This window comes from Pteronotus mesoamericanus, unplaced genomic scaffold, assembly GCF_021234165.1.
Source record: "Pteronotus mesoamericanus isolate MK-2021 breed Mesoamerican mustached bat unplaced genomic scaffold, CSHL_Meso_final contig_68, whole genome shotgun sequence".
Taxonomy (NCBI): Eukaryota; Metazoa; Chordata; class Mammalia; order Chiroptera; family Mormoopidae; genus Pteronotus; species Pteronotus mesoamericanus.
In genome coordinates this window covers 30,966,833-31,111,011 of record NW_026555234.1, presented here as the reverse complement: position 1 = coordinate 31,111,011, position 144,179 = coordinate 30,966,833, and the positions used below count along the sequence as shown (strand labels likewise).

At 43.3% G+C, this 144,179-nt stretch overlaps 1 protein-coding gene and 1 non-coding gene across 2 annotated transcripts; both read left to right on the top strand.

The window, feature by feature from the left end:
• The first annotated feature begins 34,277 nt into the window (after positions 1-34,277).
• Positions 34,278-34,399, top strand: LOC129077752 (small nucleolar RNA SNORA26). The gene has a single exon (XR_008529904.1). It is a non-coding gene; the product is annotated as a small nucleolar RNA SNORA26 (small nucleolar RNA).
• An 18,891-nt stretch (positions 34,400-53,290) lies between these two features.
• USP46 (ubiquitin specific peptidase 46) lies at positions 53,291-110,159 on the top strand. Its single transcript, XM_054582158.1, has 9 exons — positions 53,291-53,425; positions 77,433-77,513; positions 80,057-80,270; positions 81,692-81,921; positions 92,679-92,755; positions 99,410-99,493; positions 101,596-101,793; positions 104,871-104,949; positions 105,815-110,159. Exons 1-9 carry the CDS (start codon positions 53,390-53,392, stop codon positions 105,914-105,916), a joined length of 1,101 nt encoding a protein of 366 aa, XP_054438133.1. The 5' UTR covers positions 53,291-53,389; the 3' UTR covers positions 105,917-110,159.
• The last annotated feature ends 34,020 nt before the right edge of the window (positions 110,160-144,179 follow it).

Below are 144,179 nucleotides of genomic sequence, written 5' to 3'. Positions count from 1 at the left end.
CCCAAAACACCCAGTGGCCAGCTTCAGACAACACTGGAGCCTCAATTTCACAACTGACACACCCAAAGAATGGACTCTGCTGTCGCCAGAACCCCACTAAAGTGACTCCCACCCCATGGGGTCAGCCACTGCACAGCAGCTCATCCCCTGTAGTCAGGACCTCATAACAAGTCAGCCTTGAGGGTCAGTCTCATTCACTGACATGCCAGCAGCAATTGAGGCCCAACTACAATAGGAAGGTACACAAACCCACACAGAGGGCAGCCCTGAAGCACCCTTCGCAAGTGACTAAGGAGACTGTGCCACTTGGCCACAAAGGATACTTTCGACATAAGACCATTCTGCAAAGACTGGAAAATACAGAAAATATACCTAATACATAATTACAAACACAAAGAGTCAGCCAAAATAAGGAGACAAAGAAACATGAAAGAAGAATGAAAGAAGAGAATGGAACACCAGGGAAAAAAAAATGAAGACAGATATACCAGATATAGAGTTTGAAACAGTGGTTATAATGATGCTTAATAAACTTAGGAGAAGAATATATGAATTTAGTGAGAACTTCAACAAAGGGACAGAAAACACAAAGCAAGAGAGAGAAAGCATAAAAAAATCAATAAGAACTAAAGAATACAATAATTGCAATGAAGACTACATGAGTGAATCAGCAACAGATTAGATGAAGTAGAGGACTGAATCAGTGATCTGAAATAAAAAGTAGTAGAAAACACCCAATCAGAACAACAAAAAGAAAAAATAAATTTAAAAAAATGAGGATAGTTTAAGGGAACTCTAGGACAACATCAAACATACCAACATTTGCATCATATGTATCCCAGGAGAAGAAAGGGTAGGAAGACAGAAAACCTATGTGAAGAAATAATGACTAAAAACTTCCCCAATCTGGCAAAGGAAATAGGCATACAAGTCCAAGAAGCACAGAGAGTCTCAAACATGATAAACCTCAAGAGGTCCACATGAAGACACATCATAATTAAAATGTCAAAGGTTAAAGACAAAGAGAGAATCTTGGAAATAGCAAGAGAAAATAAGAGACTCGCATACAAGTGAACTCCCATAAGACTGTCAGCTGATTTCTCAACAGAAAATTTGCAGGCCAGAAGGAACTGGAACTAAATATTCAGTGATGAAAGGCAGAAACCTACAACCAAGATTACTCAATCCAGCAAAGCTAACATTTAGAATTGAAAAAGAGATAAAGAATATCCCTGACAAGAAAAAAGTAAAAGAGTTTATCACCACTAAATCAGTATTACAAGATATGTTAAAGGGACTTAATTAAGTAGAGAAGATAAAAAATATGAGTAATAAAATATAGGGAAGAAATTCCCACTCACAAAGTGAACAATTATTAAAAACAGTGAAATAACTAACTATAAAGGTAGGAATAAGGTTAAAAGACAAAAGTGGGAAGATCATGTGTAATCACATCAATATATAAGGGATACACACAAACACACAAAAGAGATAAAAATAATGACAAAAACATAAATGTGGTGGAGGTGAGTAAAAATTGTAGTGATTTTAGAGTGTGTTCAAACTTAAGCAACCGTTAACTTAAAGTAGACTGCTATAAACATCACTTGATATACATGAAACACATAGTAACCACAAAATTAAAATCTATAAGAGATATACAAGAAATAAAGAGAAAAGAATCCAGACTAACACTACAGAAGAGAGCAAGAGAATAAGAAAGGAACATAGAACTACAAAAACAATCAGAGAACAATAAAATGGCAATAACCACATACTATCAATGACTTCTTTAAATGTAAATGAACTAAACACTACAATCAAAAGACACCGGGTGCCTGAATAAATTTTAAAAACAACAGCCAAGAACTATATATATGCTACCTATAAGAGACTCACTTCGGGTTGAAGACACACACAGACTGAAAGTAAAGTGATGGAAAAAGATATTTCATGCAAATGAAAACTGAAACAAAAACAGAAACAAAAACCTGGGTCAGCAATACCTGTATCAGACAAAGTAGACTTTAAAACAAAGCCTGTAAGAAGGAACAAAGAAGGGCATTTAATAATGATAAAGGGAGCAATCCAACAAGATGATGTAACTCTTATAATCTTCAATGCACCCAACATAGGAGTACCTAAATATATAAAGCAAATATTGACAGATACAAAGGGAAGTAGCAAGAAAACTAAAACAAATAATCCTAATATTTATATGGAACCACAAAAGACCCCAAAGAGCTCTAACAATCTTGAGAAAGAAGAACAAAGTTGGAGTAATCATGCTACTTAATATCAAACTGTACTATAAGACCATAATAATCAAAACAGCATGGTACTCGCATAAAAACAGATATATAGATCAATGGAACAAAAGAGAACACCCAGAAATAAAACCACACCTTCATGTTCAATTAATATTTGACAAAGGGGGCAAAAACATACAATGGGGTGAAAGATAGTCTATTCAATAAATGGTGTTGGGAAAATTGGACAGGTATGTGCAAAAAAAAAAAAGAAAAGAAACCAGACCACCTTTTTACTCTGTACATAAGAATAAACTCAAAATGGATTTAAGACAAATGTTAGACTTGAACCCATAAAAATCCTAGAAGAAAATATAAGCAGTAAAATCTCAGACATTTCTTATAGCAATATTTTTTGATATATCTCCTTGGGCAAGGGAAACAAAAGATAAACAAATGGGACTGCATCAAACTAAAAAGGTTTTGCACAACAAAGGAAATCATCAACAAAATGAAAAGACAACCCACTGAATGAGAGAACATATTCACTAATGATACATCTGATAAGGGGTTAATTATCCAAAATGTATAAAGAGCTTATAAAACTCAACATACTGACACACACACAAAATAAGCCCATTTTAAAAATAGGCAAAGGATCTAAGCAGACACTTCTCCAAAGAGGACATACAGATGGCCAATATGAAAAGATGCTCAACGTCACTAATCACCAGAAAAATGCAAATTAAACCACAATGAGATATCACCTCACACCTGTCAGAATGGTTACCATCAATAAATCAACAAACAAAAAGTGTTGATGAGGGAACAGGGAGTCCTTGTGCACTGTTGGCGGGGCTGTAAATTGGTGCAGCCACTATGGAAAACAGCATGGAGTTTCCTCAAAAAATTAAAAACAGAAATACCGTATGACCTAGAAATTCCACTTCTGTGTATTTATTTATACAAAGAATTCTGAAACACTAATTCAAAAAGATATATGCTCCACTATGTTTATTTCAGCCTTGTTTATAATAGCCAAGGTATGGAAACAATCTGTCTATTAACAGATAAATGGATAAAGATGATGTGGTATATACAGGGTTGGGCAAAAGTAGGTTTACAGCTGTTTGTATGGAAAATAATACAATAATTAATAAATAATAACACAAGAATAAATTGTGTTTCACACACTCACAACTGTAAACCTGCTTTTGCCCAGGCCTGTATATACAATGGATTATTATTCAGTCACAAAAGACAATGAAAATGTTCCCACTGTGACAACATGAATGAACCTAGAGCATAGTATGCTGAGTGAAATGTCAGAGAAAGACAAATACCATATGATTTTACTGTATCTAAAACTGTATCATATCTGTAATCTGAAAAACAAAATGAACGAGGAATCAAAACAGAAACAAATTCATACATACATAGAACAAATTGGTGATCTCCAGACGGGAGTGGGTGAAACGGCGAAGGGACTGCCCGTCACAGAAGTGCTCACGGGATCTCAGGTCCAGCATGGGGAACATTGTGACTGACTCTGGTGCCAGATGGGCACTACGCTTACCAAGGACTCACTTTGTAAGATGTAACTTCTAACCACTATGTTGTACGCTCGAAACTAATATAATATTGTATGTCAACCATAATTGGAAAATAAATGAATTTCTTAAAAATAATTTTAAAAAGCCACTGTACTCAAACACTGTGTAACAACAAGCACTGATGTTTAGGGTCAACCAGTCAACGTGTGACTTCTAATATGGAATATGCTTTTGGACTTTAAAGGGTTTTAAATTAAATTCCACAATCGCTTTTAAAGAAAAGCACCTTCAAAGTTACAGAAATTGAAAATTCCATGCTGCCATCCTGTGTCCACCATCTGGCCATTACAGCTATGACTTCAGGTTCCTTTCCTAAGCTTGTATGTTTATATGGACAAGTGTTGCAATGAAACTTTAGCCACTGGCTGCTGCGCTGCTTGGGAGTGCTTAGAGTTTCTAATATATTCACCAGCCATCTATACTATTAGACTAGGGATGGACTAGCTCTCACAAAATATTAGCAATACGTAGATCCTCAGATGCAAAATGAGGAATTTTATTGTGCCCACTGTGCCTAGTTGGTAGTTGAAAGGCTTAAATGTGGTAAGTTATGTAGAGCAGTTAAAGGAGTGAAGAGCATGTAGTAAGAGTGCAATAAAGACTAGCTCTATTATCTTTTCTTTAAAAGGTTTTATTTATTTATTTTTAGAGTGAGGGGAAAGGAGGGAGAAAGAGGCAGGGAAAAACTTTGATGTGAGAGAGAAACATCAATCAGTTGTCTCTTGCATGCACCGAACCCACAACCCAGACATGTGCCCTGACCAGGACTCAGACAGGCGACCTTTCATTTTGCGGAATGACGCCTCACCAACTGAGCCACACAGGTCAGAGCAGCTCTTATCTTTAATGTGCTGCCTTGAACACATGCCAGCCTTGCAAAAGTCAACTTTTTATTGACATACATTCATACAATACATTATTCATGAGCATCATTTACGGGCATTTTTAAGATGGTCTAAATGTCCGGCACCGTCTGGCGGCCACCGGCACCTCCCACCACGTTCCCCCCACCACACTCCTTCAGCCCGGTTGACATCATGCTCTGCCCTGCATCCCTCTCCATGCCCGGCGCCTGGCTTCCTGGGCAGGACTCAGAGCAGCCTTCCTTCATTGCCATGGATGCCCTGAGCGCTTTCCTAGACACCCACTCTGCTCTTCCCTCTACCTGGAACACACCTCAAACTAGCGCTCTTTTGCCTCATAAACTCACCTATTTTAATTCTTAATCCTCCTTCCCTCAATCCAATAACTGAATCTTTTTTGTCCATATAAGTTCTTGTTAGGTGGTAATTTCATTACATTTTTAAATGTGATCCTTGCATTAATGTCTCTTTTACCTACTAGACTAAAAAGTTCCCCAAGAGCATCCCATGTTTTGTTTTGTTTTTTAAAAAAGATGTTATCTATTTTTAGAGAGAGAGGGAGGGAGAAATAGAGGAAAAGAAACATGAGTGTGCCCCCCACCCCACCAGGGACCCAGCCCACAACCCAGGCATGTACCCTGACCGGGAATCGAAAGAGTGACTCTTTGGTTCGCAGGCTGGCACTCCATCCACTGAGCCACGCCAGTCAGGCTGGGTTGGTTTTTTTCTCATTACCTATTTACCTCCAGGTCTACCACAGTACTTGGCATATGCTAGATTCTCAATACATATGGGTTCTATAAATGAATAAACACATCCCAACATGAGGCTATTGCTTCTAAGGATTGAGCATTTCTCTTTCTGCTTTATCTCAAAATCACTGTCCTCCTTACATTATGACTTATTCAACTATACTGTGAAAACATATGTTTTTTAGTAGGTAAAAATATCACGAAGAAAATGAAATGTAAATTTAATTTAAAAGAGAGAGGGAGGGAAAGAGAAATAAATGAAGTAAACAGTTACAAGTAGGGTGGTGAGTAAACAGTATCAAGAGGCAGTATGAGCAGTGGTTGCACCCAGATCCTGAGCCAGACCAAAGAGAAAATACAGTCAGAGGAAGTCAGCGAAGAGGCGAGAGACAAAAATGAGGAATGGCCTGGGGCAGGCTGAGGAGATCCGTGGGACGGAGGCCAGATCAGAGGGGCAGGAGTGTGTGCTGGGAAGGAAGGGTCTCCTCGGCCAGCGGAACAGGGGGAAGGATGAAGCATTTGCAGTCCAATCCGGGGGCCGGGAGAGGAGAGACCGGGAAGCTGAGGGATTCGAGGACCACCACCTCATGCCCATGACAAGTAGTCTTCAGGAGTCCTCTATGAGACTGCCACCAGCCTGCGGACCACGTGTCCCGCATCCCAGGGCAATGGATCCTGGTCTCCATGTTACCAAATATGAATCAAAATAGGACCCTCATGGGTGTGCCAACCAGCCAGCACTCCAGGTAAAGACCCTTTCATCGTGTTTGGTCATTTCTGCAAGTGAAACATATTTTCCAAAGCAGCACAGAAAGACCCTCCATGGTGAGTTTTGTATCTGTTTCTTCCTGTCCCTAAGGGCATTTGTTCCCAGAAAAGACTGGTTGCTGTTTTTGGTTTTTCAAGCCGTGGTGAAGACTTAAGATTTTCTCCTTAGCAGTTAGCACCCTAAGACATTTTACACTTTCATCTTGATTTTTTTATTCTCCACTACAAGATCAAAGGCCTATATTTCGTTCAGGTAAAGATTAGAAGGCTGCATGGCACTTAATGAGCACTCAAAAGAGAAAGTTGTGGTATAGGGAAAACCGGCCCAGCGTTCTGGGAGGCTGGGTGACCCAGTGCCCTGGCCCAGGTGCTGAGCGGGGGACGGTAGCGACGAGGGCCTTGCCAGGAGGGTTCTTGTGGAAGGCACTTGGGCCGGCTGAACCAGACCCACCAGCGCCAAGGCCTGGGGAGACGACAGATAAATCGCGACCCAACTCCTGCGATCCCTGAGGATGCAACAAAGAACCCCCGCCCCCCGCAGAGTCACCTAGTCCTCCCATCGCAGCAGAAGCTAGAAGGAAAGACCGCAGGCGACAATAGACTCTCTCCGTCCCACCTCCCCTCCGACCAGCCGCCAGGGGGATCGTGCCCCGCCCGCCGCGCGCCACCCGCCCCACCTCGCGCCCTGCCCCGCCCCAGTCCCGGGGATTGGCTGCCCGCCCCGCCCACCGCCTCCGGGTCCCGCGCTTCCTGCAGAGTTCCCGGGGTTCCAGGGCTTCTTTGTTCTACGGAGTTGGGCGGTTAGTGAGGTAGGGTGTCCCGTCCCTTGCGGTGGAGAGGTCACCCGGCGAGCTCGCGTCCCCTCGAACTCTGCCCTCCCGGAGTTTCTCTGCTCCCGACGGCCAGAACGGAGGCGTAGAGCAGCCGTTAGCGACCAGAGGGGGCGTGGTGGCCGTCAGCCGCGCCCGACCCGGGGCCGCGAGAGGCGCAGACACCGCGTGCAGCGGCCTTGAGGGTTCCAGCAGGCAGGCCGGGGGGTGAGAGGGCAACAAGTTTGGGTTTCGCTCCCCCTACCCCGGGCGCAGCCGTGGCTAAATTGCAGCGGGTTGGGGTTCCTGTCCAATCCTGCCTGCTAGGGCTGGAGATGCCGACCCAGACCCACCTTGGGCCTGGGAAGTTCGTCTTCACCGTGTGGGGGGTAGGCGCGGCGGGGAGCCGGGCTGCCTCTGCCTTACTTGTAGGTGCAGGTACCTACCTGTGTGTCCCAGTTCTTGTGACACAGGCTACTAAGCCAGAACAAGCAGAATAGGGAAACTTAGACAGATAGTTAAACAGGCAGCTGCAGCCATCTAGTAACCCTGTCTTCCCTAAACCCAGGACACTTATGAGTAAACGGTTTACTCTTCTCCCCAACCATAGGGTAAATATCTTAAGTCACCCTGCTCTGGGAGATAGGAGAAATCCAATTAGTATCACTTGCTTGCCTCACCCAAAGGGCAGATGAAGTTAAGGGAATAAATCTTTTTAACACATCAGCATAAAACTGATGAATGTTCTATTGAGATGCTCACCAAAGATCTCCCTTAAACTCCAGCCTTTCAAACCCCTCAAAACAAAAGTCTCCTGAGCTCTCCCTCCCAGAAGCCTGCTGCTCTTTCCCCTTCCCCTGCAGGCATGCATCTCCTAAACCCCAAAGCTTGCAACCAGGGAGCAATGGGCAGTAGCCCTTCTCCCGGACAGACCCCCTGAACCTGTCCCCAAGGCCCCTTTTCTCTGACTTTGTAGTGAGCAAAAGCAGACCCACCAAGGCTCATTTCACTTCTATAACATTTCCAGAGTTAAGGCAGCCGCACTGAGACTCTCTCCTGTTGCTTCTATCCTAAGCCCTTCCTGTCTCACTGTCTCCAGCTTTAATAAATGTCATCTAAAAATCACATGGATTCATGTTGTGAAATCTTTCTTGCACAAAGTGAAGCACTCACACATCACTGGCCGGCCCTAGGCAGACCTGCTCAGGGCCAGGTCCCCTTTCCAGTAACATTAGAAATGAAATGAAATGACCCGGGCCGAGAGCAGGTGACAAATGGAGAATGGAGGGCTCCTGAGCACAATTTTGGTGCAACAGCAGGAATCTGGGTCTCCTTTAATGTAAAGGAAATTTATATTCCTGGGCTCCCCTGAGCAGAACAGCTGCTTATAATGGGTTTTTGGACCTGTTAAAGAAACTGCTGAACCCTAGCTGGTGTGATTCAGTGGTTGGAGTGTTGTCCCATAACTGAAAGGTTGAGGGTTCGATTCCCGGTCAGGGCACATACTTGGATTGCAGGTTCATCCCTGGCCTGGGTGCATATGGTCCCCAGTCCTGGCATGGATCCTCAGTCTCTGTGTTTACGGAGGCAACCAACTGATACTTCTCTCACACATGTTTCTCTCTCTCCCTTCCCCTCTTCCTTCCTCTAGCTCTCTCTGCAAATATCTTCAGGTAGGAGAAAGAAGGAAGGAAGGAAGGAAGGAAGGAAAAAAGGGAAAGGAAAGAAACAATGGGAGGGAGGGAGAGAACAGAAAGAAGAAGGAAGGAAGGGAGAAGGGTAGGAGGAAGGAAGGGAGGAGCTGCTGAGATCTACTTGTCTTAAGAAAGTACAAGCCCATAGAGAATTTTTATAAAAATTCATTTGAGTCAAACAGGATACACCTGGAAGGAAGTTCTCAGCAGACTGAGAAAAATGCTTCCTAGAATGAGTTTGCAGTTGCTTTATGCATTTGTGTTACCAGCCCTTTTGGTTTAGTGACCCAAACCTAGGTGCCCTTGGCTCCAATTGAATGAGACTGAGTTTGGTAAATCAGAGCAGAATCTTTGTTCTTTGATCAATGAATGGGGTAAGGTGAGCTCATGCTCAGAAGATACCTCCCCCTGGTTAAGGTTTGGGGCCATTTTAAATAAAGTGATTGTGAGGCAGGAGATAGAACAGGAATGGGAAAGTCCTGAGACACTGCAGCTGTCATCAGTCAGCATCCTCATTTCCAAGAATCACCTTGTGACACGTGGCAAGGAACCATGCTTGTGCACCAAATCTTTAGTTGACCGCTGTTTCACCTTTTCCTCATTAATAGATTAACATTGTGGTTTCCTCCCCAAGTGGACAATCAAGGAGGATTGTGGGAAATAGCATGTGCAGAAGCTTAAGTAAAAACGCTATAAAGCCTGTAACTATTCAATAGAAGAGGGCCATTCTCTGGTCAGAAATGGCCTGCTCCCATATCTTGGGGAGTGTACTTTTCTTAATAAATCTCACTTGCTTCGCTTCTTTGCTTATCTTTGTGTAGTCCATTCAGTTCTTTGTTTGCGACCACCAAGAGTGGGGACCCATCTCCATCTGCAACAATTTGGTGAGCCAGCCAGGAGGTTTTCTGTGGAAGCAGTAGGGCAGTAAGACAACTCACTGCCCAGTGGTCAGAGGAAACTTTCATTCTTTCTGTCTCCTCTGTTCCATTCTCTGATGCCTTGGGACACCTCAGCTCCCTGAAGAGACTTTGCTGCTTTTGTGTGAGCATGGGTTAGGCAATTAAGAGCCAAAAGAGAGTCTGCCACTTAAAAGGCTCCCATGTGAGGATTACCTGGTCATTGGGGAAAAGATACTAGGTCCCCTGCCAGGCACAAAACAATATTCATACAATGAGGCACACTGTAAAATAACATCATCCCTTCCCTGCGGCTCTCCAATTAGGACTATTGTAACTTTTGGAAAGAGTTGCCAGGTGCACTTTGCTTCTTTGCTATTGTACTGTCAGCCTTAGTTGTAAGTGAATCATGTTCCTCCTAACACTTGCTTCACCCACTGAATTTTGGTCTCTCTATTTGCACCTCTTCCTTGTCTGTCTCATCTGCAACTGAAATGTTTGCTGCATTCTCTCTAGCACTGAACATAAGTCAAGGTTGGTGGGCCCTCTCAATCCTAGAGCAGGTGAGGCATTGCATCCCCTTTCCTGCCTATATCACCATTGTTTGCACCATCACTGGCCAGAGGCCATTAGCAGGCATATCCTGCCCTGCCTGGTGTGGTCCAGTGGATTGAGTGCCAGCCTGTAAACCAAAAGGTCAGCAGTTTGATTCCCAGTCAGGGAACATGCCTGGGTTGTGGGTAGGTCCCTATTCGGGGGTATGTGAGAAGCAACCAATTGATGTATCTCTCGCACATCAATGTTCCTCTCCCTCTCTTTCTTCCTCCCTTCTTATCTCTCTAAAATAAATAAAATAAAATAAAAAATGAACAAGCATCTCCTGATTTTGTTATCAGAGGTGGCTGATTAGCACCCTACTCAGGCCAGGGCATGGCCTTCAACAGTTCATGCTAAGTGGAAACAGGAGAGCTTCTACCTGTATCTCCTGAGAATCCTTTTGGGGGCCTCCCCGACCCCGGTTAGATTTGTAAAGTATCTTGAGAAAAACAGATATACTGCAATGCTCCTGCCCCCTCTGCATTCATGAAGAGCAGAGGAAACTAGTTCAAATTAATCAATTTCCCCCCTGGTACTTTACAGAGGAGGGCATACCTCTTCTCTGTAGACATCTTTTATGTTTTAGTCCTGTAGATCCTCGGGACAGGAGAGACCCTGGTCCACATAATTGGAACAGTTTTCCCTTGTACTCAGGAACAGTCTGTCTAGATTGGGCAGTTTTCTTTGATCTCCAGTCTTTTTGGGAAATTTTTCAAATGACTGGTACAGTTCCCCCTTCCCTACAACGCCTTGCAGGAGTCTGACTTACCTGAACTCTTCTTTTGGTAGGCCATGTCCAATTTAACCGAAGCTTCTGAATTAGATACCTGGAAAGGGCACAATTAGTCCATGGCAACTCTAGTTTGTTTTCTGCTAACCAGCACACCCAGGCCTTTGTATCAGTATAGACATCTGGCAGTTTAGAACGGTGGGATAATGGGGAATGCCCTGTAACCTACTAGAGAACTCCCTGGGAAAACAAAAAGGGGTGACTCTAGGGAGCCAGGGAGTTCCACTCTCTTTTTGTCCTCTTCAGGCACACCATGGACAAAATGGGAAATACACCTCCTAACCCCTCAGGATACCCTTTGGGATGCCTTCTTAGAAATTGGGATAAATTTGACCTTGAAAATCTCAAGAAAAAGAGGCTAATTTTCTTTTGCAATACAGCTTGGCCTCAGTATAAACTAGGAGATGGGGAAGTTTGGCCTGAAAATGGGAGCAACAATTACAACACCATTATCCAGTTAGACCTGTTTTGTAGAAGGTTAGGCAAATGGTCAGAGGTTCCTCATGTTCAACACTTCATGGCACTGCACTGCAATCCAGCTCTCTTCTGGTCCAAGGTAGGCAGCCCCTCTAGGGGTCAACAATGACATTCTAGATGAGCCCTTCTGCATTTTCCACCTGTCTCTCAGGGGGAACCAAGTAGGCCCCAAAGTCCTGAAGCCTCTGCTCCCACCTCAGAGGAATCAACCTCGCCTCCACCCTCCTCTCCAATATACCCAAAACTACCAGCTGAAAAGAAACCTAGTCCAGCAGGGCATTCCTGGAGTGGAGCCTCATATCTCCCCACCACTGCTACCCACCTGTCCCGGATGGAAGTAGCGGACACAGGAGGCCCTATTTGGGTACATGTACCCTTTTCAAGAACTGACCTGCAGCAGTGCAAGGGTAGACTAAAGACTATCAAAGTCTAAACACTTTGGCTCCCTATGAGCAAGGGGCAATGAGCTCACCAATCTGATTTAGTAACCAGAGGTCAAGCCAAACTTCAGTGGATAGAAAAAACAATTACCTACTCAGTCCATGAAGTGTCTCAGGGTACTCAAAAACTCAATCTAAAATGCCTTGAATCAATTTTGTCCATCCCTCTCCTAAAGATTAAAGATTACGAAAATCTTCATGGGCAGCTGGCCATTGCTGCCAGTGGGTTTCCTGTTTTACTGCTCTTGGCTAGAGGTTATATGCTCTCCTCCCAGATAGAGCCACAGAACCCTCTACTGAGGCATTGGACTCTAAAGCACTGACATTAGAATTGCCCAGCCATCAGATTACCCAGTTTTCACCTATATTGCCATGAAAATTGTGGGATGGCTGCAGGTGTTCTAGGACAACCTATTTGCTTTCATTCACATCCTTAAGAATATTTTTCACATCAGTTAGACCCTGTGCATCAGGCACGCCCCTGTGCCCACACGTAGTAACCTCAGTTGCCATGCTAATTGACAGAGCCAGGACACTTACACCAGCTTCCCCTATTCATCTTTGTTTCCCATGCTGTGTCAGCTTTCTTAGAAGTTATGAACAGCACTTCTGCAATGACAGACCACCGTTGTCTTGCACCTCTGTGATACCCTAAACCTGGCTCCACTATTAGCCCTCTCTGATCCAGAATGCTGCTCCCTTCCCCCTGGTTGCCTTACCAGCGGAGATGGTTTTTAAGCCACGAGTGACCTCTTAGACATTTCCTTTAGCAGTCCAGGCTTGCTCTGTTCTGTGATAGCTCTTGTAAATGAAATTTTTAGGTAAACTATGTCATAGTTTGCCCACATGAAACACTTGCAGCACTGCCCTCTGAAATCAGCCCAAGCTGCCAAACCCCTAGCCCTTGCTAAAGAGCTCATACAATAGCAAAAGACAAAACTACCATTATACTTAACTAGATATGAGGACAAGGCATTTTGGACATCACTCATTCATAGGGCCACCAAGCGTTGGAATTGACTGAACAGAATGTGACACGCAGATAGGCCCTTGGAGTCATGCTGTTGTCACACTTTGGAAGTTCCACAGGCAGTTGACCTCACTAGTGGGCATATATGTGCTAGTTCACTGCCCAGGACATACCACAATAGCTATAGAAAATGATAGAGCTAACAAAGCTGCTAAATAGGCTTCCTTTACTCCATCTGTTCCTCACTGAGCTTGTGACCCTACCCTTATCCCTGACTGATAGTACCAGCTATCAGGCAAACACCCCACAACCTGAAAAAGAAATGGCTACAAGAAGGTGCCAAGCATTTATCAGATGGATTACACACATTGGAACAAATGGACAAACTGTGGCCCTTATCCTTTGACCTTTTGGCCTGTATTAATCTTCCATCAAATGGGACATATGTGCAAATGAAATGATCAAGGATCTAAAAGACAAATTGTTTCTGCCCTGGAATCCACAGCATTTCTAACCATATTATTTCCCAGTGCACTCCCTATAAATCTCACCAAGTTTTTGGGAGGTAACTTGTATACCCCAGGGAGTCATCCAAGACCTACACTGCCTTTTATGGCACCCCTGATGGACTTGGTAGGCTTGCCTCCAGCCTTAGGCTATTCTTGCTGCTTAGTTATTGTCTACACATTTATTGAATGGACTGTGATATCCAACTAAACATGCTGATGCTACAACAGTTATAAATAAACTAATAACATTACTCCTCACTTCAGCATTCCTGTAAGAATTGAGTTGGCCAAGTAATTCACTTTACAGCAAAAATAAAACACTTGCTTGAAAAGATCCTGGAATAGTCATTAAAATTCCATACCCCCTACCATCATCTCTAATTCTCAAGGCAAGTAAAATGTAAAAATCTAGACATTAAAAGGACTCTAGGAAAAATATGCCTAGAAATGACTAAAATAACCAGAAGCATTATCACTGGCCCTTCTACAGATCCAGATATTCTAAGTTGGCCCATTTTGAAAAAGTTTTTGGTTGTCCCATGGCTGCTGGAATTTTTAAACCTTCCACTCCTAGATTGGGTGAGCATTTGGGGCACTTGGGTGAATAAGTCAATACTATTACTAGTCATTTACAACAACTATCATACTTGGAGCATATCATCAACAGGTAAAAAAAATCTGGTCCACACTGGCTGACAAGCCTTGCCATGGCTTTCCTCCAGGAGACCGAGTATATGTCAGCATATTGAAAAGAAAGTATGCATTGTCACTTTGCTTGGAGAGGACATGGGAAATACCACTAGCTGTCTATACTGTCATCGAAATAAAAGTTCTCCTGGGTTCACATGAGACACACCAGGCTACATTCAGATCATGGCAATCAGACCTTCATGGCAATCAGAAGGCCATTCCCTGAGTGAGCTCCTCAGGCTCCATCAAGAAGCAGACGATGACCCCATGGAGTAGACAGCTTTACCCAAGAATTTCATTTCCTTTTATCTTCCCTCAAAACTTCTCCTCTTGTCCTGACTTAAAACGTTAACCAAAACCCTCCCTCTCTCATTTTCAGAAAAATTAGCTAGAAGTTGTTTGTCTTAGCCTATTCTCCCTCTGCTCCCTTTCAAATTGTGTCTTGCTTCAACTAATTCTTATTGCTTTTCAACAATTCTTGACCAACCACAGCATCCACTCACACCAGCCTTCCACACCCTGCCACCTTAACTGATCGGTCTGATGGCTGGTTATGTCTCCCTCTAGGTATTGCACAAGATCCTGAACTCGTTTTCATTCCTGCCGGTGCGAGCCCCTGGCGGACCCATTCTGGACAGTGGATTTATGAAAGGGGACAGCATCTGCAAATAGGAGGACAAAATTCTGTTTTCTTCCCCTGATCGTAGAGTGATTTGGCATTGGGAAACTTCCATGGAAGCTCAAGGTCTGTCCATTATGCAGGTGAGGCTTTTGGAGGGACATTTTTCACTTTTCATTAAAAATAATGAAATATAAAAATAATGTTACCTAGACCCTTCCCAAGTAACATACCAAAAAACAATACTTAATCAAAAACTATGGCTTGATTCCACAGACGGCACCTTCAGACTCTCTATAGATATTATAAGTGAGTCCAAGACTGATTAATATGATACATTTGCCTAGTCACTGAGCCATATTCCTGATTTGTGGACCATACAAATGGGACCTGGAAAAGCTTGGCTGTCCCCCTGGTTGGTCTACTTGACACCCAGGACTGCATGTGTGTGGACTAAAATTCTGGAATGACCTGGTCAGGTAATGACACCTATCTCTATAGCTACCAAAATCAAACCACAGGTCTTTTCTACCAGGTATTTCACAACTTGTTTTGCTCTTATAGCCTGACAGAGGCTCATGGGAAATGGAGATATGTAGCTACCAATATAACTAATGACAAAGGTCATTATGAATACCAGACCCCAACCTGGTAGTCACAGGTTCCGCTCTGACCTTGTCCATGAACAACCCTGGTCTCCCTGTGGTGGTAAGGTATATAAAAGATTCCCTCCCGAATGTCAGGGTGATGTAGCTGTGGATTCCTGGCACCGCTCCTCTCCATGTACCCCACTTTAAATACTAGATGAATTACAAACCTGGGTGCCTTCATACATAAAGTAGCACCACATAGACATGTCCAATGAGACAGCATAGAAAGTCCAACCATATATCTCATCACTAATTCAATAAACACCTTTTTTTTCAAGTTTGGGGACTTTTGAGCAAGAAGAAGCCATTCTAAGCATTTCCAAAGTAGTAGAACAAGAATGGATTGCCCCTGTGCAACCTTAGCAGCATGCCAACCAGGAGTTAGCAGTTTAGCCTGTGTGCTCCAAAATCAGCATCTTCTGGATACAACGGCTGCCCTGTGAGGAAAAACAGGAGTGGTCATTGACAAACAATGCTGTTTCTGTGTGAATAAGACAGAAGTGATGTCTCACCTGAACCATTGAAAAGGACAGATCAACATTCCACATCAAATAAATTAAGCACAATCATTTAATGAGACTGTCCTGTTCTCAGGAATGGGAGACTGAAATGGTTGGTGAAACATGGAGCCATGCATTTGGGTTTGTTCCTTTCTGCTTACCCATCATTGTTATAATCTGTGGTGTTTCCTTTTGCAAACCCTTTACCTATTGACTTCCAACTTGAGTCGCCTCTCCACTGCAGTCAACCTGGCTTTTGGCCTGTGAAACGTCATGTTAAGTTTTAAACAGGGAAATGAAAGGACTAACCCCACCAGAATGGCATAAAGACTACTTTAAACTAAGAACATCTAAACAAACATTAGTTGCAGGAGGAAGGGGGAACATTTTCTCAACTTCCCTTTGATGAGTAAAGCCGGCCTTTCCAAGAATTCAGCTACCATACAGCCTCTCGGAGGGAGCCTTCTGGCAGGGGGAGCCGCACTTGGCATCAGGGCCTCTTGAGGGGCTGTGTAAATACGCCCTATCAGAACCTCCCACATTTTCCCACTGAGGCCTTAACACCCCCAGCCCAGCCCAGTACATTGGGTTACACAGGGCCCCAACCGCTGGAACCTAAGTTGGTAAAGGAAAAGTTTTCCTCTTAATAACACTTTCTAGATGTTTCTGGATACTCCAAGAGTATGCTCAAATACATAAAGGATTGTGGAAACCTTGATTTTGTTTGAAGGTGTAAAAATTGAACATACGTGTAGTAAATGTACATTCGATGTACATTGATTAAAAGGATTTCTGGAAATCCTTTTAAATTAGTCTCAATCAAGTTTGCATAGTCATCCTCTACATTAAATAACTGAAGACTTTCTTTTTATTTCTCTTAGGGAGAAAGCTATAAGCCTTTAGGCTGGGATGATCTGTGGTCCTGATTCCTTGTGCGCACTAAATCTAGAGTCTCAAGGGGTGCGTGTGTGGTGTGAGCTCTAGCCATCTCCCCACTGTGGGTAGCCGTAGAGAGAGGACAACCCAGGAAGGACAAGCAAAAATTAATGAAAGCTGATGACGTATACGGGGAGTGGGCCATGAGATCCCTGCCCCCTTTTTAAATGTTGAATATAAACAAACAGGAGACCATGGTAGCAAATTGATGACTTATTCACAGAGAGAAAATAATTATTTCAAGTTATATAAAAATAAAAACAGTATTCTGGGTTTGTCTTAGAGGTGGATTTATTATTTATAGTCATGCTGGTGTCAAAAGAAGGGAAGAAATGAAACTTCCAATGGAGACGGTTCCTGAGCACAAGTCCTCTATCTGTTTCTTTTCTGTGCATTTAAGCAGAGTGCAGTTAAACTTTTGCATTGAAACTGGAGGAGCCATTGAAAGATGAGCACACAGCAGTCGGTATTGAGTGTCTGTGGTGTGTGGGTCATGAGGTAGGTGAGGGATGCGGAATGTTCTGTTAGAGTGACAGAGTAGAATAAGCAACTGGGGGGGAAATGTTAGAAAAAGAAATCTAGATTCTTGACACAATCTCAATTTTCTTCTAAAATGGAGATGAACAGTAAAGGGCAGGTAGGGCCAGTACTACTTTCTCAGTGGCCTCGAAGGTAACAGTGATTGAGTTTATTATTAATAAACAGCATTTCAGGGGCAGGTGGATAGCCACCGGCTCTGGGGATTTAGTGCTCAGAGGTCACTGTTCAAGAGTTTTGAGACAACCTAGGTTATCTATTTACTTACTTGTACACCTGGTCCACACTGCTAGAGTATAAGTTTCACAAGGACGGCATATTTGTTGAGTTGCAATGAAGAAGGTTGTAGTGGGGGTTTAACAATGCGTGGAAGACCTCCTGGTTTTCCAGGGTGCTGCTTCACCCGCTAAGACTGAGTTCACTTATAGCCAATGTGAACATCTAACAGGTTTGAACTTTAGCTTTGGCTGTAGTCAGCTGTGAATTTTGGAAAACTTATGAGGAAAGTTGATTATATCATTTTGGGGTTCTTACCATGGCTTACTTTGTTTCCCTTTCCAAGTATTCAAGTATATTAGAAACCTCGTACATATATGCAAATGTTCTTATTTAGCCCTTATTTCACAATGTCAAGTACCCACAAAGAGGAAAAATTGTGAAATGAGAATGCAGTTATTCGAATGTTAGAAAACGTCTATTGGAAAGATAAAGTCTTATTTTACCAACTGGCACAAGTAATTTTGAGATGTGTGAAGCCACGTAATTTTAGATTAAAGGATATAAAGCTTTTCTGCTTCTAATGTAAAGTCTGTAAGGAGTGAAAAATTATAGATAATAGTTTCAAAATTACTAATGTGAAAACAAAGACATTTTTGTTTATTGAAACTTATTTTGTAAGAAAAATGTCCTCTTTTCATCATTACGCAACAGACGGAGCAGAAGTTATATTGATTAGCAAGAGTTTTTTTTAATTAACCAACTCAAAAGGTTCACCAGATGTTTTAGCAATTCATTAAATTATCAACACTAAGATTCAATGAAAGATACCACAAGACCCAATGTTATCAATTCTATTAGAATTAAGAATAATTTTTTGAATGCTATTTGTTACAATGATAAATGATTTGAACACCTTAACCTACAAATAGAATTAAGATGGCTCTCTGAAAGACATCGTTTTTAAGTGTTTTGTTCACAAACAGACATCACAAGTTTTGGTTTAATGAATAGAAAACATTAAATATTGTGTAAATGTTCTGTTTCATGTTAAATTTAACTCACAAAATTTAGCAGTCAATGGTGGATCTTTTCTGTTGCAATTATCACTGTGTTTTAATTGTGGTTTCCCCCTTCCTTCTACATTTATTAATTAGAATTCTACTGGAAGGAAGGTTTGTTATTTCAATCATGCCTATCAGTATGGACTCATGGATATATACATTATTCTTTGGTTGTGATCCAATACTGTCATTTATACTGATGCTCATATTGTCCCAGCTTTGGCTTCTGAGAGCTCTTTGAAGATAGTTCCTGTGGCCTTCATATATTCCTATACTCTGTTGTGTTTTATTTTGTTTTAAACACTTCCTTACTTTCTTTGGTGCTTTAAGATGCTCCAGCCTCATCTTGTATTTTTCCTGCCCAGCCCTGGAACCAGGAACCGTGGTTCCTTTTACTGATAATGTTTTTTAGAAACTTAGATGTGAGCGTGAGGTGATCTCATTGCTTCTACTGCTATGGTACCACAGCATAGACGCCCCTCAGTGGACAAAGCTCGGAAAAACGTCTATGTATATTAAGCCGTGTATACACACATAACCTACATTTATATTGATATATCTAGACATAGTAAAATAAGTGAGTTCATACCGATATCTCCCACTCTCAGAACGAGGTTCATTCTAACCTCGCCTCCATCTTTGCTTATTTGTAACTTCTTCTCTGACCATGAAAAACCTGTCTCCTGTTATCTAAAAACTATTAACTTATTCGTTAAACTTTGTGCGTGAACTAGTTATGTACAGTTTGTACAGACTTGCTAACTTGTACCCCTGTGAGAAACAAATTTACCAACAGGATTACAGGGTTTGCCTTTTGATCTTTAGCTTCACAGTGTCCAATCAAAACATTGCTTTTCAAAAGTTAGCTCTGCTCCCAGATTTACTTTTATAAAAACAATTTATCCTTTTTTGGGAAAATACACTGTAATGATTGGCATTTAAAATTTTTAAATTCATAATTCTGTGACCTTTTGAGAAAAACAATGATATGCATGTGTGTTTCGGAAACAATGAAAATATAAATGTATAAAACTATTTTTTAAGAACAGTATTTTAATTTATTTTAAGATTTTTACTTACTTAGTTTTAGAGAGAGTGGAAGGACAGGAGAAATGGAGAGAAACATCAATGTGTGAGAGATACATCAATTGGTTGCCTCTTGCATGTCCCAGCTCAGGACGTGGCCCACAACCCAGGCATGTGCCCTGGCTGGGAATCGAACCTGCGAATTTGCAATTCACAGACGGGCACTCAATCCACTGAGCCACACTAGCTAGGGCTAAATGTATAAACCTTTTTTAAAAGTTGATCTATCATGGGAATCTAGATCCTCTAGGTACAAAATGGGAGTGAGCAAGAAAACTACTTTATTTAAACCACTTAGAATGGAATAGGTTCCTCACACAACTCTAATGTTACATAGATAGACTACTGGAGAACAAAACATTTAAATTCTTTTGATGGTTATATTGTGACTTTATAGAAGATAGAATATTTAAATGTAGCAATCTTAACCTGCAAGAGACTGTTCGGGGTGGACATTTGAACTATTACCTTACAACAGTTCTGCAGCATGTGACTTTCAAATCTAGAGATCTGCAAAATCAAAAGCTAAGAAAATGCCCGTTTCACATTACAAAGTACGGTATCTAGTCATTACAGTGGGGAAATATTTGACAAAAAAGTCGTGACAGGAAAATGTGGGTGATTTTCTCAGTTTCCTAGCCTGAATAATTGTGGGTTTAATAATTAATTTTAAAAATGTTTAAAAGTATGTGTTTTGATTTTAGAGAGAGAGAAAAAAGGAGAAGAGAGTGGAGGGGTGGGGAGGGGATCGATGTGCAAGAGAAACATCGCTCATACGTGCCCTGACTGGGAATCAAACGTCCAACTCTTTCCGTGTATGGTGTGATGCTCCAACCAACTGAGCCACACTGGCAAGGGCAAAAACCTTAGTTTTGTCTCTCTGAAAGAGGAGGTAACAATACTTATCTTGCAGCATTGTCATTATGATTAAAATTAACAAAAAAAATTACTGGGCTATACAGGAGATGTTCAATGGTAACTACTATCTATTATTTGTCGTCTCTCTCCGGGGCCAAGCACAGGGTATCTGGCAGAATAAGTGCTCAATAAATACTTGTTGCCACAGCAGGAGGTGAGATCACTACTACAGCCCTATGCTATACTCGTCTGGAAATTGATGAATCAAAATAACCATCACAATACTATAAAGCACAGGACATTGGAAAAGAAACAGTTATCAAATGTGAGCATTGTGGGGAGAAATAAATACATCTAATTTTAAAGTACACCAGAAGGACACAGTAAGTACAAATACATGTGTATCATTTTACAATTACAAGACTTCAGGTTCACTTATGGGATGAACAGGACAATACTTGGTTTGCGGAACCCCTTCACACAGCAGCGAGATCTGACTCGGGCCTCTGATTGCAGGTCTGAAACCGAACTTTTTCAAACACAGCCAGTGACAGCCTAGAAAAGCCCCCAGTAAGAGAATGTCAATTGTGACTGTGGACAAGAGCAGATAATAAACTACAGGTAATGTTGCTACAGAAGAAATCTTTTTCTCTGATTTGGGACTACATATTTTATGGGGTCTGATCACAGGAAACGTCTCCCAAAGCATTAAGCTACTTTCACAGCTGTAGCAATATTATCATTGCCAAAAGTGCAAGGTCAAAAGGACTGGGAGCCTTACCTATCGATGGGAAGATGTGTTTTGAATTTCTACAAAGAGGTTGTACACAGATATTTTTGAAGAACAGCCCTGCAATAAGCTCAAGATGGCTTGAAGCTAGGAAATGCAGTATCTGACATGGCCTCTCCGTGTCTTCTAAAGGGACGCTGTCAACAGCACTTCCTGTGACGATGTTCTGTTTCTGTGCTGTCCTATACCACAGCCACTAACCGCGTGGCTGTTTATATTTCAATTTAATTACATTAAAAATTCGGTTCACTGATACACTATCAAGGATAATTTTAAAGCTCTATAGTAGTCCCCTCCTTATCCCCAGGGGGATATGTTCCAAGATCTGCAGGGGAAGCCTGAAACTGCAGGTAGTACAGAACCCTATACGTACTATGTCTTTTCCTCTACATACACTCCCTTTCACTTAAAGGAAGCGCTCTACACCTTCCCTTTGGCATGTTGAAATTGCTAGCATCACTATTCATGCTTTGGGGCTATTATTACGTAAAATAAGAGCGTCTTGAACGCAAACATTGCAATACTGTGACAGTTGATCTGATAGGCAACACTGAGTGACAAACAGGGAGGGCGTATATTGTGGATGCACTGAACAAGGGGATGAGTCACATTCTGGGCAGGACAGAGTGGGACACCTCCAGGTTTCATCACACTATTCAGGACACTGTGCAATGTGAAACTTACATATTGTTTATTTCTAGAATTTTCCACTTAGTATTTTGGGATCCCGGTTGAGCTCGGGTAACTGAAATCTAGGTGAGTAAAAGCGTGGATAAGTTGGGGAGGGTACCACTGTATTAATAAAGACCTGTGGTATTGTTGCAAATATAGACAAAACCAACCTATCACACAAAATACAGTTGGGAAATTGGTCCACACACATGCAGTCACCTGATTTACAACAACTGCAAGTGGCAGGAAGTGATCTTTTAAATAATCATGTGGGATTAATTCGATATCCACATAGAATAAAGGGTAACTGGACCCATCTCTATATCCCATCATTCACAACAATCAGTTTCAAAAGGTCTGCAGTTCTAAATTGGCAAACTAAAGCAGTAAAGCTTTCAGAGGAAAATAGAGGAGGAATCTTTATAAGCTGGAGTAGGCAGAGATTTCTTAAATTAAACCATTAGACAGTCACCATAAAAACTCATAAACTGGGGTATTAAAATTAAGAACTTTTTGCCTCAAGATGTCATTAAAGGGATGAAAGGAACCGAGAATGGGAGGAAATATTTGCAACACATATACCTAAGGATGCATATTTAAAAATTCCTCTTACAATGGATCCAACACACTGTGCTTTACTTATCCAATGGAATACTACTCAGCAATAAAACGAAATAAATTACTGGCACGTGATAGATGAATCTGAAATACAATTTGCTGAGTGAAAGTGGTCTCACACACAAAAAGAGTGCACACTGTGTGAGTCCCGCTAGATGAAATTCGGCAACAGGTGAAGCTGATTTACAGTGGGAGAAAGATCAGGACAGTGGGTGCCCCTTCGGAAGCCGAAACGGAGACTGACCAGGGTAGGCATTGAACTCGAAACTCAATATCCGAAAACTCAGCGAGTGTACAGTGAATAGTTGTGCATTTCATTTCATGTAAGTTTTATATCAAAAGAAATATTGAATGACAGTGAATGATATACATGCTTAAATATTTAGAGGACATATATTGTTATCTGCAATTTACTTTGAACTGCAACAGCATTAAGATGGATAAGGGGAAGGATAGAAATACAATAAAGCAAGTTTTAGAAAATGTTAATGGTTAATAACACTCTGTGTTAGGTTTATGTGTGTTTACTGTAAAATTCTTTAAACTTTGCTAAATATTTGAAAATTTTTATAATCAAATGTTAGGAAAATCAAAGAAGACAGCTCAGAAAAATGGACAAAATATTTAACAGACACTTCATAAAGTTATTTCTAAATAATCAATAAACATATGAACAAGTACTCAACTTTATTAATAACTAGAGAGATGCAAAATAAAATCATATGGAATGCAATTATCACCTACCAAAATAGACAAGATGAAAAATACCAAGTGTTCAAGAGATTGGAACAACTGCAACTCTCATATGTTGCTGATAGGAGTGTAAATTGGTGCAAACATTTTGGAAAACTGTTTCAAAATGTCTACTAAATTTGAACATAGCATAACTTATGATCCAACAATTCCATTTCTTCGTATATAACCAACAGAAATGCATTCATTATTCATCGTGTTCATCAAAAGATATAATGTTGATAGCAGCAATATTTTTAATACCTCCAAAATGTAGACTACACCAATGCCTATTGACAATTGACTAGATAAATTGTGCTACATTCACACAATGGAATGCAATGCAGCATTCTCATGAACAAACTATAACTATAGTCAAAATATAGATGATCCTAATGAACATAATAACGAGTTAAAGAAACAGACACAAAAGAGTATGCACTGTAATTGTTCCATTTATACCATGTACAAACAAGAATGCCGCTCAACTTACTGTGTACTATTCTAAGTCACGATGGTGGAAAATCCCTGTGTGGAAGTAATAAGTGATGGGAAGGAAACACTTTTAAAAAAAAGTTTTTTTAAATTTATTTATTAGAGAGGGGGAAAGGGAGGGAGAAAGAGAAAGGAACATCAGTTGCACAACCCCAGCTGAAGACCTGACCTCCAACCCAGGCACATATCCTGACAAGGAAGTGAACCAGCAACCTTTTGGCTCACCAGCCAGTGCTCAACTCACTGAGCCACACCAGCCACAGCAGGGGAATAGTTCTAGGATGCTGGCTATGTTATCTTTCTTGAGCTCCTTGCTAGTATGATCTTTTTGTGAAATTTTAGCAGGCTGTTCATTCATGGTTTATGTACTTATCCACAGGTGTGAATATTTTAATAAATAGTATTCACTGCCAGAACCTATGGGTAATAAGAGGCTACAGGAAGATTTGACATTTGAGGAATGTGAGAAGGATTTGAGAAACATAATCATCTTTGCATTAGGAAGATTAATCTTGGCTTTGCAGACGGCAAGGAGAGGAGTTAAGGGGCCGTCCACAGAAGAGATCCAGGCAAGCAATTGTGAAGGCCTGAATTAAAGTAGAGCAATAGGAATGGAGAGGACAGGGTACAGTTGATATTTAAAGAGAAAACAGAAGTTGGGGCAGGTCACTGAATTCCCTTCTGCCTCTGGTTTCCTCACTTGCAAAATATTAACAGTGCCTACTTCCTCGATGATTACTTTGATGATTTAATGAGTTAAGGGACGAGTTCGTGATGTTCAAAAAATAAAAGCAGTTCTCTTTCCATACTATGCTGAGCAGGATAAAAGGTACTGAGATTACAAAATTTTAAGAGAAATAGCTTAATTGGGCAAGGTCCATGGAAGCCTCCTAGTTTAGGACTGGGTCAGTGTAAGACACAGGGCGGAAAGCCGAGATTAGGAATGAGACAGAACCTGTCAAAATCTGGGATTGAAACGGTCCCGAAACGCCACGGATGAAGCGTCAGGACTCACTCCCTCCAGTGAGTTCAAACGCCAGTGCCCCCCGGAGCTAAGGGCATGCGTAGGCGTTTCTTCCGCTCTTCTCCACCTTCTCTTCTCCACCTTCTAAACGGAGAGAGAAAAAAAGACCAATGGCACACGAGCCTTTCTGTGCTTAACCAATCGGGTGCGCTCAAGACGGCCCCCATCCGGTGATTGGCAGACCGCATCTCCAGGGTTCTCGCGACTGTAGGGAAAGTGTCAGAACTCTCGCGAGGGTGCAGGTTTTCTTCTGGCCCCGAGTCACTAGGTCAGGTTGCTAGAGGTTGTTCACGCGCTTCAGTTTCTTCTGTTACCTAGAGACCTCCACCGACTCCCAAGTTGGGGTCGAGGGGCGCCGACGGCCAGGGAGTTTGATGAGCTTCAGGCAAGAAGCTGCCTTTCATAGAACCCTGGACCCGCCGTGCCCGAGGCCAGGTGTGGCGCGGCCTGGGCTTTGGGTTCTTTTAGGCACCAGAGCTTGGCTTTCCCTCGCGCTCACCTGCCTTCTCTGCAGGTGCGGAGATTCTCCGTCCCAGCCGCTCTGAACCTGTGGTCTTAAAGTGCGACTTGATTAGGCCCTGCCAGGTACTAACATTCACGCTGTCCGTGTTGAGGGGTTTGCAACCTTGAGTGAGACATTTGAATTAAAAATAGTGGCTGAAATTGTGGCCCTGTTGTTAACACACTTTTGAATGCATGCAGCACAGTATGATAGGCTGCATAGAGGGATTAACTGTCTTAAGTGGTCGGTTCCTGTTGTCCCAGGCCATTTCTCTCTAGTGCTTTTTCTGCGAATTCAGATAGCTCAAGTGGGATTACGGTCACAGTTTGTTTCTAATGCAGACACTTAAAGCAACACTATGCATCTCCCAGAAAGGTAACGCAGATTCCTTCAGTAAAAGACCATGTCAATATGTATTGAATTCTTGCACTTGGGAAACAACACAAAAGAACTTTATACTTAAAGCTAAAATTCTTGAGCCTGAGTTTGTTAGCACTCTCTTAAACACACACACACACACACACACACACACACACACACACGCAGGCAAACGGAGATTGGGAAGAGAATATTTTACCCTATAAATACCTGAATTTTCCTATACCTTTTATGGAGAATAACAAATGTTGACAAGGATATGGAGAAATTAAAACCTTTGTGCATTGCTGGTAGGAATGGGAAATGGTGTATCCACTGTGGTGAGTAGTTTGGTGGCTCCTCAAAATATTAAACAGTTACCATGTGATCCAGCAGTCCCGCCTCTTGGTGGTATCCCCCCAAAAGAGTTGACAGGAACTCTGTTCCTTGTACACCAATGTTCATAGCAACATTATTCTCCGCAGCCAAAAGGTGAACAACCCATGTGCATCTAGAGATGAATACATGAACAAAATATGGTTGGTATGTACATACAATAGAATATTATTCAACTTTAAAAAGGAATGAATTATACCTGTGACAGGGTTGAAACTGAACCTTGAAAACATGCTCAGTGAAATAAACCAGACGATAAGGATGAATACTATATGATTCTGCTTATTTGAGGTACTTAGTGCCGTCAAATTCATAGAAAGAGAAAGTGGAATAGAAGTTACCAAAGGCTAGGGAGAGAGAAGAATGAGTCACTACTGAATGGGTACACAATTGCTGTTTGTGCTGATGGAAAAGTTTTGGAAATGTGATGGTTGCACACTGTGAATGCAATTAATGCCACTGAATCGTACACCTAAAACGGTTAAAAGAATAAATTTGACGTTATGTGTATTTCACCACAATAAAAATTTAAAAAAATACTCACCAATAGATATAACCTAAAGTTGCAACCAATTGTTGAAAAACTTTGTTTTAATTTTAATTCTAGTATTTGCATTGTTCAGCATGATTTGTGAAAATCCTTTCAAACTTTGAGAACTAAATGAAGGAATTTGTATACAAAGTTCACAACATGCTATTTTCAGTGTATTTGTGTGTGTTTTAAATGCTGAATACACTGAGTAGTATTTTCAGGATGAATATGGGTAACAATACCTATGTGTCGAAATTCCTAGGGGCCCAACTACATGTATTGTGTTCAACAGACTGGAGAAATCATCGGTACCCACTCTCTTTTTATATATCTGGAAATAAACTATTTTGGTATTTTGCATTTGAGACCTTCTGTCTGTCAATATCATTAGAAAAACCATAATTTCACCCTAGCTCATGCTAAACATACAGCCAAGACAAGTGAAGCTTACATGTTATTAGCATGTATTTTTTATTCTTAGGGTTTTTTGGCTGGAGGGGGTTGAGGGTTAAATGCTCTCTACACGTAGTTAATCTTTTTCAAGTATCAACTTTCTATCCATTTGACAAGTGAGAAAATGATGATTTATTTACTCCCCTTCTGTAGGTGGAAAATAGAAGGCATTCAAGCTGAGACGGTATGATGCTGAAAGCTTCATCAACTCCTCTAAAGATCATTTGCCATCTTCTGTTGTAATTTTGACTGATTTCTCACGTGTGGTTTGTGCAATCAGCAGAGTGATTGTTACTGGGACACGCCGCAAATTTCAGCTGGCCACAGCGGTGCTATCAAGATTGCCGGCTAACTTTGTGAGTAGATGTGAGTAGAATTATTCTTTTTTTTTAATCATAAAAATGAGTGGCCATCATTTGAGCCAAGAATTCAAATTAAACTTTGCTCCAAGTTTTAAATAAATCTGCAGTTGAGATACTTGAAATGTTAAAAGGAGGTTATGGTGAAGAAGTAATATTAAGAGCAAGAGTTTTTGACTGGCACAAAAGGTTTAAAGAAGGCAGAGGTGATATCCATGGTGATCCTTGAAATGGCTCCCAAAGAACACATGAAAACGTGGAGGGGGTGGGTTGCTCAAATAGCCAATTAACTAAGAAAAATGCTGAAAACTTACATTTAGATAAGGAAACAGACTCATTCTGAATTGTTCCTTCCCATGAGAATAAATTTTGAGTTCAACAAGTAGGAACTTTTCATTCAGAAACTTGGATTCTTTGCCCCAGCTTCCTTCCCAGTCTCTAATACGACGCTGCCGTCACTCAGCATGGGTACTGTTGCAATCCAGAGACACCAAAATTACCACATATTGGACTCGAGCCAGAGCCCTGTGGTAGTGACCCTGAGGCAACTCGTTCTACTAGTTATAATACTTCTTTTCAAAAGCCTCCCAGAAATTCAAGTTTACATTTCACAGAACATGAGCCAGAACTAATTGAGGTTGATTATAGAAAAATTGTCTCATTTTAACGGTCCGTATTGCCGCTGGGACACTGCTGGCTCACGGTGCATGGCCCACAAGGCAGAAATTATGGTAGTTAGCATGATTTTTTCCTATTGTTTCCATCACTGAATTTTTACTACTTGAACTTTGGATGGTGTTTTGTACTGTAGTGAAATTTATGAATAGTATACCTGAGTAACTGACATTCCAATAGACCATAAATTGACTTTGTATATTAGTCTTGATATTCTGTGTTTTATTATGAAGTTTTGGCTAATCCTTCATATTTTAGCCCCATGTTCATGTCTCTCATGCTTTAAATCTAAATGAATTTTCAGTTTGTTGCCATACCTTTGATTGTCTTTTTAATTGACTAATGAAGAGATAAGAATCTGCCCCTGCTTCCCCACGCAGAAGCACTACTAAAAACAGTGTAGGAGGCAGTGCGGTGTGGTGAGGTTCCAGCTCCAACTGTATTTGTGATCTTAAACTTTCCATCTACATTAATTACCTGAAGCAGCTGTTGTAGGTTACCACAAAATTGGCAGCTTAAACAACGGAAATTTATTTTCTCACGATTCTGGAGACCAGAAGTCAGACATCAATTTCACTTGGTCAATCAATTATAAAGGGGTGGGCAAAAGGAGGTTTACAGTTGTTCATATGGCAATAATACAATAATAAATAATGCAAGAATAAAGTCTGTTTCTTGTACTCACAACTGTAAATCTATTTTTGCCTACCCTGGCTGGTGTGGCTCAGTGGACTGAGCACCAGCCTGCAGACCGAAAAGACACTGGTTCGGTTCCCAGTCAGGGTGTGTGTTGGGTGGGACCTGTGATCGATGTATCTCTCACACATTAATATTTCTCTCCCTCTTTTTCTCCCTCCCTTCCTGTCCCTTGAAAGTAAATAAATAAAATCTTTTTTAAAAATCTACTTTTGCCCAGCCCTGTATATAAACAAGTGTAGTGCATTTCAGGCAGAGGGAAAGCAAGTACAAAGCCCTAGGGAAGGGATGTGTTTAAAGCTGTGGGCGAAAAGCAAAGTGAAGCTGCAGCAAAGTGACCGTAAGGGAAGGATTTCATAAGTTTGTATGCAACGCAAAGGTAGACATTTTAGACTGTTCTGGAAACGGCAGCTTGCTTTCTAGCCTTTCAGGCCTCTGCATGCTGTGACTCTTACCTAAGATGCTCCCTACCACCCATGCATTTTCCCAAAGTAGTTACTTTTCTATAACTACTATCATCCCTTCCTATGTTCTCCCCAACCCCCCTGCCCCGCCGCCATACACAAATGCTTTCGTTCTGGATTTCTGGAGCACCCTGTAATGGCCTTATCGTACAAGAACATTCAGTGGTTGTTCGTGTACTTGCCTGGCTGCCCTGCCTCTACAGCCCGCAGGCTCTGTACTATTACAGCCAAAGTCCGTCTTGGTTCCCACCACATTCCTAGGGTCTAGCCAAGTGCCTGGCATATTACAGTTTCTCAAATATTCAAGCGAAGCCATAAACTCACATAACTATAGTACAAGAAGCACTATCACTTATAATAAAACTTAATATCAATAATTGTATTGAGTTGATTTACATATGGCATTCAAGTGGGTGGCTTACAGCCACCTGTTCCTAGGAGCAGCATCTTAAGAGCCTAGGTTCAAATCCCCACACTTCCCTGTGATCTTAGACCAGTTATTCTTACTTCAGTTTATCTGTAAATTGGTGATCATTAGAGTTACTAAAGTTGAGTTTATATATAGTACATCTAATTACCTGGTGACAGTACGCACTCAGTAAATGTCATATTCATTGGTAGTATTACAGGATCATTTTTATACTACTGTATGGTCCTTGTGATATTAGATCAAAATGACAATACTGGTAGTATTTATATAATACTAAAATGCTGGTGGCTTTAATGTTTAGTAAATAACAGAGCACCTACTATGGGCCAAGTACTATTCTAGGTATTGTGAACACAGCAGACAAAAATGAGTGTATTTGTTTGCAATTGATCCATTGATAGAGGCATCCAGGGTAAAGGCCTGTGAAGTTCCCCAGCTGAGTCATGTGACTAGTTAGCAAAGTGAGAGAGGAGGGTATTGGCAGGACAAAAAGCCTTTAGAGATGATATCAAATGCTAAGTAGACAAAGGGAAGGCAAAACTGAGAGAAAACAGTCCTAAGTCTTAACAGGCTACATACTGCGAGCCCTGGCAGAACAAGGAAAGCATAAAAACAACCATATCAACAGTAGTCCAATGAAGGTGAAAATGGGCCAAGAAAAGGACAATATTTTCTAGCTACTGCCACAATGAAAGATGTAAAACTATGTGTGTTAAAGTCTAATGCAAGACTCTAGCAAATTTCTAAGGATAACCACTGGTCTCACAAATGCCCCCATCCCACGGAGCCCGGTGGTGGCCCTTTGCGCCTTAAGGAGTTACTTGGGCTCGGCGAACAGGCAGAGACCCTGAGTCTGCCACCGAGCCTCCTCCCTCCCACCACCCAGCTTCATCAGTGCAGCTCTGTTTACACCTTGGTTTTGCAAACACTCTTGGTTTTCCTGAATGTTTCCTAGTTTGAAGTCTGCGAGATGGAATGATAGCAGGTGAAAGTTGTGAGCAGTTTTATAGCTGGGGAGTAAAACATTGAGGGGAGAAACAGGGAACTTATTTTTTTAAAGGTGCATCACAAACTGTAGAATGTAAAATTATAGAGATATTAGAACTACACCATTCAATATGACAACCATTAGCCACATGTGGCTATTTAAATCAAAACTATATAAAAATCTGCCTGTTCAGCTGCATTAGCTACATTTCAAGTGCTTAATAGCCACGTGTGGCTAATGGCTACTGTATTGGACAGCAGATAATAGAACCTTTCCATTACTGCAGAGTTTTAATTGGCAGTATTGTCTGGAGATTACATGGTGCAGTCACCTTGTTTTACAGAAGAAAAATCTGTCAAAACCTAGAGATGGTGTAGCAGGTTGAATACTGGCCCCCAAAAATATCAGGTCCTAATCTTAAACCTTCAAATGCTACCTTATTTGGAAAAAGTTCTTTGCGACGGGATTAGGTTAAGGACCTTGAGATGGGCAGATCGTTTTAGGTAATCTCTGTCGGCCCTCCATTGAATCACAGGTGACTTTATACGAGGGAGGCAGAAGGAGATCCTGTGTATGCTGTTGGCCTTGAAGACTGGACTGGTGCAACTTCAAGCTGAGGAAAGCTGATAGCCACCAAAAGCTGCGAGATTCAGGGAGTCAAACCCATGTGCCCCTTTACCCCCACCTCCTGCGGGAGCATACTATTACAAACAAATACGTTAGTTTCCTAGTTTTTTGTTAACTTCATTTCGGTTTTAGAATGTACTACTTCCTTCTTCCTTTGTACATGGACGTCTAGATCCCTCTGGCATTTATCAACCATGAATGAGCTGGGTTTTACTACACAGATGGAATGAAGGGGGCCAGGGCAAGATCACAGGTTTATTATTAGGGCATTTCCTACAGTGGAAGAAAAATAGTAGATTAAAAGAGTCTAAGGGAGATACTGGGATTAAGGTGTTTCTATGCAAGACAGTAAAAGGGAAAAGGACCATATGATGTATATTCCATCCCAAAGAGGGTGGAGAAAAGTGTGTCAGACTATTCCCAGCAGCTCCTTTTTTTTTTTTTTTCTTTTTTTTTTCTTTTTTTTGGTCCATGGGGCTTGGTGGCTGCTCAGAGAGTGTAGGCAACTGGCCCTTCTTATGTTTGAGTTTGCAGATTGCAAGGAACTTTGCTGCAGGTTAACTCATCATTTCTGAATTTCTAAAACCACTCTTACTTTATGTAGGGAAGATTTCTGGGGTTTGGAACCAAGCTTCTCCACCCATCCCCCAAACGTGGCTGAGACCTTCTGCCCAATTTTGGTAACTGGATCCACCTTCTAGTGGCCTATTTTATCAGGTCACTTCAGTCTTGCCTACTCTTACCAAGCTCTTCCTGCAGCCAGGAGCACAGTGCATCTCAGCCTGCCCACCCAGGCCCTCCTCTTTGCTGCGTGTTTGGACGAGTCTGAGATAAGAAAGGTGAAAGGACAGCAAAGTGGCATTCTCTCTGCCACCGTAATCCGTTTTATCATGACCTTATGAATAGCTGCACAGCAGTGGCTCGTTGCTAGGATGTATTGATAAATTTTATTTCATTTCTTCTCCCCACCAAAGTCATCCTAATCACATCCTCAACCACACCCTATTTCAAGTCCCATCATTTCCTGTTAAAAACCATTTCAACAGCTTTCCATTGTCCTTAGCATAAAATAAACCCTGTCAGGGTCTGGGCCCCAAACTACACTCTTCTCAGGCCACTCTGCTCCTACATCCTTAAGTTCCAGTTGCACTTCTGGGTCCTTAAACAATCAAGTGTTTTCCAGCTTCATGTCTGGGCTCTCCACCAAAAGCTGTTTTTGTGCCTGTAGATCCCCCACCCCACCAGAGAAGACTGTGTTGATCAACCAATAACACCCAGGCCATTTGTTTGCCTTCCTTCCGACCCCACCCCCATACCTGGTGAGAGTAGTGTAGTACCTACTGTGTTTTGAGGGGCTATACCTTCATTCTGTTTGGGTTCAAATCCCTGATCCACCACTTCCCTACTGCTCTGTGACCTTCCAAAGTTACTCAGCGTGTCTCAGTTTCCCCACCTAGAATGTGGGAGTGATAAACGGCATTTTGAGGATTAAATTTGTTAGCAGATGGTAAACTCTTGAAACAGTAATAGAACTTCTCATCTTCGCATACACTCCACTTTTATTCCACGTGTTTGCAACGTTTGAGTCTGTCACCTAGGGAAAGGCTTACAGTGGCCCACCCCCGGCTGGTTAAGGTCTGCTTATTGACACTCCAAACGAGGGAATAGAGAGCACGAGGAAGGGAGCCTGCTCCTCCCAAGTTTAGGAGGGGGCCCAGGGGCGCACTTGTTGAAAGGGACGCCGGCCCGGCCTCTCTCTGCTTCCGCAGACTCCAATTACCTATTGGACTAGTGAGTGTAGCTGTAGGAAAGGAAATTTCTGGGTCGTGGCCCAGCCCGGGGGAAACGGCTAGGGCCTCTGCAGGAGGCTCCCGAGGAAGGCACCTTGGCTTAGAGAACCAGATCCACTAGCGCCGAAGCCCGGGAAAGTGCCAGAACTGTCAGAGATTCCAGGAAGATGCTCCACTGAGGCTGGTCCTGCGTCCTCGGAAAGAGCGAGAAGCCCGGCAGATGGAGGGCGGCGGGGACCAATGGCCGGCTCGCCCCGCCCCGCCCCGCCCTGCAGCCTTCCCAGGGATTGGCTGCCCCCCACCGCCCTCTGCCCCGCCCCGAGGCGCGGAACTGGTCTCTGCGGTGCGCTGGAGTCAGAGGTCTCTTAGTCTCGTGGAGTTCGGTGGTGAGTGTACCTTCGGTCTCCGGTCCCTGGCGGTAGGGAGGTCACCGCAAGGGCCTGCAGACCAGGGAGGGGCTGGGCTTGTCCCGCGTCCCCTCGAGCTTTGCCCGCCCGGAGCTCCTCTGCTCCCGGCGGCCAGAACAGAGGGGTAGAGCAGCCCTTGGCGACCCGGGGGGCGGGCGGTCGTGCCCGTCCCAGGGCCACGCGAGGCACAGACTACTGCACGCAGAGGCCTGGAGGGTTCCCGCAGGCAGGCCCCAGTACGGTCACAAATTTGCGCTTTGCTTTTCCAGGGCGCAGCCGTGGCTAATTTGTAGCAGGATGGGGTTCCGGTTCCACTCCGCCTGTGGGGGCGAGAGACTGTCCCAGATCCACCTTGGGCCTGGGAAGTTTGTCTCCAATGTCTGTAGTGGTGCCGCGGCCTGAATTCTAAGTGCAGGTATGTCTGGTGCATGAAATGAAATGACCTGGGCCCAGAGCACGTGGCAATGGCGGCCGCAGGGCTCCTGGGCGCCGGTTTGGTGCAAAGGCCGGAATCTGGCTGTCCTTTAACGTAAAGGAAACTTTGCATTCCCAGGCTCTACTGGGCAAAACAACGGCCTTAAAGGGGTTTCGGACTAGTTAAGGAAGCCGCTGGGATCCATGTTGATGAAGGACGAGTGCAGGAAACTCTAGAGAACCCTTTAAAAAAATCCCAAGTCGCCCTTTCCTGTGCCCTTTTAAGGTTGACGCAGTACCTTAGGAGGCTAACACAGAAGGGTAAAGTAAGTCTCCATAAAACCCAGAGAAGAGATGGTAAAACTCCTCTTTGGATCCTGTCTGGAGTCACAGATGAAACAGCATTTCCTTTCCGTTGGAGCACTTTTGTGATATTTGAACACAGTTAATAGCAAAGTGATCAATTAATACTACCTTTGATAATACTGTCAGGCATGCTTTTAAACTCTGGGGCTGCCATCTAATATTTTCAAACAGATGAGGGAATTTGGATATTTTGGTTATCTTTGAAGTTGGGGGAAAATCCATGTGATGGAACATCTGTACATGCTTTTTTCTTGGACATCATTTGAGATAAACTGAGAAGAATATACCTTAAAGGTTTCTTTCTGTTTAAGAAGTTACTGAAAAACTTTTTTTTTTTAATAGGTTGAAACTACAGGTTCAAACCAGCGACGCGGGAATGCAGTGATGCTGGTATTTTAACTGACTTACCAACTTACATGCGCAGTTCACAATGCGCATGTGCCTCTAATGAGGTCAGGCAGTCTTAAGTAACTCGTAGCGGCCACATGCCCGCGGACTCGCACAGGAGTTAGAGCAGTGAGCGCACAGCGCTGCTGGTGAAAGAGCAGTGTGGCGCGGGCTCTGTTTTCATGTTTGTATTTAATTCTCACAACTCTGAAGTCAGTATTCTCATTTTACAGGTGAAGCAGCAGCTTAGGTAGTGGTGGCTTGAGACATAGTCACATATGTGTACTTTTGAGGGGGACCCTGAAAAACCCGGAATTTTCTTCTGGAGGGCAGTCCCCTTGTCCTACAGGCTACCCCTGGTAGGAGAGTGTTCGCCGAACCCAGCTGTGTCCGTGTACCAGCTGGTGGTGGTGTAAGAGGCTGTGGTCAGCTTCAGGGAACTTTTGTTTTTGAAGGCTTTCGGTGTGTTCGCCCATTTCATGATGGGGGACTTAGGAGTGCACCTTTCCCGCAGGCTCTTGAGTGTTCAGCAGGAAAAGGTGAAACAAGCGATAGAAGCACTGAAAGGCATCAAAATTGACCAGTTGAAAAACTGTTTTGATCAGTGGGAAAAAGTCTCAATAGGTGTATTGCATCAAATGGAGAGTACTTTGAGGGCGACTGGCAATTTTTTATAAATAAATTCTAGGTGTTTTGGGGTCTGCCCTTGTATATGTAACTTTGGCTATGTGGCCTGTGGAAAGTCATGTAACTCTTTTTGATGTGAGTGTCCTGGTGTAACAGAAATATTTAAGCAGATGAGGCCATTTTGGGGGCTTGGGGGAAACACTGAAGCTATTAGTAATATAAGCTCTTTACAGCATTTACATTGAACCTACAGACGTTTTCAAAATTTGGCACAAAGGAAGCATACATCAGTGTGGAGTTTCGTTTTGTTTTTTTTTTCCTTTTTTATTTAAGTGAATGTAGTAGCATAATGTAAGAAGGGATATAAAGAACACGGTGTTAGACTGTTAGGATAGGAAAGTACTGGAGGTAATGGGGAGAGCTTTTGTGTGGGAAGAAATGGGACTACAACAAGATGAACAGCCTAGTATGTGCTAGAAGTTCTTTCTGTTGTCCAGCTCAATGTCTATAAATACCTCATTTCCCTGAAATCTTAAATAAAGGAATTTAATAGTCACCTTGGAGTCATTCTTAATGCTTATTACATAACAATGTTTTAGGCTTTTTTTTTCTAAGCATTTTTTTTGGTATATTTCATGTTGTGTAAAACCCAGCCTTATAGCTTTATACATAATTTATTCAAAAGCGTTAAAGGGAGAAAGGGTGAGGGGAAATGGGAAGGGCACATATGCACTGGGAGTGGAGGACATGATTTCAGACAGGGCTGGCCCAGGAAAAACGGAAATCAAGACCTGAAGGACCTCAGATGCTGTGATTATAGTATTTTATATTTTATTTGTAATTGTTCATTTATTTGTTTATTCATTGTTTATACCCTTTTCTAGTTCAAAAAGATTTTGAATGTATTTTATGAATATATTACAATGAGATCTAAAAACAGGAAATTGGAGTATAGGGAAAATAAAGTCTGGGGCTAGTACACAAAATACACTTCATTAGGTTCTCTGTTTGCTCTAAGCTGCCTGACAGTCAACCACAAATACCAAAAATAGAAATTAACCAGACACTCAAGAGAAACAGTCTTGAAAAAAATTTCCCCCATGGATCTTCATAAAGAGCACTGCAACCAACCTCCTTGATATCAGCCTAAAAATGTGATCTCAAACTTGAATGTGTGCAAGATTTTAGATAATCAGGCAAGAGTATTTTCTAGCAGACGTGATTTAGTGTGCTTAAAACAATTTTTCCCCGAGTCCTAATTACGTGACAAGAGGATTATCAGTATCACCACAGGACATTTGAGAAGAAAATTGGATTTTGATTATGAAGCAGATAGGCCACACTTTGCTATAATACTGAAATTAGTGACTGAAAACAGATGGTATGCTCCCATAAGGAAGATTTCATAATTTGAGTTAATTCCCTGGTTAAAGATTTTTGCATTGTTTTATATATAAAATTACATGATAAGAGTAAGTTAGGTTCTGAAACCCTCCATAGGAAGTCCACAGTAAAATGTTAATTCCAGCACAACACATCAAAGTACCAATTTATTTTGATTTAAATTGCTTAGAGTAAGTATCAATATTTTTTGTATCCTCACCTGAGGACTTCTTTTTTTTTTTTTTTTTAGAGAGGAAGGGAGGGGGAAACATCAATGCCAAAGAAGCATCAATTGGCTGCCTTTGTTGGGTATCGACGCTGGAACTGGGGATCGTACATGTCTGGGCCAGGGGTCGCAAGTGCCAGTGCCTGCGCCCGGACTGGGCATGAACCTGAAACCTAGGTGTGTGCCCTGACTGGGAATCAAACCCACAACCTTTTGGTTACGGGATTAACACACCAACCACTGAGCCACAGTGGCCAGGGCTCAACTAAATAGTTAATCATTTTATTCTCTTTAAGTGGCTTTGAGGAAAATTTGAAGTTTTTCTCGAAAAATGACTTAGGAACTTTGAGCCTAATGTCTTTTCTATTCTGTCCGTTAATTTTTTCAAGTTAATGAAAGTACCCTAACTTCTTTCTCTGATCTTTTCCTGCTGACAGATGGAAAGTAAGGACCTGCTGCTAACATCTGCCCCTCAGTCTACCCTAATACTTAAGATGTAACGGAAATTTTTGAAATGAAGATAATCAAGAAATGCTAAGTTCCTGTATTCTTAAAACTGGTCATGAAAATTACAAAATATGCATAAAAATAGAGTTCATTAAGTCCCTGAGTGTTTATCTTGCACTCAACAACTATCAACAAAAAACATTTGTTTTGAATATTTTCATCTAGCTGCCATTTTTGTCAAAAGTATAATAAGAAAACCCAACATATTTTACCACTAAATGTTTCATTATTTGACTCAATAGAAAAGACTATCATACCAAGTAACTGCCAATAGGATTGCTAAGAAAATAACACAGTTTCAAACCCATACTCAGCTTCCCCCATTGTCTAAAAATGTCTATTTTACAGTTTGAATCAAGATTCAAAGTTTTCCTCATTGTATTAAGTTATGCTTCCTAAATTTTTTTAAGCCTGTTTCAGTGTGGAAAAAAGTGCCTTCTGTTTTTGTCTAGTACCATAACTTCCTTAACAGTTTTTGACATATAGTTCCGATACTATAAAACTGACCTTTTTAAAGTGCACAAGCCAGTGGTTTTCAGCATATTCATAGAGTTGTGCGATCATCCCCAATATCTAATTCCAGAACATTTCCATCACTCCAAAAAGAAACTGACCCATTAACAGTCACTTCCCACCCCCCTTCCCCACATCCTATAGCAACTACTAATCTTTCTGTCTATGGATTTGCCTATTCTGGACATTTTGTGCAAATGGAATTATACAAGATACGTTTTTGTTTGGGGTGGGGGTGCACCTGGCTTTTTAAACAGCATAATTTTTTCAGTGCCCAACAAACAAGAGTAATACTATGCAGTGCTGGATGTCATTTGTTTTTATGGCTGAATAATATTTCGTTGATTGGATATATTGAATTCTGTTTATCCATTTATCAGTTGGTAGATACGCCTTTGATTTTTTGAAGAAACCATGTTTGTTCTATAGAGAGTTACACGTGCTGCCTGACTGCTTACAGATGCTGTTTAATTTGTTACTCTGTCCTCTATTATTTTTTAAAAGATTTTATATATGTATGTTTAGAGAGAAGGTAAGTGAGGGAGAAAAAGGAGTGAAACATCCATGTGAGAGAACAGCCATCGGTTGCCTCTTGTATCCACTGCAACCTGGGTCTGAACCTGCGACTCAGGCACATGCCCTGACGGGGAATTGAACAGCAGCCTTTTGTTTTGCGGAACAGTGCCCAACCAACTGAGCCACATTGGCCAGGGCTGTCTTCTCTTTTTTCTCGTAGACTTAAGAGAAACCCCACATTCTTGAGAATCTTGGTTGTCAAACTTCAGGGTGCAGAAGAACCACCTGGCATGCTTGTTAAAGGTGCAGCATATTAGACTCCGTCGCTGGAGAGTTTGATTTAGTAGACTTGAGAGGGGGCCCAGGAATCTGAATTTTCTACACACCAGTCAATTCTGATGCTGGTATTTCCAGAACACATTTTGAGAAACTCTTACTAAACCTAGATTTTAATGGCACTTAACATTTCATAGGAAAGCCATGGAAGCGGCTGGCAGATCGTTGCCTAAGACTTTAAAAATGAAGTTGGAAATACTACTTACAGAATTCCTAAAAGAGGTCTAAGTTAATATTCTGGCTGATGTCTTCTGGATGGAGATAGCCATTTGAAGGAAGGATGGCGAGGAGAGTTGTGTAGGGGGTGGTAATCACCCTGGAGTGAGTGGAGTGGCCAAATTTAGTTGGAAAGGCAAGGAAGCCAAATAGCCTCTAAGAATTCAGTTACCGCACAGATCTTTATAGTATTGATCTTGAAATTTACAAATGCACTCAGATTAATAATTAGAGTACTTTTGGGTTAGGAAATTTTAATTCTTACTCTGAAGCCATTTTTTAGGTGACCAAGAACAAAATAAGTTTTCAATATTCTAAGAGAGCAATCAATCATTTTACTCTAGAAATACACTACAACAAAGTGCATCCACTTAAAACTTTTAAAAAATATTTTAATTCTCACCCAAGGATATGTTTATTGATTTTAGAGAGATGAAGGGTAAGGGGGGAGAGAGACAGAGACAACCAGGGATCCAACCTGCAGCCTTTTGGTGTATGGGAGGATGCTCCAACCAACTGAGCACCTGGCCAGGGCAGTAAAACCATTTTTGTTTCAAGACTTTTTCATTATATTTTCCATTATCTAAATGGAGTATTTTACAACACCAAAAACTCCTAAATAGAAAAGTGTTGTTTTCCCTTAATTTAATGACAACAGTTTTCTTTCACTTAACAGATGAGTGATGCTTTTAAGGGTCTTTTAATGGTGTCGGAGCAGCCAGAGCAGCAAATGGAGTTCCATTTACTCTGTGTGCCTCATTAAGCTATCACAGAAGAGGATAATGTGGTCGAAGAAAAAACCACCAGTGCTTTTTTGGGCTTAGAGGAAAAAATTGGGTTTTAGAATATGAAAACTGAGTTTTGACATTCAAATCCCTTTCCAAAGTGTTCATTAGGGGAGTTATCAGTGGAAGAGAATCTTTAATTCTTGAGCAGTAATAGCCTCAACTAGAATTCATTAGCCTGACTTGTAAGGGCAAGTGCCTACAGCAACAGAATATTTTTAAAAAAACCAAACTTTTCATTAGGTAAAATTTCAAGCAGACCCCCAAATAAAGAGAAGACTATTGTAGAGCCCCACGTACCCAGCACTGAGCCTCAGCAGAGTCAGCAGCAGTCTGCCCATGTCATTCATCTGACGACTTACCTTTATTTTTGCTCATTCCTTTTCAAGGAAATTTCAGACATTGTGTCATTTAACCTGTAAAGTTTTTTAATTTGCATTTCTGATTGATAACATTTTAGAACGTAACTGCATGCCATTATCACACCTACCAATATATTTTTTTTATTATCATCTAATACCTGGTCCGCATTCAGATTTTCCCAGTTACCTGAAGCTGTTCCTTTACAGTTGATTTCTTCTTCTTAGAATCTAAACAAGATCCACACGTAGCATTTGCTTACGTCTTTAGATCCCTCTTATTTTGTAGTAATCCTCTGCATTTATCTAAACACTGACTTGTTGTGGACATTGGGTGATTTGTCCTGTGAAACGACCAGCATTTTGGATTTGTCTTTTTTTTTTTGCTTTCCCTTAGTGTATTTTACCTATTTCCTAGAAGCTGGCTTGAAGTTTCAGGTTGAATTTGGGGGACAAGAAAACGTCATGCTTCCCAGTGCATCGCAGGACAAGGCAGACAGTGGCACAGCCTGCCACATTTTTCTGGGCTTCATTACTGGGTTCAAGGGGTGTCGGTCTGATTCTTCCATTTTAGAGTTAGCCGCCGCCCTTCCACTGAGTGTTTTTACCATCCGCATATGTTCATTCCTTACACTCTTTATTCTATTAGTAGCTGTAAAGTAGTAATTGAATTTAAAAATCATTTATTAGCTGGACTCCTATAAGGGAGAACTTTTCCTCATAGACTATTTGGATACTCCATGAAAGTTTATTTAGGGAAGGGAGGACAAATTCTTCCTTTCCTTTCCTTACTACGTTTCACAGTAATATAACCTCCAGTAATGATGGGGAAATTTTGTATTATTATGAAGTCGGGATTTCTATGTTTTACATTTCATCAGAAGTATGTTGTTTTTTTTAATTGATGATGGAGATGCAATCACAAAATGTTGGCATCAGCCTTCTGAGGTCATGTTTCTCAAAGTATGACCACAAACCATATATTTGAGGCCTGTCTGGAAAAAGTCCAGCCATTGTTAATATAATGAGAACGGTTTGTGTGACATCAATGTAACCTGTCAGATAAGGAGAGTGGACTGGAGTGCGCATGCATGAACAGTGACGACTTCACTGTACTAATCAGTGGGGACAGTGGACAACCTTCAGTGAGCTTGTGTATAGTGTGGTCGTCACATTCAAGTGGACAACCTTCAGTGAGCTTGTGTATTGTGTGGTCGTCACATTCAAAATAACTGAGTAGAGCAATGACTTTGCATCAAATTTTGCATTAAGCTTGAACATTCCTCCACAGAAACTATTTGGATGATTCAGAAGGCCGCAGCTCTGGGCAACTGGTGCTTGGCAGCTTCATCATGATAACATGCTGGCTCATGAATCACGTCTCATGCAGAGTGTTTTTTTGTGAAACATTGAATCACCCAGGTGACTCAACCCCCGCACGGCCCAGATTTGGCACCCTGTGATTTCTGGCTTTTCTCAAAACTAAAATCACCTTTGAAAGGGAAGAGATTTCAGACCATCGATGAGATTCAGGAAAATAATATGGAACAGCTGATGGTGATCGGGAGAACTGTGTGAGGTCCCAAGGTGTCTACTCCGAAGGGGACTGTGGCATTATTGTCCTATGTACAATGTTTCTTGTACCTTCAGTAGGTATCTGTATTGTTCCAAGTACATGGCTGGATATCTTCTGGACAGATCTCATCTGTATCTCAGAATCCCCCTGGGGCATTGGTTAACATGTAAACTTCTGGTCCCCACCAGGACCTGCTGGGTCAGTCTTTGGGAGTAAGCCCTGGGATCTGTATTTCTAACAAACTCCTGTAGGGATTTCTAAAATAGCTATGTAATGAATATTCTTACGGGATAACCTCATGAGAGCTTGGGGACAAAGCATCAAGTGCATACACACCTGAGCAGTTACTGTAAAAAAAAAAAAAGTCATGAGGTTAACCACTGATAATTCAAGAGAAGGTGGCTCAGTTAGCTCCTTCCATAGTGTCTAAAGTGGTGCTGTGCAGTGCTAGAATCCTTGCAGTGCTGTATCTTGGTTGAGACAATCTAGGTTCTAACCAACCATTGTTGTTAGACTCTGAGAAACTTTTACATCAGTAAATTCTGCACCACAAGGTTCTACATGGCATTGAACTGACCTCTCTTGAGGATTCTCATGGACCAGTATTGTTTACGCCCGTAGCCTCGGACCCTGCACCATTGTCTGCTGAGCCCCAGAGATTCCCACTGCATGACTGTGTCATTTCAGGCAACATAGTTCCCCATCCATTAAGACATGGAGTACCATTTGTATTTGAAGTATCAATTAGCACTGTTATATGTTCTATATTTGAATTGCTCATCTCCTTTAGGTGATGAGCTCAAATCCTTTAATGCTTGATATTTTGAGAAAAACATTTGTTTAGTTGGTTTTCCATAAAAGCGATGATCCATTTTTGTAATTTCATTTGCCTTTATTGAATTTTAAATAGCATTGTTGAATACACTGACTCACAGGAAAAAATATATTGAATGCGTGCTTAAAAAAAGAGCCAAACTTGCAGATCTTGCCAATTGAATTTTTTGCAGATTAGAAAAAGCTAAACTACATCTCTCAGCATTTTTCTGCCCACATACTTGGGAAGAGAGACTGGGAATCAGGTCCCTGGGGCATGACGGAAGTCCCAGATCGCTCTAGACAGATGCAGCCACGTGATATCCCAGTGAGGTTCTGTGTGATGCCAATATCTAGCCCACAGGAAAGACATGGCAAAGGACAGGACAGGGTCGGGCAATCCAGCAGGGCCCTTTGGGGGACCAGAGTAATATGCAACTTTTGAAATTCTTCAAATTGCTGGCAACATCCTGGCATTGTTGCCTCCAGGCAGAAACCTGGTCTTAAGACTATTTGGTTAGGGCAGGAGCCATGAAGATAGAGTAAAGGAGTGAACGAGGCCTGGCTCGGAGACAGCAAATGAGGGAGACATGTGCCCAACTCAAGGAGTCCACCTCTATTCAGTCTCTGGCCTTTACCAGGATTGTGAACCCTGAATAGCTGGAGCTTCTCAAGTTTTAAGAGGCGCTGATAATACGAATTTTTATGTGAGCTCTCTAGGTATCAAATGTTGACATTAATTCAAATAAATGTTAAATATAGGCATAGTTAAACTAAATGTCTGTGGGCCACTGTTATGGGGCTTTTGATTTAGGGGACACAATATTTTAAATTAATACCACAATGAAATAGAAGGGAACTTATATTTTCCAGATCAAAACGAGTAAAAGTTAGAGTCTAGTGCTGATGCTGTTAGCAGAGACTCAAACCATAAACCTTATAGGTCTAAATTAGCTGTATTCTGGTCAGTAGCCAGAGGCTAGATGCTTGCAGTTGGGTGCCATTTGTCACCTAGAAGCCCTGGATGAATGTATATGGATCAGTGCAGGGCCATAACTCAAAGTCCACGCTCTGTTGATTGTGGGCCAATGGTGACATCTTCCTACAAGAAAGCTGTCGCATCACAGGGCTAGCTGTGCCCCACCTCTGGGTCCTCAGAGGGAAATGAAGCTGAGTATTTACATGGATTGCCTTGTAAAACTCTAAGCCTTGACTTGCTGGAAAGAAGGTAGTGAGAATTTAGACAGACTGCTTTTGTCTTTCTGAAGACTGATAGCCAGATAACATGTTCTGTTGGGATTGGATTTCAGTGTCAAGTTGTCCTCTAATTAGAGAAAACATGGCTGTATAATTACAACACATGCACATAGTGATATTTCATGGTTAACTAAGTGCACTTACAAAATTAATCTGAACTTTGGGAGACTAAATCGAGTTTACAGAGAAAGTTTAGACTTAAGAAAGTATGCTGAATAACATTCTGTATCCTGTAAAAGGCTAAGTGTGTGTGGACCAGAATTCTAGTTCTGGCTCTGTCTGCAGCTGCTATGGGCCTTTGTCATGTAACCTCTCGGGGCTCCAGGTTGGTTGAGTTAGATGAATCTAATTGTAATATTACATTATTTTACACTTCATTTGAAGCTTACGCTTCATTTTTAAAAGCTGGCTGTTCTTCTGCTATTGCTTATAATTGTTTATCATTTATTCATTTTTCTACCTTGTTTTGTTTTGAGGAGTGATTAGATGAATTCTTCTGTTTGCTAAAAGTTTCAGATGGACCTGCTGCATGTCTGTGTTACTGTTCTTGTTTTAGTTGGGGCATGGCCTGGTTATTGAGGTAGGCCTACAAGGAGATAGGATGATGTGCACGCATTACCAAAAATATTTTAATGAGTGTTATGAAATTGTATATGGTTCTCTCTGTTCTGCTATAAAAGGGAACACAATTGATTGTTTATTAAAATACAGTACCTTAATACCATCACGAAATCCAACTATATATAATGGCTAAAGTTTAAAAGCCTGATAATACTAAGAGTAGGGTGGATGAAGAGGAAGTGGAACTCTTGATGCTCTGCTAGTGGGATGGTAAGTTAGTATGACTTTACACTTCAGAAACCTGTTTGGCTTTATGTCTTCAAGTTGACCGTATGTATACCCTATGACTCAGCAACTTAGCCTAAGTATATGCTCAACAGAAAGGTGTGCACATGTTCACCAAAGGACACATAACAAGAACGTTCATAGAAGCATTTTTGGCAATGGTCTTCAGCTAGAAACAACCCAAGTATCTGTTCATGTTGAATTTGTAGTAAACATATTGTGACATCTTCATACAATGGAATACTATACAGCAATAAAAACTAACAAAGTATAGATTTTCCGAGAAATAACTCTGAATCTCATAATATTGAGTAAAAAGAAAACAGGCAAAAAAGAGCTACACACTGCATGATTTTATTTATGTAAACACACACCAACAAAAAACCCAGGCAGAACTCAGCCTGCTGTTAGAAGGCGGGACAGGAGTTACCCTCGGGGAAGAGAGGATAGTGATGGGGCGGGGGAGGCCTCAGGGACGCCGGCGAAGTCCTGTTCCTTCACCGGGCCGGTGGGGATGGGGGCCCATCTGTTGCATGGCAGTTCACTTAAGATGTATGCACTTTTCTGAATGTATGTTTTAAAAAATACTAAAAACAAAGACATTTGATGTTTTGTGCTTAGACATAACAGCAGCTCTTTTAAAAGTTTGAAGTAACTTTATAGGAATCAGCAATAGCTGTTGCTGATGCTCATTATTTTATAACACTGACTTCAGCCAAATGGCTCCTAACTGCCAACCACCCCGCCAAAGGTAAGTAAGCAGTCTTGAGTTTCCCTGTTGATTAAAAAGAAAAAAGAAAAATCCAAGCAGCAATGAGTATAGTGTGCCTCACATGGAAACATCTACAGTATTGTTTCAAAGGTTCCTATTGAACCAGAATTTTTATCTACAACAGCACAAACGATTTGTAATCATTTGCTTCAGTTAGCACTCTTGAAACTTCTGAATCCATTTACCCAGCACACGTGGATCTTGAAAGGCTTACTTAGCGAGTACAGCAGTCTGAGTCCGTTGGCTCCCCACAGCCTGCCTCCTTTTGGCCACTGGTGACAGCAATGTTGACTAGCATGTGTGTAGTGCTCTACAAGCTACATGGCACTACAGCTACCACTAGGAGGATGCTGCTCCTGTGGCCTTGTCACCATCACCCTTAATCCGGCCATCTAACCCTATTTTCTGAGAAGAAATGGAGGAGTGGAACTGTATTCCCTGACTGGGGACAAAGCTGGACAGCGAGAGAGTTCAGTCCTGTCCTCCCTTGTTTTCAATGGACCGTAAGGGTGCTGCTGTCTATAACGGCAGGACCAAAGAGGGGGAAATACAGGTGCTTCCCCCTGAGGGAGGCCTCATTCCAGGTGCCAGGCCTGATTCCTTGCCCTCCCAGCAGGTGGCAGTGGTGGAAGTGAGGTGGTTCACACTATGGAAGTAATCACACCTGTGCTGCGCACTGGGGCTTTGTCCGGCAAGAAGACACAGTTCCTCCCTTATTGTAAATAGTGTTTGTGGACACAGAAGGAACCTAATGCCCCCAAAGACAGCCTGTTCTAAATTTGATCAAGCTGTTAGAATAACTGTGCACTCAAGAGTTTTTTCCAAGACACACCCCCATTCAACAAAGAGTAATGTTCTTTTAGAATGCTGATGAGATGCCCTAGGAACTTAACTCTTATTTACATCAAATAGCCTATGGTAAAACTGGTTTCCTTTTTTCGCTTCAAGTCACGGAACATACGCAACAGTAAGTGAGAACTTACCATATTTATTTAGTGCCTACTTATATGCCTTACCATTCTGAGGGATATGGCAGTACACAAAGCAGTCAAAACCCAGCAGGATTGCGGAGCTTCTATTCCCATCTACTGTGAAGCTGGAGGACATCTTATACTAATTTCCTCAACCTAATGGATGGAACTCTTTCACAAAGCTCTTGGGCCTTCGATCTGCCCCCTACCCTCCTAATAAGGGATCTCTATCACACTCACTTCTAGGTTAACTAGCATCTCGTCTTTTGATGAGAAACATGCTCAGGGTCTCTCCACAATAATAATCATAGTAGAAAGGTCAAATAAAATTACCAACCCTTCCACTGATTGCCTTGTTTCCCTTAAGCTGCTGTCTGAGATCTCTTTATTTTACAACCAAATCTCTCTAGAAAATCTCATTCAAGGGAAGCTCATTTGTTTCAACTTCCTTACCACACACTACCCTTCTAAACCCCGCCTTCCCCATACCCATGGGCCATAAGTTCTGTGTAATTTAGACCTAAACCTGAATGGAAGAGAAAACCACCAGGAAAGCAGGATGGTGAGTGAAATGCTTCCCATCAGACACAATAGTGTTTCAGGTACAATAATTACTTGCTAAAAATCTGAGAGCCTCCTATGTGTGTGTCTAGCATGGAGCCAGGCATTTTAGTATTCCAAAGAAATATGAAAAGTGACCTTTGATAAAAACTACCAAGGAAGATGGGACGAAGAGGCTTTCCTCTGGCAGTGAGGACTGAACTGAGTTTTGAGGGATGAGTGGACTCAATATAAGGAAGAATAACCAGCTGAGGGTGAGGGGACTTGCGAGCCTTCGGGCTTGGAAGCATGAAGCAAAAGTGATGTATTTATTTGATTTAAGATTTGGAAGAGGTGAGGCAAGCCAAATTAGGGAGGTCTCTGGAAACCAAACAGAGAGATAGTCATTGCCAGTACTTTTGACCTTTTTAATTGTCTACTGCTTTATCTCTTTTCCCTTTGAAAGCCAAACATCTTTAGTCTATCTTCTCACTTCCTTTACACTTAAAAAACTATTTCAGTATGTATTCTTCTTTTTAAACTTTTAAAATTGATTTTTGAGAGAGGAAGGGAGGGAGGAAGAGAGTGAGAGAGAGGGTGAACCAATTTGTGGTTCTGCTCCTTTATGCACTCATTGGTTGATTCTTGCATGTGCCCTGGCCAGAGATGGAACCCACAACCTTGGGGTATTGGGACGACACTCTAAGCACCTGAAGTACCTGGCCAGGGCTGCAATATGTATTCTAGCCTAACCATTCAACGCAAGCTGCCTTTGATAGAATGCAAAGGACTCGAGTTCATAGGCTTTGGTGAGATAATACATGAATTGAGGCCAATTAAACTTTCTGAGCCTCAGTTTTCTCTAAAACAGGCATTATAATGCCATTGTCTTCCACACAGGGTTGTCAGAGGATTAAATGCGTTTGAAAGCCTTGCTCAAGAACTGAATGTTGCTACTGTTAGTATTTCTCTTCCTTGATCTCCTAGCCGTATTTGTTGCATTGACTGTTCCCTCCATCTTGAGATACTCTTTGGTTTGTGTGATGTTGCATGTTTCTTTGCTTCTACACTTTAGAAGCTCTGCCTGAGTTTTCTTTGGCTCCTCGTCCTCCACCTGATCCTTGCACAGTAGAGCTCTTCTTGACAACCGCCGTGTCTGTTCCCATCCTATACACTTTCCCGAGGCAATTCCATCCATCACTGCATGTCCTCATTATCTTCTCTATTTTACTTACTCTTAGATTTATCTCCAGTCCAGACTTTTCTTTCGAGCCCCTGACTTGTGCTTGATACAAGTATTCAGGTGCTTCCCTGTAATCCAACCCCAGCACCTCCGAAATCAAACTCACTTCCTTCCGACCACTACACCGAACCTTCTCCTTCAGCATCCGCTGTTGTACAACAGTGACATCCGCTTTCATTCTAGTCAGAATCTTGGGCCTCATCTTTGACTCACGCTTGTCCCTTATCCCAGTCAATCACCACATTCAGCTGAGTACCTCCCCAAAAAAAAGTCTTCAATCTGTCCCCTTTCTTTTCTTCTCCCCCCGCCCCCCCCCCGCCCCGCCCCAACCCCTTGCCACTCCTCCCTTAAAACCTAGGCTACTGACAACTCTGGGTTTTCTCACTGCAGATTTCTAACCGGCCTCACCTAGAGGCTTTTGTTCTCCAACTTTCTCTCCCCATGCGGTGCCAGGTAGAGCAATCTCTTCTTTCAGTTAATCAAAATGGATGAGCAAATAAAATCTAATCATGTTCCAACCTAGCTTAAAAATCCTTCAATGGCATTTCAATTGGCACTTGAAAATAAGCCCAATGTTCCCGAGGCTTAGGGAATCTTAACCACCCATAAATACACTCATGATACTAGATGATTTTAGATTCCTGTTATAGGAATTTTAATTGGATGCTCACTCCAAAGTTACCTCGTCCTTATTTCATACTAATTGCATGTGAAAAGTAGCAAAGGCACCCATAAACAATGCCAACAAGCACCGCCACTGAAACGGGGCCACGCGAGGGCTCTGCCTGCCTTCTTTGATCTCAGGATCACCAGTGCCTCACATGGCGCCTGGCACAGTCTGCCTGTATTAAGTATTTGTTCAATGCGCGATGAAAAAGGAAAAAGGCTGTCACAAAGTTCCTTGCAGAATTGAAATATAATCCACAGAAGCCAGTTTGGTTTCAAACTTGAGTCTACAGCCAGCAAAATATTCCCCCCCCCCAAGGGGACCAAATGTTTACTAATATTTGCATGTCAAATTAGCTTGCAGTAACTTATTTGGCAACGAGGGAAAAGGGAAAAGAACGAATGTGCCAGGCACAGTGCCTGAGACCACAGGAGATTGTTAAAAAATTCACTAGACAAGGTTCCGTTCCCCCAGGAGCTTCCAGGCCTTTTGGAGAGAGGCCATTGTCCAGGCATTCAATATCTGATTTGTTGGCTCCTCCTATGGACAAGGCACTGCATCTTTCTTTAGGTGTCAAATGAGTAAAACCAGGCCTGTGTTTTCATGTCTGATTGAGGGTTGAGAAACAACAGTAATCAAAAAGTCACATGAACAGTAATAAGAGCAGCTATCACATACAGTGACTAGTACGTGCCAGGCATGTTTCTAGTTTTTTACATACAGAAATGCAATCCACTCTTTGAGGGTAGTCTTACTGTCTTCATTTTATAGACAGATAAATTGTGGCATAGAGAGGTTAAAAAACTTGCTTCAGGTCATATAGTTAGTACAGGCAGTCTGGAGCCAGGGTTCATTTTTTAACCCCTTACTGTACTGCCTCCATGCTGTGTGCTATATGGTGTAAACACATGTATGTTTATAAATATAAGGTCCACAAAGGAAGATGAATGGTGCTCTAAGAACATATAACAAGGGCCTCACATCTTGTCTTGGGTCATCGGAAGTCTTGAGTGGTGTTAACTAAGCAAAGAGGGGGAGCAGGAGCGGGACAGACAGGAAACTGGTAACAACAGAGAGGAGAGTGCAGAACCACTTGGGTAAGGAGTTCACTGGTGAGGGGGCAGACCTGCAGGAGGAAGATGCCCTCCCCCTGCACCCCAAAAATGATTGGTTTAGTGAGCAGAGAGGAAAAGGGAACATCATGACTTTGGAATGAACCTAATGAATTTTGGGGGACAGGGCACTAGTAGTTAGGATACTTTCAGTGGTGAGTAGCAGACACACAATTAGAATTGGCCAAAGAAAGTTATTGACTTTGAGTCGCTAAAGAGTCCAGGGTACAGATCTGGCAGCAAGTGGATAAATGATGTTGTTAGGGTATCTCTTCCACTCCTCAGCTTCATCTTTCTATGTCGGCTTCATGCTCAGGCAGTGGAAAGATAGCAGGAGGACTTTGATGCCCCAAAACCAGGGCTGACGCTCATTGGCTCAGTTTTTAATACATCCCCCTTGCTGAACCAATCACTGTGACTGAGCTATGAGGCACTCTCATTGGCCAGGCCTGGATCAGGGACCTTACTCTGGAGTTGGAGGGGAATGCTGTCAGACACACCTGAACCTTAGGTTCTGAGAATGGGAGAGGGAAAGTTCCCCAAAGTAGAATCTGGGAGCTGGGCAGGCAAAACAGAGCATGCCACCACAGTGGTTGTCGAGAGCAGAGCTCTTCACACTTTCCATGCCGAATCTCATTTAGTAGGCCTGAAGCGGGAACGGAGAGTCTGCACTTCTAACAGGTTCCCAGGTGAGGCCAGTGCTGCTGGTTCATGGACCACGTTTGAGGTAGCAAGGGGCACACTGCTTGGAGTGAGCGTCTCAAACTCATTTAGGCTATTTAGTACTAGCCTCTATCCCACATTTCCATTTGCCCACTTTTCCTAGTCCTAATTGCATACTCTCATACCAGCAAGTTCCTATATATGAAGCACTTTTCCTCAGTTTTCTAATTAGCTTGTCCACATTTTCATGATTTTTACCTCCTGCCACTTGCAAATAATGTTCCCTTGCAGAGTAAAGCTGAAGTTAATGATTATTCTTCAATTGGTGCCTTTTCCAATTTACACCTGTGAATACCAACCTGGTAGTAGTGTGAAAATATTTAATTATGCATAAGCCTGACAAGATCTGCTGCTGGGTTCAATTGATTTGTAGTGTATGTAATTCACTGACTGAGTTTCAGTCTGGATGTTTGTCTACAATGAACACTCCAGTTTCAGTCTATACACTGTTAAAAGGCATGCAAAAGATTCTTTTAACCTGCTGATAATAGCACTCAGTAATCAGATGATGTTCAATTTTCATTATGTCAGTGGCGTTTCAGTCCTGTGCCCTTTGTAATCCACAGTGCCAGTGCTGGCAGAAACACTGAACTCTATTATAGTATAAAATTTCCATATCATTCAAGGCTTTGGATTAATGCCTTCATAGTGGAATGTCTACAAAATTGAGTCCGGGGGCCTGAGTTTAGCCTTGAAATTGCTCTTGAACTTGTTTTGTGGCCTTTCTCAAGTCTTTACACCTTCCTAGGCCTGTTACCCAACTGGCCATAGTTCAGGTACTTTGCTGGGTTTTTTTTTCTCCTCTTTCAAGGTGCTCAGCCAGGTTAGCACACCAACTTCATTGATAACATTTGGGTAACATGATTGAGGAGGGGTATTTGATACTCTAAGCTTTATTTTACTGATCTGCAAAAGGTGATGAGAATAGCTCCGGACGGTTGTGGTCGTTGAAGGTGATAAAAGAGGATCATGCCTGGCAATGGTAAGAAATCTAAGTTAGGGATCACCAGGGTAAGGACCTGTTCACCAGGTGTAGGCAGGATGACTAAACATAAGCAGGAATCTACCTACTCCTTAAATCCACTGAAATATACAGAGCCAGTAAGACCCCACGAAACTTTGGTCAGCAGTTACCTTTTATTCCACCCACGTCCTTGGGATATTAGCATCAACGGTTCTCAAATCTTAGTGTAGAACACTAAACAGATAATGGAGAATAGGAAGTGTGGTATTTTCCCTTGGTTAGATAAAAGCGACCTTCAGTTACATTAGATTCTCTTCTAATTCAATCCCATTAGATATATTGGTTTAAGAATTACCACGCGTTTCATTTGTACAACTTTTCCTGTTGAAAGCATCGAATTGCTACCTCGTATGCAGAACTGTTTCACACACTAGTTAATGGGCTCCTCCGCTTCGCATGAATACATCTGCTAAGCGGTGTAGATTTGCTCTTTGAGCCAGAGCCACGACCTTTCATGCCCGAAATGTGTCTAAGCTAGTACAGCATCCATCACAAAACCTGAAGAGACTGGGTGCCCCAGAGAGAGAGAGAGAGGGTTTTAAGATGAGTTGAAGTTTGGTTCTTTCTGGATTAATTGCTTCTCAGATCCACCCCTTGCCCAGAACCGAGACTTGTCCTTTGTACCTGCTAATGTCACAAACTGCCTGAGCGCGTCGCTCTGGCCTCCACCCAGACCCAGATTCCTCTCCCCGAACGGCGCCCTTTAGCAGGCAGCCGGCCCGCTGCTGGCCAGGGCTTTCTGACACTCCCATGTCCTGACCCCATTTACTTCTTGGGTGCCCGCCGGTGCCGTCTGGCTGCAACCCCGGGGAGAAAATGAAAGTTGGCCTTAGTCACCCCTACCCCTCTTCGTTCTCTACTCGCCAAAATATAACGATCCAGGGCCGTTGGGAGACCGGAGGCAGGCAAGAAAAAGTGAAGACAGAAAACGGCCGCGTTTCCTGGCCGGCCCTCTCCGCGGCGTCCGTGCCCGGGGCCCAGGCGCCCACCCCCGCAGCCGGCTATCTGCCGAAGGCGCGGCCCATCCATCGGGCGCTGCCCAACGCCCGGCGCTGTCCCTGGTTCTCCGGCGGCGCCAAGGGCCCCGAGGAGGCCGCCCCCGTCGCATCTGGGTCGACCCGGGGGATCCGCGCTGTGCGGTTGCCGCAGCCGTGCGGGCGAGGGCCCGGGCCCCGCATTTCAGCCCAAATATAGTGAAGCAGGAAATATAAAGGAAAAGAAAAAGGTTGAGCGCGCTGGCCTGGGGCGCGGACGGAGGGAGGAGGAGCCGCAGAGCCGGAGCCGCGGCCAGGCGCACGGCGGGGGGCGCGGGGCGCGGGCAGCACGCGGCGCGCTCGGGCCGCCCTTCCTCTCCGCGCCGCCGGCCGCGGCCCAGGCTCCGGGCTCCGCCAATCCCCGCCCTCCGCTCTCCCTCCCGCTCTCCCCGCCTTCCCCGCCCTCCCCGCCTCCGCCTCCTCCCTCCCGGCCTCCAATCTCCCAGCCAAACTGAAAGCCGGACCCCAGGCCGCCTCCCGCCGCCGCCCCGCCGCCGCCCGGCCTCCCTGCGAGCGCTCCACCATGGACAGTCCTGTTTTCACCTTATAAAGATGGCGGTGCGGGATCGCTGCAACCTTTAGACTAATGACTGTCCGAAATATCGCCTCCATCTGTAATATGGTGAGTGGCCGCCGCGGCCGCCTCGGGGGTCGCGCCCGAGGCGCGGCGAGGCAAAGAAAGGGAAACCCGAGCCGCACAGTCGCCCGGCAGCAGGGTGGGGGTGGGGACGAGGGGCGGTGGGGTCTGCGCGGCGCAGCTAGAAGTTCCCGGCCGCAGGCTGGCCGGCCGGCCGCAGCCCCGGTGTCCCTCGGGGAGGGGCCCCGAGCCCTCCGCCCCGCTCTCTGCGCTGGGACCTGGGAGCCCGCCCGCCAGTCCCCGGCCGCGCCGCGTGCCTCCGCCCTCGGGTTGCAGTGCAAGCGTCTTGGGGAGGCCGAACCCGGACGTCCCGGGGGAGGGGGGTTAAGGGACAAGCTGGGGATGGGGGGCACCCATACTGTCCTTGCGGTGGAAGAAGCCCTGCCGGTCTCCCTGACCGCCCTCCTCTCATTTTGAGTTCACTCCTTAAATTGTACGTAAAATTCACTTTGCAAAGGCAATCGGTGTATCTGGAGATATTTGAAATGTCATAAAGCTGTAAAAAAGTGAAAAATTGTACTGAGAGAAGCAAACTTCACCTGATTTGAGGAAGCACAGTAATTTTAGATGCCTCAGTTTCCCCATCTGCAAAAGGGGGACAAGGTTATACGCTATAGCATTTGAAGGCCCGAGGGTGGTGGGGCTGGCTGTGGGAGTGGAAGGGCTTTCCCGGGTGATCCTGCCTGATGGACCGTAGACCCAGTGGAGGCTGGTGGGCGTGGACACAGCAAGGGGACAGGACTGGCCTGTGACGGGGACTGGTTCCATGGTGTGGTGGTGACTTTAGCTTGGGTTTCTCCCATTGCTCTTCCTCGCTTTGCAGTTTCTGCAGGAGCAGTTTCTAGCCCTTGGGTCCTCAGGGCACCCCCGCTTGTCAGAGCCTTGGCATGCACAGCCTGCCCCCTGGAGTAAGACACTGCCCTCCTGTGTAGGGTGCAAGAGGGTGTGATTTGCCTGCGTCCCCCAGCGTCCTCTCTCCCACTCCCCATCAAAACTCCCCTCTCACTAGCTGGAACACGTGCTCCTTAATGCCAGTTTGGGGAAAATCTCCCTTGTAGCTGATAGTACTGGCCCCCAAAGGGAATCTGAGGAGGCCTGATGAAGAAGCCTGGACGTAAGGTGAGCTGGCTGCCCTTCCCCCGTCACACAGCCTTTTAAATCGTCTGTCCCACATTTCGTTGAAAGAGTAACACATGGCAGAGGAGCGTTAAGGAGCCATGTGTTAGCTCAGGTGGAATTGAGACCCACGGGTGCTGGCTTCAGTGTTCAGCACAGTTGAACATGGTCACAAATGCGGGGGCTTCCCAGAGTGATAGCTGCCAAGGTCCTGGCACAGTACCATGTAGAGGTAGCGGGTGGCTCCTGGAGCCTATCAGTTTCCTCTCTTTTCCTTCCTTCCCCACGCAGAGATGGGTCTCCTCCTTCCTGTCAAGTGGCATTACTGTTGCTGGGTGCAGTGAAAAGACGATGCCTTTCTGCTCAGTGTCTGTCTCCTTAAGATCAGCTCCTGAGGGGAACTTTGAAACCAGAGCAGCTTGAATACTCTTCTTTCATGCCTGCTGGGGTGGCCTCAGGCTTATAGGTAGGTCAGTGAGGTACAGCCCCAGCCTTTGGTGGTATTCCTGTCCTCCTTGTGTGCGGTGACACCTCTCTGTACTAAAGCAGGCAGGAAATTTGAGAGCTAGTGTGTCCCAAGAGGAAGCCAGCCTCCAGCTGTTTTGTTTTGTTTTGTTGCCCCCCTGCCACCCCCCCTCCCCCAGGCATCTGGGGCTTCTTGGCACGCCAGGCCAGCATGGCGCTACCTGTGTCCAGCCAGGGAGGTGAGCGGAAGGGAAGACTTCATAGGAGCAGGCAGCAGGCTAGTGCTGTATCTGGGAAGTTGGCAACCTCATGTGGAATCTTTAAAAAGGTACCAAATTTAGGATCATCACCCAGGCGAGGTGAGAAACCAATACTCTGTAAGTAGAGAGTTTTATGTTCCTATTTGGACACTGTTTTGAGCAAGTAATGGAGAGTTTGGGCTCCTAAATATGACTTCCTGTGTTCAAGTCCTGGGCCTGACACATACTAGCTTTTTGTCTTTGAACAGATTGTGCTTTGTCATTCCTTATCTATAAAAATGGGATGATAATGATCCCTACCTCCTAAGACTGTTGTGTTAAGTGAGCAGGAGGCCTAGTGCGTAGCAGGTACTCAGTAGCAGGTACTCAGTGAGCCTTAGCTGTTATCGGTGTCATCTCACGTCACCTTCAGTTGTTTAAAGGATAGTGGGGATTACACCTTCTCGGACTGGAGGCAGCAGCCACTAATATATATAAGTCACCTGTTCATTTACATAAACCCAGCCCACAGGCAGTAGGCAGAGGCTGGGATGGGAATCCTTAACCCCGCCCCTTATCAGAGGCCGCTCAGGTCACCCTGTGCCTCCCAGTCTCACTTCCCACACAAGAAGGTTTGGTGATGAGGAGACTGCTCTTAGGAGACGTAAATTATCATTGGACTTCTCCTTAGATTCTTCACACGATGATGAGCTGTTTCCAGGTAGGTCATCTGAGGGTCTCTCCTCACTGTTTAGCTTCTCTGTGGGCCTCCTATGGATCCTTCCCTGTCCTAACTCCAGTTGGTCTTATGTGGCTTGAGTAGTTGTCATAAGAGCAAGTGTTGATTGCTTTTTTTTAAAGCAAGTCATTTGGCATATTTTAAACATGTGGATGGATGTGTGTCCCGAAAGGGTATTAAATGACATCATCCTTCTAGGTAGAACTTGAACAAACCAAGACCTAGTGTTGAAAAGTGGATTTGTTTTGTCCACCAGACAAAAAAGGACCTAGCAGGGCAGAAATAGAACTTGTGGCAAATCCTTCAATTGATTGAGAAATAAACACTTTTTTCCTCCCCTCAAACTTCTTGTGCCAATTTTAGATCTAGGGGACTTGGAAAATATTTACATTCCTCCGCTGGTCCCATTCCCCGCTGAAGTTTTATTGTCTATTGAAAATTTAATGCTAGTTCCCATTTGTTTTAATTTTATATCGTGTGAATTCCTGCCATAGTGATTGTTGATCAGCTTGCTTCGGGCTTGTCAGCTTAGCCACATAGCGTGTTTGTCTGGGTCCCAGATACTAAAGCTTGTTTGGCTGGTGTGTTGTAATTTTTAAAATGCACTTAGCTGCCACCAAGAATGAGGAAATGTCCCGTGTTGATAATCCTCTGATTTTTGTCCAGACCAATGGATTTAACTTCCTTTGTATTTTTATGGCCATACAAATGGAAGGTTTTTGTTTTTGGTAAGTTTCTGTTTGAAGAGCTTGAGGAATTTTCTAAAGGGGAAGGATTTGTTAGGAGAAACCAAATGTGCCCTCTAGAAATGTGACTAGGACTGATGCAAATTGGTCTAAGCCATCTAATTTTAATTTTACTTGTTAACAGTTCTGTGAGATGTACCATAGAGGAAGTGCCATGTGTCAGGTAGGTTACATTTTTGTTTCCATAAGTGGACATTTGTTGAGGATCTGCTGTGTCAAGTTGGCACATGCTTTATACAGGTGCTAAATAAATGAATGAGGTAAATCCCTATTTCCAAGGAGCTCAGCAGTTTCTTGTCTTGTGGGCATAACTTTGATAAAGATGAAAGTTTCAGTATAGTATGATATTCGCACAGATAAAAGTTGAACAAGCCTGGCTGGGTAGTTCAGCTGGGTGGAGCATCGTCCTGATAGGCCAAGGTTGCAGGTTCCATGCCCATTCAGGGCACATACAAGAATCAACCAGTGAATGCATAAATAAGCGGAAGAACAAATTGATATTTTTCTTTCCCCCCTTCTCTCTAAAATAAAAAAAAAGAAATTTTTTTTAAATAGTTAAGGGAAAAAAAGATTGAACAAAATCTCAGAAACAATACAGTGGAAAGACTAATGAACACAACAGGATGTTTCTTTAATACATTTGCATTTGATCAAAGTTTGACTATTTTTTACATGAGAACATGATTATAGTCAGTGTAACTTAGAACTGAAATCTGTACTATGGGGTGTCTCTCCCGTTAAGCATGAGTTTAATGGTGCCTTTGAAAAAGTTGTATTTCTTGGAAACTGAGTTTTTCTCAACTTATAAAAGTATTTTTGTTGTTGTCAATAGCTTCTTAGTGAGTAGTATTTCTTTAGAGTCTCCATAAAAATCTACAGCTCTTAATTAGTAACTACTTGTATACCTAACTACCTTGTTGAATCAGTGTTGAGCTTACCGGATACTAGCATTTTAGCATCCATCAAACAATCTCAGGACATTATTGGACACCCTCGTGAGTGCCAGATTTCAATTCTTTTAAAGAAATGAACTCACCTTGATGCAAAGGGAAAGTAAAATTAGTGAAAATATGAAACAGAGCTAGAGGATTTTTACAAAGATCATTTTATCTTGATAAGTCAACTACCTGAGCACGTTTTTTGAGAATTGTTGGAAAAAGTTTCTTAAAATATTAAAAAATACATAAATACATAATTTGGCAGAAGGGGTAACTTGGCTCTTCCTCTGTTACTCATGCTTCCCACTCTCAGAGATAACAGGAGACTAAGTTTAGTTTAATGTATCAGCTGGGAGTTGTTCCAGATATGTGTGAGGTCTACTCTGATAGTGGCCAGTTTTTAGAAATTGATGGGTGGGGTGGGTTAATGTTTAAAGAAAAATTCTGTTCTGGCCTCTGGGGTTTAATGTAGGTGATTGTGTACGGTCAGGTCCTAACAATCAAGTCTACATATTTTTGGTTTTTTCTTGGAATCCTAGGGTGAAAACAAAATTGAATGTCAATATTTAGTTGGAATTAAAGATTGTCATACCATTTACTGGATATCATCTTAATGTGTTCCAGTGCATCCATACAATAAAACCCTTTTATTTTTTACTAATATGTAATTTTGGTATGTTGGGGTTGTAATTGAGAGTAATTTTCAATTTTGATTATCTTAGCAATTAAGAGGAAATTTTCTCATTCATATGATTTCCCACCCCCTGCCCCCTCCCCGGCCTGGTCTGTCTAATTAGTTTGAATGAGTTGAAGTTTTCAATGGTGTTTAATTCTGTGTTATCATCAGAAAGGTATCTCTTGGTAGTTTTATCTCTGGCCTACCCATGAGCCAGCCCAAAGCAAACCTACGGAACGAGCTTTGAAAGGTGGTGTCTTTTAGTCTTGTTAACACTTCTGGCCTAAATATTCTGGTCTAAATATTTTAACGCAACTTTGTATATAACTCTTCAGTTGTGGTGAAACCAGATGCTCGTCTAAGGGTTTGAAGGGCCTTGCTGATCTGTTAACAGAAGGGGTCACCCAAAAGTGAACCAGCAAAGACCTCCTTGAGGCAGATAAATTCTGTATTAATAAATAAGCTCAGCACTAAACATTTTGGAATGTTTCTGTTCTGGGATTGCTGCTTAGAATTTTGGGGATGTCCTAAGTCCTCTGCATGGAATGTTGTAATTCTGAGGCTGATTTTTTTGCCATGGATGGAGGGTGTATGTGGGAAACCCTGTTGGTTCCTAAAGCTTCACATTCCATTACAGGTCCAACCTTCCTGCTCATCAAGTTCTGATGTCACCTTTAGAATCTGCAGATGCTTTACAGAAGCTCAGACTTGGGTGGTGGTAAATTTCACACATACAGGAAAATAAGGAGAGTAATAGCAGGAATACCCATGTACCCACTTCCATGTGAAGAAATAAAACAAATACAATACAAAATATTACAAATACAAGTACAAAGTATTACAAATACAAGCTAGCCTTTCTCTATCTCTTTCTCCTTCCACTTCCCCTTCTCCTTCCCTTCAGACAGTGACTACTATTCTGAATTTGATATTTATCATATGTTTTTATACTTTACTAGATAAATTTGTATTCACAAACCATATATAGTATTGTTTTCTCATGGTTTAAATATGTTCTGTAATATTGAACGACTTCTCAGTTTGCTTTTGTGTGAATCATGATTTTAAGGTTTATCCATTAAGATACATGTAAGTCTAGGCTGTTTTAACTTCTGTATAATATCCCATTTCATAAATATGCTGCGATATATTTCTTCTTTTTACTGTTGATCAGTACATGAGTTTACCATTTTTTCATGTGTACCATTTTAGAGCGATGAACAGTTTTGAACTTGTCTCCATGGGCATGTGTTGAAGTTTCTCTATATGGTCTCTACCCAAAGGGGAATTGCTGGGTCAGGGGAAATGGGCATCTCCAACCCTAACATATGGCCAGATTGCTCTCCAAAGCAATTGTGCCTATTTGCATACCATCCAGCAGCGTTTGGGAATTCCAGTTGCTCCTCGGGCTTTCAGACACCTGATGTTGTTAGACTTGAGGTTATGCTAGTCTGATGGGTGTGAAATGATATCTTCATGGCTTAGAATTTGCACTTTTCTGTTTACTAGTGAGGCTGAGCATCTTTTTTATGTGTTTCTTGTGCTGGGTTGTTTTTAATCGAGACTTTGGAGCAGGTTTCCAGGGTTTGTAAGTCAGGATTACAGTGGTGATTTTGTGTGAAAATAGGGAAAAGGGCAATGAGAGGGAAAAGCAGGGAGACCAAAACCAACCAACCAACCAAACAAAAAGCAGTCAAAAAAGATAGGGATGGAACAGAAGATACAGGCTGAGGGAATGATAAGAAGATGAAACAAGTGAATCTTTGTAGCAAGAAAGACTATAGACTGGAAGAAATCTTGAGTACCGAAAGTACATTCTGGCTGGATACATTCCTGTGCTGGCTAGGCCTCTCTGGACTTGTGGAGTTTTCCTGTTTACCTAGTGGCTTTTTGAAGTCTTTTTAGAAAGACAATGTGAAATTATGTTCTTCTCCCTACAACATATTGCTGTGTCCTTCAGGTTAGGTACACTGCAGGAAACCAGCTTTTAGCAGGATCTGCTTAAAGGCACTTGTGGAATTACTGTCCAAACATTTAGAAAACATTCTCTGCACTTTATTTTGATTTTCAGAGTATGACATGTGTCATCTTATTGAACACGGACATGTATAGTTTTAAAAATATGACTAACAGTAGCTTAAAAAAAAAATCTTATACTTTCACTAAAGTTCTTTAGTATCCCAAAGAATAGTGCCCACACACACATTTCCTTGTTAAAAATTGTGACTCTGGGTTTCTACCCTCAGAGTTTCGATTAGGTGGGCCTAAGGCGGGGCCCTGGAATCTGCTTTCTAAAATAAGTATTCCCTTCTTCTCCCCATTCCTCATTCTGTTACAAGTGAGCTGACACCCACATTTTCAGAAATACTGCTTTTCTTAGGTAATAACCTTGGCCTCCTAAAAAAAATATTGCTTATAGAAATTATCTGCCATGTGAAAGTTGTTAAAAAAATTATGTGAAAGTTTTAAGATAGTAATTTAACTTCAAGAGCTACAGATCATTGCTCTTCTGTAGGTGTATTTCTTGGCATTACATAGCCAGGTTTGTATTACTTTGTGCTCCTAGAGCAGGGGTTCCCAGCCCTGGCTGTATGTCACATCCCATGAGAAGCTTTTAAAAGAATTTTTTTTTAAAATTCCAAAATATTAACACCCAAAAGAGTATGGAAAAAAGAATGTATTTTAACATATTTATACCCAAATACCCACCCTTTAGATTTTACATACATTAAAATTTAGTCAAATTTAGTTAAGATACTTTTTAGACAGAAAATCTTTTTAAAAAATCTCTCATTACTTCTTTATTTTCTCCCTCCCAGAACTAGTCATTTTTCTGAAGTTGGTGTGGTGTTTACAATGCCTGTCTTTATTCAACATTTGTGTGTAAAAGTATGTAGCCTTTTGCAGGTTTTTTACTCAACAATTATATTTGAGATTATGTTGACATGTCAGAGTTCTGGTTTATTCATCCTAACTGCTCGATAACAGTATTCTTTGACTTAACGATGGTTTACTTATTTATTACCTTATTTAGGGATAATTGGATACTGTCCGTAACATACTCTCTGGAAACAGTGCCACAGTGAATGTTTCTGTTTCTGTCTCCTTTGTACATGGGCCATCATTTCTCCAGGATATAGTTCTGGAAGCACAAGTGCTGTGTTTAGGATCTGCCCATCTGCAGCTCTATTAGGTATTGTCAAATTGCTCCCCAAAGTGGTTGCACCATTTGGGGCTCTTTTGATATGAAGCTTCTAGGACCTCAGTCCCAGAGTTTCTGACTGGATATAGGTAGAAGTTGCTCGGGGGTGGATTTTAGGCATGTGCATTTTTTTTTTTCTTAATTGCCGCAGCTTATTCTGATGAGCAGCTAAGGGTGAGAAACGACTGTGAGAAACGACTGCGTTAGACTGGCTGCTCCACCCGGGCAGGAGCTGTGTTGATCTCATTCACTGTCGATTTCCCAGCATTCAGCACGGTGCCTGGCACAGTGTGGTGGATGCTCAGTAAACAATTCTTGGATAAGTGAATGAAGAGGTGCAGCTTGTAGAATGGAAGAATTGCCCCGCAGCAAAGCCATGCTCCTAAAATCTTATTGTCACGGGGGTGACCAGGGGATCTTATTAAAATGCAGATTCTGATTCAGTAGGTCTGCAGTAAGATTTTGCATTTCTAGCAATCTCCCTGGTGACCAGATGCACCTGAGTTTGGGGAGCACATTTACAGCAGCACATCCCTAGGATAAAAAGGAAAACAATTCCTTTTCTTCCACTGGGCCCTAGAGAGGAGGAGTTTGGGATTTGGAATTTCAGAGCTTGATAAATCTCAAGTCAGTTTCCTCATCCCAAGGCAAAAAGGAAGAGGATGAAATACCTTCCTCACAGCCTTTCTGGGAGCATCAAAGGAGATCCTGTCTTACTGAAGCCTTTTGTGAGCTGAGATGCCCTCATGCATGTTACTTTTCACAATTATTCTCATTCTTTCTATGAATTAATATTTTCCTTCAGTTTGCTGAGAGCACAGAGTTATTGGTGTTGCTGGATCCGGTGGAATTCTGCCTTCATTTTGACCTGCTGTCCACATTTAGTGGGCATTTGGGGAGGAGTGGGGCGGGGGGAAGTCTCTGGGCAAGAGCAGGGGGCAGCATTCACCAGATGGTACGGTTCTGACCTGCTGCTGGCGTAGCGGGGGTCCCTTCTCCCTGTTTCTGTGGTATGGGGAGGAGCAGGGCTAGAGAGAGTCCCCCCTCCCGCCACCCAGTCAGCTCTGCACTGGAGCAGGTCACACAGCTCAGTAGGGAGCCGCTCTGATTTATTCCCCAAGTCAGACACTTAAAGTGAGGGAGGGAAGCTCAAATTAAGGACTGGGTACTAACTGATCTGCTGTAGGTGTGATCAGAGCTCTTCAGGGCCAACTGGGGTCCACCCCAGGTTGAGCCGCCACAGGACACTGCCTCTTCAATGCAGGGCTTCATTCAGGGTGCCTTGGTAGCTGGGGTCCCGTCTCATCCATCTGAGAGAGGCGGTGTGGTGTGGACAGGGAAGGGTGCGTAAAAATAAATAAAAATAAAGTGGCATTCAGAACTGGTGAGTATTGTATGCTGGGTTGGGTGGGGTGGCGGGGGGGACCTTTTATTCCCAAGCATCTCTCTCCCTGAAGAAAAACCACCAATGTGGATCCAGTTCCTTTGACCAGCGATTCTCAAGTGTCATTTTGCTGTTCTTCCTGGTTTTCATGATATCTGTGAACCACTTGAACTTATTTCTTTAGTAATTTTCCTGACCTCTGTTCACTTTTTATTAATTTGGCTTCCTTCTGTGCTAAGACATCGGTGAGGTGGTGGATTTGACAAGCTGGTTATATGTTTTTCAAATACATATCAAAAACATAATTATTTAAAAACGTTCACTCTTGTGCTACCTGCGATGATTCACCTCCCTCCAGACTCAAGGTCTGGAGTTGAGGAGGCATTGGCTCAGATAAGAGGCTCTTTATGGTGGTTCAAAGAACTGGCTAGTGGGGGAACGCTGTTAACCTGCTTTGCCGGACACGGGCTGGTGAGCTTCCTTGGGGGGGCAGGTTGGCATGTGGAGGCGATCCGGTGGTCGGTTGTCAGAGCTGCTGTTACTTACCCTCTCAGAAACGCTGCTTCTCATCCGTAATGTCTGGGGGGGGCGGGAGAGCCTTCCTCCCTGGGGCATTGCGGGGCTGAGCGGAATGGTTTTTGTCTAATGCTTAGCTCAGTACCCGGCCATTGCAACACTGTTTTATTCTAGGACTTCTCTTTTTCCCACCAGCAAGAGAGTCCACATGGTGTAGTGGGAAAGGACTTCATCCCGAGTTCCAGTTCTGACCTTGACACTTGGTGGCTTTCGGGACTTTGGGCAGGTGACTCAGGCCTCTCAGGGCCTGTGAGACATTAAGAACCATTCCTGCTGGTGAGCAGTGCTGAGATGAGCAAGCATGTTATGATCGGGCTTCCAATCCAAGACCAGACCCGGGAGGGAAAGTGCCCAGAGCGGACAAAAGGAGGAAGAAGCTGTGATTTCCGACTGGGATGTTGGAAGATGCAGCGCTGGTGGTGGGTGGCAAAGCTTTCGTATTCATCAGTCAGGATACGGTGGTTTTCCTTTCCCTAATGATGAGCGCCCATCCCGTTGTAAAAGATTTTTAGTCATCTAATAAGCATATAACACACACTTTTGTTTTATTTGATTTCTACAGTTAGGTATTCCTGAGAAATACACCAAGTAGCTAAGCTCAGTTTCTTTTTATTTTTTATTTTTCAATTACAGTTTACATTCAGTATTATTTTCTATTAGTTTCAGGTGTGTAGCGTCGTGGTTAGACAGTCATGTGCTTTACAGAGTGGTCCCCTTACTATTTCCAGTGTCCACCTGACGCCATACAGTTATCACAATATAATGGACTCTGTTCCCTGTGCTGTACTTTACATCCCTGTGACTGTTTTGTAACTACCAATTTGTACTTCTTAATCCCTTCACCTTTTACTCTCAGTTCCCCAACGCCCCGTCCCTCTGGCAACTATCAGTCTGTTCTCTGTCTGGGAGTCTGTTCCAGTTTGTTTGTTTATGTTGTTTTTTAGGTTCCACATATAAGTGAAAACCTATGGTATTTGTCTTTCTCTGACTGACTTATTTTACTTAGCATAATACCCCCTAGGCCCATCCATGCTGTTCCAAATGTTTCTTTTATTTTTTATTTTTTAATTTTTTTATTGTTCAAATACATTTGTCTCCATTTTCCCGCCACTGCTTTACCCTCCCCCCCACCCCGCCACCTCCCACCCTTAATCCTTCCCCACTTTGGCTTTTGTCCATGGGCTTTTTTTTTTTTTAATAAAAATTTCAAGTGTTTGAAAGGTCATATGGATTCACATGGTAGAAATTTAAAATTGTACAAAAGCGTATATGTTGAAAATATGCCCACCATCCAATTCCTCTCTTCTATCAGTCAACATCTGTAGTGTCCTCAGCTTCCATTCAGAGGTGTCTTCTGCATATACAAGCATATTTGTTTATATTTCTCTTCTAGTTTTTGAAAACACAAATAATACTTAGAGCGTCCCCTGATCTGTCTGGATCTGCCCCTTGGTTTTGTGTCTCGGAGGTGGGTCCTTGCCAGCATGTGAAGAGCTTCTCATTCTTTTTTTATGGCTGCAGAGTATTCAGTTGCTTTAATGTATTGAATTCACTTAACCGGCCCCCAGCTAATGGCACAATGGTCATTTTCCAGTCCTTGGTTTTTATAAACAAGGCTGCAGGGAACATCTTTGTCCGTATGTCATTTCACGTCTGTGGGAGCATGTCTGTTGGCCGACTCCCTAGAGATGGATTTCCACTGGTAACTTTGGTGGGTTTTGCCAAATTGCCCCGACTCTTGTTGCCCATGGCCTTGCCAGAACAGTGTGCTATCCAAAAACCTTTTGCTCTTTGCCAGTCAGGGGGAAAATGGTGTCTTAGTGTATTTTTAGTTTGCATTTCTCTTCCTAAGAGTGAGTGTGAGCAGCTATTCACACGTGTAAGAAAAGAAGCTCAATTTCATTTAACTACTTTGCTGTTGGCAATTATTTTCAAAGTCTGTAGGGAAGGACCCGTTTTATTTTTATTTTCAATCTGTTGTAGACTGATATTTTTTGTAAACTACAATAAAAAAGCATTATGAGCAAAGTGGAATAAAAGCCCCAAAGATACATAAAACACAAACCCCGATTTTTTTATTACTAAACTTGGCAGATACAAAATTACTCATTCATTATACATGTTTTCAGTTTCTGAACTTAGCTCACGGCGGAGTGTTAACCCTGAGCGCTGTTGCTCTGAAGGACGAGCCCCACCGCATTTCGCCCATCGCCGCCTTGTCTAGGGGTGGGAGCAGAAAGCACAGCATTTTTTATTCTGCCCTCACTGCATGGCAGGACGCGTTCGTTACATTAAAGTAAACGATCTCTGATGGTGACTGTGCCAATGCAGAGGGCAGGGTGCCACAGACGCACACTCAGGCCGTTCTCCCACACGGCACGACAGCAATGCTGGCGTCCTCGGTTTTCACTGATGAAGACCTTGAACTCGAGTCAGAGAGAAGTGGATTCACATGGTAGAAATTTAAAATTGTACAAAAGCGTATATGTTGAAAATATGCCCACCATCCAATTCCTATCTCTCGTATCAGTCAACATCTGTAGTGTCGGGGGAATGCTCGAAATCACCCTCTTAGTCAACTTTGCAGAGTAGGCCTCTGCCAGGAACCCGTGCCCTGCATGCTGTGTTTCCGAGAAGTGATGGGAAGGGTACTTCTGGGAAAGGTAGGAGCTTAAGGGACCCATAGTCAAGGAGGCGTCATGGCGGCTTTGCAGAACAGTGGGTTGGGAACGAGGTTCTTGCTTGTAGCTCACACAGTGACCAGCCGTGCATATTTTCACCTACTCCACCTTCAGCTGGAAGACACACACAGGCCCTGTGTTGTTTGTCCTGCGTTTGAGTTGAAATTTTATCTTTGCTCGAGAGCTTTGTTGTGTTGCCTGTAGGCACGTGGAGAATTGTTTTACAAGCCAGAGTCTAGCTGCTCTGTGCCGTCCCGTCCTTGATGACGTGGGATCACTGTGTGCCCCAGGGTCACTTTTCTTCATTAGCAGCAGATGTTTTTGCTTCTGTGTTATGATCATTAAATGAAGGCATGTTGAGGTCTTTTTCAGAGTTATTTCTCCTCACCTAATGTCGTATCAGGCATGGAAACGACAAGCTATCAGGGTGCAGAATGAAAATGCTCCTTCGAGTGCCTTCTCGTGGATGGCTGGCTCCCCGGGACTGAATGAGAAAAGAAGCAGGGGGCGCGTGAGCACTGTGGGAGCAGGAAATGGATTGTAGTACAACGGGGTTAGTATCGTGGCCCCCAGCTGACCTCTGCTTCGTCCTGACACTGGACCTTGGCAAGTTACTCACCCCGTATTAACTGTCTTTCCCTCACCTGTGAAACAGGCACAGTGAGTCCCTGCTAGCGGCTTATCTGGAGGGAGAGTTTTGCTCAGTGTTGTGCAGCGGGACCGGGTGACTTGCGTGCGGTCTAAGCGGGATGGGAACCCCGGGCTGCTCCAAGCGTGGTGCTCCTGGCGGTTGGCTAACGCGTGCCAGCCAGCAACCCAGGAGGATGTGTTCAGAAACAGTCCTGGCTTTCTGCCCAGCCCCTACATCTGCAGCTAAGGAATTACTAAAAATATGAATGAAAAGATCATCTTCCCTGGCTTGTGGTCAGGAGCTCAGACTCTGGAAGAGAATGGCCAGGGTTTGAGACCTGGCTCAGCCTCTACAGACTGAGGGAGCTTTGGCACGTTCCCTCCATTTCTTCATGAGTAGAATGGGGATAATAAGTGTAATCAGCCTTGGGTTAGTGGGCAAGGTTAACTGAATCTATAGATGGTGAAGGTCTCTTGAACAAGTAGCCCATACTACTTACCCTTCCCCTGTTTCTCAAGTTTGTTCCATTGGCAAATTTATTAACTGCCTTTTATTTGCCAGATGTGCCACTCGGTCCTGGCAAATGATCAGATGGAACCCCTGGCCTCATCAAGCTTTTGGTCTGGTGTAGGGGTCGGGAAGCTTTTTGGCTAGATTGTAAATATTTTAGGCTTCGAAGGCCATATCATCTCTGTTGTGACTACTTACTTCTACTCTTGTACTGTAGAAGTAGCTACAATAAGTACATGAATGATGGCAGTTGTATTTGAATAAATCTTACTGTACAAAGACAGTTGGCGGGCCACCATTTTGCCCATGGACTGTCATTTGCCAACCTGTGGTCCAGTGGGAAGACAGATGTTAAATAGTCACAAGTAAGTATGTTGTTATACATTACAGGAAGTGTTGTGATGCTACCTATAGGATCCTGTGAGAGGGAAGGGTCAAGGAAGGAAGCTTTGAAGAAGTGACATAGAAGCCAAATGATGATGAGGCGGGAGCCAGAGCAGCAGAGGAGGGAGCGGGGTGCTCTGAGGGGCCTGAGACCCGGTCATGCTGGTTCTGAGCCCAGAGGCTCAGAAGTGCAGTCAGCATGTCTGTCTTTTACAGGCACATCAGGTATTTTACAGGTTTCTTTGGATGAAAACATAATGGTGATTTTTTTCCTTGCTATACAGTTTATTCCAATTGTCTCCTGCCCCTGCTCCCCAATAACCCCAACACTGAGAGATGAGCTGTACTACTACATTTACACGTTTTGTTCGGCATACTTCAGATGGGCTCTTTTTCTCTTGGTTCCATTGTTTTTGTTGTTACCATCACCTGTATGCAGCTTCCGAAACTAGGACGGTCAGGTTTCACGTCATTGCGTTATTAGGTGTAAAATGGCTCACCATTTAGGACCCATTTCTACTCATCGATGCTGCTGTCTCTTTCTGCTTTTTTAAACTTCATGTCATTTTCTTTCTTCTCTCAGGCTAGACAGACATCCGCAGTTCTTGAAACCAGTGTGAAAAAAATTTGTTTTCCCTTTGACAAGTCGTGTTTCTCCTATTTACGTTTCCTTTCAACAGGTTGCAGTATCCTGAGATTTCACAGAAAAGGACACGTGTATGTCTCATTCTAGAATGTTTTGAGGGGTGCCGCAGAAGGAGGGGTTCGCCTGTACAGTAGTGAGCCCCTCAGCTTCTTCAGTTCTTCAGGCCCTGTGGTTCTCTGGTTCCCAGAGGCTTCTGCTCCCTGAGAGGTAGGGTGCTGTGGTGGTTGGGAGCACGCGCTCTGGAGGCAGACGGCCCCAGTTCAAACCCACTCCCCCTGCCCACTCGCTACGCGAATTTGGATGAAGGTGTTTGCTCTCTCTGTCTCTTTTCTTATCTTTAAAATGGGGAAAAAATGGCTCCCACCTCATAGAGTTATTCTAAGCACTCACATGAGTAAAATACACATCAAGTCCGAGAGCAGAGACTGCACACAGTAAATGCTATTTATTGATTGTGTAGTAGTAGTGTTATTATTACTGATCACATCTGGAAAGCCTGTATCTCTCGTGCCTCCTTAGCCATCCTGAGTCCTGGCTCGGGGCCCCGGCTCATCCTGAGTGCACGGCCGGCATCAGTCCGCTTCTGCTTTACCTCCTCTGTGAGGCAGGAGGAATGCCCTTATGTCACCAGAAGCCTGGGAATACTATCTATCCCTTTGAAAACTAGTCTTTTAGGTACTTTTGTACTTTGAAAACATAATTGATAAGTAAATATCTTTTGGAACATATCTCTGAAAATGTGGCTTTAGCAACAATATTCGCCTCTCCTATCGTATCTTTTAATTAATGACATTCTTTGTGTGCTTAGAAATCCTTACGTGTTATTTTTGTCCTTTCTTGTGCTTCTACTTTGTACACACTTAAAAGGGAGGCTGCCTGTCTCAGGATAGGGGAAATGGGCTGCCTGGGAGGGATCTTGGGTAATTAGGCTTCTCTGAGCCTTGGTGTGTTCCCATGTGAAGTGGTCTTGGTGGTCTCCAAGGACCCTTCTTGGGCTCTGTGTTTGTTTTGTGCTCCCTGTAGGATGGCAGTGTTGTCCTTGGTTCTTCCCGGCCTCACGATGCCATTGTTCTGATCATGCCCTCCCCCTGGGCTGGGATCTGTCTCCTTTTTTTGCCCCCATGGAAGACATTTGAACGTGTTTTTCTCATAAGTTGCTTTTAAAATTACTTTAAAAAGAAGTGCCTTTCTAGACCCATCTCATGCATTTGTGATTCATCCTTCCTGAGCTGTTGTTGTTGTTTGTTTTGTGCTTTTGTAGCACCCCTTGGCAGTCACAGAATTGCTTTCAGAAGTGCTTTGAAGAGCCAACATTACCGTCTTCTTGTTGGAACTTGTCCCAGCCTCGATTCTATTTTTAATAAACTGCGGTGCATTGTTTTTCAAAAGGTTACCAGATTGTTTTACTGATGGAAATAAGAACTCCATATTTCCTATACCTCCAGACCCAGTGATTTACTGCTGTAGATAAGTTTTTTTTGTTCAGCCTCTGGTCATATAACAGCTAATTTCAGTGCCTCCCATTTGCCTTTTGTGTCACGGTGCTGGGTGCGAGCAGTGGAAGTGCAGGCTCTTGGGTTTATATGGTGTCTTACAGTTTGTGTAGTGCTGGTGCCATTCCCTGTTTTGCCTGATTCTCTCTGCCGCCCTGAGCAGTAGGTAGGCAGGCTGGATATCAACAACCCCGCCTGCCTCTCAGCCAGGAAACCGAGGACAAGAGAGGAAGTAACTGAAATCAAAGGCAGTTCATACTGGGAAGAAAGAAAACTGGCCAGACCAGCTCTGAGGTGTGTGTTGTGGGCCTTAGATAACTGGTCTACAGGATATTAGTTTGCTAACTTTATTAAAATTTTCCTGACAATAATCTGTGCTCATAGTAAAAAATGCAAGCAGGTGAGAAAACAGAAAGGCCCTTGGTGATCTCCTCGTCTTTTAGCCCCACTCCCAGACAGGCACCTGGTCTTCCGTTGTTCGCCTTGTGTCCCTCAGATGAAGAGCGGTGTCGGTCCCCCCAAGCAGGGCTCAGTGCCTGTAGATGGAATGGATGACGTTCCCAGGATTGTCCTGTACACGTTGTTACCTGCTAACACGTTTTTACTTATCACTGGCTCTTGGACAGATTTTCATAGCAGTACCTATAAAGCAACTTTACTTTTTAAAAATAGCTACATGATATTATGTCCTATGGATTCCTGTAATTATTTAACCAGTTCAAGATATTTCTGACTTCTCTTCTATTGCAAGCTTTGCTGCAAGGACCATCTGTGGCATTGACTGCGGGTGGTTCCCTCAGTCTCCATTTTCCAATTCCAGTTTTAGCTGGCGGTGGCTGCTCAGGTGAAGACCGCCCCTAGCTGCGGGGAGCGAGGTGTGACTAGGTTCGGTTCCAGCCAGTGACATCGTCAGCAGAAGTGCTAGGTACAGGCAAGGAGCCTCCTTGAAAGGGGAGGAGAGCATCTCCCGCAGAGGCCAATAGCCGGCGGGAGCTGGGGTGGCCATCTGGGTTCCAGAGATAGAAGCCGAGTCTCGAGGATGACGGAGCAACAGGATAAAAAGAGCCCGAGTCCCCAGCCCTGCAGGGCCGCCAGATCAGGCCTGCGCCACTTCCTCTTGAACATTTGCCTAAAAGAGAGTAATACATTTCCATCTTGTTTCAGCCATGCTTATATTATTTGGATCTGTTACAATCTCTTCATCTTTTTCAACCTGTGTGAGTGTGTAGGTAGAATACATCGCTTCTAGTGGCACTGCAGGGATGAAGGGTGGACTCATTTAAAATAGTGACTGGCCCCGGCCGGTGTGGCACAGTGCATCGGGTTGATGTTTCTTTCTCACATGGATGCTTCTCTCTCTCTCTCTCTCTCTCTCTCTGTCTCTCTCTCTCTTAATCCTTCCCTCCCGCCCCCTTCCTGTCTCTCCAAAAGCAATGGAAAAATGTCTTCAGGTGTGGATTAAACAGTAGAAATAACATAAAATAAAATTCTGACTGGTACTGCTGAATTGGCCTTTAAGCAGTTGTCATCGTCCTCCTCTCAGAAACATTCCCCGCCAAGCCTGCATCCTTTTATCATGCAGAGATTTACATTCAACATATTGAATCCCCAAATCTGTTAAAGATGCACAGAAATTCATGTTTCCAATGGGAAATGCTAGCATGTGAAGCGGGCGTCTGGCTCCAGCTGCTGGTATCAGTGACATCCTGTGCCCAGGGGAAGCAGCAGTCCCTAGAGTGTGTTTACCAAAGGGAGGGGAGAGTGGGGGAGGGGGGAGGGTACCGTCAGGCAGTAGGTGGGAACGGTCGGCCGGGAGAGCTCACTCAGAAGCTACTGTCAGCCCAAGTCAACCCTGCGCAGCCAGCCAGTATTGTGAACCTACTGTGTGCTAGCCACTGAGAACGCAGTATTGAACAGGTCAGACACAGCCTTTGTGCCCTTGAGGTATACCGTATTTTGCTGTGTATAATGCACACCCACATTTTCTGTGCATTACACACGAAATTATTATACCCATGGCATGTAATCATTGTATACCCATGTAAAATGTGCATCCTTATTTTTCCCTCAAAATTTTGGGCAAGGAAAGTGTGCGTTCTACACAGCAAAATATGGTAATTTAACGGCTGGGATGAATGCTAATGATTATGTAAATATCAATTGGAATAAATACTGTAAGGGAGGCATACAGGATGCTGTGAGTGGGGAATACAGGATGTGTATGTGGGGGGGGGTATATTAATTTCCTGTTGCTGCTGTAAAAAATTACCACAAACTTTGTAGCTTAAAATAACACAGCTCAGTTTTCTCAGTGCCCTGGAGGTCAGCAGGGTTGCACACCTCCCCAAGGCTCTAGGAGAGAATGTGTTCCCTTGTCTTTTCCAGTTTCCAGAGGCTGCCCGCATTCCTTGGCTCTCCGCCCCTTCCTCCATCCTCGGGGCCAGCACCGCAGCGCTGTCAAATCAGATCTCTCTGAGCTCTTCTGTCCTCGCTGCTCCTCACCGACGTTGCTGCTCTTGCCTCCCTCTCCTGAGGACTCTTGTGGTTACACTGGGCCCGTCTCCCAGACAATCCAGATAGTCTTTCCATCTCAGGATCCTCACATTAGTCGTACCTGCCGAGTCCCTTTTGGCGTGGAAGGTAGCATAGTCAGAGTTTCCTGGGACTAGGGGTGGGCATTTTTGGTGGGGGCCCTGATTCTGTTTGTCACGGGGACTGCCGGAATTCAGGAGTGGTCAGTCAGGAATTCCCCGAGATGGACTCCCCATGATAGGTACAGGCAGGTGAGGGAGCAGGGGAGAGCCTTCAGGTGATGGGTGGGAGGGAACACAAGGTATCTGAGGAACAGAATAGGGGCCATTGTGACAGGCCAAGGGTACGAGCTGTGACTGGCAAGTGAGAGAAGTTGGAGGCAGCGGTGAAAGTCACCGGAGGACTTTAAGGAAGATTTGTATTTAAAAAGAGCACTTCTGCTGCTGCATAGATAGCGTGGTTAGAGGTGAGTAAAGTGGATGCTGGAGGCTACTTAGGAAGCTATTGTAATTCAGATGAAGAGGCTGGTGGCGTAGCCTCAGTGATTAAAAAGAAGGGAATGGATTTGAGAGATTTAAGGAGAATGAATCAATAAGACGGTGTGATGGATGGAGGCAGGGTGCAGAGGGGAATGTCGGGCACAACCCTGAGGTTTCTTGCCCGGAAGAGGTGGCATTGTCATTTACTAAATGGGGAAACACCAGGAAAAGATTCAATTTGGGGAGGGGGGAGGGAAAAGTGCAAACTCTGGTTTGGGGTAGATTGATTTTGACTCACTGCCTGTGAGACAAACAAGTGTAAATGTCAGTATCCACCCAGGGTGAGTGAGCTTAGAAGTGAGGTTTCAGGGATGGAGAGAAAGGGCTGGAAATGGTTGGCACGTAGCTGCTGATTGAAGCCGTGGGAATGGTTTTCTGGACCCCAGGAAGAGGCCTGTGGAGAGGGGGGAGCTTTCTCCTCAGCCCTGGAGAACCCAGCTGCTAAAGGTGCCCCCTGGTGTTGGCAGTGTCTGGTGCTCATCAGGGGCGGACCTAGGGTAGAATCCAGAAGGGGCTGTTTTGAGGGCAGATGTGGAGGTGAGGAAGGAGAGACAAGTCTTAGAGAATAGCACAGAAAACGTCACATCCGTAGCCTTAGTTTTCTACTGCCTTAAACAATACAAATTTATTGCCTTCCAGTTCTGTAGGTCAAAAATCTCAATGGGTCCCCCTGAGCTAAAGTGAAGGCAGTACAGGGCTGTGTTCTTCCTGTTTTCTTGCCTTTTAAGCTTCTAGAGCAGGGGCATCCAACCTTTTGGTGTCTCTGGGCCACGCTGGAAGAAGAGGAGTTATCTTGGGCCACACATTAATACACTGTGACATGTAATCACAAAAAGATCTCAAAATGTTTTAAGTAAATCTACAAGTTCACATTGGGCCACATGCATAGCCATCCTGGGATGCGTGTGGCCTGAGGGTCACGGATTTGGACACCCCTGCAAGTCTGCCTGGGTTCCTTGGCTCCTGGCTCCCTTCCTCCATCTTCAAAATAAGCAGAGGCAGAGTTGAGCCCTTCACACCCTGCTCTATTGTTCTGCCTCTGCCCCCCACTTTTAAGAATGCTTGGCATTGGTAATCGAGGACAATTCCCCTATTTTACCGTCAGCTGCTTAGCAAATGAAGTCCACCTATAGCCTAAATTTCCCTTTGCCTTGTAGGGTAATGTATGTGCAAGTTCTGAGCATTAGGGCACGGCCGTCTTTGGGAGACCATTATTCTGCCTGTACCCGTGTATGTAAAAGTATGACGAGAATAGGATATTGAGTCCCGCCTACCTACCGCCGAGCTTCAACAACACAATTTTATTCTCGCTTCACCATTGGGTCATTTGAAACAAATCTTAGAAATCATCTGATGCCTTTGTAAATGTTTCAGAACTATCGTTGTTTGAAGAAGCCCAGTTGTGAAGAAGAGGTGAGAAAGGGTGGGAACTGGGGGAGATGTAAGGGAGAGTGTATGTTATTTTTAATCGGAGAGGCACTTCAGCACTTGAAATTCTGATGGGAAGGATTTACTAGAGAGGAGAGGTTGGTCTTAGACAAAAGAGAGACCTGTATCATTAACAGGGGAAGCACATAGGTTTGAAGGTTTGGGAGCGTGAAATGAAGGGAGTTCTTCTCTGCTTGTTTTTAAAAAAAATTTTTTTTTTCCTATTGGGAAACCAGTGAGAAGGGCAGAGGGAACGCTGACATTTTGAGGAGCTTTGGGGAATGTTGGAAAGAGTCATTGTGGAGCGGAGAATGGGAGCACTAGAGAAACGTCGTTGGAACACGGGACATGCTGAGGGCCACTTGAATGTGGTGAATTCTAGTGAATTCAGTGAGCTTGGTTGTGTGACTTTTCCCCCTGGCATTGCACATCTGGCTGGGTTTGTATTTAGAAACGGTAGATAATTTGGTTCTTACTATTTTTTGTTTGTTTTTTGGAATTTTTTTTTTTTTTTGGCAAGGTTGTATGACTAAGCACAGGTGGTAAGAGATGTGTGTAAGAGCAATTGAAGTCATGATCCATAGCCCCTCAGCTGAGTAAGAAAGCGGAGGAGCAAGAGGTGTTGCGATGTACGTAGCCGTGGTGGGAGGGCTTTAGGACGGCAGCAGGTGGAGCTGAGCCTGAGTGGGTTTTAGGGGTCACCAGATCCAGGGTGTCTTTGGGAGTGGGCAGCCGAAGTGGAACAAAAGATGGTTGGGAAAGGGGACATCAAGCTGCAGAGACAGCAGGTGTGAGAAGGCTCCTCCACGTGGTGCTGAAACGACCCAGGACGCTGGCAGGAGGCGGGATGTAAAGGTGCCGTCTGTGAGTGGGGGTCAGCCAAGACGGGGAGCAAGGAAGGCTTTCGACAGCGCTGGTAGGCACAGGCCAAAGGCAGGCAGCTGTTTTCGTGGGGTGTTTCTCTACACACTGTCCCTTGGGTCACTGGCCTTTGTGTGAGTCATCACCCCCTCTTCTCCAACTCCCCCTTCAATGGGAGGATATTTTAAAAAACAGGTAGAAAAAAGCAGACTCAACTGAATAATTCCCAGGAAGCAAAAAGCGTGGGTTAACTGGAATATATGGCTGGCTCATAAAGAAAGATTTAATGAGGTCCGTCTCCATGTGTTCTGCTTGTATATCTGACATTCCTTCTGGGCTCTAAGCCGTACGTCCTAACGTAGCTTCACAAATGGCCATGGGTGTGTGTTTAATATGCATTACTTACATGGATCTACGGTTCAGGGGTAGCTTTATTGAAAATTTTTAGTGATTTTTATCTATACCATAAAATTTTGCTGCATTATGATAAGTATTATTTTTAAAAACTCAGCCTTGTAGAATGGGTTGCTTTACTGTGAAGGCGATGAAAGCTGCACACGTGCACACACACGAAAAGGCAATGAAGCCGCTGTGCGCACAGAAGACCCGTGAATTCAGAGTGTCAGGTGAAGGGTAAAGGAATGATTGGTGGACCAGTATGTGGACCTAGAAAACAAGGGAAAACAGGATGTTAAGATAAGGGGATGGAATGTGCTGTTTCTGCTGTGGTTCTCTGCATAGAATTGGGCTCTTTTGTATGTAACGGTGCTTATTGACACGTGACCGTTTTGACTGGTTCTCAGCCCACTTTTCGGCTCCTTTTTCCTGTGACAGGAGAGGCTCATTGTATCAGTCCAGAATAAGTAGCAGCAGCAGATTTTTAAAAAATATATAAAATTAACAGTCTCTTTTTCTTTTTAAAACACTTGTCCCCTAATTCTTTGAGCTTCCGTGAGCTGTGAGTCTTCCATGACAGATGGGGAACACGGCAGGCCTGCAGGACAGAGCCACCAGGCACAGGGCACCCGGTCCTACCTGCCCCGCACTCCTTACCTCCTCGGATGGAACTTTGGTCACTTTTCCTAAGCCCAGCAGACTCAGTCAGGCCCTGGGGAGGGATGATAAGCAACAAGGTATTGCCAGTGCACCCTGGCCCTTAGTGGGGCTCAGGAAATGGTTTTGTTTGATAGGATTGCTCTGCATGGCATTTGGGTAAGATCTTGGGCTCCCAAGTCTGACTCCCAAGTTCAAGTCCCACCTCTGCCACTGAGGTCCTTGGACAGATTCTTAACCCTCCTGAGCCTTATGTTTCTGTCTGTTAAGTGGGATTATAACAGTACTTACCTGATAGGACTGTAGAGAGAATAAATAGCACAGTCCCTGGCACATGGTAGGACTTCCCCGTAACAATTATTTGTGTTGGAATGGTCCGCATGGCTTACCAGTTTGATGCATTTGGGAACTGTTAGGTTTTAAATTGTATTTCTCCATTATCTACAATATTCCCTGGACATTTCACTTTCTCAGTAAGGTCTTCTCTGACCACCGTATTTAAAGCTGCACCTACCTCCCTTCTACTACCCCCTCCACCGTTCCTCTCCTTCTCCCCATACGCCCTGGAGCCCTGACCCTCATTACCTACTTTATTTTTCTCCAGTGTGAATACCTTCTGTCCAGTGTACTTGCTTTTTGTGTCTGCATCCACTAAACTGTGAACTCCACGAGAGCAGGCATCGTGTCTGCTTTGTTTGCTGTTCTTTTGCAAGAGCCTGGAATGGTGCCCGGCACGTAATAGGTGTGTGATAAATATATCAGAATGAAGAAATTGACTTTCAAAGTGATGGAATGATTCTGTACACCCCTGAATACTATTGAAGCTGCCGCCCCTATCTGAGCTTGGAATGTTCTCTTCAGAAGCCCCTCAGAAGCTCTTGATGTTCGGTTGCCCGCCGGCTTGTCTCAAACCTCCTGTCCTGGCAGAAGATAAATGAAGCCAGGTAGAACAGGTTTGGGGATGATTAAGCTGGATGAGGAGAGGCTTTACGGCTGGTTTACTTCTGACACCTTTTCTTTCAGCAGAACGTTACCAGCATGACCAAACACCCGGGTGCCCAGGGGAGGTGCTGTCTCAAGTGGCCTCTCAGGATCATTTTACTTCCTTGTCTATTTCACATGCAGCAGAGCTTTTGTTATTTTTCTCTTTCAGGGCACCAATGCCTCTGCTCTGGAAAAAGACATTGGTCCAGAGCAGTTTCCAATCAATGAACACTACTTCGGATTGGTCAACGTAAGTATTTAAAACATGTATTATTTTCATCAACTATTTTAGAGTACTTGAAGCAACTCTGCTGCCATTTTCATCAATAATATTTAGATCATTGTTCATGCTCTTTAGTTACTAGAAGTGGCAAATGTTAGGGGAGGGGGAAATTTAGCCCAGTTTTTGAACGTAGGAGTTGTCTCAGAAAGAAGGGTTTAATTACTGCATTATTGGGGCAGGTTCTCCTTTTTTTCTGCCTGTATTTTAAAGGATTTCCTTTATACGCATAACTTTCAGAGGGGATTTTATCAGTTCCTGTAGCCAAATCTTCTTTTATGTGTTCTTGCTTTACCCGCTGGATCAATAAAGGCCCCTCTGGTGATCTTGTGTCAGTGTGCATCAGTGCAGTCAGTGTTAAAAGTGTTACCAACTCACCCCAGTAACTGTTTAACAGTAAAACTCGGTGGTGGTACCTGAAGCAGGGGCGGGCTGTGGGAGGGGCCAGTATATCTCAAAATTCCTGGACCTCATTTCACCTGCACTCAGCAATACCTCCGTTCTGTAGTGGCCAGATTTACCAGGCTCTGCTTCTGGGATAAGTTACGACCAGGTAGTAAGGCAGCAGCACCCACCGCCTTCGTGAGTGCTCTTCCCCACCTGATGCTTTCTCTCTGAGGCGGAGCTTTCAGAGACATCAAGTGTTAACTCATAAGCCCTTTGTTTTCTGGAACAGGAGCTCTGAGCATAATCAGGTGTGATAGGTCGTGATTTCCACTGGGGAGGCTGGAAATATTCTCCGCAAGTGGATGCTGCCTGTGATATAATGGAGAGAGTATTGCCTTCCAAGTAATACAGACCTAACTAAGTCTGAGTGCTGCCTATTCTCCTCACTAGCTGTGTGACCTTGGGCAAGTCACTTGACCTCTCTGATCCTCCTTTTCCCCATCTGTACCTCTTGGCCTATAGAGAAGGATCAGTCCAAGCTCCTAATTCAAGACCTTGACCCAAGGCTGAGGTCCACTGTGGACGCTTGGAAAATGTTAGTTTCTTTTTTTCCCCAGGAGCTGTCCACTGGATGAAGGCCAAGTGCTGCTGAAGGGTATTTGGGTAAAGGCAAGACATTGTGTAAAAGAGGAAAGAATGGAAGGAGGAAGCCTCCCACACTGGAATGTAGGGCATTGTGCTGACGAAATACTGACTTCTAATTGTAATGCAGATTTTTCCCAGTCCTTGTGCCTAGGCCTCAGCTTAAGCTCTAAGAAGATAGCTATCCAAGTCTGGGAGTTCTGCCCTGGCTAAGGAAAACAGAAATGCAGGCTTTGGGGGAAAAAGAAGTAAGGCCACCTCCTAGTTTGTGGGAACGTTGTGAGGTCTAAGTTTATTAATAGCTTTATGTGCACTTTGAATGGTAATTCATGAAAATTCCAGCTTTTCTTTAAAAAGAGATTTGTCTCCTATTACATAATTGTGTCCAACTAGATTAAAATATGTAAAAAACGGGAAACATCCTATCCTCGCATACATTAGAAATGTCACGGTAAGTGTGGCAGAGTGTTTGTCTGGCTCCTGGGTGAATGGCGCGCAGGCCGGCCACCAGTCCCGAGGAGACGCTCGTGTTCTGTTTTAAGTCTTACACAATATTTTGATATCATTGATGTTAATCTTGTTATTTCCTTAGTCTTTTTTCATTTCACTGTGTAGCAGAAATTCTAAAGTGATCGTCTCCGCTCTGTTCTTCCACAGAGTTGGTTTTCCAATCAGTAAAAACCAGTGAGGGGATGACTTTTTTGGCCTTTAATCATCATTGGAGTGTCTGTGGTGTCTGAGAGCACAAAATATTTCTATGCAGGCCCTCATCTGATTGTAGGGGACCAGGCACTGAGTGGAAATGGATTGCCCTCTCGGCAGAAGCAAGATGGAGGGTAATTTAGGCCTCGCGAGGAAGGGAGCTGGGGGCAGGCCTGGAGGAGGCCTCTCCGCCTCCAGTGCCCTGGCGGGAGCGCAGAAACGTGGTCCGAGGCCAGTGGGCAGGGACGCTAGGATGTTGAAGGAGAAAAACTAGAACAAGTCTCTGTTCCAGGAAGGTATTTCATCAGAGCAAGTAGTTCCTAGTCCCTGGATTTCTTTTTGATCTGGATTTTTATTTTCGCCATCAGGGGAGTTTGGATGTGATGCTATGTGGTGCCTTTTATTTAGCCAGCTGCCTTTCTGGGTCTTCAGATTGTGCGTGCGTGCGTGCGTACGTGCGCTTTTTTTTTTTTAAAGCACCAGAAGGTCTCATTAGATTTTTTTATTTTTTTTAATCCAGGCAGAGTTCTTATTATCATTTCAGAGATGCTGGTGGGCTAGAGAGGCACCAGGCTTATGTCAACTTGTACTCATTTCCCTGCTGACAAGCTAGTTGCCTGTGTTTTGAGTGGTTTACTAGTTTTCTGACCTGGGGAGCAGGACTCTGATACCGGGACATCCAGGCCGGTTCGCAGAGGCTGGGCTTCTCGCTCTCCCAGCCTGGTCCAGAGGTGGCCTGTCCCCAGACCGTGATTTGAAGCATACCTGTTGTCCTTTGGCAGTTCGGGAACACGTGCTACTGTAACTCCGTGCTTCAGGCATTGTACTTCTGCCGGCCGTTCCGTGAGAATGTGCTGGCATACAAGGCCCAGCAAAAAAAGAAGGAAAACCTGCTGACGTGCCTGGCAGACCTTTTCCACAGCATTGCCACGCAGAAGAAGAAGGTTGGTGTGATCCCACCAAAGAAGTTCATTTCAAGGCTGAGAAAGGAGAATGGTGAGTAGTGTGGAGACAAATGTGTTTAAGAGTCTGAAATAAGGAAAATTGGCAGCTCATGTCTCCTCAGAATGAATCTTTTCTTTCCCCAGGGAAATAGCATGGCCAACTACTCAAATGTAATTTTTTAATGATATTTCTCCTTTTCCACTTAGTATACATAAAACAAAACTGGATAAAAAATATGCTTAAAAATTCAGATTTATTATCTCAGTTCGGAATTGTCTTTTTATTTGCTTCACAGTTGGAAGGGGTTTTGTTCCTGGATAGATCACTGTAAGAGGGAAAATTGCCCAAGGCAGCCTTCTAAGCAGGACACTGATTGGAAGAAATAGGTTGATGCAGTAATTGAATAAAATAGTACTATTTTAGGAACTTGTCATAAGTGATTAAAGTAAATGCATATTATTTAATCAGAGCCTCTATTTTAAAAATAATACCTATGATTTTTATTTGCCTAAGATAATTGAAAAATATTAAATTGATAGCCTTTATATGATTAAAATGTCCTGCTGTCACCTGATTTTTTCCTTCTTTTTCTATCTTTTTTTTTTTTTTTTTTTTGGAGGAAGCAGTGGCAGTAGAAACTAGGTTATTCCCAAAGTTTTGCATTGGTAATTCTTATGACTATAAAAATCCTTGGTATTTGTGTTATCCTAGATTTCAGCCTTACTCCACCAGATTTGCAGTTAATCAGATGTTTGTTTTATAAAGTCTCATTTAATTGGATTGCTGTCTTTAAAAGTTGTTGCAGTTTACACAGAGCAGAATAAAAATAATCTGAGAAGGAAGCAGAACGCTCCCAAGTCTCCTTGTGAACGTGATTAATAATGAAGCCTCACAGCTGCAGGCACCCGAGGTGGTTTGTCCGTGTGGCAGAGGGCACAGTGGGCTTCTGGAAGCGTTTGTGTTTGGTTTCAGAGCGCTATCCGATGGATGCATTTTCACAGATAGCCCTCCTCTCCCTTATGTGCTTCATTTAAGCGGCCTGCAGGCTGGTCCAGGATTTAATATGATCTCTGGGAAGAGACCCCAGTTGCTCTGGATAAATTACAGAATATAAATAATTGATCGTTGATGGTCCCATCATATTAAGTATTGATATTTTGTCAGGGAAAATTATCAAGATATTTCTGGTATTTTTCTTCTCTTTTTGTAGAATAAAAACATTTTGGTGGCTTTTTATTTTACCGAATGACTTTAGGGAAATACAGGAAATTTAGTTCTTCGCGGGTGGCAAAAAATGGAAATGACCAAAAATTCTTTTCAAACTTACCTATTGAAGTTGCAAAATAGAGATGACCATATTCCGTACCTGCCCATCCTTTCGATATAAAAACTGAAGAGTGGCATGTAAAACCGAGCATGTTCATGTGCTTTTCAAGAATCAGAGATTGAAATAATGGCCTTCTCCTTTCCAGATCTCTTTGATAACTACATGCAGCAGGACGCTCACGAATTTTTAAATTATTTGCTAAACACTATTGCGGACATCCTGCAGGAAGAGAAGAAACAGGAGAAACAAAATGGGAAGTTAAAAAATGGCAACATGAACGAACCTGCAGAGAATAATAAACCAGAACTCACCTGGGTCCATGAGATTTTTCAGGGAACGCTCACCAATGAAACGCGATGCTTGAACTGTGAAACTGTAAGCATTGTTCGGGCTCTCGTGTAATTTGCTTGCGCCTACGTGTACAGGCCATGCTGTGTGTGAGTGCGACGTGGTATCATGTTGTGGTATCTGGCAGTTAGTTGTCTTCACTATATGCAGACAATTCGATTTATATATGTAGCCTCAGGTGCAAACTTTTGGAAGCGTGTCTCCATCTAAGATGTTCCAACTGGCTAAAGTAGAGTGATGAGGGTGCTTCTCAACAACCGGCTGGCTTTGCATCTTGGGTGAATTTTAGGGTCCACAAATTGAACTGTCAAGCTGGACGTCCACCTAGCAATCTTGAATAGATTTTGGTTACAAGGAGGCCATGTATGACTTAGACCATCTCCCCTACTTGCAGGAAATCAGTAGTGTGGTATGGTGAACGGGAAGTCAGAAGAGACAGCCTTGAATCCCGATTCTACCGCAGTGATTTGGGCATTTAGGCAAGTCCCTTACATCGCTGTTGTGAGGGCTGGCTGGGCTCGTGTTTGGATGAGCCTGACACATGGTAGACACTGTTGGTTCAACTTGAAGACATGAGCTCCAGAATATGGTTCAGGATGTCATGTTTGCTTGGTACATTTGCTCTAATTCTATGTGTGGCCACATGATATGGTAGTTAGAACCCAGCTCTAGCCCTGGCCGGCGTGGCTCAGCTGGTTGAGCATCGTCCGACAAAGCCAAGAGTTGCAGGGTTTGATTCCCAGTCAGGACACATGCCTGGGTTGCAGGCCTGTTTGGGGTGTGTGTGAGAGGCAACTGATCTCTCAAACCTCGATGTTTCTCTCCCTCTCTTCCTCCCTACCTTTCCTTCTCTCTAAAATAAATAAGTAAAATCTTTCAAAAAATAAAAAAGAACCCAGCTCTAGAGTGAGACGGCGAGTTTGTGTGTTGGTGCAGCCACTCAGTCGCTATGGGACTCCGTGCGTATTATTCCACCTCTCTGTCTTCAGCTCCTCTGTAAATGGGGGGCGATGAGAGTGCCGATCTCAGAGGGTTGCTCAAGGACTAAGTGAGTTAACATTTGTAAAACACTTAGAATCAGGCTCCGCACATAGGAAGTTGTATGCAGCTGTTATTGCTTATAATTACTAACAACACAGGAAGTCTGTGGGTTCATCAGGGGTCTCAGAGTTTCTTGACATTGTATGAAAATTCTGTAGGAGTGCGCTTTGTCTTCTAGGGCGGGAGGCAGTATCTTTCCTCAGATTCTGCCAAGGGGCTCTGCCCTGAAAGTGGGCAAGACACATGGATTTAAGTGGAAGGCTCTCCAATTTTTGACAGTTTCTTCTGTCCTTTTAAACAGTTTTGGAATCAATTTCCTGATTTGTTCATTGTAGAAAAATTAGGAAACATAGCTCAGCAGAAGAAACTAAGGTTACCAGTAATCTCCCCATCCAGAGTTAATAAATTTATAACATTTTCTGAAAATTGTGACCACATTAGCCCAGAGATAACCACTTGCACATTTTGAAATATATCCCGCCAAAACATCTTCACATACTTATCTATCTAGAGATCTTTCCTTCTTCTCTTTTTCCTTCTGTACCTTTGTACTTTATATTCCAGTAAAATTGGAATGAACACAGAATCAGAATAGCATGCTAAACCCCGTGTGTGTATTACTCAGGATCAGTGACTAACACATTGGTCTGTCTTGTTCATCTCTTGTTCCACACGCCCTCCCCCATCACCAACCTGGTCTGTTTTTAAGCCAATCTCAGATAACGTATCATTTCACTTTTCGTTTCTTTATTACTTTGTTCTGTATTCCAAAAAGGTAAATCTGTTTATTCAAAACATAAGTACTATTACTTTTCAAAATAATTCCTTTAAATCATTATTCACTCACTGTTCAAGTTTGCTGGAAACCTTTTCATTTCATATATAGATTTTTAGCAGTTGCTTAATTCAAATTAGGATACATACATGGTCCACACATTGCACTTGGTCAGTCTATGTCTTAATCTATATCTAGCTTTCCTTGCAATTTATTTGCTGAAGAAATCAGGTTATTTGTCTGGTAGAGTTTCCCATATTCTGGACCCACCTGCGGAGCTGTTTAACACGTGTAGTGAATGGCAGTATGTTCTTACCATCCCACTCTTCGTTTTTATTTAACACACCTATTTTGTATTTCTTTTTCTCTCTTGCCTTTTTTTGGATCAATGAAATGTTTTGTTTTGTTTCAGTCTTTGAAAGAAACATGTTACTAAATCTCCCTTCCAGTGCTCTCTGCAGCTTTTCAGGAAGGCTCAGATGAGAGACTCGGTTTTATTTGTAGTGTTTTTTTTTTCTTTTTTTTTTTGTCTGTGAACAGGGCATTTGATCCCAACAGATGCAAATAGGGCATCCCAAATATTTGTATTGAAAAAGCTATTACCTAGTCTGTTATTTCCTGTAGGGTCACCATAGATGGGAAGCCTGCGCCCAAAGAGTTCTCCAAAAATGTTGGGCAAAATTGTAGAGTTTGTGATAATGGGATTCCAACCATTTATATTCGGTTTGTGGAAGTGAATGGGAGTGTGTGGGCATGTCTTTCTGGAGGACATCGCTCAGATTTGTCCTTCCATGTGTTCCTCCCTGAAATGATTACTAGATGATTAGAGGCAAGAATGTTCTGTTCCCTGGAGTTTCTTGGACAATCACCTCCATCTTCTTAAACCCTTGAACTGAACAGGATCCTAGGAATCACCTAATCTTTTCTCGCTGTGCCCGAGTCCCTTCTGTGTCATCGTAGCCAGTTGGTCACCAGCATCCACTGGACCCTGTCCAGAGACAAGCAACTCAATCTCCTGCGATGCATTCCATTTTTAGAAAGCTCTCATTGTTGGAAAGTGCTCTACTTTCTAAGAAAATCCATAACCTGCAGGCTTTTTTTTTTCTTTCTGTTCTGTCAAATGTTGAGGACTTCGTGTAAAAGACCACTTAGCGTTACAGCTTTCCCTCACAGGATGAGAAGCCAGGCCCCTTGGAGCGCTGTCCCCTGCACAGGGCAGGCAGCCTTTGGACCGCGCTGCAGTCGGAATGGCCAAGATCCACGTCTGTGCAGTCTTGCAGTGGGATGAAACTGCCCCAGGTCCCGAGCAGCTAATTAGCCCCCCGGAGGGCCTTGCTATTGTAGCTGCCTGGCTGCTAGTTCCTCCAATTGTGGAACACTCCCTGTGCCAGCCTTCATGCTTTCAGAAAAGAGTATTTTTTTTTTTTTTCTGGGTCTCACCCTCTGTAAATGTTGCTTGTGATTGTAGTACAAATGTCAACTGTGAGATTTATGGAGACAAACAGTTTCCTTCTGCAAAAAATGTGGAGAGACCATTTTAAGGGGCTGATTCGGCACTGACGTTCCTGGATGGGCTTGAGCGGGACACTTCAGGAGGGAGGCGCGGGGGTCCCCGCGGAGCAGCCTCGGCACGCCCTTGCTGGTGCTGCACTTGGTTCATAAGATTTGCAGGGCCATTTGGAGCTTAATTTTGTTGTTGTTGTCAATTTTCCCCCTTTCCATTTAAACTGAGTTTTCACTCTGCAAACCTGTGGTTTTCCATGATTCTCGGTGGCCTTAAGACACGTTTCTGTCTGTTACTGAGCCAAAGATTGTCTAAAGAACTGCTTTATTAAGTACCAGTGGTGTATCGCTCCTTCTTGCTTTGTCTGCAGGAGTTAAAATTGATCCATTAGGGTGTCCAACCCATGGCCTGTGGGCTGCCTGCAGCCCAGAGTGGCTATGAATGCGGCCCAACACAAAAGTCATACATTTACTTAAAACCTTTATTTTGCTCATCAGTTTTTGTTAGTGTTTGTGTATTAAATGTGTGGCCCAAAACAACTCTTTTTCTTCCAGTGTGGCACAGAGACGCCAAAGGGTTGGATGCCTGGGCTTCTGAGCCCTTACAAAAGAGGAGTGGGGTGGGCGGTGTGGCCAGATGTGATTCTCTGAGCCTGGGATTCAGGTGGCCTGTAGTTGCCACTTATGCTATGGCTACCTTTAGGCACCACTTTAAGCCAGCATTTTTCAGTTCCTGGCTGAACAGCATGGGGCTCCTGCCTGGTCACCTTTTTTACTAGTTAAGGAGTCTCCAGATTTACTTAGAAGCATATAGGAATATGATTTTAATGACTCGGTAACTTAGAGAAGCTCATGATTTATATGTATGCTCTAGAAATTAATTTTATTCTAGTAATTGATTTGTAATTACTAGTTTAAGAAGAAGAGCAAGTAGGGTCTCTCCCCCGACCCTTTGTAAACTGTGAAGTTTTCGGGGAGCGCTATGCCCGGAATGAGGGGGAGAAGAAAGGAGAATAAGATGTAGCCTGGACTTGCTGAGAGTATTGGAGTCTTAGTGATAGATATGTTTCCGTGGAGACAAGCTGTATTTTCACTTAGACCAGAATGAGATCCTTGTGTGTGGGAAGAAAATGGTTTTATTTTCTGGCAGCTTTCTGGGAAGAGAGAAAGGAAGAAAAAAATTGCCTGATCACTCATTCCTTTTGACTCTGTCAATCTGGGCAGGGTGGAGAGAAAGCCAGGTGGGAGGGTTTGCCGCCGTGTTTTGACCTCTCCAGCACAGCTGACCCACCTGAGCAGTACCCTCACTCAATTCTGGAAGCAGTTTGCATTGAGAATTGAGAAAGTTACAGTAACTTTATCCAGTTAGTTACTTAGATTTGTACCTTTCCCCTCCCCTCCTAAAACAACTAAGAGGAGAAAAAGCTTTCCATCTAAGGAGAGACAATGTTTCTTTATGTTTTTTTTTCTTTCCCAGTTACAAGCGTTCCGGTAGAACCTGATCCTTGCTATCGAAATTATGTATGATTTCAGCTGGCTGTAATGCTCTTTTTTCCCCTGGAGAAGGGCCATTTGGATCTAGAAAATGTTTTGCTAATTAAACAAACATACCTGTGGATTATTTTAAGAAAAGAGAATGTATAAAAAGAAAATCATTCAGTTCTGTCACCCAGATGTTTCTTTGGGCATTTAGATAGCTTTCGTTTTGTTTAGCCTTTTGTTATTTATTCATTCATTTAGTAAATTTTTATTGGGTACCTACTAAATGCTGAAAATTATTCTAGCTGTATAGCAGTTAGAACAAACAGAAAATATAGTCCCTGCTCTATTGTTTATTAATATATACATTTAAAGCTACAAATTTTCCTTTAAGCACTGCTTTAGCTGCATCTCCCAAATTTTGATGTGTTGTCAAAGGTTCAAAATATTTTCTAATTTTTTCTAGCAGTTTTTTTCTTTGATCCATGCATCACTTAGAACTTTGCTGTTTAATTTTCAAATATTTGAGATTTTCTTAGATATCTTAATGTTACTGATTTAGAATTTCATTGCAGTTAGGGAATATATTCTGTATGGTTTCAATCTTTGTAAATTTCTCGTGACGTGTTTCGAATCCTAACACATAGTCTGTCCTCTTAAATGAACTTGAAAACAGGGTGTCTCTAACTTGGGACTTAACACCTAAGATCAGGTAATTCTTTGTTGTGGGGTGCTGCCCTGTGCATTGTAGGTTGTTTAGCAGCATTTCTGATTCCTGCCTGCTAGACACCAGTAGCATTCTGTGACATCACAACAAAAATGTCTCTAGACATTGCCAGATATTTCCTGGAAGGCTCTTGCCCTTGCTGAGAACCACTGAGTTGAAAAGAATGTATGTTTTGCAGTTGTTGGACATAGTATTCTGTAACTGTCAATAGGCCGTGGTGGCTGATAGAGTTATTCAGATCTTCTTCGTTATTCTGAATCCCCCTCCATCCTTACTTTTTCTATCCGTTGCTGAGAGAGAGGTGGTAACTCTCTAACTACGATTGTGGGATTGTTTTATTTCTCCCTCTAATTCTGTTGGGTTTTGCTTTGTGAAGTTTTTCCTTTTAAAAACGACTTTAAGTTATAATTTATATGTCATAAATGTATGCATTCAGTGATTTTTTAAAAAGGAATTTGATGAGTTGTGCAAGTATCGTCAAAGTCCATTTTTAAAACATTTTCATCATACCAATAAGATCCCTTGTGTCTGGCAGTTCATCTCCGTTGCAAGCCCCAGGCTGCCACTGAGCTGCTTTCCGTCTTTAGCTATTTGCCTTTTTGGACATTTCATATGAATGGAATCATGCAATATGTGGCTTTTTGAGTCTGATTTCTTTTACTTACGTAACGTTTTTGAGATTCATTTGAATTGTAGCATATGGTTGATGCGTATTTATTGGTTAAGAGTGTTCCAGCTTCATGTATTCTTGAGGCTCTGTCATGAAGGGCTCCCATATTTTTACTGTTTTTCTAGTAAATTGAACTAATTATTAGGAAGTACTTTCTTTATTTCTTATAATACTTTTTTCTAAGACCTATCTTATCTGATATTAATATAGCCCACTAAAATTTATGTTACCTCTTTGCATAGTATATCTTTTTCCATCCATTTACTTTCAACCTATCTGTGGCTTTATATTTAAAGTTTAGCTCTTATATAGGACAGCATATAGCCAGCCGGTCATGCTTTGTTAAAAAAAAGTCCATTTTGCATTTTCTGTCTTTTAGTTTTAATGTTTATTGTATTCATGTTTAATATAATTATCAGGTTTGGGACTCCATTTTATTATTGGTTTCCTATTTATTCCCCCCTATGTTTTTTTCTTTTTATTGAATTTATTGGGGTGACACTGGTTAACCAAATTATACGGGTTGCAGGTGCACAATTTGACAACACATCACCTGTACATGGTATTGTGTGTTCGCCACCCAAGTTGAAATCTCCATCCATCACCATTTGTCTCCTCATATCCTCCTTCATCTCCCGTCTCCCTCTAGTTTTGTTGTTGTGTTTCTCCTTCTCTACCTTTTACAAAAATTATTTGAATATTTATGTTGTTTTTTAGTGGTTGCTCTAGACATTACAATATACATTCTTTACTTTTTCCAGTGCACTTACAGTTAATAATATTACTGTTTGATCTAAAACAGAAAGCTTGTAATTGTCTAGGTGCACATTCTGTCTGTCCCCACCCTACCCTGCCCTTTACATTGTAGCTGTTATATGTGTTACTTTTACATATATTAGAAACCCACAGAACAATGTCATAATTTCCGTTCTTGGCGCTATTGTCCTTCTTGAGGATCTGGGCTTCAGTCTGGTATCATTTCTCTTAGGCTTGCAGAACTTTAACATTTCATGTAATACAGTTCTGTTAATAATGCATTCTCTTCATTTTGCCTTCATTCTTGAAGGATATAGTCATGGGATATAATAATTCTGCACTGACAGTTTTTTCTTTTAACACATTAATGAAATGATTCAGCTGTCTTCTGGCCTCCATGATTTCTGAGGGGAGATCAACTTCTAACTGTATCATTCCCTTGCAATGTATTATTCTCCTCTAGGTGTTTTTAAGATTTGCTTTTTACCTTTGGCTTTCAGCAGTCTGACTGTGGTGTACCTTGGCTGGCCTCCTTTGTATTTATCCTTCCTGGTTTTTGTTGAGTGTCTTGAAATCTATAAATGTAGGTCTTCCACCAAATGTAGGAGATATTTAGCCATTTTCTTCCCTATTCTTTCTCCTCTCCTTCTGGGACTCTAATTACAAATGTAATAGTATTTAACAGGCCTCTAAGTATCTGTTAATTTTTATTTAAATCTTTTTTCCTTTAATCTTCTCATTGGGCAGTTTCTGTTGATGCCTCTTGAAGTCCACTCGCTCTTTCCTCTGCTGTCCCCGGTTTGCTATTAAGTTCATCTAGTGCATTGATTTTTCAGTTTTGGAATTTCCTTTTGAGTCTCTTTTGTAAAAACTATTGTTTCTATTTCTCTGCTGAGATTCCTTTTTTGATTCATTGTAAATATATTTTACTTTACTGAAAATAGTTATAATGGCTTCTTTAAAATCCTCCTTTGCTGATTCCAGCATCTGGGTCATCCCAGGATTGGTCTCGGCTGTTTTATTTTAAACGTGGCTTCCATTTTCTTGGTTCCCCACATACTGTAAGTTTAGATTGTGTCTCGGATACTGAGAACGTTACGTTTGAGACTTGGAGTTGTTCTTTTTCTTCAGTGAGTATTGATTTCCTTTAGTTTAGCAGACAGTTACCTTGACTGGACTCAAGCTACGGACTGCATTTCCTGGGCAGCGGCTTGAACCCGGCCCGGCCCTTCGTCCCTGCCCAGGTGGCTTTGACGGTGCTCTGAGATGTGCAGCCAAACCCGTGGGCAGGGAGGCAGAGTTAAGGACACGCTCTGATTTTTTCCTTTCTTCCCAGTGGACACGGTTTCCCAGATTCAGTTTTCTCTCTCCTAGCCCAGAAAGACTTCATTATCCCCCTGCCAACAGACCCCCCACTGAAGGCTGTGAAAACATGAGCTCGTTCTGTGCCCCTCCCTCCTCCGAGTGTGGACCCTCATCTGCCCGTTTATGTTCAGTCTCCAGAGCCTTCAGGTAGTTCAGTTTAAAATGATCAGCGTTTAATGTTTTCTCGAGGGGAGTTGGAATGCCAGGGTCTTATTCATTACTGAAGCCAGTCTTTTGAACTTCCATTTTAGTGTGGTGGAAACAGACAATAAACAAATAAAAATAAAATATTTATTATTGAAGTACAGTAAGTTCTCACCGAACGTCGCCTATGGGCTCTTTGACTTCTAAGTGACACAATGTATAATGGAACCAGTTTTACTATAGGCTGATTGACGTAAGTGAGCTAAGTTCCTGTGGCGTCTCTTCAATGTTATAAGGCAACATGATTGAACGAAACATTATTCAAGGACCTGCTAGAGTTGTACTGGTTATCAGTTGCTTTGTTACAAACCACCCCCAAAATCTGAGACATAATCTACAATGATTTATTACAATTCATGCAACTATGGACTTGGCTGCACTTGTGTGTTTGTCTTTCATCTGGCTCGCCGTGTGTCTGCAGGCCAGCTGGGGCTTGGCTGTGGGCTGGGCTTGGCTGGGTGCCTCCGTGAGAACAGCTCTGCTCCATGGGTCTCTCGCCATCTTCCTGGGAGCGGTGGGCTAGCCTGGGCCAGCCCTCCTCATGGTGATGACAGAAGGGCAGGAGAGCAGTTTCCCAAGCACTCATTCAAGCCCCTGCTCACGACGTGCCTTCTAGCGTTCCGTGGGCCAAAGCAAGTTACACGGCTGAACTCGGAATCTAGTGTTCATGAGATCTGTAAAGTCATGTGGCCACAGAGCTAGTTTAGGCAATGGGGAAGATTTAGGGCCTTTCATGCATTGTACCAAGGCAGTAATAAGTGCCATAAAAAATTAAATTAGGATGATAGAGATAAGGGGTGGGCGTGTGTGTGTGTGTGTGTGTGTGTGTGTGTGAATATACAGGGGTGGGAAAAAGGTTTACAGTTCATATGGAAAATAATACAATAATTAATAAATAATACAAGAATAAACTCTGTTTTGCATACTCACAGCCATAAACCTACTTTTGCCCACCCCTATATATAGGCCTTTTTTATACAAAATTGGAATTAATTTATATAATTATATAGCCAACTCTTTCATTTACTATCATTTACTATGATACCGTAAACTGTTTCCAACTTTTTGACCATTTTAGGCCATTTAAAGTTTTATACCCTTCCATGATTTGTTGAGTGCTTACCTCTTAGAGCACTTTACACATATTATTTATATCATCCTTAAAACAGCCTTGGGAAATGATACTCTTACTGTCTTCACTTTACAGATGAGGAAACTGAGGTATAGAAAGGCTACGTCGCTGGCCATAAGTCATCCCCCATAGAAGGGGCAGAGATAGGATACGGAGTTGGACAATCTGTCTCAATACTCATTCTTGTGTATACTTATGAAAGATTGTATTTATATCTCTGAATATTTCTTTAGATAATTTCCTAGCAGTGGAGTATTGGGTCATAGGGTAATTTTCACACTTAAAGGAGAGTACTATTTTCATCTTATTGCCAATTGGCTGAGCACCTCAAGGTTGTTGCAGGAATAATTCGTCCACCCCTCTCCAAGACACTAAAATGTGGGGCTTGCTGGGGAACTGCTGGAGCACCAACACTGACTCTGTGAGCTTCAGGAAGCCGGAGACCCCGAGCCGGTGTCGTGGGAGCGGCGAAGGCTGAGAAGTAGCCCGGGCTAGTGGACCAGCTTGGCCCAGGCCCCAGGCCAGCCCCAGGTCCAGTGGTTCTCACAGACAGCACAGGGCTCTGTGAACAACGACCACCTCTTGTATCAAAGGACAGCTGTGTGTATCGTTAATGTGACTCCCCCACTCATGGCACATTAGGCTCCTTGGCCCCGTGCACAGTTCAAATGACCAGGCACAGGAAGAATGGAGTAATTTCAAGAGACTGGCAGAAAGTGCAGGCAACTGAATGAAGGGGTGACCACCTGAGTAGTAGGTTTTTTAAGTCTCTTGTCCATTTTCTGTTTTCATTTTTATCATTCCGCCAGTCTGAGCTATATATATGGGTATCTGTCTGATCCTTCCTACTTTAGAACAGTGCAGGAAATGACTGGAGAGGAAAAGAAATCTGGTTGAGCTTTAATTATTAAAAGTTCTGAATCAAAGCTGGGATAGAGATATGATTAAGTTGAAAATTTGGGATTTTCTGTAGATTGGGTTGTTTTCAAGGTAAGTCTGATTGCCAGCGAATATACACAAAGGCACACGCAACTTTTACTGCAGTTGTGGTTGTTGGTTCCCTGTAAGTGTTCAGGGCACTAGGCCTGTTGTTTATTTTGTGTCTAATACTTTTTTTCTTTTTTTGCTTTAGGTTAGTAGCAAAGATGAAGATTTTCTTGATCTTTCTGTCGATGTGGAGCAGAATACATCTATTACCCACTGTCTACGGTAACCTCCTGAATTTTGACTGTGCTCTAAGCTTTTGATCAGGCTAGAAAATAACTGGGGGAAGAAATAGCCTGTATTCTTCAGGAAATAATCTTTCTTTCTGTTAAACCAATATAATCCTATTTTCTACTCCTTTTCCGAGAAAGATTAAAAATAAGTATATGTGGTCTGGAGAAGAGTCCTGCTAAGAAAAGAGAGGATCAAGGGGAAGCCATTAGTCATTAAGTTTAAAAATAAGTTTTTAATCTTGAATACCGATGTATTAAAGAGGCTTTCCTCTCTCTCTCTCTCTCTCTCTCTCTCTCTCTCTCACACACACACGCAATCAATTACACGATTAGGTTAATAAATGCTATAGATGCCTGCCATTCCTTTCTTTTTCTAAGGTAATCTAGTCTATCATGCACTTTTGAGCTGAGAACTATTGAGGAAATTGCCTTTTCCTCAAACTTCCAGCATTGTATGGAGATCATTCATGGGAAAGATTTTCTCCTCATTAGGGTTGAAGGTAGGTGAGGAGCCCGGAGTATAAGAACAGTACATGCCCAGGATAACTATCGGTATTGTATATATAAACTGTGCTCAAAATTGATATAAAGACATGGTTTCCTGTTCCCCTCCTCACTACCTTTTTCTTTTCCTGTTTTCAACAAGAGGTTGTGAGTGCTTATGATTAGCCTGGCCCTGTTCTGGACACTGGAAATAGAGGACTGAGCACCAGATGCACATCTCGTAGCATTTACTTTCGGTGGGGTCCACAGACAGTGATCGGTGCTTTAAAGGAAATTAAAGGGGTCTAAAGAGTGAGGTGCCAGGGCAGACCAGTGGTCAGGCAGGTCTCCTATTGCTTAGGGTGCTGCAGCTCAGAGACACTTCATAGTCTCGTAACAAGGCACTATTGGTTTTTATCAGAGGAGTAGAGTAACAGAATTTTCTTTCTGGAGTGTAGGTGACCTGGAACATTTTAGAAGATGTAGATTAAAGGGACTTGCTATGGCAGTTGACTGTAAGAAAGTCATCTTTCAGGGTGAAGGCACCAACTCCAAAAGTGGAAGAGCTTGGTGTATCTGGGTATAATAAATTGTGAGACCTGGGGGCTGATTGCCCTCCCCTTTCCCAGGAACCTGACCCCCCCAACCCTTGCCTCAGCATTGCACTGATAGGCTGATAGTTACCTCAGCACTTCCTGTTGGTTTGACACATCAGCCTTGGTCTCCAAATGCCTTGAGTCCAGGGGTCTAGGACAAGTTTGTTATCTCTTTGTTTACAAAGTGTTTCATAGGCCGCAGTGGCCTCTCTCTCTTCTGAATGGCTCCATTTATGGTGGAGGTTCCTAATCTTCCTGTGAGAAGAAGCCATTTTTTATTTCCCCAAGGTTTCGTGATCTTAGGGAATAGAAACCGGTGAGGATGTGCTGAAGTTAGTCGCAGGCGAGGGGACGGGATTTGTCCCTGCGCCTTCTTGAGAAGGGGAGCTGGGAAGCATTTGGAGTTAGGGGGGTTGACTGTTTCCCCTCCCTTCTAAGCACGGAAGTCTGGGCTGTTCCAGAGGGCAGATGGCGATGGCCTTAGCTATGAGCCCAACCAGGAAAAGTGTTAATGGTTAGTTAAAATCTTAACCTTTGGGAGCCATGTTATAAAGAAATGTAACCCAGATTTATGGTGCCTTTTTTTTTTTTTTACTGGAGAAATGTGTTTATTGGCCATGCGAATGTGAAGGCAGGCTAGAGGCACTAGGAGGTGTTAAAGCTGGGGAGGGGGTGAGTATGCACTGGCCTCGTAATCCTTTTTAAACAACCTGAAGTTCTCACCTGCTGGGACTGTCCAGGCTGGCATTCCTGCAGTGCCTGCCCATCCCCATTTCATCCCATCCTGAAACTAGACCGCGACCGGCTTACTATCCATCCCTCCTCTACACCCAACGCCACACCTCCCCAACGCAGAGAGCGCCCGCCGGTGCTGTCGTTCATCACTGAGGGTCCCGTGATGGGGGTGGCGGCCTTGCGGCCTCCCCCGAGAGAGGGTGTGCAGGAGAAGAGCCCAGGGAGCAAGTGGTGCCAGTGGCCCCGTTAGCTCTTCCACCTGAGACAAAAGATGAAGGATTATGATCTCTTTTGACCTTTTCCATGGCTTAATTGGGCTTGGGTTCTTGAAGGACTTGTTTTAAAATTAGAATACTGAAGTTTCTTCTGTAACATCGTGTCTGCAGATCTCTTCTGATGTGATATTTTTATCTCTCAGTCGATGGTGAAAAAAGTTAAAAAAGTCAGGCTAAAATTGTGGGATTTAAATGTCAGATTTCTGCCACCTCCTTCCAGAACGGTTTTCGGTGATCAGTTACAATGTGTGTTCAGTGAACTTTTGTCCCAGAGGAATGATAATACAGAAGGTAGTCAAAGTCAGAATGCAGGATCCGTGGTGTCTCTGAGCCATAGTTCTGACATTTCGAATCTTAGTGCTGTTGCTTAGGCTCAGTGAGCCGTCTGTATCATAGGAGAGTACTGAGTAGAAAAGTTAAGGTATGGCCTCAGGCAAAAACTTAAAATACTCGAACTTTATCTCAGTTATCCTTACTGGCCTTTTGGTATTTTGGGCTTATTGCTTGAGCGCCTCAGTCCCCCTGCCCTGTGGCTCCTTCTCGGAAGCTTGCCCTGGGCCTCCCACAGCTCCGCCCCGAGACCCCGCGCCTCCTCTCTGCCTCCCTCTGATGGAAAGCTCTCACTCCTGTGCCAGTGCCAGGAGGAAAGTAGCCTTTTAACTCTCCCAAAATTCTATTTCAAAAGTTCATCTTATTTTTTTTTAAATTCCTTTTCTACTTATTTTGTGGAACTTCTTTCATGCACAAAGTTCATGTACATCCCATCCCCTCTCCATGAGTTTTTCTGTTCTGTTTTTCTGACCTGTGTTTTGGTGTTGGTTGCTGTCATGTGGTATTTTCTAGTATCTGACACATAAGTCTTTCCCATAGATTTCTTTTTTAAATCTTTTTTGATATTCTAGTCCTTAGTCTTTGAACCTTGGCATGTGTCAGAAGCACCGGGGGAAGTTGGTACAAATCGAGGCCCAGACCCCATTCAACTTCAGTCATCCTGGGCCTCTGTTTTTAATGAATTTCCTGGGTGCTTCTGACACCACCAAAGTTTAAGAACCACAGCTTTAGGTCTTGGCCACTCAAAGAAGGGCTCAGGGACGAGTGCCATTGATATCACCTGGCATCTCATTAGACCTGCAGTGTCTCAGGTCTCCCCAAAGAATGAATGAAGGAATGAGACAGAATCGGCATTTTGACAAAGAGATTCAACGGCATGTTAATGTTTGCAGAGCATTAGGAATAGTGACTCTCAGCCCTGACAGTATGTTGGAACCACCTGGGAAAGAGCTTTAAGAACAAGAATGCCTGGGTTCTACCGGAAGAGATTCTGATGCAATTGATGGGATGGGGGTGGTAGATGGGGACTGAGATTGTTTTTAAAGTTCCCCAGCTGATGCCGACGAACAGCCAGGGGAGCCACCGCTGTAGATTCTAGAACGAAGCTTGCCGACTCGTGTGCCATGGAGAATGGGTCGCAGGCGCGTGCCGGCCCCCCAGTCCCTCAGAGGCTGGGCAGAGGCTCGGTTACCGTGGCTCCTTGCTGCGCAGTGTCGTTTTGTCTGTGGGTCAGGGCCTGGAAGTGATTGGGAAGCGTTGCTTGAAGAATTTCTAAAATCAGCTTCTGAACTGTTGTGTTGAGTGGAAAAGTTAGGATTTTAATTTAAAAACGTATCTAATATAGACATTAACTTGCACGTGAGAGCCATCTTTACAGTACGTAGCCTTCCCACCCATGACCATTATCTTTCACTGTTTTTTCGAGGTTTTTTTTTTTTTTTTTGTATACATTCCTGTAGGATTTTATAATTTTCTTTCTCTATAAAGGGGTGCATTTTATATTGGGTTTGTTCCCAAAATGTATTTTTTAAAAGTGCTTTATTGCCACTATGACTCCTTTGAAAGAACCACAAAATTCTGTGTGACTTTTCTCTATCCTTGTCTCTGCTTTAGTAATTTATCCTGAGCGTTGGAAAGACATCTTCTACTGTCTCCTTCCCCTTTAACTTGCTTACTGAAAAGTTTCCTCAGCCTTTGTTGTCTGTCATCATGCCCACAGTCACACAGCACCTGCTGACGGACTGGCCCGCCTCAGGGTTCCCTGCTGCGGTCACCCCCCATTTCCCAACTTGGTCTTATTTTCCGCTTCTCAACCCACAGACGCCTAAAAGCATTACCCCATCTCTCATGGCATCAGGCTCTGAGGCAGCTGGGGCTGGGCAGGATGGTGGTGATTGGTAACCATCCTTAGATTAGGTACTAACTCCTGTTTTATTTCTACCCATCTGGGTCTGTAAAGACTTTAGAAAACTGTCTTTGAGAAATGACAGTAAGTAGAAAGTGTTAATTTCTACTCATTGTTCTGCTTGCCTTGGTTATTTCTGGTTCTTTAGCTGATTAAAGAGGTTTGTCTGTGGCGGACGTACCAAGGATGTGAATGTCCACCGCCACCCGTACTCCCCTTTCCCCACTCCCGGCCCCCGCCTCGTTCCACCCGGCAGTTCTCTGCAGGCCCAGACACGCTTTCCCGTCAGTGACTTCACTGACGAGCCAGCCCATATTCTCTCAGCTAAATTCGAGACTGCATTATGCACCAGGCACTTGAAATCTGGGGATTGAGTGTAATTGCCTTCTAGATTGTTTCCTTGCCTTTTGACCCCCTCCAGTTCTTCTCTCATGGTGCTGCCAGAAGTGATGTATTTAAAAAGCACTGTCTGGTTATGTCTTTTCCTTGCCGAGTCTGGTTAGTGGGAGTCTGGAGCCACAGGGTCCAGCTTCTAAGAAGTGTACCCCGCACCTCGCCTCTGTGCCCCTGCTGTGGCGTTCCCTCCGTCTGCTGTCCTTGCCTCCTGTCCACCGCACACTGTCCCTCTCTGAGAACCTGACTCGGGCATCGCCCTTTGGGAAATACCCTGAAGTACCCCAGTTCAAGTTCACTTCTCCTTTCCCGCACCTTCCCTTGGGCTCTATACGCACACCTGTGTCGTTGCTCATTCGCTCAGCCGACTCGCATCGAGTGCGGCGGTGCGCTCGGCCTGTTCCCAGTGCTTTTTTGCAGACAGGGTCCTTGCCACACTGGCGGGAGGCACGTAGTCAGTGAAGAGGAGGATGGTTTCAGATAGTGGCGAGTGAGTGCTCCAGAGATGACAGCAACGGGAGAGGGACTGGGTGGGTTTGGAGAGAGCGGACAGGGAAGTCTTCTCACAAGAGGTGACAGTAATGCTGAGTTCTGAATGAGTGAAGCCAGCATGGAAACATCCAGAAAGAAGCTATCAGTGCAGAGAAAACAGCATCTGGAAGTGCCCAGAGGCAGGGGCGGGGGGTGTCGATCCTGAGCTACCGGGGAAGGCTGGCTGCGGGGGCCAGAGCAGACTGGGGCCGGGAAGGGGAGGGGAGGGGGTCAGGAGGGCAGTCAGAGGTCTGAAGATGGCTGGCCTGTCCGCGGTGGCAAGGAATTTGGATTTGATTGACAAGTGCATGAAACTGTTGGAGGGTTTTCAGCACAGGGATCAGTTGTGTGAAGTGACTTATGTTTAACCTGCCCAGAGCAAGGCATGTGTCCCTGGTAGACTAAGCTGTGGGGGGGGGGGGGGGGGGGGGTACTGTACTCTCTGCAAGTCTCCAAAGCGCAGTCCTGAGTATTGTTGGTAAATATTTGGGGGTTTAATGAACAAACAATCCGTGTTTTACTTTGATAAGTTCTGTGTACATGGAGGAGTTCTCCGATTTACTAAAATGGGATCATTCTGGTGCTAGGACATGCCCCATGCATAAGGAAATGTCACAGACCTCTTCAGGACTCTGGGGTGTTATTATATTCTGGATGTTCTTTTCTGCCTTTGAAGTAGTACCACAGGAAAGTTAAATAGCATCTCAATGACCAGAGAAGAATGAAAAGCCATGACATTTAAAAAATGAAAACTATAAGTAGACGATAAGCCAAATACAGATATAACATCACATTGACATTTGTTCTCAAAAGGAGGCAGGCTGAAGTTCACATCCATGGTGGGGGAGGTGGGGAAGTGGTAGGACGGTCACCTCCTGACCATTTGGGACTTTCTTAGTTCAATATAAGGGCAGTTGTATGAGGTTTCAATTTCATTGTCTTCGCTTTTGTGTTCTTGGAAAATATAGGCCACCTGACACGTACTTTTTTCGTTAACCGTACAATAATGCCACCTAGTATTTTATGTGATTGACTTTTTGGACTCAGCTTTGCAGTGGGCTTCTACTATAGTTAGTATTTGTATATTATAATTTATGTCTCCAGTTGACAGGCTTTCTCTGTTAAACCCTGAGTTTTTTCTCAATCAGTTGGAAACATCTCTGTGTGCCCCATTAAATAACGCTGTACTTGAAAATCTCTCCTGGTGAAATCACAGTCCAATCCAGTAGATATGCTCTAATGGCATCAGAAAACTTGCTCATATGAAGGAGCTTTTCTCATTACTCCTTTCCCCACGCTCACTTAAAAATTACCCTGCAGGTCATAGACGGTTGAAAACGCAGTATACCAAGCACAACTTGTACTTCTTTTTAAGTTGTGAATATTTTTCTCTGCAGAGACTTCAGCAACACAGAAACACTGTGCAGTGAACAGAAATATTATTGTGAAACGTGCTGCAGCAAACAGGAGGCCCAGAAAAGGTGTGTCAAGGATGTAGCTCAAGAGGGTGGCTTTGTGTTCTGAGAAGGAACCTGCCTGTGGAGGCCGACAGGTCGGGGTTTCAATCCAAGTTCCATGGGCTCATGGCCAGGTAGCTTTGGAAAATCAGTTACCTTCCTCATTGGTAAAAAGCAGGATAAGCATGCCGGCCTACCTTGGAGAGTTGTCCATTTATCTGATTGTTTGCTCATTTGCTCACTCATGCATTCATTCAGCAAATATTTATTGAATGCTCTGTGCCCAATACTGTGCTGGGTAAACAAGTGGTGATCAAATGTAATCACTGTCGTCTTGGGGTTAAAGGGGAATTATAAAAAGGACTTAACATATTACATAACACAGAGTTGTCACGCAATCGCATTGTTAGTATTGCCTAAACATTGGAACTTCTTATTTAGAAGATAGGAGAGGTTAAAAAATTAATCATTTAATAAGGAATCATGAGGAAAGCACTAACATCAGTTATATGGATAGGTGGCAAGAAAATTATCACATTGTGAATAGACGTAGGACCCAAACTTGCCCATCTTTTTACTAGCACCAAGCAGCCATTTACAGCTCTTGGACAATCTGAGATAACCAGTGAGTCCCTGTTATTTCCCCCTAGAAACCAAGGAACCTGACATTTTAATTGGCCCGTGAAGCCTTACTGTGAGTTAAATTTACCCTGCCCGTGGTTGTGGAATATTCACGGTAACTCATAGATGCTCATTACTGCCATCCAAACCCCCAGTGATCCATAGCTGAAGATGAAATAATTTCTCTGCCCGGCCTCCCAGCCCTTTGCCTATGACATGCACATCTTTTCTTGCTGCATCTAAACTTACAGAAGGTTGGTTAGTCATTGTGGCAGGTGGAGTGGATTGGAGGTGGTAGGTAGTGAGCTCTCATTAGTAGTCAGGGGAGCTTGCCTCTGCTCCCATCTGTAGACTGTAAGTCAGCCTGAGGCCAGCCCAGGTCTTCCTACATTGCACGGAGTTTTCTGCTCAGCCCTGGAGGTCTTACACACTCAAATGTCATGCATTCCTATAAAACATGGGGTTCTCCATAATTCATGTTTCCGCTGATGTTGTTATTTTGGTTATTGTTATGAACAAGGTCTTACCTTAATAGGTTCCTGAATAATAGTCTCTTATCATTTGTCCTTTTCAAATAATATGCATTGAAACGTGCAAAAGCAGAGAAGAACTTACAGTAGTTCAAGGCATTCATAGACCATGGGTCCTGGAAGGAAACTGGAAGATTCCCTATTCTAGGAGTCTTAACTGCATAAACTTGTCCTTGTGACTTTTTACTAAAGAATATTAATGGTCATCTAGTGAAAAAAGTTGTGTTTATGGAAGTTTGAGAAATGCTGCATCCAACAGGAGACAGCAGTCCCTTCACCGCAGGGAGGAGCTTCACAGCGGAAAGTGGCGTTGTCCAAAGGCGGCCACAGAAACCCCGCATCTGTTAGCATCTCCAGTGCCCTCATGAGCTTATTATGGGCAATGGAGCCCTGAGCCCACCCCTGCACTTTATGAATGAGGAAACTGAGAGCCAGAGAGGGGAAATGACTCTCCCAAGAGCAAAAAAAGAGTGAGCGAGCCTAGTGTGTTTGCTTTCTGGATGCAGGTGGTTCTCAGTGTCCGAACATCCCCGCGGGGCCTCAGAATGTGGAAGGCCAGACCTCACCCTTCTGCCTGTCCTCACCCCAATTCCCCAACAGCTGTCACCCCTCCTCTCCTGTATCTCAGGAAGGCGTCTGGGGAGGATTGTCAATACACTGGTCCTCCCTGGGAGGCCGAGGGCAGTGACAGAGAGCAGTTGTGCATCTTATTTTTATTGATACAGAAATTCTGGAATGTCTCCTTTGTCCAAACAGACTCCCACTGTTGCATTTTCCTCTCCCTGACTGTACTCCAGTTAGCCGAGGACAGAAGATAAGTTAGCTCTAAATAAGCGAACCTACTTTTATTCTCACAAGCGGTTTGGTTATTTGCAGTTGGTTAGACCCCTCCTGCTCTCTATTTGCACAGGTGACAGAGGATTCTGTTCCCCTAACAGGTCAGGCACAACTGATTTTTATTTCACGGTTTCTTAGGATGAGAGTAAAAAAGCTGCCCATGATTTTGGCCCTGCACCTAAAGCGGTTCAAGTACATGGAACAGCTCCACAGGTACACCAAGCTGTCTTACCGGGTGGTCTTCCCACTGGAACTCCGGCTCTTCAACACCTCCAGTGACGCGGTGAACCTGGACCGCATGTACGACCTGGTGGCTGTGGTGGTTCACTGTGGCAGGTAAGGGCAGGCGGGCTGCACGGGAGAAGCCCGAGGGCCGTCCCTGTGCCGGAATAGACCCAGCCGGGCCTTCCGTGGGCTGCGATGCAGTAACCGTGGGACTTTTGGGAACCTCCTCCAAGTTCTTGTTTATGTATTATATGAAAATAAATATAAACATATTTACATACACGCATAAAATAAAATGCAACTGACTGCATGATAAGATTACCTAAATGTTCTATCATAAGGGAAATAATAAATCTCCATTGGTTATAAATGATGCTTGGGAGGAGTTTGAAATAACATGGATGCATAAATGCTGATGCTGTAATTTTAATTTTTAAAAAGCCAGGTGACACATTATATGACTTCAAAAGCATTTTAAGCTGTACGAATAACGACTGGAAGCAATGGATCAGAGTTACTAATGTCTTGGCATTCTTGAATGATTGAAAATATACTCTTAAAAAATTCTTTATGCACTTTTCAATCCTCAACATTATGTAAAAAGTACATAATCAGAAGGAAGAGAAAGAGAGAAGGCCCCAGGATACAGAAGAGCAAAGTGTTTCCGAGCCCTTTGATCAAATCTTTTTTGTTCCATCATTTGGAAGTGTCTAGGTGTGGGAAAACCCATGGAGAATCCACCTCTTGTTATCCGTTGCTCAGCTGGGGTCGGGTGTGTTTCCTCCTGCGGTGGCACCGCTTTGCCCCGCCCTCGCAGGTTTTAGACTGGGACGCGCCGCTGGACAGGTGCCTGTGCCTCCCCGTCTGCCAGGACTGGGTTGTGGTGAACACAGTTTCACGTGGGGGGAGTGGACCGAGGTACTTGTAACCCTGTCCTGCGGTGGGTGGTATCTGGAACAGTAGCTTCACAGTAGAAGCACCCCAGTTTTGTCCTGTGCATATTAGCTTTACGTCACTGGATGTTTTATGTGCTCATTAAGTCCTATTTATCAGCCGGTTATAAGAAAGCTTTGTGTTTTCCCTGAAAAATAGTCTGGCAGTTACTGTTTTAAAGGACCCAGGGGTCCAGGGATGTGGAAGCTAGCCAGGGCCGCCGGTGGGGCCTCAGCAGTCGGGGGTGGGGGAGGGCTTGGGGAGGCAGAGCCTGGTACCTGGAGGGCATCGTGGCGGAGGCAGGCAGTGGGGACAGGCGGTGAGGAAACAGGAGCACTCAGGTGTGTGGGGCACCCGGGGTTTTCAGTCTGGGTCTGTGTGTGTGCCGGCTTTCATCCCTGGGAGCGCTGGTGAGGACAAGGGAGAGGCCCGTTTAGGAGAGTCGGGGGAGAGCGGGAGGTGGGGTTCTGGAACAGTCAGCTTCTGTAGTGGGGACACAAGGTCAGAGCAGCTCTGGCAGCAAGGGCGAGGTGGTGCTGAGTCATGCACGCTGCTCCCTGGGACTCTTTACATTCTTCCCCACTAGAGGTACGATTATTCTGGTCTTGGAGCTGGGTTGGCGGGGGGGGGGGGGGGGCACTGGAGAGCTCTGCGATCACGGAGCTAAGCCTGTGCCTTCATGCCAGGATCTCCTGGCCCACGTTTGCAGTGGGTGCGCCGATTTCTACTGCGAGTATTTTTTGAAACCCTGTTCCCTGGATTCCGGGGCAGGGCCTGAAGGCCCAGCAGTGAACAGGACGTGAGGCCCTGCCCTCATGCAGCCAAGGATCTGGTGGGAAATGAGCAGCCTGCCTCAACCAAAAACAAACCGCACAATACTGTATGATTTTGATTCATCCTCTGAGGAATGAGCAGGGTGATGTGAGAGAGCAAGGGGAGGTGCCTCTTCAGGGAAGGGGCTTGGCAAAGATTTATCCACTGAGGTGACATTTTAGATGAGGCCTCAGGAGTAACATGGGTCAAGAATGCAAATGCTGGGGGAGGGTTGTTTCAGGCAGTTACACCAGGACAGAGGTCTGCCCTGTGAAGGGAGGGGTGTGTGAAAACAGAAGAGACCAGTGGGCTGGAGCTCAGGGGGACAGTGACAGAGTGGCCGGACGGGTTGGAGAAAGGCAGGGACCGGTCACATGGGTCATCTGGTATTTAAGGAAAGCCAACAAAAGGAAATCAAGCTTTTCAGCTTCAATGGTGCATTGAAAAAAAACCAAACAAAACTCAGTTTAGGATTAAAATCCTCTCATATACGCAGACCTAACTGCATAGTAACTGCTGTTCAGTAGTTCTTTTTCTACTTCTTAGTGTTGTAAGTACCTTTTCATTTTAGTGCTTGTTACCATACACTGTGGTTTACTAACACTTTTCTGAAACCTAAATCAGATCATGTCGTTCCTCGGAATTTCCCAGTGTCTCCCTGGCGCACTCACAGCAGAGTCCCCAGTCCTAAGCATGGTCCCCCATCCCCTCTCTGGCCCCCACCCTGCCGGCTCACTCCGCTCTGGCCTCCTTGCTGCTCCGTGAACACAGCAAGTATACCCCCAGGACTTCTGCACTGGCTACTTTCTGTTCCTGAAACTTCCATCTAAGAGAGTCCTATGGCACGTGCCCTCAGTTCTTTCCTTCAGGGACGTTTCCTTCTGCTCAAATCGCGTGTTACCAGGCCCCTTTTCATCACTTTTTACCAAGTAGCACCCTCCCTACACGCTCAAGACGCCATTACTCTTCTCTCTTCTTTATGGCACTTACCACCACTGGAAATACGTTTTCATTTTAGTTTGTTTATTGCCTACCTAACCCCTACCCCCGCCCCCACCCTGTAAAGTGGGGCTTGATTTTTATTCGCTGCTTTTTTCCCTGACAGCCAGAACAGGACCTGGCAGGTAGTAGGTACACAGTGATTATTTGCTGATATTTGTCGAATTGGAATGTCTGTTTTCCCCACTGGATTGTGAGCCCTTAGAAGACAGGTGCTTCTTTCGTCCCTCATTCCCTTGTGCCCAGGACAGGCGGGCGCCTGGCGCGCCTCTGCGCCCGGTCGGACGGCTGTGGGCATGGCCATGCCTCTCCCTGCCAAGGTCTCCGTCCTGATGGGAGTTTTTTCGCTGGTGGATCGCTGCCTATAAGGAGCGACCTAGAATTTTATAAAGAAGTAAATGTTGGTTAACTTGGTTACCTTCCTTTTTTGTGTTCTCTTCCAGTGGTCCTAACCGTGGGCATTATATTACTATTGTGAAAAGCCATGGCTTCTGGCTTTTGTTTGATGATGACATTGTAGAGGTTGGTATGCAGGGTATTCTACCCTAGGGGCAGGGTTGGGGTGGTACTTTGGGGAATGTGTAGATGTGGACATTTTCTAAAATAGGTGTATTTTCCCTTAATCTGGTTTTAAAACAACTTATATTTCTCTCAAAACTAAATTCTACAGCTCCCCATTCTCTGTGGAAAGGGAGAATGGGTGTGATTGTGGGCTCAATACTGTACTCTTGTTAACTGAGCAACCACAGACATGGGATCTTTATGCCACAATAAATCATATTTATTTGTGAGTTCTGTTTCCTAATGGGATTAAAGCCCTCTCTGGTACAGACCAAATAATAAACTTTGAGGTTCTATTAAAATTCTCTCATACCAAATTTTTCTTGTATCGGTTATTATTTTTAAAATATTTTTTTCAGTCTGTTGGACCTGGAAATCTTTATATTTCACCAAAGTATTCCATATGTTGATTTTGTTGTAAAGGAATACTAGCTGGAGAGAATTCAGTGCTTAAAGGCACAGTCTAGTTTAGCCCATGAGGGTAAAATGAAAAAGAATGAAAAAAAGAATGAAAGCGTCGGGGCTGTTCCCCAAATCCCCCAGTTTTCCATTTGAAAGACAGAAGTCCTGGCTTCTTCAAAGAATGCCCACATCTGGCTGCTGATAGATTAAAGGGTGGCTTTCTTTCCCAAAGAGCTCCAGCTTATGAAATCCTGTCTCTCTGCCAAGTCTGTGGAATTATCCATTTGCTATCGAAAGTTCCCAGTTGTAATTTTATAGCCAACAGTGTTTCTTACATTTTTCTTGTGCATTCCGTTAGTTTTCCTATCCTCCTCCCAGTCATCATGTTAAACAAATACATTCTTTTATTTCTCTTTTATTGCAGAAAATAGATGCCCAAGCTATTGAAGAATTCTATGGCCTGACGTCAGATATATCAAAAAATTCAGAATCTGGATATATTTTATTCTATCAGTCAAGAGAATAACTGCAAGAACTGTGAGACTAACTCAAGTCGGGGAACATGTTCAAAGCACTATTACCTGGTTTCTCTGCAGACTTTCTCCTTCCCCAGCGGCCCGCCAATGGTATCACTCCAAGTCTCAATGGTCTGGCTGTGTTAGACTCTCTCTCCCTTTGTTTTTTCCCTTGCAGCACTACTCGTGGTTTTATTTTAGTCTGAGATAGAGTTAACTGCAATCAGATTGTAGTAAGATTTACACGAATAACAGTTGCTAATTTTAGGATTGGGTCAATGCTATGCCACTGGCTGAATTAGAATGACGTTTGTTTCCTAGAATGTCTGCAGTCTATTTTGGGTCTTTGCTAAACTTCCTAAATGGTTTCCAGGGCCTCCTTTCAATGCATTCCTTTAACTGGTCCCTGGAAACACGGCTACCCATTTTTAGCTTCTCTGCCTCTTATCTGACAGAAGGACAGAAGAAGTGGGTAGATGTTCACCTTTAGGGCTGCAACTATAGCTTTAAGTTTGTGCGAGTGAAATTGTTGGAAAGTGTGTAACCTCAATACTAAACCCATCCCCCCAGGTGGCACATGGCGGCTGGCACATGGTGGCTAGCACGTGCCCCGGAGCTGCGCTCACCTAGCCGTTACCCAGGGGCAAAGAAGGTTGGGAGCTCAGGGCAGGCAAAGCCAGGAGGAGGAAGCTTTTGTGGGGGAGAAAACGGTTACTTTTCTTACCTTTTTACCAAAACCACGTTTCAGGAAAATAACTCTTTGCTGTTTGTTTTTAGTGACACTTGCTTCTGTAAGGTCCTGTGAGTTGTATCAAGCCTCTCTGGCACTGCTAAGCTTTCCAGGGTATCTTTCCAGACCTGTTGGTGTTCCGCAGTCTGCGGTTGCAGGGCAGGGACACGGCGGTGACCGCCTCCGGCGCGGCCCTCCTCAGCCGGTCAACGCCAGCACCGCCCTTTATCCGGAAGAACGAAGGCACTGCGCCTTCACTACAGTCGGCCGCGTTGTACAGCTGTCCACTCTCAAACATTTCAGTCTGTTTACTGAGGCCCTGCAAGTCCAGGGCTCACGTGGAACCTTCCCCACAGGGAGGACGAGTGAGCTGGGCGCGACGGCGGCTCCGAGGAAGTGTCCGTGGGCGGGTGGAGGAACGAGTGAAGTGGCGGCGTTTCTGTGGCTCAGGCTCCTAGAATGCTTGACAAGACGGAGTTTTTTGGAAGAACCTCATCTCACCATAGTTACTTTTACGTTTTTCACTTTTGTTATATATGTATTTATTAGATCATTTGAGTATTGGTACCTTTTATTAAAAGGGTCAATGTGGTGTTTTTGCTGTTCAGCTGGTTTTTGGCTTCCTACAAATACTATGAGTCATAGACCTTTCTTTGGGAAGTCATTTGACTTCCATACACTATGATATACTGTGAACACATTATTTTGTTACTTAATAAATCAGCGAACGAACACGCGGACGTTTGGCATAATGTGAACTAAAATTGAAATTGAAAATGTTAGTGGCCATTTTGCAACAATTAAGAGCGTAGCACTTTATCTAGATGAAAACTGGATTTCTTATCTTTGAAATATCTTGAACTGTTTATTGCTCAGAACTTAAATAAGCATGCCAACACTTCATTTGTTCATGCTTGAAGTGAAATGTTTTACTTTTCACTGGAGAAGACAAAACAGGGTGATCTTCACATTATTTTATACGAGTGACAGAAATATACCTTGCCTTGTTGAGAGGCAAATTCATATTTATAAATATTTTGTCTGTTTTTTCCTCCATGAAATGTGCAGTAATCACTTACCAAGAGGATGAGTTTTTATTCTGTTTTTAAGGCGAGACAGTTTCCAATTGAAGGTGATTGATACAGGGAACTGTTTGTACTATAGAAAACCCATATATTTGAACTGCAGGTTGCAAAGTTTAAAAAAATGATGGTTGGTATATAATATATTTGGAACTGATTCATAAGAAAAACTATTAAAATTATCTTTGAAATGACTCGAAGCTAATTTATTAGGAAAAAATATTTCATTTGGAAGCCTGTATAAGTAGTATCTAAATGCAAAGTCATAGATTCAGTTGAGTGATGTAGGAAAAGAAGATTGGAAAAAGACCAAAATGCACGTATCCTCCAATCCCCCATCAGTTTTTTTAAACTTTAGAGCTATCTGGTAATTTCTTCCCTCTTCCTCTTCAATTTATGAAACAAATACTAGGCAGCTACATTTGTCCCCAGTCATTTCACTTTATATAAAGACAGTGGTAGCATGCAAACACTTCTTAATCTTCTTTCCTTGTTCATCACACAGAGCAGAGATTTGTATGCGATGTGCGAGGCCACTCTGAGGTTGGTGATAGCAAAAGGCTCAGCACTGTCCTGCAAATGGCCGGGGTTTTTGTGCCAGGTTCCTGCTGGAGTGAGGTCCACTGTATTTTTTTTTTTTTAACTGTTGGGTGTTTTAAAGTAAGTTATAGTGTTTTACACTTAAAAAAGAAGAAATATTGGGTTGGCCAAAAAGTTCGTTTTTTCCATAAAATAAAAGACACATTTTTCATTTTCACCAGTAGCTTTATTTATTTGGATATTTTGAGTATGTCGGCTGTCTCCTGCATGATACGATGTTGATTGTTCTCAATTAATGTCTCAATTTGATCACTATCCACTTCAGCTGGTCTGCCAGACTGTGGAGCATCGATCATCCAGCGAGAAATCTCCGGCACGACACTTTGCAAACCACTTTTGACACACTTGATCAACTACAGCGCCTTCTCCATACGCTGCACAAATCTTTTTGCGTTTCAGTTGTGTTTTTACCTTTCTTGAAACAATGAAGCATAATATACTGAAAATATTGCATATTTTCTTCCATCTTCAATATTAAAATGACTACACAAAAGTTCACCAATTTTGATAAGATTTTTAAAAAAAAATCCACAATAATATAATAGCTACCACAATACAATCTAACAAAATTGTTTTGAATGAAGCTGAAGACAACTAAGCGCTACTAGAGCCATCCTACAGAAAAAAAACAAATGAACTTTTTGGCCAACCCAGTATTTGCTTTATTGGTTACTCCGTAGTTTAGCATCTAGATGATGGTACAGTACGCTAAAATGTCATTTGTTTAAAGGTAAATTTTGGTAAAATGCTAAATCAGTCCTAGTACAGTGATGCATTTTCCGTTCCGAGGCTGTGTGAAGTGGTCTGGTTTGAAGGGAGCCAAGGAACAGCATAGGAGGGGGTTGGTTTGAATAGGATGCCGGTCGTATGTGGTTTTATAACCTGGTATATTTTGGATTTCAGATGAAATAGGGAAAAAATGATAGAAATGGTCCCTCTGCATATATTTTCATGGATACCCTTCATTTCATGGGCATGCCTAACAATGAACTATGTTCTAACTGGAGCTTAGGACTTATTTTAGATATTGGAGTGTAGCTTTATTACAGATGGATTTTATCTTTAAACATTGCATTTTGATCAACTTTGTATATTCACATGTATTAAAATATTGTGCACTAAATGTTTTGCCTTTGTTTGCTCTCCTACGGTCAAGGCATTTTTCAGCGCTATTGTGATTCACTCATGTAAATGGCATGGGTCAGGGAAGGCTATTTCCTACTTTTCTGCCTAATTAAATTTTCTGTTTTTCAGTATTACATTAATTTATTTTTGGCTTCCATTTCTGTGTAGTCAAAATAGTTACTGTATGTGTGCGGCACTCATATGACTTTGTTGCTAAAAAATTTTTTAGTTTTTATTTAAAATAATCTGTACCTTAATTTTTAAAAATGTAACCAATTCAAGCACTTTAAGCAATAATGTCAATCTTGTGAAATTTCAATCAGTTTAACACCCTGCCTCTAAAAATGTTTGCAAAATAAATAAAGAAATAAATAGGAATTCTCTTCCTAGAGAATTATATCTGGGCAATGTTATACACATGGACTTAAAATCCTCTTTATAAAAATGTGAGTCATTGGTAAGTCTCATACATACGTAGGGAAGTATTCCAGACTTAATTTCAAAGCAGTGGAAATGTGAAGAACACGCTGGTCATTGTAATATATAAAGAATGCTACTGGCAAGGTTGATAAAGTCAGTGTTCTGGAGATAACTTACTACATTTTTGAGTGAAAAGACTGACAGAATTAATCCAGAAATCTGTATCTGGGGGAATAGCCAATTGAGCGTATCATTGAAATAAGGAAATAGGGGTACGTAATTACGCATCACAATGAGCTGCTTAGCTGGGACTTTGCATATACAGTCTACCAGTTACGAAATAAAAAGATTTGTTCCCCAAAGAAGGATGTGGCCTCTGGCTCTGTGATCATGTCAGCCCCCGGCTTCTAGGAACAGTAGGAGTGCTGCCCGGGCCCCGAGGTGCTGGCTGCCAGGCCCAGGCCTCGGGCGGGGTTTGGGCTGTGGGGACCCCGCCTCCCGCCCCGTGCACTTCATTTCCTGCACTGGCCTGGGGAGGGGGAACCTAGGGGGGCCAGGTGCACGACCATGTCCTGTGGTCTCACGATGCAGCCTCCCAGAGCCAAGACTCGAGCTTTCTCTGAACACGGCCAAAGCTTTTTCCCCCCAGCAGTCACTCGAGGGGTCCATGTGTGGGTAGGGGGACGTCATCTCTTACATTTGTTTGGGTCCATTTATGGAAATACAAGCCCATAGACCAAGAGCAGGGCAACGGGCCATAGTCTCCGTGTCCATCCATCTTTTTCTCAGGAGAATCAGTGAAGCTAAGGGCCTTCACTCACAGCTGGTCTCCAGTCGAACCTGACTGAGCTGGAACAGAGGCTTTTTGGGAAAGTTACTTGTGTCTGCCATGAAGGCTATAGCAGGGAAAGACCTCAAAATGTTTTTCTGGGCCTCCTTTTCATTTGTCAAATGGCGGTGAGGCCTGCCGTCACCAGTGTGACACCATTTCTGGGGAATGAGAACTGTTCCCCATTTCTCCAAATTTTCCTCCGTCTCTGTTCGGTGGGACTTAAAATCCCTTTAACAAAGGAGAAAAGTCTTCCCTTTCCAAATACAAAAATATTTGCTAAGTCTTTTTTCTCCTGAGGGAACACTTTGATTGTAGGGATAGTGCTAACGACAGACCACTTAGACTTGTCCTAGGGATGCCCCAGGTGGGTAGGTCTAAGTGATGATGTAATACCCAGTTTACATGGTGGAAATACCGTGTTGGGGGAGGGGAAGTTTGTCACAATTCACCACAGTTTGGTATTTGGCCTGGGTCTCACTGGGCAGATGGGCGCTGCCTCTGATGGGTACTGTTAGGTAAAGTGGGCCTGGTTTGTTTTTTCCTCTTGCATCCACTTCCCTCCCTGCCTGCTCTCAGTGCTGCCTCACTTGCCTTGTAGCTCCTTCTAGTGAGGACACACCTTTTCAAACAATACGTAAATCCATTTATTGCCACAAAGGACTTGAGCATCTTCTTAATTCTCATCTTAAAATAGCCAGAATATTGAAAGTCTTAACAGTACATTTTATGAATCAAATATCTAAACAATTTCTTTACATTATTACCAATTAATTAAAAACTCAGGGCATGAGAGCTTTTAAGCTATGTGGCTAATTGTTTTATTGGCCTGTCAACCTGTTTCCTGTACAGGTTCCCTTATGCTTCAACAGTGCTCTGAGCAGAGTACATTAGGAACTTACAGACAAATGAAAAATAACTTCGTTTTGGTTATGGGACACCAGAGTCAGAGGTGACATTATAATGATTCTGTGACAAGGATTCCTAATTTTGTGTGTGTGCTTGTCTCCCAGGTGATGATTCATAGCTAAGTATTAACAACCTTGGATATCATATTGACATTGTAAGTTACATGCACGTGTCCCTCACATCCCCCCCTCAGAGTGACCGTGCAGGTTGTGTTAAGGCAGCGTGGAACCCCACAAAAACCCTTCCTGTGAAGGTTGGGCACTTGTGATATGAGTTGAAACCCTCGTTTGTTCTTACCTCCTTGTTAAAGAATTGAGCTTTCAGAAGGAAACTGAGACTTAGATTTGACTTGGCTGTAAGCTTAATAATTTGATGGTTGAGGCCACCATTTCTCTATACTTAAGCAAGTCCTTTGATTCAACTCAACTGTATTTGTGTTTCTGAGTCTCTCTTAATTGACCTTGCCTGACAAAACATTATGGGCTGAGACAACTGAAAATAAACACAAGAAAAATGTAAGAGTGAGCCTTCTAGAGCAGCAAGCTAAGGCTCTTTGCTGGAGAGCTCACCTCCAAGTTGAGAATTGCTCATTTCCCATGAGAAAGGATACAAAAATATTTTGTAAAGACTTACAAAGCCAGTGGGAAGAAACTCATTCCATTGACCTCCCTTGCAACCCCTCCCCCAGAATAAATTAAAATCTCTGGAAAGAAATTGCATCTGCGTGTTTTTCCGTCTCTGCTACCTCAAAGCCCAGAGAACAAAAATAAGTATCAGTTTCTAGCCTCAGTATGTTATACCTCCCCCTTGGTCTTACAAGGCTTCAGCAGAAGTTCGGGAGAAGGTTGTAGAGTGGATAAAAACCCTCTTCCTGAATGTTTATTGATAGGCCTGGGTCTTTAAATGTCAATTGAGGAGTTAGGAAGGTTTATGAAGAACTGCCTCACCACAGAACCTGTCCTTAGATGGGAATTTGTACAGGATATACAAGAATGAGGGCGTGTGGATCTCAGGAGTAAATGGAGGGGACTAAGTTAAGACCTTTCTAACATAACCTCTTAGCTTCCAGCCTTGGTCTGTGCCGCAGTCTGTGCACTTGCCCTGCAGGGTTCGATGGGACTCCGATGAACTCCACAAATGCCCTCAGCTGATCGATATACAACCTACAGATTCTCTGCTCTTTGTTATTGCCCTGCCCTTGATCTCTGATAGAATTTTAGACTCAACTCAATAGTAGCTTGAAAAAGCCCTACTGGACTTAGTCCAGATTCTAGTATGGGCTGGTCACTAGCAGGTGTCATTGCCATAGTGTGTGGGGAAAGCAAAGGAGATATAAGAGTTCAAGTCCTGACTGTGGCTTCCTGGTTTGATGACATTAGATGCCTGTCATCTAAGTCAGATGTTTGACTTAATTTGTTGGGGAAGGGGCTTTCCTCCACAGGTCCCCAAGGGACGTGGACACACAATTGTCAAAACAATGAAAAGCATAGAATGGCTAGTTTGGTAAATAAGTTCTGGAGTATGATGCTATACAGTTTTGTTTTATCTAATCTCCCCAATGTTTTCCAGGCATGAAAAGGCAAGACTAAAGAGAGGTGAGAAAAAGAAAAGCAATCCCTAACAGCCAGGAACTAAGCTGAAATAGCTATGCCTCGGATGTTGGTCAGGAGCTGGCTTGGCATAGTTGGGCCACAGTGTTTGCTGGTTGGACAGCATCTCACAGGACACCGACCTCAGGCAAGGGCAGGCTGTGACCGCGGTGAGGTGAAACAACAAATAAGACAACTTCATCATTCTATTTAAGCATAGGCAAAAACAAGGTCACCACAAACCACAAAATGCCAAACATCTCACCTTTCCACCAAATCTGAGTCACTGTTGCTGCTTTACCGGTGAATGTTAGTTTTGCTCTCATCTGCCCTAAATTAGATTTATTCAGATGCTGAATGCATGATCAAAGAATTATCCCCACTTTTTGACCACACCCAATCCAGAGTGAACCCCTGTTCTTTGAACCCTCCCCCATTCCCATAAATTGTCTCTAACACCTTCTTACTGAGCTGCCCTACGCTTCCCCACAGTACATGGTCTCCCACTGCTATGAGAGTCAAAGACAGTTTGACCACAGTTGTGTTCCTGGCGGTCTAGCTGGAGAACATTGACGGAAGAGTGTGTTAAACTGACAGATGACCACTTCCTGGAATCAGCCTGGATCTGCTGCTCTTGTGGCCGGGAGGAAAAGAAACCACACACATTCAAGTTCGTCATTAGTATATTGAGTCGTCTAATTGATTTACAGTCACACCTGCCCAGAGGGGATAATGGTGTTTGGGCTGGACGCCAAGAGGAGCTTCTTAGAAGTAACTTTGGATAAATCTGGACCTCCGTTTTTTCTAGACTTGAAAATGAAGTTAGAACAGGGTTATACTGCTGGAAAGCACCATAAGCTTGTAACATGGTGGTGATGAGTGAGATGTGGTGAAACTGACAAGCTTTGTTTATTGTTTATCAGTTCCTGGCATCTCCACAGCTACCCTTGGAATATCTCAGGCCCAGGGGTGTCTATCTCTAGAGCCCTTGAGTTCACTGAGGTGTCAGGATCTGAAATCAATGAGATGGGGCCTGAGTTCTACCTATAGGGACGGTACATAGTCTACTTCAAGAATCCCAACTTTCTCCAACAGAGAGAGTTCCATTTCTGGCTGGATTTTGTTACATATGCTGAAGAGCTTTTTAGAATCAGAGGGCTGGGGTGGGGTAGAGAAGGCTGAGGGTCATAGCGATGATTGAGGATATAGTGCAGGGTCTAGTGCCCTCTAGTGGGAATAGCCTAAAAATAGTCTCTGAGTTTCTTGACTGCCGCACATCTCTTGTGTGCGTATAGGACATCTGGACCTCTGTCCAGAAGGTATGCAGCCATGTAATATGAAAAATAGAGACATTTATTGAAGGAGATACAAGAAACATTGTACATAGGACAATGACACCTCCTTCCACTTCAAAGTATGCACCTTGAGACTTAACACAGTTCTCCCGATCATCATCAGCTGCCCTGTCGTATATTCCTGAATCTCATTGATTGTCTGAAATCTCTTCCCTTTCAAAGGGGATTTTAGTTTTGGGAAAGGCCAGAAGTCACAGGGTTCCAAATCTGGGCTGTAGCGGAGCTGAGTGACCTGGGTAATTTGATGTTTTGCCAAAAAACTCTATAAGAGACGTGATGCATGAGTGAGTGCATTGTCATGATGAAGCTGCCAGTCACCAGTTGCCCATAGCCGCAGCCTTCTGAATCATCCAAGTAGTTTCTGTGGAGGGGCGTTCAAACTTAACACAAAATTTGATGCAAATTTGTTGCTGTACTTGCTCATTTTGAATGCGATGGCCACACAGCACACATGCTCACTCAATGGATTCTATCACTCCCACTGACTAGCACAGTAAAGTTGTTATTGTTCATGCACGCTCAGTCCAGTCCACTCCCCTTTGCCTGCCACATTACATTGATGTCACACAAATCTTTCTCGTTATATTAACAATGGCTGGACTTTTTCTGGACAGACCATAGGTTTTCATTGAAAAAAACAAACCCTCAACTCAACAATCATCTTGAATCCAAACCAAGCCTTAAGTTAAACAGGCCCTCACTTGTCTGCAAGATGGGGCAATGAACAAAGGATCTCAGGGTCAAAGGAGAGAGAAAATGGCCTCCTTGAAGACAGTGTGTGTTCCCCTCTGAAAGTTCATGCTTAGAAAAGGTTGGTGAGTGAAAACAAATGCGTGGTATCAGGCAGGGACTGAGTGGAGCACCTCAGTCAGAAGGGTAAAGGTCAGCTGATTCCTGCTCCTGTTTCATTTATCAATGCTCAAAGCAGGACAGGAAGAAAGAATCGAAGGAGGAGAAAGGGCATCTTTGAGATATTGATGTAAGGGTTTAAATCGAAGACGTAAGAGCCGCTTTCTTATTTGGGGAGCTATAGGGAGAGAGCCAACAGCAAGAGAGCTAAGGTGGCAAAGCATCACTTAAATCACCACGGTCCTACCCAAGGGCAAATGTACTATTTTGTTTCCGTTACTTACATTTTGGTTAAAATTCTTTGCAAGCTAGTGATTTGGAGGGACAAAGATGACGAGCTTCCCAAAAAGTGACATGGAGTAGGGACTCATTGATTTAGAATTACTAGAAAATTGTTTTGCAGTTTGGAGCAGTTTTACATTATTTTTTCAAAAGGCATGTATTTGTAATTATGTCTGCTGACCTCCAAACTATAGGATATGTAATAGAACCTGAATTACATTAGGCTCAGGACTTTTCTCCGTTTGGCTATCAGGGGGAATGAAGTTTGGGGCAGAAAGTCTATACCAACATCTGAGACCAGGTGCCATGACTGAGTGAGTGGTGGATGGGTGAGAAGAACGCGCAGTGAAGACGACTTGCAAAGGACAGGCGAGGGCATAGAAAGGGTGCGTTATCCTTAGGCCTGGCTAGTTAGTGCGGGACTGCTTTCACTAAGATTTAGATGACGCTGACTAAATGAATCTATTTTAAAATATCAATAGATTTCAGGGAAGGCAGACATCTTTTATTTTTTAAAAACTTAATTAGGGGAAATTTTAAATACGTACAAAGGTAGAACAGAGACTGTGAACCCAGAAACCCACAGCTCAACTTCTGCAGGTTAACTATGGCCAGTTTCATTTCAGACCGATTGAATTTTCTGATTGTCCTGGAAAGATACTAACTTTGCAGGATCTCAAAAAAGGGTAAATATAGGAGGTGTTAGTACAGTGTAGATCAACAACCAGCTCTAAGGGATTATCCACTTGTTCTGTCCTCCTTCCAACTTGCAATAATGTGTCATTCCTCATAAATGTCAGAAACATGTTTGTAATACAAAGATTTTATGGTTGAAATATATTTAATTTGTGTAATGGCTAAATACTGTGAAATAGTGTGAAACTGAAGTGTTCAAGAGTGACTACATTTATTTGGAAAACTAGAATGAAAATAATGGGGCTTTATAACTAATACAGATTACAGAATGTGGCCTTATGTATGCATGTACTACGGGGAGAGCGTCTGTGGCTCACAGATAGGGGTCTCACTTGCTTTCCTTGTCAGTATTTACATCTCCATCTACCTCTCCCTTCGGGAATTTTCCCAAAGAGAGGGGACCAGGCGCAATGTTTCCATTTGTCTCTACCCTTTCCTATGGATATTTTTCTTCATGGCATGTCATTAGCAGATTTCACTGATCAGTTGATTAGATCGAAGGTTTCCAGAGAGGGAAGAGAGTTCCTGGATAATAGTACAAACTTTCCCAAGTCGAGAAGGCAATGGAAGCCCTGGGGTCTTAGCAAGACGGGCCTGCGTTGCTTTCCAAGTCATTGTTATCTCAATGACAGGAAGGAGGGAGGGAGGATGGCGAACGTGGCCCCTCGGTGGAAGCAAGGTGTCTGCTCTGCGCTGGGCCTTTGCAGTAGGACAGGGAGGCCGGCTCCACAACTGTGTGTATGGCAGACCCCTACCTGGCGGCTGAGGCGGGGCCTCAGAGCGGCAGGGGGCCGGGTGGGCAAAGAGAAAAAAGGCGGCCTTAGCGGTTAGCGGTCAGCAGAAACCAGAGGGTGTAATGGATTGAACCTTACCCTCCCCACCCTACTGTCAAAATGATCTGGGGCTGAGGTTTCCAAACTTTTCATTTAGTGGCACAAGCTTTCTGAGAAATAAAATCTTATATATAACCTTACACTGTGAGCGCGTGTCTGTGTGTGTGTGTTTGTGTGTGTGTGTGTGAATATGTTTTATGGCAACAGACTAATATACATTCCTTTTATGAGTTAATTTCATAAGGAAAACAAAAAGGCTGCTTGATGACCATGAAGTTTTGAAATCAAGGATTATCAGTAACAGTGGCATCTTTAATTGGTCTCAGCTCCCAGTTTATATCTGAGTCTTGTTTTGCTTACATGGGATTAAGAAAACCCCAGATCGGAGAGATACATGGATGCGAAGCATGTTCTGTTTTGTTTTGCTTTGCTTCTCTTGTTGTTTTTAAACAGCTGTCTTTGTGATATCCAGGATCCTTGTCAATAAAGATAGATAGTGGGGGAAGTTTTATTTTTGAGATCCTTAAAATAAGTTAACTGCCCATTATCTCAGGGGTCTCCAATGTGTTTAAATTTGATTTATAACACACTTGAGTATATCTGCTGATTACTAAACAAAGTTTATTTAAAAAGTGAAATGTTAATGAAATCATTGGTGGAACCCCTGAAGCAGGACTCCATGAAACAGTTTGAAAACCACCACTGTGGCATTAGAAAGGTAAGGATTCATTTATTTCCTTATCCGAATATCTTTAAGCCTTTAATGCTGCCATTTCATGGCATTTTTCCTCCTTTAGATGTGGCATTGAGCTATTTTTTCCATCTTTACTGAGATCTAATTGACATAACACATTGTGTATGTTTAAAGTATACAACATAATAATTTGATATATGTATATATTGCAAAATGATTAGCACAATACACAGTAAGGTTACTTAACACACCCATCACCTCACATAGTTACAGTGTTGTTGTCTCTTTGTAGTGAGAACCTTTAATATCTACTCTCTTAGCAACTTTCAAATAGTGTTGAGCTTATTTTCTCCCCGTTTCCCTGAGATAGCGCTCAGCACTGAAGGTGGGGAGGGGGCAGGGTAGCCAGCCTGTTCTGCCTGGGTCCCTGCGTTCCCAGCTCCCTCTCTCCCTCTCTGTGTTCTCCCCTGGCATAAAAGGGGTGGGTTCCCGCACTAGGTAAAATGGTCAAGTTGGTGGATTTGCCCTGACTGGTGTGGCTCAGTTGAATGAGCATCATCCCTCAAAGCAAAAGGTCGCCCATTCCATTCCCAGTTGGGGCACATGCCTGGGTCGCAGACCAGCTCCCTAGTTGGGGCGTGTGTGTGAGAGGCAACCTATGGATGTTTCTCTCACACACTGACGTTTCTCTCCCTCTCTTTCTCCCTCCCTCCCCCTTTCTAAAAATAAATAAATAAAATCTTTTTATTTACATCTTTGAAATGGGGATGAAAATAATAGCACCCCTGTCTGTGTTGTGGGATTAAATGAGATGAAGTATGTTGGGAGTGTAACATGAAGCTGGCTACTGTGTTCAGTGCCTTCAGTACATTGGATGCTGGAATATGAGGGTTCAGAATGTATTACTTCTTCTTCTTATTGATTCATTAATAGATCTGGACTAGCTGAATACAGCAGTACCAATTAAATTTCCTTAAGTACATATTTAAAATAGGAGTAAGTGAAGTTGCCTGGATTAATTTCAGAAAACAAGTGAGACCATGCAAACACCATTTAGCTTAATTCTTTTGTACTTTGAAGGTATGACTGCCTTTATGAGAGATACCGGCTCCTGGGCAGTCTCTGCTATGGCCTAGTTCTAAAGTTAGCATTTTTATCTTCTTTTCCTTCAGGCAAAAAATCCCCAGACTGGGGTCTCCTGCACAGTGGATGCAGTTTTGTCCGGCCAGTGAGAAAGGGAGCAGAAAGAGCTGAGGTCAGCAAGTCATCAGTCTTGCCCTTTGAGCAAAACTTCTAGAAGTAGCTTTGGGAGAAATTTTGCCTCAAGAGCTGTTCAGGCTGCTGGTGTCTCATTAAGTCAGCGTGGCCACCACAAACGCTGCCTCTGCCCTTGCGGGAGGGCGCGGGCTGGCTGGCTGCAGGCCTTCCTGGAGGGGGGCGGGATGTGTGCCAGTTGAGGCGGGGACTCGCAGACACTGCAGCCTCTCCTGGTCCTGGCTGGGGCCCCCGTGGAGGCTTCTCACGTCCTGCCTGTCCACGCGGAAGGCTGGCCCAGCAAACCCACAGCTCCCCCTTGTAGCCATTTGGCGGCCTCTTTCTTAAGCCGCCTGGGGATCTCCTACGGGCTCTTTAAGTCAAAAACGCCCTTTCTTTCCCTAGCAGTAAGAGCACATGTTTATATTTTCTTTTTAAAAACACTTGTATTACTGTAAAAATAAAAGTAGTAAATGCTCATAGTCCACATTAGGTAAATATAGCAGAAAAAGAATCTTCAGAATACTTTTTTTATGCCATTTATTTTTTTGTACATTTGACTTCCATACATATTTTTACAAAATTACAGGTGATGCACAGATCATGATTATTGTTAAAAATTCAAAAATATCCAGTTGAGTAAAAATTGAAAGTTCTCCTTTGCTGTCTCCTAACTCCACTTCCTTGTCCAAAGGTAACAACTAATGAAGGTTTGAAGAAGGTACTTCTAGATCCTTTTTTTTTTTTTTTGCTCTAACACACACATATATGCATGGTTATATAAACATGTACACATGTACTTAGTTTTGATGTTTTTAAAAATAAATGTTATTAAATGTCCTGCAACTTGCTTTTTATTCTCAATTTAACACTCTTGAAGGCCTTTCTACACTAGAGCTACTTCATTTAAAAAAGAAATCATTGCATGTAATTCCATAATATGTACCATGACTTATTTAAGAACATTTAAGGGTTTTTTTTGAATTTCCAAGTGGTTCAATTGTGCAACTTGTCTTCTCCCTGAAGTGTTTTCCCTTGATTTAGGGTTGTTTTGTAATTGTTGCCAAAGGCACATGATTTAAATTGTAAATGCCACAAAATGTATTCTTTTTCTGTTACAATCAATCTTGTGATGAATACCTTTGTACATATGAGGTCTGTCCAGAAGGTATCCAGCCATGCAATATGAAAAAGAGAGACATTTATTGAAGAAGATAAAAGAAACATTGTACATAGGACAATGAGGCCTCAGTCCCCCTCCAAGTAGGCACCTTGGGACCTCACCCAGTTCTCCCAATTATGACCAGCTGCCCCGTTGTATTTTCCCAAATCTCATTGAGGGGCTGAAAATTCTTCCCTTTCAAAGTGGATTTTAGTTTTGGGATAGGCCAGAAGTTGCAGGGCACCAAATCTTGGCTGTAGGTGGGGCTGAGTCACCTGGGTGATTTGATGTTTCGCCAAGAAGCTCTGCAGGAGACGTCATGCTTGAGCGGGTGTGTTGTTGTGATGAAGTTGCCAGTCACCATTTGCCCATAGCTGCAGTTTTCTGAATTATCCAAATAGTTTCTGTGGAGGAATGTTCAAACTTAATGCAAAATTTGAAGGAGGGTTGTTACCCTCCTTGCTCAGTCATTTTGAATGCGATGGCCACCCAGTGCACATGCTCACTCAATGGCTTCTACTGCCCCCACTGGCTAGCACAGTGCAGTTGTCATTGCTCACGCATGCGCACTCCAGTCCACTCTCCTTGATTGCCAGGTTACATTGATGTCTCACAAACTGTTCTCATTATATTAAAAATAGTTGGACTTTTTCCAGACAGACCTTGTATATCTTTGTGCATATAGCATTTTTAAAATTTAAAACTTTACCCCTTAGGCAGGCAGGAATTACACTAGGAAGCTCAGAAGGTTTAACCATATCCACACACAAGTGTTGGATTAGTCCAAGGGAAGTACTTGAGGGAAATTAGAGGGACTTGTTAAAGCTTCCAGGCAAGCTAACACTGAACTTCAGAGCTATTTGTTTTTTTGAATGCCAAAAATGATTTTTTATTTTCATTTTTGTTTAACATATGCAGACCCTAGAACCCTCATCTAAGGATAATAATTGGAAACATAATTTTAAGACTGCCGGAAGTCAGTGTAATGGACTTGATGTCTATCCTCATCTGGTCTTTTGGACAAGTATCCTGGAGCCAAGAGAGGCTAGAAAGTTGCTAGTGTGTGATTTTCCATTGTTACCCTTTCAGCAGGGTGTAGAATTTCCAAGTGGTTCAATTGTGCAACTTGTCTTCTCCCTGAAATGTTTTCCCTTGATTTAAGGTTGTTTTGTAATTGTTGCCAAAGGCACATGATTTAAATTGTAAATGCCACAAAATGTATTCTTATTCTGTTATTCTTGAGATAGAATTTAGAAGCCTGAAAGTTGAAGGGTAGGACTTGGAAAGAGCACTTAAGAAGCTGCCAATTCAAACAAAGTCCTTAATGAAAATGATGCCATCACCCCTGCTTTGACCTTAAGTTCTCTTGAACGATCTTGTTTGTCAGACAGTCTCTGGGACAGTGATGAATAAGCGCGGTCTAGTCTGAGGGTGGGTTTTCTCTGAAATACGGGGAGAGGCAAATTGCAGCAGGAGCAGAGATGGGAACTCGAGGCACACGATGCCCAGAGCTGCGGTTCTCCAACCTGGCCATGCATCCGAACCAGCGGGAAGCTTTCAACAGCCTCGTTTCCTGGGTCTCCCCGCGTCGCTTGCCCCTGACTTCCCAGGCCCATTCCTTCCCCTCCAAGACACATGTCAACCACGCAGGCATCTGTTCATGTTCATTGCCAACTGCCTCGTCCCAGCCACCTTTCTGCTTTGCCTGGACCAACCTTCTTTAGCGCCCTCTCCAAGCTTCATGCACAACCACCTGAGGGATTTCTTTTACCTTTTTATTTTGGAAAATTACAAACCTACAGAAAACTTGCAAGAACAGAATAATAAACACCAGTACACCCTTTACCTACAGTTACTGATTGTGGTATTTTGCCACACCCGCTTTATGAATATGTCATTGTTATTACTATTATAATTACTTTTGATGCTCTGTTTGAAAGGATGCTGGAGACGTCATGGCCCCTCACTTCAACTATTTCAGTCTGTGTCTTCTAAAAACAACAGAATTCTTTTACATAATGACCACAGCACAATGATCAAGACATTGATTAAATACTATTACCTAATATACATCCCTTATTTAAATGTTGCTTCTTGTCCCAAAAATGTCCTTTATAATTTTTTTTCTCCCCAGATCCATTCCCCAACAGACATTTAGTTGCCCTGACAGTAGCCTTTTTTAATTGGACACTTCCTTTGCCTTTCAGAACATGGAGGTCGGAAGTGTGAACACTTCTCCACTTGGGTTTTTCCGGGGGGTTCCTCACGAGTACATGCAGGTGATTCCCCGCCCCCTACCCCCGCAGGGTCCATCTCAGAGCAGACGTCGGGGGGCAGAGGCAGATTTTAACAACGGAACTCAGAGCCTCTGCTACGTGTATCCGCTTCCCGCGGCTCTCCCTGAATGAATTGCTCGCACCACACCGACAAAGCCATGCAACCTCGCTCATCTCTGGCTTGACTCCTGCCCGCTCGCTCTTTCGCTTCGCTCCGGCCACAGGCCACACTGACTTGGCCGTTCGGCTTTCCTGAGCCGCTCAAATCGTCTCCCTGGAACGCGCTTGTCCACTCTTTTGCCCACTCCTCCTCCTTCTTGAAGTATAGTTGACATACAACAGTATATTGGTCTCAGTTGTAAAACATAGTTATTCAACATTTATATACCTTAAGAAGTGATCACCCTGATAAATCTAGTAATCATCTGTGGCTACACAACATTAGTATATTATTGACTATATTTCCTGTGCTGGTCATTATATTCTTGAGACTTGGTTATTTTATAAATGGAAATTTTACTTTCTAGTCCCCTTCAGCTTTTCCACCTATTCCACCTGCCTCCCTCTCCTCTGGCAACCATCAGTTTGCTCTCTGTATCCTTGAGTCTGTTTCTGTTTTGTTTTGAGCATTTATTTTGACTTTTTTAGGTTCCACATGTAAGTGAAATCATATGGTATTTGTCTTTCTCTGTCTGACTTATTGCACTTACCATAATATCCTCCAGGTCGATCTAGGTTGTTGCAAATGGCAAGATTTCACTCATTTTTATGGCTAATATCCCACTGTATTCTAGCAGTTCTAGCAGTTGGTTCGTCTGTATGTTCCAGGAGTTCAGCTATGGATGGGAGAGAAAGTAAGAATTGCCATTACCTTGAACAGGAAGTCAATGCAAGGTACTTTTCATTAAAAATATTTTACCTCCCTAGGGCTACCTGCCTTTTGTTACCTTGCTTTATTCTTTTAATGCTGGATTACTCGAGAGCCACACTGATAATTGGCACACTCTGAAGTACAACCCCTCTACCATGTCACTGTTTAGGTCTTATTTTTGTCTTTTAAAATTTTTTGCCATAAGAGAATCCAAAAGTTAGCATTTCAAAATAAACTTTTAATTTCAGAATAATTTAGATTTACAGAGAAGTTACAAAAATATTACAGAGAGTTCCTGTGTAACCCACCACCCCTTTCCCCTAATGCTGAGAGGTCACATTACCTTGGACTTGGAACATTTGTCAACCTAAGAAACCAAGACTGGCCCATTATTATTAACTAAACTTCAGACTTCATTCAGGTTTTCCTAGTTCATCCATTACTGTTTTCTTTCTTTCCCAGGACCCAGTCCAGGAGGCGGCATCACAGTTAGTTGTCATGACTCCATAGTGTACTCTGGTCTGAGACAGCTTTGCATTCTCTTCTCGGTTTTTCATAATGTTTTTCTTTCAGTACACTTTTTTTTTAAGATGTAGAATATGATAATATATGTGTACATTGTGAAGTGATTACCACAATCAAATTAATTACCATGTATTTCATGATTGTGAAGTTTGGAGGAGTACTGGTCAGCTATTTTATAGAATTCCTTCAATTTCACCTTGTCTGATGGTTTGCTCCTGATTAAATGGAGCTTACGAATTTTTGGAAAGAATTCCACAGAGGTGAGGCGCCTTCTCATTGCACTCAGTCTGCAGGTACCTGCTATGGATGGGACTTATCACTGTGGATGTTAATCTTGGTCCCTTGGTCAAGGTGATATCTGCAGACTTCACTGTAACATTATTTTTCCCATTCCACACTTTATTCTTGGGGAAAAAGTCACTAAGTCCAGCCCACATTTGGGAGCAAAAGCCTGCTTTAAAAATTTTAGTAAATATAGCAGTGCTGAGATTTAGGGTTTAATATTGTTTTCTTTTCAACTGCTTCTGGAGTAGTGGGGCTCTATTTCTTTGAAACGTCTTAATCAGGCCTTGTCTCACTACCTCTCTGACACTTCTAAGAGAAAACCCAAGTGCCTTCACATGACATGGCATTCCCTAGCTCTTTCATAGCTGGAAGTAGCAAGGGTTTGCTGGGAAGTATTGTGTTGGAAATATTTTTAATTTTATGAAGAATCCCCTATATTCACACACTCATTTAATAAGAAGATATTTAGTGAGTGCACACTACGTGCCCAGCAGAGCTGCGGTTCCATGGGCACTGGCTGCCATCCCGCAGTTTGGCGGGGGAGAACCAACCTAATCGCCGCTGCTTGAGGACTGCCAATGATGAGCTACCCACTGGGCTAGGTGCTCCACATTGATTGTTAAATCCTCTTAACTGTTCTGCAAAGATGTTTTTACTGTCTTGATTTTATTTTAAAAAATTAATTTATTTTATCAGAAAAATTCAGCCTCAAAAGATTTACAGTGTCCTATGAGTTTACCACCTGTAAGCCATGCCATCCCGCGAAAGGAACCCCCAACCTGTTTGAGCCATTTCGCCTGGAGTTTACCTCTGTGTTTGTAAATAATATGCTTAAATTATTCTTAAATTTAAAAAATATGCCACAGTGGAAAACAGTTTGGAATTTCCTCAAAAAACTAAAAATGGAATAGCTTTCTGACCCAGCAATTCCACTGATTATACCCTAAGAATCCCAAAACACCAATTCAGAAGAACCTATGCACCCCAATATTCATAGCAGCACAATTTACAATAGCCAAGTGCTAGAAGCAACCTAAGTGCCCATCAGTAAATGAGAGGATCAAAAAACGATGGCACATTTACACAATGGAATACTACACAGCAGAAAGAAGGAAGGAACTCCTACCCTTCATGACAGCATGGGTGGAACTGGAGGACATTCTGCTAAGTGAAATAAGCCAGGGGGCGAAAGACAAATACCATATGATCTCACCTATGTATGGAACCTAATAATCAAAACAAGCAAGAAAAATATAACCAGCAACATTGAAAGGAAAAACAAACAGACAGTAACCAGAGGGGAGAAGGGAGGGGGTAACAGGGAAAAGAAGGGGAGGAGTCAAGTCAAGGGCCATGTATAAAGGACCCATGGACACAGCCAAAGTGGGGAAGGATTGAGGGAGGGAGGCGGGGGTGGGTGGAGCAGGGGAAAGTGGTGGCGGGAAAATGGAGACAACTGCACTTGAACAATAAAAAAATACGTTTAAGGTAAAATACAACACAGATACAGAGCACCACATACAGCCAATGAATGGTTTAATGAGGTCTTTTGAGCCAAACACTTTGTCATCGCCACCTAAGAGCAGAAGCAGAACTTTGTGAGATGCCCCAGAAGGCCCTCCACGGCCCCATCCTGACCTGCACCCCTCTGTCCGCAGATGGGACTGCTCTGTGCACTGTTACTGCTGCCGTTCTCTGTGTTTTTAAAAAGAGTTTTATTACCCGGTGTGCATCCTTGGATACTATGGTGTGTTTAGTCTCGATCATTAAAAATAATGTATGTTTTAAATCTCTTGTAATCTATAGATTTCTTCTTATCCTTTTTTTTTTTCTTACAAAATCTACAAACTGGATTTTCTTGGGTTTAATCTTGCAGGGTGTGCGAGTTTGCTCAGTGCCTGGAGCTCCTTACATAATGGCTAGATAGAGAAATAGAGACTGCATGCCTCAAAACACTTTTACATCTATCCCTTCTAAGAGAAAAGCTTTAAATACAGTCAAATGATCATTTTGGAAGGTAGGAAGATGAAGGCCAAATAGAAGTGTGGGTGCTTGGGAGAGATTGGCAGGATTTTACCATTAGCAGGAAAATAGCCATAATTTTATATATCGTTTTGAAATAATTTTAAAAATTGCATAGTTATTAAAAGTAAGTGTTCTGATGTCTGCCTGAGAGCAAGTTACTTAACTTCTTGTTATGTCAAATATTCTCTTATGCAATACGGTGTGATAATTATCTTAGGGTTGTTGTGAAGCTCTCATGAGACGCTACGTGGAGAGCGCTTTGAATGGTGGTTGGCAAGCACAAAGTTAAGGCTCAATATTTTTAGCTGTGATTATTCTTTGCAGTGGGGAATAGATTGAAAGTTGTCAGCTTAAGCCTGATGTACATGGCTAGGATTTTCAGTTCATCTATTTGCTTTTCCTCCTGGTACATCTCCAGCTCCCGTTCATGTGATTGGGGATAAAATTAATTCACCCACAGATGTTCTTTAATCTGTTTATTTCTGAATCTTTGGCAAATAAATTATTAACCTTTAAACTAAACAATTAGTTCTAGCTTGAAAGAATTTGTATATATCTCCAAGGACATGTACAGTGAAAACAAATCCTTTGTTTCCTCTGTTTATATGTAAATTATGGGATGTAACTACTGAAACTTCTGCTCTTCTGTATGGTATTTAGGGAAGAAAAAAAGGCTGTAGTAACTCATGTTAGGAACAAAGAGAAAACTGGTGTGTTTCTATGTACATTCTTAAAACACAGCAATCTCCTTGTCTATTTCCTGCAAACCATATTTTCTAAGATAAATTGTTATTCCTACATAGTAGGTTGTATTGTGCATCCCAGAAAGATATGTCCAAGTTCTAACCTTTTGGTATCTGTGAATGTGAACTTCTTTGGGTCTTAGATAATAATTAAGTTAAGGATCTCGAGGTGAGAATAACCTACATGTAGGGTGGGTCCTTAATCCAATGACTTGTCCTTTAACAGACAGAAAAACAGTCACCAGGGAACTTCCAGGGAAGACTGAGGGAGAGATTGGAATGATGTGTCAATAACGCAGCAAACGCCGGGACCCGCAGTGACCTCCAGAGACCAGGAGAGGGCCATGTGGGATGGATTCTGTCTCCACATCAATCCTGCCAACACCTTGATTTTGGACTTTTGGCTTCTGTAACCGTGAGAGAATAAATTCCTGTTGTTTTAAGGGGCCACATTTGTGATAATTTGTTATGGTAGCCCTAAGAAACGAATATAACCCTTATAATAATAAAGTACATTCTAACTTTGTTTTTATCAGAAACTGAAGAAATTAGAGGGTAGACCTAGACGTTCTATGTCTGCCAGTACAAATAACACCCCCTCCTCTCACACACTTTGTATTTATCCTAAACTACACACAGCTGGGAAAAGGGCACGTTCTGGTTAACAACCCTGTCCCACATCCATGTCCATGTTTTTAAGGAATCCAAATATTTAAACTACATTGCCCCTAAGTTATTCATTCTTAGACCATTCAGAAGGCACTGTGTATCTTCAGAGACCTGGGAGTTACCTGTGGCACCCCCACCCTCGCCCTGACAGCCAGGTAAGCACCAAGTGCTGCAAGCGTTGCCTTCTAAATCTCTCTTCTATGTCTCTCTCCCCCTCACCCTGACTTTGCAGCGGTGCCCACCTGGTCTCTGCAGCCCCATTCACACCCTGCAATCTGGTTGTGTCATCTCCTCCCTAAAACCCTTCCATGGGGTCTCAGGGTTCTTTTCAACAAGGATCAATCTCCTTGAGAGAAGAGACTTTGTTTCTCTTCTCCTGTATTTCAGTGCCTAAATCAGTGCATGCCACACAGTAGCTGCTCAGGAAATGTCCATGGAGTGAATGACTTAAACCTACAATGCTCCATATAAGTAAGCTTATTGCCTTGTCCAGTCCCCAACTGTCCTGGCTGTGTGACTTTGGGAAATCTATGAACTTCCTGGTTTCATTCCAGTCCCTGTTCTTCCTGGCTCACTGTGCCTTAGCCACACTGGGCCACTCAGGTCTTTGCATATGTTCAATTTCTTCCTTCCTCCAGGGTTTTCACCAGGCTGTTTCCTCCTCCTTCTCATACCTCTTCCCTTAATTAGCATCAACACACCAAATGCCACTTCCTTAGTCAAACTTCCCAGGCGAGGTGACATTCTCATAGGACTTGATACATTTTCACCCCCTTGCATTTGACTCTGTAATTATAGATCAGGTCTGCCCAGAAGGTATGCAGCCATGTAATATGAAAAATAGAGACATTTATTGAAGAAGATGCAAGAAACATTGTACATAGGACAAGGATGCCCAGTCCCCTTCAAAGTAGGCACCTTAGGACCTCACACAACTCTCTCAGTTGCCATCAGATGCCCTGTCCTATTTTCCAGAATCTCATTGATGGTCTGAAATCTCTTCCCTTTCAAAAGTGATTTTGTTGTTCTATCACTCAGTCATTTTGAATACCAATGGCCACACAGTACACATTGGGGGGCATCTACCACCCCCATTGATTAGCAGTGAAGTTGTCATTGTTCAGCATGGGCATTCTAGTCCGCTCTCCTTGGCTGTCAGGTTATATCAATTTTGCGCAAACTGTTCCTGTTATATTAACATTGGCTGGACTTTTCCTGGACAGACCTTCATATATTTATTCAGTCATTACTTGTTTGCTACCTTGTTCTCCATGAGGCTTTAAGTTCCATGAGAAGAGAGACAGTCTCTGCCTGATTCACCGCTGCGTCCCCAGAGCTGGGCACAGTGCCTGCTCCGCAGCAGCTGCTCGGTAAAGGTTTGTGGACTGAGTGAATCATCCTGTTGCGTCTCAGCATTGTCACGATGACTGTCAATGCGCGAGGCACATTACGTAAAAATGGGCTGAGCGTTCTGGCCCTGGGTTTCATGATGTCTGGGCATTGACAGTAATATTCACTGGGGACCAAAGGTGGGTGGAAGAGCCTGTGTGAGTTCTCCCTTGGGCACGCTGCGGGGATTTGGTGGGGGGTGGGCAGCAGGGAAGGGAAGCCAGTGTGCTGACTCAGAGCGATGGGCGTAGCAGGGGTGGCAGGGACCAGCTAGAGGCTCACGGAGCCCATGTCTCCTCTTCCTGGGGACAGAGCAGGACTGCGCTTCTCAGCCTCCTTGCAATGAGCAGGGATTCCTGCCCTTAAACCCTCTCAGGTGCTGCTCCTCACTCGCCCTCCCTGCCTCATCTTTTGGCCAGGTGTAACGGTCAAGTGACAACGCAACCCAAGGCTCCGTTAGAAGCCGGTGACCCCATAGACTGCCTGCCAAGAGCCAACTGCGCTTTGAATGGGCAAGACATAAAATTGTCTCATGTGAGATTACTAAGATTGGGGTTGTTTGTTGCAATAGTGAGTGTACCCTAAATGAGAGGATGAGAATATTTGCTCAGTCTTTTTCTCTTTGTTTTATTGGGTTGGCCAAAAAGTTCATTTAGTTTTTCTATTCGATGGCTCGAATAGTGCTTAGTTGTCTTTAACTTCACTTAAAACAATTTTGTTAGATTGTATTGCGACAGCTGTTATATCAATGTGCATTTAAAAAAAACTTATCAAAATTGTGAATTTTTGTGCAGCCATTTTAATATTGAAGATGGAGGAAAATACATAACATTTGCAGCATATTATGCTTTATTATTTCAAGAAAGGCAACAATGCTATTGAAATGCAAAAAAAAAAGGTTTGTGCAGTATATGGAGAAGGTGCTGTGACTGATCAAATGTGTCAGAAATGGTTTGTGAAGTTTCTTTGTATTATTGATATTTTGGCCAAATAATTCTTTCCTGTCTGGGGCTGTCTGATACATTGGAAGATGTTTAGCAGCACCCCTGGCCTCTACCAACCGGAAGCCAATAACGGGAGATAGCTGACATACTCAAAATATCCAAATCAATAAAGTTATTTTATTTTACAGAAAAAAACTAAACAGACTTTTTGGCCAACCCAATATTTTACTATTTTTTGCTTAGGCCAGGTAGAAATCACACCCTGGAATTTGAGATTACATCACTGAGTTGATAATGCTTTGTTCAAGCTGACCAAAGATGGAATTCTGTTTCACATTGTTTTAATTGGCAAACAAGCCAACAAGTAATTCACTGTCCCTTTAACTTCATTTTCTAAAAAATTGAAAAACAGGATTTAAGGGGTAGTAACTCTTTGAAACTTTGGGGACACATTCTCTGGTGTTAATCCTTTCCCTCAATCTCATTATCCCATGGAAAATCCTGACAAAATTTATAGGAGCCTGAGCTCTACTTAAAAGCTAAAAAGTGCAATCATCGCCCAAGAACAGAACAGAGGCTTCTCCTGCGGTGGTGGGATCTGTGGAACGTGGTTTAAGGTGAGCTTTGTGCAGCAGGGGTCTTTCATATGAATGAAGGCCATGTGATCAGCAGCCAAAGGCAGCATATCCAGGTTAGAAACCAGCACCGAACTTGGAATTGAAAGAAAACACATAATGAAACCTGCCCACTCCACGAGAGCAGGGGCGCATTGGTTAGGGTGGTAGGCTGAAACTGAGCGTCCGGAGTTCCAGCTCTCCACGGCGCCACGGCAGCCTCCGAAAAGCCAGAAGGGGTGAGCTGTAGCAAGTCAGGGGCTCTCAGTTAAGCATTCCCGGGTCAGACGGCCACCTGACATTCCTGCTCATGCCGTCACAGGAGGCCTCCCATCCCTGGCATCACTGGGAGGACTTGCGATTAATCACAGAAGGTAGAAAACACATGCTTATCTCAGCCTACCGCCCCCCCTCCGCTCCCACCACTATCTAGGAAAGGGACAGCTAAAGGCAAAACCACCAACTGAACACTGGATGCCCTCTTTCCTAGTTTCCTTTCCCCACTGGGTTCTGTAAACACAGGCAGACAGGGACAAAGCTTCATACCTCTCTCCATCCTAGCAAGAGATTAGAGTCCTCTAATCAGTCAGTCCCAGGGAAAAACATTGATATCTGGCCCGATCATGCAAACAGTTAGTGACCTCTAGCCTGATATCTCACCAGTCAACAAGCCCTGTGCACACGGAGTGTTTGTTTTTTATCACTTTGTTCCTAAACTACCGGTAATTTATGAGGACTTATACAATAGAGACAGAAACTGGCATCAGCAAAGAGTCTGTGCCTGAAAGGTAAGGTCACACTTGCTAAGGACAGGCCGCTGTGTTGCCTTACCCTGTCAACAGCCAACTCTGAAAGGGAAAAGGACAGTTCTGCGCTTCACCATATCCACCAGGTAAAAGCCAAGCAGTGCTCTCAGCTTGCTTCTCTGTTGCTATATCCAGTCCCCCTAGTGATGGTTACCATGGAACTCTACTTTTGTAGATTTAGTGTCTTTCCTTAGGAGTGTCTCAGCAGAATGCCAGTAACCTTGGTTTCATTTGAACTGAAGTCACCCTGAAGTGTCTGTCATTCTTGTGCCCAGCACACACATTTCCATTCTCATCACAGCTAATGAAGATGTCTCTTGGGATAGTTCAGTCATGGCTTTTGGCTTCTAACCCACCAACCCATTAGGTCCCTGAAGAAGATTAAAGTGGTGATAAGGATTAATTTTTTAAAAAAGAAAGAAAAAAATGCCATTGTAAAAGTTGACTTCTAAAGATTTCCTGCCCCAGGGGCAAGTATTGGCTTAGAGCCTGTTTCACCGCAGATGTTGTGAAGGAATAAGGGTTATTTACACTCTCTAAGCGTCATGTTTCGGAACTTCTGAGTGCCCTCAAAGGAGCAGTCATGAGATTAAACTCAACTCAGGACATACGCCATGCTCTGCAAATTTACTATGTGGAAGTATAAAGCATATATCTTTTTTTTTTAAACATGAGAGAACACCCTTCTGATGTCCCCAAAATATCTGAACAGTACAATATGGGTACAGTCAGTCATCTTTTTTGGCCCCAAAACATCCCGGTAATGCAGAACTTTATCCCTTTATTAAAAATGGATAGGATGAAGAATCCTGTGTACAAATAAGATTCTTTTAGTTTAGATATTCTACTGCTCTTATTTACAACATACATTGAATATCCATTCTGTGCTAGGCGATGAGCTAGGTGTTGTGAAACTATAACAAATAAAATCCTGCCCTCCTCAAGGGACTGGTGATCTAGTGGGGAAGAGGTACGCTGAGAAACTGGACTAGAATGAATACCCTGTGATCAGTACTTTTAAATAGTTTATAAAAATTGTGGATGTGTGCAAAGGACCGATGAATTCTTTCCCACAGGGATGGGGTAGGAATGAGGAAGGGTGATCTTAGTGAAGATTTTGTAGAGCCTTGCTTAACTGTTAATACATCCACATTTATACAATAAAAGAAAAGGAATAGCCAAAGTTGGTTAATTTGAACATCTATTGAATGCTGGGCAGTGGATACAAAGAACAATAACATGCAATTCTTGGCCTTGAGAAATGTCATACTTCTTTTGGGTCTGAAATCTACTTGGTTTCCTATAAACAGTACTCACTAGGAAAATACATACTTTATACAGTATCTATTGTGATAGATTTTTTTTTTTTAGGATTTCATTTATTTTTATTTATTTTTAGAGAGCGAGGAAGGGAGGGAGAGAAGGAGAGAAACATCAGCGTGTGGTTGCCTCTTAAGCACTACTGGGGACTTGGTCTGCAACCCAGGCCTGTGCCCTGACTGGGAATGGAACTGGTGACCTTTCGGTTTGCAGGCTGGAGTTCAATCCTCTGAGCCACACGAGCCAGGGCCATTGATTGATTTTTGTATGTGCCCTGACCAAAGATTGAACCCACAACCTTGTTGTATTGGGACAACTTTCTAACCAAGTGAGGTACCTGGCTAGGATTTTTTATGGCCAAAAAGTCTGTGTGTTTGTGTGTATGTGTAAAGTGTATATATGTTGTAAATATGAGATAATTTTCTACCTCCAGATGGTATTGTTAAAATTAATTTAAAGGCAAATGCTTGTAAGAATTGAATATTCTAAAATTCTCACAAATATAGATACTAATTCAAATGCTTTTCAAGTTCACATGACCTAAGATTATTCTTTATTACGTAAAAGGGAGCTTAAGTGTATTGGTTTAAGTTTTTAAAAAAAGATATGGATAAGTTTATTATCGTGTTCCTTGACATCTGCCAAAGTGTGCGGCCAGGCTGCGTCGTTAGGGCCATGTGGTGTCTCGTGTCTGTCTGCCTCCTGAAGTCCCACTCCTGTGAGAAGCCTCAGCCTCCAGAGAAGCTGCAGGTGTGTTCAGAAGGGCACGTTCCCAGGAAGAGTGAGAGAGATTTGGAGCCCCAGCCGGTAACATCACATGCACTGATTTGTCTCTCGGTCCTTCCTGTTCTGGCTTCAGGGAAATAGGACGGTTGCTGCTGAGATAGGTGCCATTGTGTGTAGCTTCTGTACATTCTCATGGGTCTTCGGGACTGGAAGCGGGGATGGAAGTAGGCAGTGGGAGGTCTTGGGCAGAAGAGTCGTCAAGGACTGTGGCCGATTCCTTGTCTTGTTTCTGTTCTGAAGGCTCATCAGGTTTTTTCTTCTCCCGGAACGGAACCTGGATCTTTGATTTTGAAACCAAATTTGGACTCTGGACTCTGGAACCCCAATTTCCTTAGCGAGTTGCTCTCTGGAATCAACCCGAGGGTAAAGGTTGCTCACAAATGCCGAGATGAGGGTGCGTAACTGGGAGGAAGTGTAAGTGGTCCAACGCCGTCTGTCGTATTTGCCTTGACTGTTTTCCACAGGGTGATCTTCATCTTGGCTTGCTCGTAAGTCCTCCTTAGGTTCTGATTTTCTCTGGACTCGGTACCTAGCTCTTCGGTTCTGAAACCAAACTTGGATTCTAGACTCTTCAATGCCCATTTCTAAAGCAAGATTTTCCCTGGCAGTGTAATCCGGGTAAGGTGTTTCATTGAATGTTTTGATGAGGATTTTCAATTGATCATCTGTGAATCTGATGCGTTCTCGTCTACTTCTCATTGGATTTGAATTGTTTTGAGCCATGATGGAAGAGAGAAATCTTGACCTTCTATTGTGATAGATATCTTGACCTAAAGACTAAAGAGGAGATGATTTTCCCAGGATGGGAAGGGAGCATGTGACTCTAAACACTCAAGGAGCCATCAATGGAGTAGGCATTGAGCTTGTTCTGTGTATCTCCGCAAAACATACAGGGGCCAAAGGGTGCAAATGACATCGAGGCAGATGTGAGCCCATTTTAAAGAATATTTGTTTTCCTGGTACCTAGAACTCTCTAAACTTGGAAGAAGGTGTCTTTGGAGTGGTAAGCACTTTGTCCTAATCATGAAAAGCAAAGATGATAAAAAAGATTTTCAGGCATTATAAACAGTTAGACCAGATTCACTTATTCAGGAATTAGTTACCATATGCTCAGCATTCTGCCAGGCACTAGGCCTTTAAGAATGAATAAGATATAGGTCTTGCCCTCTAGGAAACAGGTCTAGGCAAGCACACATAGTATGATGCACAGCAGTGGAATTAATATGCTGGAGGAGATGATGGAAGGCTTCACAGAGGAGGTTACTTTTACTCTGCGATCCAAAGGGCAAGAATATAGCCAGGCCAAGGCAGTGACAGGGGAAAGGGGAGTGCGAGGAGATTTCTTCTAAGTCTAATAGTCCAATAAACGTATGTCCAATGGCCAATATACGTTAAAAAAAAACCAACTATGCTTCTTCTTTTAATTGGAGCAGGAAATAAGATCATGTTTATTAGGTGTCCTTAAAAATTATAATTAGCCAAACCACGAAGCTTATGACTATATGCAAATTAAAAATAGAAATTCACAGGAGGTTGGATATATATCCTTACTCTCATTGCTACCCAGCTGCACTACGACTTAATTGTCGAAACCACCTACTCCCCAAACCTCTCCCTTTCTCTGAGCCATTGGGTTGAGAGGGGGGTTGCTGGCAGCAGAGGTACCTGGTTGTTGCAACCAATGTCTAGCGCTGACTTGTTCTTTATTTGACTTCTCTAAATATGATGAAGAATTTTACGTTCCCTGAGTGACTGTTTCAGTTACTGTGTACGTGTAACAATCTACCCAAAACTTAGGGGTGAAAATAACCGTTTATTACGCTCCTGGATTCTGTGGGTCTGGAATGGGAACATGCACCGTGGGGACGGCTGGTCTCTGCCTCCGCTGGAAGGCTTGAAGCCTGGGCTGGGATCACCAGAAGACTTGTTCGCTCACTTGGCTGGTGGTTCACACTGGGGGCTGGGTAGTTGGCGTGACTTGGGCATCTCTCTCTCTATGTTTTTGTTGTTCCCCTACCTGGTCTCTTCTAGCATTGCCACTTCAGGGTACCTGGGCTTTTTACAAGGTGGTTCAGGGTTCCAAAGATGCGCGGTGAGCGACAGAGAGAGATGGGCTGGCTGAAAGGGGAGAGCGCAGCAGAAGAAACTGCATCCGTCATATGATCTGGCCTCAGAAGCCACATAGCATCACTGAACCCACCCAGGTTGAAGGGAAGGGAAAACAGATTTGACCTCTTGATGGGGAGCAGAAATTTCTGGAAAAGCATGTGGAACTGAAAATACTGCAATGGTCATTTGTGAAAAATCCAATCTGCTGCAGCGTCTTATATTTAGCTCTGCTGTAATATTTACCATCTTGATATAACTAGTTTCTCTCATGTCAATCCCTCTGACTAACATATGAGCACCTAGGGGTTTTGGACTGAGTTTTATTCACTTTAGTGTCTCTGGCACCTTTATAAATATATATTCAATAAATGGCTTAAACTAATGTCTTGGAGCTTTGTTTGTTAAAAAAAAAAAATGAATGGAAGAAAAAGTATCAGGAACAATAAGATTTTGCCCCAGGAGGCCAAGGTCTTTGCCAACTGTAATGCTATGAGTCTGCCTCCCTTTGGGGACAACAGAGTAACAGTTGGCACTGGTAGGGCTGTTGACCAGTATTTGCTTTTCCACCTGCCCAACTCTATAGCAGGGCTTCCCTGTACAACTTCCTGGGGTGATGCGAACACTCAGTGTCTGCACGGTCCCCTATGTCACAGGTGGCTCTTGACCAGTTACACTGTGGCTAGTGTGACTGAGAAACAGAATCTTTAATTTTGATTAACTTTAATTTAATTCTAAGTAGCAGATGTGGCAAGTGGACACCCTATCAAAGAGCTGAACTTTAGAGGATCAGGTCAGGCCATTCTGTTCCTGTCTTTCAGGAACAAATACTGCGGGCCTTTCTTTAAACAAGTGTTTGGAACAATTGAGATATAATTGGCATGCAACGGCATGTTATTTTCAGGTGTGCAACTGAATGCTGCGATATTTGTGGACACTGCAAAACGGCCACCACAGTTAAGTCTTGTGGACATCTGTCACCATGCACAGCTATGGGGGTTTCTGTTGTGATGAGAACTTCTAACATTATCTCTCTCAGCAGCTTTAAAATACGTAAACAGTATTATTAACTATAGTCACCATGCTGTAACATGGCCTTCCCAAGATTTGTTCATTCTATAACTGGAATTTTGTACCTTTTGACCCATTTCACACCAGCACCCCTCTGCCCCTCCCTCTGCCAACTGCCATCTGTTCTATCAGTTTGAGTTTTTGTTTTTCTTTCCTTTTTTTAAAAAAATATTCCACATATAAGTGAGATTATACAGTATTTGTCTTTCTCTCTTTGATTTCACTTAGCATAATACCCTTAAGGTACATTCGTGTTGTTACAGACGGCACAATTTTTTTATGGCTGAATAAAATTCTGCCGTGTATGTGTGTGTCCACACGCATATGCATGTACCACATTTCCTTGGTCCATTTATCCCTCAGTGGACACTTAGGTGGATTCTATATTTTTGTTATTGTAAGTACTACTGGGCCTTCTTTCTTCAGCAATAGAAGCAAAAGCCACAAGGTATTTTTGTGTCCTCCCCGATCCCTCCCAACAAACAGTCCTTTAAATTCCTGACACAGCTCTTAGTTGCTGGCTCCAGCAAATCTCCCCTTTACTCACATTTTCTCTTTATTTTTCTAGTCTTTCGCCCTCTTGGTCTCAACATCATAAATGCTTTTGTTCACATATTGTTTTCTCCCTGGAAAACTACTTCCTCATGTCTAATCTGTATCACACACACTAGTATAATTATCTGTGTTGAAAGGTGGTTGATGTTACTTAAGCCAGTTACCACGTTCATGCACTTTAATTAAACCCACCTTTAAACATTCTTGTTTTGGATTGTGTTCACTAAGAATCTTTAATCTGGCCTCTCCAGCCCTCATCTAATTCAGGTTGTCACTTTCTATATGCTTCCTTTCGGCAAGTCCTGTTTTTCATTAAACTGTCATTGCCACGTTCTTGCTTTGATTGTGGTTTTTGCAGAGTGACGAAGATTGTCTTTTTCATAGTTTGGAAGGAGATGGGTGGTAATCTTACTTTTATGAACAGAAGTGTGTAGCTTTGGAACCCTGTTTTGAACAATTTGAGAGTAAAAACAAACATTTTTTTTCCCCCTGAGCCCGGAGGAGGCCTGGGGATCTAGGTTTGGATGCAAAGGCATTCGGGCTGCTCTGGAGAGTAGCTACAGATTGTCTGGGGCATCTCAGGAAGCAACTGGAAGGTTGGGATGGTGTGCTAATAGCATTATAGCTGCATTCGACTTAGTAATGGCAACTGTAAGCATGGATGGGGGGGTGGAGAGAGAGAGAGAGAGAGATTTGTGGAAGGCAGAGAATTTTGCCTGTTTTATTCTCTCTTGTACCACCAGCACTCATTCAGTTCATTAACCAACAAAACAAAGCCAGATTCTTACCACGACAGAGCTGAACTTCTGGAACGAAGTTGGGAACGGGGCAGAAAGATACAAACAAAAAGCAATAAAGGAGTAAATTACAGTGTGTTAGTATATAACAGGCTACGAAATGAGAAATTGGAGAGCAGAGGAGGGATACAGGAGGACTGCGATTCAGATGGCAATATTAAATACAGTTGTCAGGCTAGGTGACATGAAATGATATTCGAGCAAAGAGCTCACGTAAGGGCAGATTGGCACTGAGAACAAGGCCTGGCTCCGAAAATAATTGTTAAATGAACATGTATGTAAGTAAACCCTGTCTATCCTTCCACACGATTCTTGTGTTCTTCAAGTGACCTTGAATTGAGATGGGGTGTGGGAATCTGCTGTCCCTCACTGAGACTGAAATATCTGATGATCTCTCCACAACCAGAGTTTCCAGTGTTAAGGATTTTCATGCGCGTCAACTCTTAGTTGTAAGCCAGCAATTTCATCGTGGTTCAACTGAGATTTAGTGATGTGTTTCAAAGCCGGAGGAAAAATAAGCCTTATTGAATTTACTGAGATGTGCATTTATACGTATTATCATCTCCAACTGGTACTTCCTTACGGTATGTGAGAGCAAACCCGGCAAAATACGTAGGCGCATTGCAGCGAGTACTCTGGGGGAGGGCTCTGGAGATTTGCAGAATTCAGGTAGAAAAGCCGAGGCTCCCCAGCTCCGCAATTTTGCCTGGGGCCGGCCCTGTGGGAGAGTACTAGTAATGAACATTCTTCCGGGCTCTAAAATTATTTAATTTCACGGTGATTTTATGGCTCCCAATTTAAGACTGGAGGCACAATGAAAGCACATCATTTGTCTGAGCTCCTCCAGAATGAAAACACTGAAGCCAATAAAAAGTATCATGCTGCCCGAAGCCTAAACGCTCATGCTAAACACTGCATCCAAATGGACTGAGTGTGGAGGGCTTGGAGTTGACTAAATAATTCATTCATTTATTTGAAAAATATATTTGAACACCGTGTTTGAGCTTCCCAGATGGCTGCCAGAGATCCTCACCTCCTGTTATTCAGGTTTTTGGTGGGGGGATTCCCTTCTACAAGCACTGGGCTGACCCAGGTAACCAACAGAACATTGTGGAAATGACAGGATGTGACCTCCAAGGCTAGGACATAAAGCACATTATAACTCCCCTCTCGCTGTGGGAGGAGCCATCCTATCCTGAGCAGCCCTGTGGAGGGGCCTAAGTGGCGAGGGGCTCCCGCACCAGCGTGGCCAGCACGGCCATGAACCGTTCTGGAAGTGAACCTTCCAGGCCCAGTCAAGCCTTCAGCTGACTGCAGCCCGGGCTGACATCTTGATCTCAGCCTCACAGAGAGACTCCAATCCAGAACCATCCAGATAAGCTGCTCTCAACTTTCTCACTCACAGAAACTAAATGTTTATCATTGACTTGCTTTTTTACTCAAGGACATCCCTGACTGACTCTCTGGATACCATCAGGGTGTTGAACAATTCAATTCAATTCTGACATTAACTCCCTGGAGTTAGTGTCGACCCCACAGGTCAGCCCCATAAGACTGCCCCTATTTCAAATGCCAGTCGGCTGTAAATAAGAGATTCCCACCACACCCTCCTCCTGTTTCATAATTTGCTCGAATGGCTCACAGAACTCAGAAAACAGTTGACTTATGTTTACCCATTTATTATAAAGAGCACAGCTCAGGAACAGCCCAAGGGAAGGGGTGCACAGGGAAAGGTACAGAGGTGACAGGCATGTGCAGGGCTTCCATGCCCTCTTTGGGTGCACCTGGCTCCCAGCACCTTGATGTGTTCACCAACCAAGAAGATTTCTGAACCCTGGTGTTTATGGTTTTTATAGAGGTTCATTGTGTAGGCATGATTGATTAAATCAGTGCCTTTAGTGGTTGAACTCGACCTCCAACCCCTCTCCCCGCCCCTCCCCTATATCCCCAGGACACACTCCATAGTTGTACACTCTGTGGGTTTGCACAAATATATAATGACATGTAGCCACCACTATAGTATCATACAGAGTAGTTTTACTGCCCTAAAAGTTCTGTGCTCTGCTTAGTTATCCTCCCACCCGTCCCCCACAATCCCTGGCAACTACTGATCCTTTTACTGTCTCCATAGTTTGTCTTTTCCAGAATGTCATATAGGAGGTTTGTCTGGAAAAAGTCCAGGTGTTGTTAATATAATGAGAATGGTTTTTGCAATATCGATATGTAACCTGGAGACACCGATATATAGCCAAAGAGAGTAGATTAGAATGTGCATGCATGAATGATGATGACTGTACTGTATTTGTCAGTGGGGATGGAAGACTCCTTTGAGTGAGCATGTGTACTGTGTGGTTGTTGCATTAAAATGCACAAGTAGAGCAATGAATCTGCATCAAATTTTGTGTTAAGCTATAACGTTCATCTGTGGAAACTTATTGGATGATTCAGAAGGTCTTCAGGGACGATGCAATGAATGCAACACAAACAAAAGTGTCGCACCAACACTTCAAAGATGGTTGAGAATCAATTGAAAGTGATGCACCTTCTGGAAGGCCTGCAACAAGCAGAATCCCTGAGGTTGTACAGGTTGCAATCAACAAAGACCAGGGACTGACAGTGAGAGAACTAGAAGCTAATCTGGGGATCCCAAAAACTACTGTGCAAAAGATTTTGATACAGGATCGGGGCATGAAATGCACCATGGCAAAATTCATTCTGTGGCTTCTGCTACCAAAGCAGAAGAACGTGGTGCTGCAGTTCTAATGACTTAATTCAAACCACTACCAATGAACCCGATTTCCTCAAGAACCTCATTACTGGAGATAAATTGTGCGTCTACAGCTATGACCTGGAAACAAAGGCCCACGTATCCCAATGGAAGTCACCTGGTTCTCCACGCAGCAAAGAAGGCGCAGTAAAGTCACAGGAAGCTCAAGACCATGTTAACTGTGTTTTCTGATTGGCAAGTTGTTGTCTCTCATGAGTACACCCCTGCAGGCCAAAGAATTAATAAGGAGTACTAACACAATGTTCTTTGTCAGTTGAGAGATGCGATATGACAAAAATGGCCACAGCTATGGGCAACTGGTGATTGACAGCTTCATCATGACAATGTGCCAGCTCATGCATCACATCTTGTCTAGTGCAGAGTTTTTTGGTGAAACTTCAAATCACCCAGGTGACTCACCCCCTGACAGCCCAGATTTGGTGCCCAGCGACTTCTGCAAACCTCCTAGGTCCCTGCACCTATTCCTGATGCTCACCTGGTTCCACTGGTACCAATGCCCAAATCCACCCTCTTCTAAGGGCTAACATGATATATAATCAACAACATCAAAAATTTATGCAGGTCTTGGAAAGTGTGACGTGGTAAACTAGGCTTTTCTGAATTCTTGGAAGAGTTATTGTAGAGAAGTTGTATAGGTTATTGGTTAACAGCTTGGATACTGGAACCAAATAACAGTGGGTTCAAATTGAAGCTCTACCAATGACTAGCTGTGTAGCCCTAGGGTTTTGTGACCCCTGTGTACTTTTGTTTCTTCAGGTGTAAGTTCAATATGGGGGTAACAATACTTGTCTCATAGGATTGTATTGGAGACTTGCCTTGGTCTTAGATTTCTAGTATCCAGAACTGTGAGAAAATAAATTTCTGGTGTGTAATTCACCCAGGCTGTGGTATTTTGTTACAGCAGCCCTAGGAAACTGTTATAGTGAGTAAAGCACTTAGAATAGAGTTGGAATTACTATTATTAGAAAGGGCATTCCATGAGTTGCTATAGGAAACCACTGGGGAATTGAGTACGTAGTCAGTGAATGCCAAACACTATTTTTAAAACAAAAGACTCAAGAGGCTCCAAAAGACAAATAGCTTGATTACAGATTCTTTCATACAATGAGGATCCATAAATAAAGGGGAGACTTGGCCTCCTGTTAGGGTGGAGGCTGGTTTTCCTCTCATGCCGTTAAGATGAGGCTGGGTCAGGGTCTATCAGTGTAACAGTGGAAAACGGTAGTGGGGGGAAGTTGTAGCCCGCCCACCATTCTTTTGATATTGTTTCTAGAAGTGCTGACTCTGACTAACATGTAGCTTGTAGATGAACAGCACGTTGTATAAGAATCCTAAGAACTAACTTCAAAAGATACAGACTTGGACCTTCAGGCATCCCAGCTCCAGGAGATTTGCTTCATCCATGGAGTCAGGATGACATGAAGCTGGGATGACTAAGCCAGGGTGACGCCTGCGAAGCCGCCACTGTCCTTATCGGAATGGGTTGTGCTCATCTGCACGTAGAGAACATTTCAACCTGCTCCCTTGACCTCTTCGTCTGTTCCCCTCTCCCTCTTATAAACACCTCTGCCTACACTGAGAGGGGGAGATGGGCTTTGAGCTGGGAGTCCTCCATCTTCCTGGGGAGATGGCCTTTGAGAAACAAATCCCCCGTCTTCCAGATGGCTGGCATCTGAAAATAAACCATTTTTCTTTACATCAGCACCTGCCTCTCGAGTATAGGCTTTCGCAGCAGTGGGCAGCCGACCTGCTTTTGGTTGCATCAGCAGGTCTGCTCACGGTGCAGTGAGAAACCCTGACCTCGGCCTGGGCGGCAAGGCAGGACGGCAGCAGCCTCTGCATGTGGGGTGCGCAGATGCTGGTCCTGTGCCTTCGTGCCAGCAGCAAAGATAAATCTCAAGGGCTGCCAGGGAGAGCAGAGTGAGAAACACTCCCCGCAAGGGACACTGATGCGTGCCTCCACCTTTACTGGAAGGAGGGACTTGGGGGCACTGCCCCCTCCTTACTGTGCCAGCCTGGCCTTGACTGTCCTTCACTTTGATGGTGAGTTTGAAACTGCTATCTCTTCCAGATCATTTAAAAGTGACTCGAAATCCCGAAAGCCATTTTGCTCTTTTTGGTTGTTCTGAGGAGCCCTTTGCCTGTCTTGCCTTCTTTGTCCTCAGTTAACACATTGTGATTACAGCCTGCTTCTCCCACCATCTCCTATAACAAAGAGGGTAGGTAGGTGAAAATTGTCCATGGTGTTTTCAACACTGGGGAAAAAAACACCTGTTTGTTCTCAGCAGATTTGCAGATGTCTTAAGAAACCCTCCTGGGTCACGGTCGGCGAGGTCCCTCTGGGAGAAAGCAGGGCGGCCTTTCTATCAAACTCCCATTGGCATTGACCTGACCCTGTCCACTTTGGCTCATCGTTTAAGAAGAATAATGATGTGATTATTCTGGGCCCTTCTGCAGTTAATATGAGGATGGAAGGTAAAGTTAAAAACAGGTTCTTTTGAAACAGGAAGCTCTTTTTGATCAAATTTTATTGGCCCATTCTATTCTGTTTGTACTAAACATTTCTCCAGAGGGTGAGCATACGTGTCCGGGCAGCGTATCCTGAGGACCTTGCGAGGTCCAGGATGAACCCGTTGTTCAATTCCGCGCTGTCCCACACAGTGACCACTAGCTGCACAGGACTGTGGAGCACCTGGGATGGTACTCGTCAAACTGAGATGAGCTCCAGGAGCAAAACCCACACCAGACATCAGACTGAGTACAGAAGAAGAATGTGAAAGGTCTCAATCATGATTTTTTATAGGTTACATAGTGAAATGATATTTTTGATATGCGGGTTAAACATTAAAGTATTCTTAAAATAAATTTCTCCTGCTTCTTTTCACCTTTAAAATTTTTTCTCGTAGCCATTTTTAAATTATACATTTGTGGCTGACATTATATATTCTATTGCGCAGTGCCTGTTCCAATAATCTGTACAGTGTTTCTTATAAAGGTTACTTGGATATTTTTAAAAAAGATTTTATTTATTCTTTAGAGAGAAGGGAAAGGAGGGAGAAAGAGGGAGATAAACATCAATGTGCGAGAAATCTAGATTGGTTGCCTCTCACACATCTCCAACTAGGGACCTGGCCTGCAACCCAGGCACGTGCCCTGAGCGGGAATTGAACCAGTTAACCTTCGGTTCGCAGGCTGGCGCTCTACCCACTGATCCACACCAGCCAGGGCTACTTGGATATTTTTGATAACTTGTTTTCCTATGAAAAGTTTAGTCCTGCCTTCCAGAAATTGGTAA

Coding starts and splice junctions, on each gene's coding strand:
- USP46 (XM_054582158.1), top strand. CDS start 53,390: ATGACTGTCCGAAATATCGCCTCCATCTGTAATATG. Junction 77,514..80,056: donor ACTACTTCGGATTGGTCAAC/GTAAGTATTTAA, acceptor GTCCTTTGGCAG/TTCGGGAACACGTGCTACTG. Junction 101,794..104,870: donor GTGGTGGTTCACTGTGGCAG/GTAAGGGCAGGC, acceptor GTTCTCTTCCAG/TGGTCCTAACCGTGGGCATT.